Genomic DNA, 144,107 nt, shown 5'->3' with positions numbered 1-144,107 from the left:
CCACAGTGGCAGAGTAGTTCCTATCTGCTTGCCAGAAAGTTATCATTTAGTAGTAATTGTTTGAGTGATTTCCAGTTGTGAATTTGGATTAAGTATTAGTTCATTGCGATTTTGCATGTTTACTTCAAAGAATTTTCTTTCTTGCAGTAATATAGAATGGTTGCAATATGAACTTGGTGCACATACAGTGCTGGCCCATTTTAATTTTACATCCCTGGTCGATAAGTAAATGAGCCTTTGCTATAGGAAAGCTAGCTATTCAAAGCTATCCAATCTCTGAATTGTGTTTTATTACCTAGATGCCATTCCAGTTGTGAGGACCAACATTTTTGGCGTCATTGCCAAGGATGGTGCCAAACTAAGAACCTATTGTAACCATTAGTTTTAAGTTTTTAGTTAGCTTTTTGAACTTCTTCATTAATATGCATGCATATGAGGAGAATAGATGCATTAGGAATATTTCTTCCCTCACATTTCACTCAAGATATAAGATCAGATCAAGCACCTGAAGTAAACCCTTTTCCAAAAACTTATGTGTGAAATAGAGGTGTTTTTAATCTGTTAGAAGGAGACCTGGACTTCCTAAACTAACCCCCTGAACAAAACATTTTACCTTTAGTCCTTTATCAAGGACCACTGGCAGCAAATCCTCCACCTCCACCTGTAAACCCAACCTTTGAGTTTCCCATTCCTAACCAACATGATAATGCAAATTTAAAGAATATACCAGCTTCTTCTCTTCCAAAATTTCATGGTTTGGTAACAGAAGATCTGGATACCTTTTTGTTTTAATTTGACATCCTTTGTAGAAGTTATGATTATACCACTGATGCCCTTAAACTCAAGTTATTCCCTGCTACTTTGAAAGAAGTTGCCCTAAGATTGTTTATGAGTCTAGGAAGAGATGTAATCACTACCTGGGAGGAGATGAAGACAAAAATCTTGGATAAGTATAAAGACTATTGCAGGGGAATGGACCGACATGGTGATGATATCTTCAGGATGACACAAAAAGAAGATGAAAGCCTCGAAGATTATTTGGAGAGGTTTTTGTTTAGTGTCAGAAAATCCAAGCACAACACTCTGAGTGAAGACTCTATGAAGTTGATTTTTCTAAGGGGAATCAATGAAGATTGTGTTGACTCCTTAGACCTCATGGGAGGAGGAGATATTACTCAAGTTCGATGGGATGACATAAGACAAATCTATCAAAAGTACTCCAGAGCTGCAGCCAAGAGGGGAAGACACTATAGGCCTGGTTCTTCAATTGCAAAGTCATCTACAACAGTTTCAAGAATGGAAATAACTCATTTGTTAAAGGACTTTAAGGATGATATTATCAATAATATGGCTACTCAGTTGGATACACTTCAGGCAAGAAAGAAGCATGAGGAGGCAGAGGCTATGCTTGCTGAATTTCGTCCTCACTGTCAACAAAAGAAGAAGGATTGTAAATGTAAATTGCTAGCTAAAATTTATAGCCATCAGACTTCCCCATATTTCAAACCTGTCTATGGAGATGATGAACAACTCTTTTATGTTTCACAATGAAGGTCTTGGCCTCCAAGACAAGGTATGCCACAAGATCCATTGTCATTTTCTAATCCTTATATGAACTTCAATGCACAAAACAATCAGTGGCAACCTCCATACTCCCAAAATTTTGGAAATTATACTCCTCAATCTTGGAATAACTCTCAAAACCCTTGGCCTAATTATTAGAGTCCTTCCTCTCAATGGCAATAGCCACAAGCGAATTGGTCACCTTCCCAAGGTAACTGGCAACAGTCACCGCAATGGAGGGGAGGACAACAATGGGCAAACCAATCATCAGGTTTCTTGCAGCCACAACAACAGTCGGCTTAAATGCCACCAGCTCCTAACGCTACTCCACCCAAGCCAAGCCAACTGCCAACATAGCCTATGCCAAATCCAAATAACAAACCCCAGCAGCCACAACAAGTTTTTTCAATTGATCCTAATAACTATCCTGCATATTCTCTCAATATAAGTGATATTCACTTACGATTAGAAACAACACTCCCTACTCCATCTCCTCCATTCATAAAGAAATTACCATTTGAGGAGATTGCTCAGGACACTACACCTAATCAACCTGGAAACCCTAAGCAAGTTCATCAGTCTGAGACTCCAGACACACATGTAAGAACTCCCTCGTTTCCTCGAAGATTGCAGGTAGAAGTGTCTAGGTAGCAAGATGATATAGCTTTTGATCTTATTGATCTGTTAAAAGATATATGTGTAAAGAATCCACTATTTCAAGCTATTAAGGATATTCCCATATATGGAAAATCTATTAAGGAAGCATGTTTGAATAAACCTAGGAGAAAGAAAAAGGACCCAAAAACAGTGCTTGTAGTAGGACAACTGGTTGATATTATGCTAGGAAAATTTGTTGTCCCTAAATATTCTGACCTAGGTAGCCCTATTGTGAAAGTATTTATTAATGGAACTCAAATTAAAAAATCCTTGATAGAGTTAGGAGCAACCATAAATGTGATGACTAAAGATGTCATGCAGCAACTCAACATTACTAGTCTTAAATCAACCCCAACGGTCCTACAGCTTGTTGATAGCTCTATTGTCTGGCCTGAAGTGATGGTTGAAGATATTGTTGTCACATTAGATTCTTGGGAATACCCAGCTGATTTTATAATACTATCTCCTAAGGCAACATTGGGGGGATATCCAATCATTTTGGGAAGACTTGGCTTGCTACAGTTGATGTATATATAGGTTGCAGATCAGGGGATATGGCCATTTCAGATGATATTACTACTAAAACTCTTGCACTCTATTCTCCAGCACAACCACAACTTGATCAAGAACAAGTCGTATGGCCAGATATAGGAGAAGAAGCAGAGGAAATTAATTTTGTTCAACAATTGATGATGTTAACAAGGGAACCATTCATAGCACTTCAAGAGGATGATATGGTACTCTCTAACATCATAAGAAATCATTATGGAGTAGCTCAATAGTCCATAGGTATACCAGCAAGTCCTTTGCATACTCTTATTCCGTCTACAAGCTCTTTGGATTCTCCTGCAGCCACATACATATTTCATACATTACTGCCACAAGAGATTCAAACCTCTTGCCTGTCTAAAATACCTAATGTTGAGTCAGTCACTCAAATAGAGGTTGTCACAAGAAGAAATATGAATGTCAATAGTCAATTAGCAGCAAATCAAAGATTGTCATTAATAGAATTACTCAAAGTCCAACAATAAGCCTTTGCATGGGATTATCATGACATGAAGGGATTAAATTCTACATTATGTACCCATAGGATTTATATCAAAGAAGATTGTAAACCAATTAGATAGCCTTAGCGAATGATTAATCTTGTCCTAAGGGAAATAGTTAAAGAGGAACTACAAAAGTTGCTTAATACAGGATTCATTATTTCAGACAGACAATGGGTTTTCCCCCTGGTTATGGTTATAAATAAAGGAGGGAAATGGAGAGTTTGTGTGGACTATAGGGAGCTCAACAATACTACCAAAAAGGATCACTTTCCACTTTCATTCATAGATCAAGTGTTAGATTCTCTAGCAGGTAAGCTATACTTTTCATTCTTGGATGGGTTTAGTGGTTATAATCAGATCAGAATAGCTCTGGAAGATCAGGGAAAGACCACCTTTACCTGCCCCTAGGGCACATATGCCTATTCAGTTCTCCCTTTTGGTTTATGTAATGCTCCTGCAACCTTTCAAAGAGCCCTCCTCAGTATATTTTCAGATATATCCCATGATTGTATGGAAATTTACATGGATGATTTTACTCCTTATGGGGCCACCTTTAAGGAAGCATTACAAAATCTGGCCAAAGTGTTGCAGCGTTGTGAGGATCATAATTTATCCCTAAACAGTGAAAAATATTTTATGATGATGCAAGAAGGTGTAGTGTTGGGGCATCGTTTTTCTCAATCGGGTATTCAAGTAGATCCAACCAAAATTGAGGTAATACTTGCTCTTCATGCCCCTGCAAAACAAAAGGATGTAAGAAGTTTTTTAGGACATGCAGGGTACTACAGGAGATTTATCAAGGACTTTAGTAAAATAGCAGGACCTTTGTATTCTCTATTAACAAAAGATGTTGAGTTTGGATGGACAACTACATGTAAAGAGGCATTTTCTAAACTAAAAGGAGCCTTAACTCAGGCCCCTATGCTTAAAGGACCTAATTGGTCTCTTCCTTTTCACATTCATACAGATGCATCTGATTTTGCAATAGGAGCAATTTTGGGGCAGAAGCAAAGAGTTTTGGTAAATGCAATTTATTATATCAGTACAAATTTGCAAGGACCAGAGCTGAATTATACTATCACTAAAAAGGAAATGTTAGTTGTCATCTATGCCCTCAATAAGTTTAGGGACTATATAACTGGTTATCAAATCTGTGTGCATACTGATCATGCAACCATCAGGTACCTCATGAACAAAAGTTCCATTATAGTTAGGTTGACAAGATGGTTGTTGTTAATGCAAGAATTTGACATTACTATCATAGATAAACTAGGTAAAGCAAATGTAGTGGCCAATTTTCTGTCTAGAATTCAAACACCAGACAATCCTGAAGCCATTGATAATTCTTTTCCAGATGAGAATTTGTTTTCAATTAATTTGAAGAGTCCATGGTGTGTTGACATAGCTAACTACTTAGCAGCTAACAAGATACCTCCTCATTTCTCACCAAAAGAAAAAAGGTTGCTAGTAGAAAAACATTTTAACTTCTCATGGATAGAAGATTGCTTATTTTATAGAGGACCAGATCAAGTTATGAGGCGTTGTGTTAGAGAAGATGAGACATATGATATACTTCATGCATGTCATGGTGAGCCTTGTGGAGGTCACTTTGCTGCCAAAAGAACAACTCTCAAGATATTGACTACAGGGTATTATTGGCCAACCTTGCGCAAGGATGCAGTCAAATATACCAGGAAATGTGACATATGTCAAAGAATGGGAAGACCAACTTAGTCTAATGAAATGCCTTTACACCCCCATGTGGTTGTTACACCATTTGACAAATGGGGCTTAGACTTTGTTGGGCCAATTGATCCATCATCAAATGGTTAGTCATACATTCTTGTTTGTACCGACTATGTCACAAAGTGGGTAGAGTTCAAAGCATTCAAGCATTCTAGGGATAATAAGGTAGGAGAATTTTTATATGAAGAGATCTTCACTCGGCATGGAGTTCCTAGAGAAATTGTAACAGATCAAGGGGCACAATTCACTTCTACTTTGATTATCGGCCCGGTTCATGAATGTAATGTGAGGCATAGAAAATCCACTCCCTATCATCCTCAGGCTAATTGACAAGCAAAGATCACTAACAGGGACCTTTAATCAATATTGACCAAAATAGTAGCTCTTAACCGCAAGGATTGGTCTAGCAGGTTATTTGAAGCAGTATGGGCTTATAGAACCACTTGGAAAACCACAACGGGGTTTACACCCTTTGAAATGGTATATGGGACAAAAGAAATGATGCTTGTGGAATTTGAGCATAAAACCTTGAGAACGATCATTGCCTTGGATATGACTCTTTCTGCAGCACAAGAGGAAAGACTCCTGCAACTTAATGCCTTAGATGAGATAAGAAAGTCAGCCCTACAGCACACCGAATCAGTTCAAAATTAGTACATGAAGTGGCATGATCATTATATCAAAGATAAATCATTCAAGCCAGGTGATTGGGCCCTTCTCTATGATTCAAGGTACTTGGAAAAATTACAGACACAATGGCTAGGACCTTATGAGATAGTTGAAACATTTTCTAATGGTGTTGTCTGATTATCTACAATTGATCCTGTCAAATTTAAATTGTTAGTCGATGGTCATCGTCTGCACCTATACCACAAGCCTCTTAGCAAGGGGGAATTTCTACAGCAGTTCTCCACAACTGAAAATGTTGAGAATCCTGTAGCAACTGGTGACAATTTTGCCGTTACCTCTCTATCCTAAATCTTTGTTGCATGCTCATAATAAATACATTCATATCTATAGGAAGTACGTTTCTGCACAATAAATATTCCATTCCGTATTCACTCATTTTTTTCCACTCACTTCATTCATTTTTGCCTTGTTTTCCATGCATGACGGCTCAATGTCTTCAACTGCAATCATTATCGCGTGAAGTCAGGTACGCTCATGTGTATTTTTTTTTGTTTTATGTATATAATTAAACCATATTAACTATCATTATGATATTCTGCATAGTGTTCTTTTTCAGTCACCCTCCGCATGTGTGGACACCTATTAAACCTTAGGTTGGGGGGGAAAATACGGTAATCATTACTCTAGCAAATAATTCTTATGCCATCCCAGATTGCATTTTAATTTTTCAAATTTTTAGTTTGAGGTGATATTTTGTATTTTGTCCTTCTGTCTAGCTAGATTTATTTTATATTGCAGCTAGATTCCTACCAAGTAAGAGTACATTGAGTATATTTTAGTTATAGAAATTGGACAAATTTATGCCATTAGAGAGTAGAAAGTGTTATCACTACAATGAGAGGTCCACCTGTTCGTCATGAGCCGACAATTCATGAAGTCCTTCTTCAGGACCAAGATTGTGAGCCAATATTCTGCAACAATGGGTGGTTGGATTATTTTCTGAAGCTAACTAAGTTTAATGAGGAAATTGCAAGAGAATTTACCCACACACTTTTAGATGGAGAAGCCCACGTAAAAGATTTGAGAGTTGTGGTGATAGAGGAACAGATTGCATAAGTAACTGAGTTGCTAGCAAATGGAGAAAAGTACCCAAAAGCTAAGGATGCATAAAGTGCAAGAGTAGAGTTTATAGGGCAGGGAGACCCACCCTTGGTAGTAGATAGACAGGGAGTTAGGCGAGAATCTCTTCTGCCTAAATGGAGAGTTGTAGCATAATATATTTTGAAGTATTTAACCTATGAAGGAAGGTTCTTGTGTCTGCATTCCCATCATTTCAAGCTTCTGAGTAATCTATGCCACGGGAGAAGGACGAATGTTCCAAACATATTGTACAACCTTCTTTCTATAAGCGTAGCAGAAACCTAGAAAGGTAGGCCTCACTCTGTTTCTCATCATTACCTAATTAAGATATTGGTTAAAAAATCTTTAAGAGATGTCTCTCCAATGTCTTGGTATGAATTTGTTGAAGTTAGAAGGTTTAGGGTAGAAAATGTGGGTTTAGAGGAACCACTTCCATCTCAAGAACCAAAAAATTTAGAAAATCTTGAAAAACTTGGTTCCCCTATCAAACCCTCATCCTCTAGAATATCATCAGAACAAAATGTTCTTGCAGCAGAGGAACCCTTACAAGAAAAAGCTACAGCAGGGGTTCCTTCTCACTTGATAAAAACTAGGGTTGCCATACGAAAGGAAAAAGGCAAAGAAAAACAAGTTGACATAGAAAATAAGGAGGAGAAAAATGAAAGTGAGAATATACCCTCTCCTGTGGCCAAGAAAAGGAAAGTTATAAAAACAGTTTCTCCTATAACCATTGAAGTGGTTGAGGAGTTAGCTATAGGAAGTAGTCTTGCAGCCGCTAAAGGAAAACCTCGGGGAAGTAGTGGTAGGCTCCGGAAAAAGTTTAAAAATCAAGATCAATCAGCGGGGCCAAATGTTACCATTCTAGTTGATTCTCCAAAACAAGAGCCACACAGTCCACCTCACAATGTTGTTCCTCCTTCTCCACTAAGGGAACTCCAAAGGGAACAAGAATTGTAGCTGCATGAAGAGAAAGAACAGAACATTGAGCAGCCATAGCGAGAAGTAGGTTTTGAAAGGCTGGATAGCTTAGCATCCATTGTAGAAGAGGTTATTGAAGGAGGGAGAAAAGTTGAAAATATGAAACCTAGGGCACCTATTCATAAACCACATACTTCCCTTACCAGTCATGCAGTGGCACTTGCCCTTTACCAGGAGTGGGAATTGGAAAAGGTTAAAATGCAGATGATAATCGACCGACAGAAGAAAATTATAGAACAAAAGGACAAGGAAATTGCTCAGCTTAAAACTAGGGTGGAAACGGTAGCCACTATGGTGCCACAGCTAATGCAATGTCGAGCACCTCCTCATGTTTACTCTTTGTATTAAAATAAACAACATATCAGTTTCCAGATGATGAGAATTTTCAGGGATCTAAGTCCCTCATTACAGACACCTGAGGAATTCTACAATGTTTATCAAACATTTCCTACATCCATTAAGAACCTACTCTGTGAATTTTATTTACATAACTATGTTGTTCCAGATGATGTCGATTGGAACCCTCTCCTCTACATTGGAGATATCCAATTGAGAGCTCTCATGTCATGGATGCAAAATGAAATAGCAAGAGGAGAGCAGTTTCAAGTACATAGAAAGGAAGAATTGACCTTTCATTGCCATTAAGGGCCGAATCAAGAGAGCCTAGAAGACTTTATTTTGACTGGCAAAAGATTGTATATGAGCCAAATTTTGCAAAAGATATTCTACCCTTAAGAGAGGAGGTGTATAAAGAATATGAACAAATGGCTAGAAGGGAAGGACAAGTAGCAATAGAACATTTGGTCCAACGTTGGAATAGCTTGCTAGATGACCTAAGGCAATCTGAGCCACACTCCATTCAAAACTACCATGCAACACCAAAGAGGGCACCCAAATATATGCGCTTGGGAAGAACAAAGGGAAGACATTGGTTGCCTCTCAGTTTTCAGCCTCCAATCCTCCTATGGCCACTGATGGGATGTAGGGATAATGATCCACCATATAGTGAAGCAACAAAATGTACCAGGTGGACAAGATTGGAGAAAATGAAAGGATTCGATTGGAGTTTGTCTGCAAGAGGTTCTGCGCAGGTTACTCCTAGCAATTTCAGAATCAATGCCCGAATTCAGAATTTTCCTGTTGATGGAGGATCAGCAAGAAGTTAGGTTAGGGGGAGATGATGAGCCTAAATAATGGCTCTATTTTGATAGATTTTTGTTATAATACTCCTGCCTAGGTCTTGTGATTAGATGACATTTGGATTAGGATACTCTCCTAGTTGATACCTTTCAAGTGTTTCTGAAACTGATTTGACTTATACTTAAGGTTATCATATAATGGTTTTTAAATGATTTATCTATGCAAATATCTAAAATCAATCTTAAGTATGGTTTAAATTATATCATGTTAGAATTAGTATATACACATGTTTGTTGTGCACGTTAATATCATGATGCAAGATTGGCAAAGGAGAATGAAAGACTAAGTGGCAGTTTAAAGAAGCACCAAGTATATAGCCTCAATGCAAACCCAGTCAAAGAAAAGTAGTAATAAGGGAGATCAAAGCCACTTGACCAGTTCTTTAGCATAATGATTTATGGAACATTTATAACTATTCTTAGTGGAGCTTAGATCTAGGAAGCGTGTCATGCTATATTTTCTCAGCTGCAGGACAAATGTTGTTCTGTTTTCCTGCGCTGACTTCTTCTTTTGTTTAATGAATCTTGTTCGCCTATTCCATAGGAATGTGCTTGATCAATTAGGAATCTATTATAAGTTTCCTTATAAATAAAGGGGTCTCTCTCTCTCTCTTCTCAAGGATAGTAGAGAACGACCATAATATTTGTAATACTGAGTCTTCTGGTATTCTATGTATTTTCACAGTCAAAATGGAATAAAGAGATCAATGTGATTTTAAAAGCTTAATAGGTGTAATATGAAAGTTTTGGATATTCTCACTCAAGGGGGCCCACTTGGTGAGTAATCCTTCGTGTTTTCCAATTAGTTTCCATTCTTTAGTACTAGTTGTTTCGACAATTGTCTGTTCCTATAGCCACTGGAAACAATTCATGTGTATGTTCCTGCAGCCACAGTGACAAAGTAGTTCCTATTCGCTTGCCAAAATGTTATCATTTAGTAGTAATTGTTTGAGAGATTTCTAGTTGTGAATTTGGATTAAGTATTAGTTCATTGCAATTTTGCATGTTTACTTCAGAGAATTTCCTTTCCTGCAGTAATATAGAATGGTTGTGATATGAACTTGGTGCACATACAGTGTTGGCCCATTTTAAGTTTACGTCCCTGGTCGATAAGTAAACGAGCCTTTGCTACAGGAAAGCTAGCTCTTCAAAGATATCCAATCTCTAAATTGTGTTTTATTACCTAGTTGCCATTCTAGTTGTGAGGACCAACATCCGCCACCTCAAATTCCTGCAGTCCAGGCTCATGTTGCTCCGATCATCCTCACACGAGATAATGTCAATTCTTCTCATGCTTTTCTTGAGGGTGTCGATCAATATATTGTCCCTGATCCAGCTCTTGAGGGCGATGGTCGAAATAATGTCTCAGTTCCTCAGTTTCCTCTGCCTGCTCAAATCCCCAATCTGAACATTCCCCTGCACCCTTAGTCAGCAACTGGCAATCTTGATGAGCAGTAGGGTGAAACGACTTCCAAGCCGACAAGATGGAGGAATGAAATGATTTTTTGTTATAATTTTGGTACAATTTTGCCATGCTCATGATGTTTTCAAGTTTTTTTTTGTTAATTTGTAGTAACTTCTCCATATGTTTGTATAGGGTTTCATATTTCATACTTGGGTAGTTAAAGGGAGCTATCTTTTTGGATGCACATACCCTCTTGTACATTGATCTGACTATCAAGAGACATTACTAATCTTTTTTTAATTTTGTAATCCTTTTTAAATATTAATATAAATATATAGGTTATATGCCTTTTGCCTAAAAAGATAAAATAAAATAAAAAGGAGTTTAATTAATTAAATAATTAATTAAACCTAAAAGGGCAAATTAGTCAAAATAACATCCATAGACCCTAATTTGGTCAAATAAAGTCAAATTAGGTCAAATTGGGTGAAATTAGGTGAAATTGGGAAGAAATGGGAAGGTTCATATAGAAAATGGGAAGACTTGAGTGAAAATGAGAAAATTAGGTCAAACTAGGTAAAACTGAGTAAAAGTGGGTAAACCAGGTCAAAATGAGTCAACAAATGGAAGAGGGACGGATGCAACACTATAGAATAGGAGAAGAGGTCAAAATGATGTCATAAAATAGGAATTGGGAGAAAATGATGCCAACGGGATAAAAAATGGAAAACAGGAAGCAACAGAGTAAAAAAGGAAGCAAAATGACCTACTCAAGGCAGGTTTAGGGAAAAATCGACATGACTGGATCGAAAAGGGAACAAACTGACATCAAGGGGATGAAATTAAGGATAAAATGATATCATAAACTCAAAATGGGGAGAAAATGATATCATCAGAAAAAGAAAAAAGAAAAAAAAGAAAAGTAAAGCGGGACAAGATCATGTGAATAATGAAGAATGCATGCATTTACCAATTTTTAGTGTCTACAATATTTACATATACATATATATACATATACATACATATGTATATATATGTATATATGTGTGTGTATATATATGTACGTATATATGTGTATATATTATATATATACACATATATACATACATCTATATACACATATATATTATATATATACATACATACATATATGTATTTATATATGTGTGTATATGTATATATATATATACATACATGCATATGTATGTATGTATGTATGTATGTATATGTATACATGTATACATGTATATATATGTACATATATATGTATACATGTATAGATGTATATATATGTACATATATGTATACATAAATACATATACATGTGTGTGTATGCATGTATACATATATACATATACATGTATATGTATACATATATGTATATATGTATACATGTACATATACATATATACATATACATGTATACATATATACATATATGTATACATATACATGTATATGTATATATGTATACATGCATGTATACATACATACGTATGTATACATGCATGTATACATATATACATATACATGTATACATGTATACATATATGTATGTATCTATATGTATATGTATATGTATATGTATGCATACATATATATACATATACACATACACATACACATATATATGTATACATACATACATATATATACATATACACATATGTATATATGTGTATATATATATACACACATATACATATGTGTGTGTATTTGCATGTATGTATATATACACATATATACATACATTATGTGTATGTATACATATATATGTATATATGTATATGTATGTATGCATGTATACACACACACATATATGTATATGTATGTGTGTGTGCATGCATGCATGCATGTATGTATGTATGTATATGTATGTGTACACACACACACACACACACACACACACACACACACACACATATATATATATGTACATATATACGTACATATGTTACATATACATATGTGCATAGATACATGTATATATGTACATAACATATATACATGTATGTATATGTATATATATATGCACACACACACATGCATAAATATCTATAAGTACATATACATATGTATACATGTGTGTGGGTGTGTGTACACACACACATATATATATGCATGTATTACATATACATATACATACATACATACATACATACATGTGTGTGTGTGTGTGTGCATACATATGTACACACACACATACATATACATATACATATGTACATATGTACATATATTTATATATGTTTGTACATATGTGCATGTATATATATATATATTTGTGTGTGTGTGTGTGTGCGCACACACACACACACACACATATATATGTATGTATGTATGTACACATATGTATGTATGTACACATATGTATGTATACATATATGTATGTACACATATGTATGTATACATATATATATGTGCATATATGTATATGTATATATACGTACACACACATATATGTACATACATACATACACATATATACATATACGTACATATACATACATATACGTACATATACATACATATACGTACGTATATGTATATGTATATATGTGTATATATGCATAATATATATATACACATATGTATGTATACATATGTATACATATATATACATACATACATATACATACATACATTTATATGCATGTGTGTGTACATATATACATACATACATACATACATATATATCTATGTATGTATGTATGTATGTATACATATACATGTATATACATATATACATACATACATACATATGTGTGTGTGTATCTACTTATATGTGTGTCTACATATGTGTGTGTGTGTGTGTGTACAGACACACGTATACATACATACATATATATGTAAAGCTCTGATGCTAATAGTAAACAAGATGAGAGGGGGGGGGGGGGTGAATCATACAAACTTAATCTTCAATATATTCAACAGATTCAACCTCGGTAGCTTATACTTCAGAATACATAACCAAAACTGTAAAACATTCAAACTCATGAACAGATAACATCACAACACATATAACACCAGATTTAACATGGAAACCCAAATAGGGAAAAACCACTGTGGGATTTCGGACCCACTAAGAAATATACCCTTCTAGAGTATGCTCGGTTAAAAGCAAATCCTGTTAAAGATTACAAACACATTACTAGATGTGACCTGGTTAAGGGATTTCTCTCAGACTTGTTAGAGTCTTGCACTTTGTTAGAAGTGACATTGTCAAAGGATTTCAAACACTCATTTAGCATGTTACCTTGCTAGAGGGTTTACAAATAAGACTATTAGGTCCACTCGGTTAAGAGATTTCCTATCACTTACAAAATAAACAACAGTAATAAAATATATCTGCAACTTCACATCTGAAATGCTAAAGCAGATTCTTATTTGCTCAAAACAATCTTGTCATAAGACTTATCTAATCCCTTGATGGACTTGTTGGGCTTCTCAATCTATTCTTCAATCAAATCTTCAAGCTTCTGAGCTCGGTAAACATTCCTGTAGCATCATTGTGCATACATTTGCCCGCATTTAGTGTTTATCAACAATTCCTTATTTATAAACAATTTCTGACCGCTTAATCTCCTTGATCATATTTCCCATGATCAATATTAGCCATCAGATCATCAAACTTGACTAGGTTCAATGTATCCTTCGATCTGAAAATGTTTTACCTCGCCTTGGAACTTGCATTCCTTCCTAGGAACTTGTGCTAGGTTATTGCGGTTCAATCTGTGCTATAGATCTTCCTCCTGTATTTTCATTGTCGTAGATTCTTAACAAACTTCTTGCGCGATAAACCAATCATTTATTCATCTCCAGCTCATCAGCATCCTTCATTAAATAATGTTTTTATCCATCCAATGTGATCTATTATAACTTGGTTGTTACTCGGTTAATACTGAACTTCGCTCGGTAGACATTCTGCCTTCGTTAACTGATATCGATAACCTTAGGGTTTACCGACTAGGTACCTTAGGGTTTACCGACTAGGTTCCTTGCTCGATGACATAATACAATATTAAACTTATAATCAACAACATGTGTAGGATATCAAAACAATCAAAACAACATGATCTCATCATTGTCTAACTCGGTAATAGTTGCCCATTGAATAACTTATATCTCCCCTTTATTATCACATTCTTTCTGTGTCACTTACCGACCTCCTAATACTCATCAACACATACTTCTCAAGATATGGCAACATCATACTGAATCAGAAAATCAATTTCTTGACATCAATGACAAAATAATATTATTAAGACAGTAATCATCCTTCTTTAGTTATATCAACAATCTCTAACAACCTTCTCAATATCCTTGTTGAAATGCCAACAATCTCCTTTCTATTGTAATGCCAACAATATATACATGCAAATCATATATAAATACACATCTATATACATATCAATATAAATATTATTTCAATAATTCAAATTTAATTGAGGGAGACAATGCGACAATGACTTTTAAAGCCAATGCCTCCATGTATACGTATCTTAATATAGTTGAGCATACTCAATAAACCTGGGCATTACTTAACACTGCATTCACTACTTGCAGTAGTGGAGATCGACACCTAAGTCTCAAGAAAATGCTAATGATTTGTAATGTCATGCAAGAAGGCGATAAACATAATTGTTTCTTGATTTATATATAGAACAAATTTAGTTTGACATCCAGCCATATTGTGGATCAATTGATTCTTGAAACATTCCTAATGAGAATATAGAGCAAAAAGTTGGAATAACGTGGGGGGGTTGTTTGGCAGTTTGCAAAGTAGGAAATTTAATAGCTCTTTAGAAAGTACATGGAGTTGAGCTAGAAAGGATTGACTCATTTTACTAGTATTATCAAGCTAAATACCAAGCATGAAACACTATCACTTTCACTATGCTCTTTCAAGCTTATATATGCATTCTATAATAGTGATATTGCATTGACATGAAGTAAATGCTTCTTGCTTTTGTTTATAAATGTTTGTATTCATTTATAGTCAATTGTATAGGATGACTTACCTTATAGTGCATGTGCATAGCACAAAGTATTCAATTGAATCTCATGCATTTGAAGTGATTCATTCCTTCAATAAATGACACGATCCTTTCTTCTTGAGTTTATGCTATAACAGAGACGAAGTCTCTAATTTCCATAAGCATTTGAAATGCTACTTTATTCTTATTTGACTGAGAATACTAGTTACATCCAACCCAATATAATGAAATTGGAAGTATATCTTTGCATTTAGAATGTCACATAATACTTTTGCTTATGTTAAAATACAAATCAACCAAATCCAACATTGTTGATGTTACTTTGTATTTACAAACCCTTATATGGTCGATTTGGGACTTAGAGGAATTAGAATATCCTTTATTTTGCGTTGATTAATCCATTGCATTGATTTTTAAGAACTCGAGAGGGAGTCAAGTTTTTAGTTAAGATTTGAATCATAATCAGATGATAATAATTTATAACACACCTAATAACACTCAAATTGCACCCTGCTGAGTATGCTTGAGTATCTCACTTTGCGAGCCCATATTTTTGCACCCATTAAGTTTCATGAAAAATCCTCTTGGGAAAGTGTTAAGAACCTATTGGAGATTCCATATGTCCATTTGCAACTTTTTTGGACCAATTTTGATGAGTTTTTGAAGTCCATGTTTCAAGGTTCAGAGGTTAGTTTGCAAATTGCAGTTGTTTCACCTTTCTGAGTATGCCAACTTTGAGGCATTACATCTTTGGACCAGATGAATATTAAGCCTAATTTATGGTTGTCCGTGATTCTCTGCAATATTTTGAACCCCCGCGTTGGTTGTCTTGGCCCCATCAATTCATTTGATAAATTTTCAAAGCCCATTCCATTTGCAAAAAGTTCAGTTTCACAAGTTGACTGTGCACAATCTGCTAAAAGTAGCCTTGCACTTGAGTTTATATTTGTCGACCCTGATGACCTGCATGCAATGTGAATTTTTCATAGCATGCTTTACAATATTATCTTCCATTTTTTTAGTTCGTAGCTTCCTAGCTCATCATTTGCTATTTTTTTCAAGGCCCATTCCAAACTTACTTTTCAAGGTTTTAGAATCAACATGTTCAAACTTTTCAGAGAGGGCAAGTTGGGAGATTAATATTTTGCACATATTATCAAGTCCAACCAAACACTCTTGCACACCTATTCACGATATCTAGACGTGCCAGCGTGCCAATTGACAACTTCTGAAAGTGGGTTTTGATATTTTTTCCAATCAGTGATTGAAGGGGTTTCAGGTTGATCTAACAGGTGCAGTTCCAGATAAGCCCGAGTAGGCAACTTTAGGGATTAAAATATTTTGCTTCAAGAATCGTCATAGGCTATGGGTAGGTATTTAGGATTCCTTGTATAACACTCTACAAGTGTGCCAACTTGCAGGGCTTAATTGGGTGATTTAGTCAGTTTTTGAGACTAGTTTCAGTAGCTACTCAGGCAGGTGTTTTGGGGTTAAAACTCATAATTGCAAAAATGTCCGAGTTAATGAACATTTGCTCAAGTTTTCGCACCCAGATGCATCCGACAGAGGTTTAAACCATTTCTCAACAGGTCAGTTGCCTGAAAATGGAATTTTTTTTAGCTGAGCCCACAGGGGGGCGACTAATGATAAGGTCCAATAAGACCAAGTGAAGCCCATATATGGAAATGCATATTATTTAAATCCTTTTAATTTAAATAATATTATAAATAAAACAATTTGACGAAAATGGGCAAGTGAATTATTTTAAATCATCTTTTTGATTTAAATGTTTGACTAGGTGGAAAGGGGAAATTTAATAAATCATCTTGCAATAATCAAGGGATGGCCAAGTCAAGTTTTAGTTAGTCATCTTGAAAGTTATTTAAACCTTCTAGATATGGTGGGACCCACCAATCACAAAGAAATTCAAGGGTTGGAGACTTTTAAAGTCTTTTTATTTTTTGCTCACATAGCATTTCAGAGGGAAATTTTCTTATCCTGCGCAATGTTTGGAAGCGAAAGAGGTGGCTCGCGAGATAGCGGGAAGGGGAGAAGTCCCCTATCTCCTCTTACCCCACGAGGGTCTTGTGAGCGTGAAAGAAGCGGTGCAGATAGGACAAAGCACAAAGAAAAGGAAGATAAATGCTATCCCGTGTGAGGAAAAAAGGTGAGCGAGATACGCTGCGGGATAAAGATGTTAGTGTCGGGTAAAACATAACGCACATAAAGGGTAGGTGAAAATTCGGGTTTTTTTGAAGCACAAAAATGGAAGAGATCCCTGCTATTATGTATTGAGGAAATTGCAGGGATCAATCCACAAAGGAATTTAGTTCGACGCCTCCATGTGCAATTCCAATTCTGGTCTTATTTGAGTAGGGCAACATTGGATCAGAGGGGCAGTTTCTGAACGCGTTGGTTTTAAAAGGGGACTCAGAAGATTTTAATGGCAATCATATTATGGGTTTGGGCGGCCACCATGCATTAACAGAGCATCAAACACTCCACACAACCACCAGTGTGAGTATTGTGGGAGCATCGACAACGACTGTTTGGATTCATGCATCTTCCCCGCGTTTCTCTTAGCACCCTCCTTTGCCTACGCCAACACGGGAGCTATGGAAATGAATGTGGATATCTACAGAAATATAGAATGTTGGGGTGTATAAAAGAGATGGTGGGGAACGATTCATCTCATAAGGTGTTCGCAGTATATGCACAAAATAAATGTGAAATGAACCAATGTATTTTGAATATGCACATAAAAAATTAAACTTGAATAATGAGTATGTGAGGAGAAGGCACAAACAATGATTCGTGTTGATTTGCAAGGTCGCCAGCAGAATGATCGACACTCATCAAAGCATAATGGGGGTTTTTGCAGATTGAAGTGCCACGGTGTTTGCAAAGTGACTCAGTTGAAAGCACCTTCAAACAGATTAGGGAAACACAAAGGCATGAGGGAGATCGACTCAATAAATTTCCTCTTTGGATATTACGCATTTCTTTGTCAATGTATGATATGCAAACGATTGCAATATAATACATAGTTGGTGGCATGGACTTTTCCCTGTGTTGAGCTATTCGATAATGGAGGCTTTAGAATCTTTAAAGCAAATACAGTCAATGGGGCAAAATGTTATGCCATATTATGTCTTCCCAACACAAAGAGGGATGCATCAAGTTGAGTCAAGGGTTTAGATTACTCTCAGTAGGGTTTAGATTACTCTCAGTATGATTTAGATAAAATTGCTAAAATCACAAAAACTCAAGTGTATGCAAAGTATCAGATGCTTCGAATGGGCACTATTGTAGTTGGGTGTAGAGAGTGTATGGAGTTTAAGACATGAGTGGCAAAATTCTAATGCCAACGTTTCTGTTGTGAATAGGGTGAATTTATTTCACCATGGAATCAAGGTTTCAATTTATAACAGGAGAAAAGGTCTTCACTCGAGGTAAAATGTAATGACACAACCAACTGTGTATTTCCACATGTAGATAGTCACCTTATGTTGGTAAAAGGAAATATTTTTGAAAGAGATATAAACAGTTGCAAGAGGCCGATACTCTGCAAATGAATGATTATTTTATCCATGGCAAAATACTCTTGCAAGAAGTATTACTGTGGTTCACTAAAGATTATAATGATGATTCAAATTTACAAAATATTACAAATTTATTTCATGCATATGAGTCCTATTGCTGTGAATTTGGGACATAGAGTTGAATGTGAACATTCACACATGAAATGTGAAATATGGTAAAGCAAAATCGTCATTTGGGTGAAAAAAATTCAGTAAAATAACTTCCACTAGAACATGAAATATCTTCTCTGGGAATATAATAATATGCATACAGGAGATAATGAGGGTGTAAAATATTGTAACCCTACTTTGAGGTAAAATGTTTAATGAAGGAGGGGTGAATTGTTTTACATTAAAAAAGTGTACAAAAGATGTGTATACATGACAGAGCACTTTTTGCAAAGAGGGTAAATTTATTTTTGGTGACTAAAACAGAAAAGTGTGTTATTGACAGTGCATGACAACAAGCTATAAATGGAAAGTTTTGGACAATGAGAAAGATTTTGAATTTGACATGATACTGTGAAGGGTGATTTTTTTAGATTTTCAAGAAATATTCAACAGGCTCAAGGTACAGATTGAGGACAGAAAATGGGAGAAAGTGCAGATTTTTAAAGTTACAAAATCCAATGTGAGGGTGCAGATTTTGAAGAAGGAATTTAAAATTCCTGAAAAGCTTCATACCAATGCGAAACATTCTAGGGATTTTCTAGGGGTTTGTTTTGTACTTTCTTATTCTCTCTTCTTCTCATTCTCAAAGGTTCCAGATTTTTTCCAAATTTTGGCTCCAAGAGAGCAATGAAACTTGTAGGATAGCTTAAGACTTAGTTTCTTTTCATTTTTAGATTTTTGAGTGTTGTATTTATATTTTTGATAATAGTGAGAAAACTAGTATGGAGTATTAGTGTTCTAATATGTTGTAATGTCCCCTGGGTATGTTTGGTTTTCTTTTAAATCAGAATAACCAAGGGTTTGTATGATTTTTATCACACATTTGTTGTGATAAGTGTTTGATTTGGAGGCTCATGCTCAAGGAGCATGTTGAAATATGCTTTCAAGTAAATGTTGAAGATCACTATAATGTTTCCAGGATCAATAAGAAAGTTCCAACATATTCGTTTGTGGCTTATTATTGTAATGCAATAATGTTTTATAGGTTGCTAGTTGTGTGTTATGCACTGTTATCACAAATACATGCTTCATCTTTGAATCTGCAAGTTGATAAAGGAGCCATTCTAAAGCTTATTTCTGTGTGAACTCATAATGGGAACCACATTTTTTAAATTTGAAAATGTCTTTTCTTTCATTTTGTAGGAGTTAGTTTTAGGAGTAGGTTTAGTGTAGAAACCATCCCAAGTGTTGAGTGAAGGTTTAAAAGTCAGGATTGTAGCCAAATCTAAGTTTCATACACTTTCCTTGGCATATTCATATTGGGACATTTGTTGTAACTTGTAATCCCATGAGTGTTGGAAGTCATAGGTTATTTAGGCATTACTTAGGTGCACCCACCTTGGTCTCGCAGAGCCAAAAGTGCAAGAGATTTCAGTTTGGTGACTGAATCTCGTTCGTTGGCCAAATCCAACCTTGAACCCGTTGACAAGAAAGTGGCTAAATCTTTAGGGTTTAAGGATCTGTTGATTTGGGAACCAATATAGGGGATTGCCAGGTCTGTGGTTGGAGGTAAAGCACTCTAATAATGCTCTCCCTCCTGCAGAATAAGCAAAGACTTGTATGGGATTCTAGACTGAAAACTAAACATCAATAAATTCTAACCCTTCTCATTTACTTAATGCATAGTAAATTATGATAGAAGAAGAGTGCACGTTAATGTTTTTGCTTATGTAATTTCTTTTAGATGGTGTTTATGATCACTTATCATCTCTTGATTTATTTAGTTACGAAAGTATTTAAAAAATTTGATTCATGCAAAAGATGACAAATATTTTTATGCAAATTGAAATATATTTCGTTATGCTTTCTTTAGGAATTAGTTAGCATGTTACACCACATAAGCTCCAAGTCACCATTGGTACATATGCCTTCTCACAACATGGGCACACACAATTACCACATACGTGCATAGGTTGAGTGAGACTTTATAAGAACTTACAATCATACATCGATCATTTAAAAGAACTAAGAAATACCTCCCACGTCCAATGTGGGACTAAACCTCACTCATTATGCTCACAAACTTACTATAAAATGAGCCCACATTCAAGCTCATGGATACCCTAAAATGACACAACCTTAGGTAATGAACAAAAATAATTTATTGAGACTTTAGAATGCCATAAAGTCAAAAACCAAAAAAATGAGTCGCTTGAGTGAGTTTTGTTAGAAGTACGGTTGTCATTGCACCAAAATATCGACTTGTTAATACCCAATACAACCACCAGACTTATAGAATCCATAGGAGGGGGTAAAGCCATGTCACATACTCAAGTGCTATGATGCACAACATAAGGAGACCAAGAGCATACACCTTGCAACAATCCCCCCAGCGCGAGCGAAAGGGTTTGAACCTGTGACCCAGGCTTTGATACCACTTGTGAGAAGTACGATTGTCGTTGCACCAAAAGATTGACTTGTTAATGCCCGATAAAACCACTAGACTTATATAATCTATAGGAGGTGATTAAGCCATGTCACAAACCCGAGTGTTGCGTTGCACAACACAAGGAGACCAAGGGCACACACCTTATAATAGTTTGTAAGATGGATTTTTGTGTCCATGATGTAGAAAATCATGATCCAACATGTTGTCTGCTCAATGAAGGATCACCCTGTCAAGCAAAGAAGAGTAAATAAAATCATAGGCTAAGGAAGGGACTTCTAGCCTATAAAAAGAAACATCCTCGAAGAAAAAAACTCCATTTAACTTAAATAGTCCAAGAGTTGCCTTGCACAAGAACAAGGTGCCATGAATTATGAAGGCTAGCTTTGATATGCTTTGAGGTTTTGGGCCCCCAAGGAATGTCTTGTGCAAGAAAAACTTTGAGCTCAAAACCACCTAGCCAGTGGAGGGGGATAATGATAGTGATAAGGTGTATGGCTCAAGCGCCACACTAGAAATTACAAACCACTGTAATATAAAGCACAACTCCTCAACAAAAAAGCTAGTAATGAGATTGATTGCACATAGTAAAGACCTCAAACCCTTCAAAATTATAGACGATATAAACCAATCCTTAAAATTAAACAATTCTTATGCACTAAATGATAATGGTGAGATAAGATGCCAAAACCAATGCCTCCAACTACAAATAAATAAATATAGATCTCACACTCAACTGGAGAATACTCTCAGGAAGAAAGGGGTTGTAGGATTGATCGCTTTGATACCATGTTAGAGCACCAAGGAGGACAATCCATAGACTAAAATGAACCTTCACAACAACCAAGAGAAGCAACACAAGCGAGAATCTATTTCACCATAAGTAAGGAATGAATGAGATAATACAAAATGTACAAGAAAACCAAATATATAATAGAGATGTGATGAGGTACAAAACAATTGCCAACAACTACCTCAACCCAAAAAATTAAATGCATTAAACATTATTAAATATTGACTTACTAAAATGTAATAACGTAGCATGCCAGTAGCTTAAGTAAACTTAAGCCTACAACATTAGTTTGAACATTTTAAGAAATTTTGGGAAGACTAATGAAGGATGAAATTATTACATGAGGACATTTGTGCCATGTACTGAAATCCTAGACAAAGAGATTCTACATCTAGTGCTAAGTTCCTCAACATTCATATTTATGTTTCTATTTGAAGTTAAATTTTAATCATTTGTAGTATCTTTTTTTAGATTAGTACTTTCTAAATTTAGTTTATAATTGCAACGGAAAAGTAGACTTTAATTTAAATTTAAATTATATTCTTCATTTTTGTCTTGTAAATCTCTTATTTATTTGCATGAGTCTGGATACTTTTTTTATTCGAGGTAGAATAAGGATTTGTTAGACAAAGCATTTATCTTTTTGTTGCATCAATTTTATTGCTATATAGTAGACGCATATTGAATGTGCTTGTGATAATTTAATTAATGCCCTTATGAAGTCTTTTATACTCACTTGGGCCAAAACAAGTGAGGAGCTACTTATGAAATTCATTCATTTATGTGAGAAAACATGTGTTTTTATAGCCATCAATACCATTGGATAACTTCATGTTCCAGGTGAAGAGATGTGATGGAAAGTTTTAAAGCCATGAGAATTAGATGGAGTTCAAAATATTGTTTTAATTGATGTAATCGACTTTTAGGACTATCGTATTCAAATTTAGGGAAGTCTCGTTTATGTGTATATTGATTCCTTTCATTATTATGAAAAATATTGTGCATTGCATCATATATGCTAGCTCACAACATAATATTTAGAATCAAGGATAATCAATTGGTTATCAAGATCAACAACGCAATCTAACTTGTTTGACTTATATAATCACTCCAATGTAGAGGTTTATCTTGACAACAAATGTTTGAATTCTCTATCCAACCTTTTCAAAAAATGCTACTATTAGTTTTACAATCTACAACCACTGACCATATTGGGCACTCGGGGCTACTAGAGAGGACTAGAAAATTATACCAAAGTGATTAGCAAGCCAAGAAGACCAACTTCAAATAATTTGTAAACAACCTTGAAAATAATTCACCCTATGATTTTTTGTATAGATAATACTATATGACAAATTTTTAGATAAAACCATGAAATCACTCCTAGTGTGAGAAATTTGATTCAAAAGTTTTAAACTAGCGTGCACTATATGGAAGCTAAACAAATGAGATACAATTGACATGATTATTTTGTTTTGAATGCCACAACTTATTAACCCACTGTATTGTTGTATGATTTTTCTCAAACTTGGGCTTGTGCAATTCCACTCAAATTTACCAACCTCTAACCCATATATGCCCAAATCTATTTACAACTAGGGTCTAAAGTGGAAACTTCTACTTGGCTAGCTTGTGTCTAGTTATAAAATCTATAATGCACTTTTTTTTTTATCATAAATAATGAACTAACCTAATATTTCAAAGCTCTAACTCTAGAGGATTCTATCTTTCCATAGTCTCACTATCACATCTTAGAGGTAGGATGAGAGTAACTTCCTAACATTAATTTCTAACTTGTGCACTACACATTGCAATGATGAGGTTTCTCCTAACTTAAGAAGGTTTTCTAATTGAACCAAGATATCTAGAAGCTTGCCTAACATAATAATTTATGTGCTTAGCCAAAAATATCAAAATTTTAAGGTATTTAAAACTCTAGGCATAATGTTTCTTACCTACACAATTATTGTAGGGAATTTTGACCAAAAATGGCTGGCACCCCACTACTTTCACTACTTCTTGGTCATCACTATCTTATAAAGGCAATGTGAGATCATACTATTCATAGTAGTAATAAGCCATTGAGTTGTTGCTAGTGTTGAGAAATATGACCCTAAAATAAATGTAATACCACTTGTTAGGGTCTCACTTGTAATATATTATCAAATAGAAGCAAAACTTACAAAAATGAACATAATTCTTGGAATAAAACTATAATTATACCCCTAATAAAATAACGTAAACAAGTATCATCAGAATCATCAAGGGGGCAACCTCCTCAAGGGTGATGCTCCAATATACTATGTAGCCAATATTACCTTCTTTTTCATTTCAATTTCAATATAAAGGTTTCATGACTTATGATGTACATACGATGTGAAACAAAATCCATACACATATTATGAATTTATTACACTAAATAATAACTATGATTACTACAATGGTCATAATAAGCTGTGAGAATGTGGCATGTACCTAATCCCATAGTAACAAAAGGTTTTGACACAAGTGTCTTAACAAATAAATCAAATCTATCCCTCACATCCTAAAGATGTGGATTTAATCTTCAATCCCAACCTTCCAACACTCGATGTCAAATTCGTAGCAACCAATGTACTTGGTTTAGAATCATTAGTGAAGATTTAATCTCAAAGATTTTAAATTATGCTTGTGTTAATCACTTCCCAACTAGTTGTTATGAACTTACTAAATTGTGAAAATATTCAAAGTACATGCTAAGGTGTATAAAAAGACAAACCCTAATTCATTATTATCACAAAGGGAAACCATAAGAGAGACTTTGCTACACAATTGCATCATAATTAGAAGAACATAGCATTAATATGACATCACATACACATGTCTTAAGTATATTGCATGATCACTTGGCATGTCTTCAATCATTGTACTGAATCGTTGAATGTAAAAGGTATTTGACCAAAGGAGAATAATTGTAACCTAACAAGCTCCTTAATGATGCCTATTGACACCACCACTTTTCATATGCTAGTTTTGGACATCAAGACAAGCAAGTTCATGACATCCAATTTGATTAAGATCATTTCCTAAATAATTCATTTTCAAAATATGAAAAAAACAACCCACAATAATAAATATTAATCCACAATCAATCAAAATACAATGACAAATCAATCAACATAATCTATTATGATCAAATCTTCAATTTCCTTTAAATTAAATTCTATTATTAGTCCCTGCCTTAAGCAGGGAACTAATGTTTTCATCTCCAACATTAATATGCTTTGATAACTGTGTAAATTGAAAAATTTAATCTTATATCAAAGTTTCATTTTTATTCTTATTAAACTATTTTAAAAATTATTAATTTTTTGATTTGTCATTGGCTGTTTCATTTTTTGCTGGGGTTTATTTTTTATTTATTTTTAAATATTTGCTATAAAACTATTGTTCATAAAAACCATTGATCATGACATATAATGGGTATTGGCAAATTTATTATACGCACTCATTCTCCATGGAACTCATTAATTGCTGAGGTACGAATGCATTTATTTCACCAGCTCTTATTTCATCAGCTCTTACTGCCTGTGAAGTCCACCGCCTCATCTGCGAGACCTTCTACACTGTTCGAGCAGCTCTTACTCTGTTCGAGCAGCTCCTACTGCCTGTGAAGTCCACCGCCTCATCTGCGAGACCTTCTACATTGTTCGAGGAGATTTGAAACACGACAACTACTTTTTGTAAGGTATGGTAATATTTTTCCTCCAAAGCTTGGCCATTTTTCCTAAAACATGTCATTGATAGCATAATCCAGAATGCCTCAAAGAGATATGCAGGATATGCACAAATGGATATGTTGAATGCTCTTCATCTCTACCTCTGATGGCAGTGCGGTTATCAGAAAGCTCACATGACTATAATAGTGCATGGCAAACAAACGCCTCCAAAAAACACACCAAAACCAACATACACTTGAGAGAAGACATCACAAAACCCATCCTCCCATAAAGAGTAAACTCATCAGGCCGACTCTCCACTCCCAACTGTAATCCCACAACAGAGCAGAGCATTAGCGGTTGCAGCCAAAAGTGTATATTCCTAATCGTTTGTACCGTGAAAACTCCTTTTTTAATCCTTTAATACAAAATTATGGTAAATTAGACTTGAAGTCCTCTACAATTTAAAGGAATTCTCTGCAATTTTGCATTGAAATTAGGAATACAGAGCATTCACCTTCATAATGGCGTGCACCCTTAGCCACATGTTGATGTTTTGGGATGGTGGGCGATCTTGTAAACCAGATAAACATGGTATAAACCCATCAAGATCACTCCTGCGGGTACCAAAGTCGCATCCAAATACTTTTCCGGTATACCCCTTTGTTAAACGCAGGGGAAGAAATAGAGCACCGAGCACAAGGCACCAAGCATATATGGATACAAAGCACGAAAAATCTGTTCAGGTGAGGGATGCTCTGTAGCAGACTTAAATGCCATAACACGTTGAAGCTTGCATGCACTTTTCACCCGCCATGTACGCCTGTAGGGTGGAATTTGGAGTGCCACAACCATATCTCGTCTTGGAAACCTCCCAGTAGCTAATATTATTTTAAATTAAAAAGAAATTAAAGAAATTTTAAATTGGTTGAAGAAAAATTTAAAAATATTAAACATTTTAAATTTCTTTCCCTCTCAGTTTGATGCACGTCTGTCACAAAGTTAATTTCCTCATGTTCTATAAAAGTTTATTTTTAAATTTTTTATTATCTTGAAATCTTATATGAGATAATAAATATGTAAATGTAATATTTACAAATTATTTTTATTAAATTAATATTATTTTATATAAAAAGAAATTAAAGAAAAATTAAATTGGTTAAAGAAAATTTAAATGAAGCTTGCAGTAAATTTACATTGCTCTCGTCATTTCGAATCGATTTATGGTAATAAAGGAAGAGAAAGGACACTTCCAAGATATGCAATACACTTTGGGTTTTTAATAATTATATAAGAAAATAATAATAATGTCATATTTATTAAAAAAATAATATCATAATGATAATATAATCAACAATATTAAAATAAATAAAAATTATAAATCAATTTTTTTAATTTAATTTATAATGTTATATTTAATAAATAAATATAAAAAATTTGATTTTATTCTATCATTCAAGTTATAATCTAATTTTCTTTTTTTAAAAATTTATTTGGTATGTTAGTAAATTTTATGTAAAATGTCATTGTCATATATAATCTTGATAAATTTATTACAAGATTTTGACTTATTATTTATCAAAAGTATACATTGTGTTTGTGTCTTGTTTAAACATCCAAAGGACTTCAATTATGTTTATTGTCTTGTTTAAATATTTTTAGTTTAATTTTAACTTAAATGATAGAATTATATTCTAAAATTAATTCGAAGTATATTTTACTACGGACTTAACCATTATACCTCATTTTGGTACAACTGCTAGTTTAAAGAAATAAATTTCGTTTGTTGTTTGGGAGTCAAAATTATGCCATGATCTAGATAATAGTTTTAGTTAGCTTCTATCTCTTCCTCTTTATATACATTTGTGACCCACTGACAACTGAAACTGCATTGCTAGCATGTTTTTAGCTAAAGGCAGGGACTCATGCTGTCTCACAGCTCTTGTTCTATTATATAATCTATAGACAATATTTTTCTATATATTTATAATTATGATTAAGATCATTGATCTTTAATATAATTTAATTTACCCTAATGTAGAGTTTACTTATTCTAAATACAAGTTAACCATCCTAATCAAACCAACGGAGGCCTAACGTTAGGTTAGGAGTCGAACCGACGACAACACGCGTGGAACCACAGAATTTTCAGTTATTTGAAACAAAGAAAAAATAAAATAATAAAAACGCTTTATTGATTACTCAGAATTGTAAATTATTATTATAGGTCAACCACGTAATGAAAGAAACTGGAGCCTAACCCCGGGTTCGAAAACGAATCCACGGCAACTGAGCGGAGACTCACGCGGGTAACCGTAGACTTTTGATTTTATTTGAAACAAGGGAAAAAATTAAAATGAGCAACGCTTCAATTATTCGTATACCTTGTAGAGCAAACTTCCAAATTTCTTCCGGGATCTTGTCCGGAAATGCGTTTTTTTTCATGGTTTTGAATACAAAGGAAGACGAAATCTGAATGTGAAAGTTGGCCGCATTCAAAGGACACTGATCCTCTGTCAGGGTTTCATTTCAATTACTTATATCGAGGTTTTACAGCTGGTGATCCAGTTACAGCAATTTATTTTAGAGGCTGAAGTTGAAGCTGAATTGAAATTTAATCCGCGTTGATGGCGGGGTTGTAGATAAATGCGGGGAAATTTGTGGGAGAAAAGAAGTTAGAAAGAATGGGGGCAGCTCCGTCGACACCTCGGGGAGATGCGGAGCCCATGGAGAAAGCGGAGTATTTGTGTGGGACATTTGTAGGGAATAAGCCACAGGATCTTCATTCGCAATTCTGGCAACATTTACTCTCATTTCCTCTCACAGCTTACAGGCCGCAATCCAGGGTGCTCGAAGCTTGTCAATGCCTGGGTACCCCTTTCTTTTCTTCTGAATTTTGTCTCGTAGATGAATTAGCCCCAAATTCTCGCATTTTAGTTGCCACATTACTGGTTTAGGGTTAATTTATTTTGATTATAGGTGAAGCTAAGCATACCTTTTCGTTTCAATGCCAGAAGAGACATCAATTTGATGTGTCAGACCTCCTTTGGAAAGGAACTTGTGTCTTTATTATTGTTTAAAGTTTATAATAGTTTTTATCTCATGACCAAGCTTAAGGGTGGCTTGAATTTACGAATCCACCTACATTTGGAGTGCAAAGTAACGTAAGACAGAATTCAACCTCAAACTTTCTTTACACAATTAGAGTGATTTCACTAATTGCCTGCTCACTTGAATAGTTCCATGGAAACCCCTGTAGGTTCCCCTCACACAATTCTAGATCAATAATACTTATGCCCCAAAGCTCAGGCAAATGTGGCTGATTAAAAGTAAGATATGAAATACAAAGAAAGAAACAAGTTTTATAAACGTTAACCAGTGTCCAAAATAAGAATTCAGGAATGCATGCAGGCAAAATAGTCTAGTGGAAACGTACATACTCCACCTCCTTGTTATACTGGGGCTGGATGGAATAACCCAAAGCTAGAGTAATCTGTTTTGTGGAGATAGCTCAAAATCAGAATTGTCAGTTATGTCAGTTTAGACCTCATTGTGGCCTTGGTCATTTTGCTTGTGAAACTCAAAAATCATTTCCTTTTTATCATTACAAGCATAGAGAACACTCGAATTCTCTTGCTTAGTACACTGCTATCTCATAGGAATGCATAATCTTATCAGAGCTTCTAATTGTAGACATACAAACAGACCATTTCGTTTGAAGCCTATAAGAAAATAATTCCTGAAGAGGGGTGTAGGAGTTAGATTCTAAACATTGGAAATAAAAGAGGATCAAATAAAACTACAGTTGATTCCCAATATAATTGGAATATTTTACTGGCGGAAGTCTCAAGGCTTTAGTTGCCATGGTTTTGCTAAAATTCTTAAATCTTTGAGTAATTTGAAGGAAGTAACTTATATATCTTCTGAAGCTGTTTTCAACTAAAAGCATTTATACTTCCTGAGGGAAAATCTCTGAATATCAATTTGAAATGCCATTTACATTGAAATTGTCTATTGCTTCAACTTTCTGGTTTAGAGTTTAGACAATACTCATAAATAACTAACAATGCATATGTTTCTTGCAACACTGAAGATTAGTTGGTTTGATAGTAATCTTGACTCTTAGCATTTCATGTCACAGGATCATTTGTTTCTATTAATATTTTTCTCAATTTATTATATTATTTTGAATAGTTTATTACAAATAGCTAATATTTGGAATTTTAGAAATTCCCAGATTAATCTCTTCACTCCATTGGTCTATAGTTATATGTATACAACATAAAACATTGGTATCAACTTAAGGCAAAACTAAAGTGGCTGTCATGATTTGGAAACTGCAAAGTCAAGGCATTGTTGTAGTAGGGAAGGCTAACCACAAGACAAGGCTTTTTGTCTTATCATTTTTTGCACTTGATGCCCTTTTGACAAATCCACATACTCACACCACAAATTTGAGTAGTATAATAATCTAAACTTTCATGTACTCAGTACTAGAGTTCTTCAGACATGCACTAAGATCCCACCACCTCCTTTTGATTTTATAGAGTTTCAAGTTTCCTCATCAAAAGCTTCTATTGCTTCTTCTCAACGGGATCCTTCATGTTTTCTAGATACAACTATTTGGGATACTTACTTGATAAATCCTTCATATTTGTTTATTGAGTCTCATGTTTGAGATCTAGAGAACGCACGTGAGGGCTTAACTTTCCTCTTTAATGACATTGCTTGAATAGATGTATGTTCATCACCCTTGGCACTTGTTCCATATCGGCCTCCATATGGTTGTACCTAAGTGACTTGATCAAAGATTGGCATCATACAACATTTGCATTAAGACTGATGGACATGAGTTCCTAATCTTGTTTGTTTTTCATTTTCCTTCATGGATAGGGAAGAAATTCTATATACACTTTTGGGCCTACTTCTTCCCAAGGGAAGGTATGTTATTTAGTGAGCATGGATCTTCATCAGCCTGAGATATCATTCTTTCTTCATTGGTGTAGCAGGTATCACATCTAGTGGGGCTATTTAGTCTCTCTCTCGTTGAAGATATAGCTGCGATAGAGATTATCTATGCAGTGTTCCTTATTTATTTCTTCTAGCTTCTGTTCTTGCCTTGTTTGCTGTTGGTGACTCTTCATATTGCTACGGCTGTCGGTGAAGGTGATGAGGCTGTCGGTGCAGATGTAACTGTCCATGCCTTTCCCTCTCCCTTCGTGTGACTCTTCACTGAAATTTCGGTGTGTTATATTGTTTATCTTTCCTTGTCTTGGCTTCTTCTTCTTCGGCAGTTTCATCATCGGCTTCTCTCTTTCATAAAATCGTATGATTTTGTCTGACAAATCAGAGACATTATGTGTTCCTTCTGCATACAGAGTTTTCAGATATATGAAGGTTTTTCAGATTGTATGTGAGATGTATCATTTGAGTTCATTCTTATGATTGATTTATAGAGAATCGAACTCATGTTATTGTGATTGATGGTATTCTGAGACTATCATCAGATGTATTCTTTTCTAAGATATAATAAAGTTAATTTTGAGTGGGCTGGGTTTTTCACCCTCAGGTGGAGGGTTTTCCCAGGATAAGGGCTTGTGTATTTGTGTTTCATCCTTTATTTTCTGTTCTCAGTTTTTCTATATTCTGGTTCAAGTTTTAAAATGGTATTAGAGCGGGTCTAGAAGATCGATCTAGAACCAGAATTTTTTTTAAGTTCTTTATTTCTTTTAGTTGTTTGCCTAAGTCATTCATTATGGTGAACGGATTGAAAGTAGAAGATAGACTAGATGGTTTGTCAAATTTTTCTTCTTGGAAATTTAGAATTCTGATCACTCTAGAAGAGAATGATCTCCTTGACTATGTCTCAAAAGATGTAAAAGAACCTTCTATTGATGCAGAGAAAGTTCAATGGAGAAAGATTAAGACCATGGCTAAGAAAATTCTGATTGATTCTGTTAAGGATCATCTGGTGCCTATCATCTCTAAGTTGGATTCAACTAAGGAAATGTTTCAGACTCTAAAGGATCTTTATGAATTCAACAATACCAGCAGAGCTTTAGCCCTTAGGCGTCAACTGCTGCATGTGAAAATGTCTAGAAGAGAATCTGTTAATTCTTATTTCATGAAGATTTCCGAGTTAAAAGATCAGCTCAGTGCAATTGGAGATATTTTTGCTGATAAAGACTTGGTTATGTTAGCTATGAATGGACTTCCCATCTCTTGGGAATCCTTCATTCAAGGCATTAGTGGAAGAGATGATCTTCCTAAATTTGATAGGTTGAGGGCAGATTGCATTAAGGAAGAATGCAGACAAGAAGCAAGAGGTTATGGTCGCAAATCTCATCATGAAGATGATCATGTACTTGCTGCCCATGCATCTGAGGGGAAAGGAAAGTAAAGTAACTTCAAAAGATTCAGAGACAAGTATGATGAGTCAACCCCTGTTGCCAAGAAAAAGTGGAAGGACCTTTCTAGAATTCAGTGTTTTAGGTGTGACAAATTTGGTCACTTTGCCAGAGATTGTGTTTCAAAATCTAAGCTTCAAGCAGCTACTGCAAATGTTGATAATCCTTCTCCTCAAAGAGAGTCAAGTGAAAATTCTGAAGGATTCTTATTTATTTCTGCATTTTCTAGTAATGCTCCTACTAACTGTGATACATGGTTGATAGATAGTGGAGCATCTCGTCATATCACTGGTTTTTGTGAGCACCTTTCAAACTTGAAAGAAAAAGACTCTCCTCTTCAAGTTATCATTGGTGATGATGCTTGCTTGCTATTCTGTGAAGGGTGTTGGTTATACTTCTTTTTAGTTGGACTCTGGTATTCTTCTTCATTTAAGTGATGTCCTATTTGTTCTTGGTATTAAGAGGAATCTGATTTCTATTTCTGCATTAGAAGACAAAGGTTATCATGTTGCTTTTGTTGATGAAAAAGTACTTGCATGGAAGAAGAACTCTAGTATTCAATCAGCTCATGTTATTGGTGTTCGTTATGATAGTCTTTACAAGCTTTCAGCTCATCCTATTCAAGTCTTAGCTCATGATTCTTCAAGTTCAAGTGAGCTGTGGCATAAAAGATTTGGTCATTTAAATTTCAAAACTTTGTCTTCAATGGAGAAGGTTGTTATTGGTCTTCCTAAGCTGAATCAAAATCATGAAGGTGTTTGCAAGGGGTGTGCTCTAGGTAAGAACATTAAGAGCACCTTTCATAGTAGTGAAAGTAGGGCTAAGAATGCTCTAGAATTAATTCATTCTGACTTATGTGGACCTATGTCAATTGCTTCTCTTATTGGTTTTTGGTACCATGTCACCTTTATTGATGATTTTTCTCGTAAGTGCTGGATTTACTTTCTTAAGTCTAAAGAGTCTGATGAAGTGCTGTCCAGATTTAAAGAGTTCAAAGCTCTAGTTGAAAATCTATCAAGCAAGAAAATAAAAATTCTTAGATCTTATAATGGAGGAGAATATGTTTTTGGTGTTTTTCATAACTTTTGTGTTGAAGCTAGGATTAAGAGAGAGTTCTGTGTCCCTTATAATCCTCAACAAAACGGTGTGGCTGAAAGAAATAATAGGACATTTGTTGAAGCAGCAAAGGCTATGATTCATGGCCAAAGTCTTCAAACATTTCTTTGGGCTGAGGCTTGCAGGACAATAGTTCACATTCAGAATTGTAGTCCTCATCAGATTCTAAACAACTTGACTCCAAAAGAAGCTTTTACAGGTGTCAAACCAGATGTAAGTTATTTCAGAATCTTTGGATGCCCTGTTTATGTTCATGTTCCTAAAGAGAAAAGATCTAAATTAGAACCTTTAGGCAAGAAAGACATCTTTGTTGGTTATAGTGGATCTTCAAAAGCATTTAGAATCTATATTCCAGGACAAAAACAGATTGAGATCAGCAGGGATGTTTCTTTTGATGAAGATGTTGCTTGCATGAAATTCAAAGAATCTAGCTTAGAATTTGATAAAGAAGATTTTGAGCATCCTCAAGATTTAGATATAGCTGATCCGAATCCATCTTCAGAAATTCAGAGGGAGTTTACAGATTTAGAAGATCTTGTTGATTCAGCTGATCCAATTGATCCAATTGATCCAGTTGACTCTATAGTTACATCAGCAGGTCCCAGTATTAGTTCAGCTAACAATAAAAGACCTTTGTGGGCTAGACATACTATGGAAGATGCTGAAAAATATGCAGCCCCTCGTGGTACTTTCAGAGAAAGTAAAAGACCTCACAAGTTTGCTGGCTATGTATCTTTGATGAGTCATATCTTAGCATCCGAGCCTTCAAATGTTGAAGAGGCTTTAAATCAGCAAGTGTGGAAGGATGCTATGATAGAAGAATATCAATCTATTATGAAAAATGATGTATGGGACATTGTTCCAAGGCCTAAAAACAAATCAGGGGTTTCTTCTAAGTGGCTGTTCAAAATCAAACATGCAGCTGATGCGAGTATAGAAAAGTACAAGGCCAGATTTGTAGCTAGAGGTTTTTCCCAAAAGGAAGGTACAGATTTCGAAGAAACCTTTGCACCTATAGCACATTACACTTCTATCAGAACTATCATAGCTGTTGCAACTGTTAAGGGTTGGAAATGTCATCAAATGGATGTGAAAACAACCTTCTTGAATGGTGAAATTGAAGAGGAGGTTTACATTGAGCACCCAGAGGGCTTTATTATTCACAATAGAAACTCTCATGTATGCAGGCTGAAAAAGGCCTTATATGGTCTTAAACAAGCCCCTTGTGCTTGGTATGAAATGATAGACCACTATCTTTTGAGCTTGGGTTTTCTAAAGAATGACGCTGATCCAAACTTATACTTCAAGGTGTGTGATGATAAGGTGCTGATTTAAGTACTATATGTTGATTTATTCCTCACTGATAATGATGATCTCATTGACAAATGTAAGAAGGATTTAGCTTCAGAATTTGAAATGAAGGATCTTGGTTTGTTAAATTATTTCCTTGGACTTGAAGTATGGCAAAGTCCAAGTGAAATCATATTGATTCAAGGTAAATATGTAGTTGATATTTTGAAAAGATTTGACATGTTAGAGTGTAAGTCTATGGTGACTCCTATGGAAGTAAATCTGAAGAAATTAAATGAGGATGCAACTACTTCATATTTAGTTGAGCCTACTATGTATAGACAATTAATTGGCTCTTTAATGTACTGATATATGCTATGCAGTTAATACCTTGAGTCAGTTATGTGTGAACCAAGGCATATTTACCTTGTGGCAGCCAAACATATTTTGAGATGTGTATGTGGTACAATTGGACTTGGCTTAAATTTTTCTTCGTGTGTAGAGCTGAACTTGTAGGGGTTTTCTGATTTAGACTGGGCTGGCTGTGTGCGTGATAGAAAAAACACTTAAGGTTGCTGTTTTAGTCTAGGTTCAGCTATGATTTCCTGGTGCAGCAGGAAACAATCTTGTGTTGCACAAAGTACAGCTGAAGCAGAATATGTTGCAGCTTGTGTGGTTGCAAGAGAAGCTGTGTGGCTTCGGAAATTACTTGCAGGGTTGTTTGGACAGCCTTTGGAACCTATTGTGATTATGTGTGATAATCAAAGCTGTGTGAAACTTTAGTTAATCCACTATTTCATGATAGAAGCAAACATGTGGAAATTAAATATCATTACTTGAGAGACATGGTTCAACGAAAAGCAGTTGAACTCAAGTACATTTCTGCAGAGGAGCAGACTGCAGACATTCTCACCAAGCCACTTCCGAGAGTGAAGTTCTGTTACTTTCGAGAAAAGCTTGGTATGATGGAGAATGATGCATTTGTTGAGAGAGAGTCTTAGCTTTAGTGATACTTTGCTTGTGTTTAATGAGTTCTTCTCTGTGACAGAAGTTCGAGGTGAAATCCCTTGTTTAATGAGTTCTTCTCTGTGAGAGAAGTTCGAGGTGAAATACCTTGTTTAAAGAGCTCTTCTCTATGAGAGAAGTTCGAGGTGAAATCCCTTGATTAATGAGTTCTTCTTTGCTAGAGAAGTTCGAGGTGAAATCCCTTGATCCACCCTCTGGGAGTAGCTATGGTGGAAGTCATGTGTATGACTTTATGATTTTTATTTTTTGGTTTTATTCATCCTCTAGGAGTAGCTATGATGAATATTGTTATACTAAGATAACAACTTTATTGAATAAAAACTGTGATGGTTTTTTTGTTGACTTCTTCTAAGTTGCAGGTATGTGTACTTGTCATATGTTGACATAATGAAGATCTCTCTCTTGATAAGAGGGAGTGTTGAAGATATAGCTGCGATAGAGATTATCTATGCAGTGTTCCTTATTTATTTCGTCTAGCTTCCGTTCTTGCCTTGTTTGCTGTCGGTGACTCTTCATATTGCTACGTGTTGTGACGTATTCACACATCGCCCCATTGCAAATGGGGACCCCTACTTTTTGCTTTCTAGGGTTTGCTTTCTTGGTCTTTTAGGGTTTTGTTTGTTAGCCTTTGCATGATGAGTGCTGTCAGGGGGATCGCTGGATAGTAGGCTCTGCTTGAGCTAGGATGAGTTAGTGGATGCTCCAAGTTAGGGTTTCTTTCAAGGTCTTCCTTAGGCTTAGTTTTGCTGGTTGTGTCTCGTTTGAGTTGGAGGAAGTTAGTGAGTGGTTGAGAAAATTGGCGAAAGACATGGAAGGAAATGTGTCTAGGATCATGTCCAAGGCAAAGTCAAGTAAGTTTGAAGGAGAATTGAGCTTAGAATAGGAATTTCGCTCCTGACCCTTCCAAAGGGTCCAAAGTGAATTCCTCTATAGGACAACTCTATATTGCCCAAGGTCATGAACTAGCTCATTCCCAGACTTGAGTGGAGGCAAAAGCACTTGTTTAAGCGAAGGAATGTGAAAGATGAAGTCAGGATTATACCCTAAAGTGGATTTCGCTCCTGATCCTTCCAAAGGGTCCAAAGCGAAATTCATGTAAAACCCTATTTTTCACCAAATTCTTGGGCTAGATGTCAACTTGAAGAGCAAATTCATGTGATCATGATGGAAGGAAGCCTAACGAAGTTTGTCCAAGGTATGAAGAGGAGAAAATAAGTGAGAAATTAGCTCAAAAAGTGGATTTCGCTCCTGACCCTTCCAAAGGGTCCAGAGCGAAATTCTCATGATCACCTAATTCACCCATGGTGGAAGCTAAAAAATGGAATTTCTAGGCTTTGTTGAAATAAAACTAGCATATGCTCACCTTTAAGAGCAATTTGGAGAAAAGAATTGAGACAATTGAGACATAATCATGGAAATTGCTCCTGACCCTTCCAGAGGGTCCAGGGCGAAATCCTTTGAAACTCCTATTTTTTTACCTTGTTTGAGCCAAGCAAAGGGCTAGTTGTGAGATTATGATGAAATGAGGTCTAAATTGGCCAGGAATGCAAATTTCGCTCCTGACCCTTCCAAAGGGTCCAGGGCGAAATTCTTATAGGGCTTGTCCCTGAGGAAAATCTTGAGCGAAATTCCATTTTGATGTCTTCTCATTAATGACTTAAGGTGGAAAATGCTATGTTGAAATGAATATGTCATATGTGTCCTTAATCATCTTTTGGTTTGTTTTGCAGATGAAAGAAGACCAGGCCAGGACAAAGACGACCTCTTCCAATCCATCATCATCAAGGACGTTCCACAGGCAAAAGGAAAGACTCAAGGCGCTTTGAAGCGTTGGAAGACTCAATGTGTTCAAGGAATTGCCAGCTACCTCCAGAACCTTCACTTCGCCACACTAAGGAACCACAAGATGACAAAGAAAGGCGATGCCAACATTTCAAGGAAAGGTACACCATCCATCCAGCACATCAAAGACAAAGGAGGTCAAAGCAAAGGTCCGTTGAAGAAGCAGATAGTTTCAGAAGAGTTAATTAAAGTTAGCTTCTCAACATCATCAAATTGAACATCAACCAAGTTACAAGTGTCAGACAAGGTGGCATCCCAGTCATCACTCCTCCAGTCGGATTGGTCCACCTCAGCATGACCAGATTCAATGTACCTAATTTATCGGAGGTGACACAAACTTCGAGGCACCTACCCCTGCTTCCTATTGGTCCTCACTCCTGGAATGTAATTTTCTCATTGGCTAGAGGAAGTTTGTTTTAGCAAACCCTAATTAGGGTTTCTATCTTGTAATCCTAGCCTTTGATTCTAAGTCAATCAGAGCCGTCTGTTCATAAAGGGACTCTATATAAAACCCTGGCTCCTCATTTGTAAAGGTGAATAGTTGGTTAATAGAGAATAGATAGTAGTGAATAGTCAGAGAGTAGGAAATAGTTAGAGTAGAATAGAAGGAGAAGGCAAAGATTGTTGCCAAGATGTTGTTGTAAAGGACTTGTAAACTTCATTGAAGAAATGTTGAATTCTATGGGTCGATTCAACAATTTGCATCGTCTCTATACTTCTCAAATTTGATTTCATGTTATTAGATGAGTGGAAGAAATGTGTATGATCGATGGTGAAATTTGTATATCCATACTACTAGCAGTTTGTTGATTGCAGATTTGCCTTGTGTAGTCAACTGGAATCATTCAGTTTAAGCTTAACTTCAATTGTTGCTTCTTCATTGATATGCATCAGCTTGATGGTGTCCATACCTGTAGCGGTGATCTGAACATCATAAAGCTTTCCTCAGAAGATCGTGGAGATGGTCCTGGGATGTCAAAGCAAGACTTAGTTAGAATTTCATCAAAGGTCGTTCATTGCTCTTACATTCTTAGTATTAGAAATAGATCCCATTTCAACCTTTCTCCTTTTTCCTTTTTTTCAAAATTTAGGACCAGTAAAATCTCACGTTCCAGCAATATCCAAAGCAAATCAGACGTTCAGGTCGTCGAATGTAAGTCCCCTTACGATTCCAGCAAAATCACATCGTACCGCAAAGAGCTTATCCACACGTAGAGAACCTACATACAAGAACCTTGGAGTTGCCTCGATTGATCCTTCGGCAAGATCTTCAGCAGTCGGGAACTTTGTTCAAGAGAGGATAAGGTACCTTCAGGTATTTTATTCTATGTTCGCATGTGTACAAAAAACACATCAACACTACGGCTGTTGGTGAAGGTGATGAGGCTGTCGGTGCAGATGTAACTCTCTGTGCCTTTCCCTCTCCCTTCCTGTGACTCTTCACTGAAATTTCGGTGTGTTATATTGTTTATCTTTCCTTGTCTCCACTTCTTCTTCTTCGGCAGTTTCATCATTGGCTTCTCTCTTTCATAAAATCGTATGATTGTGTTTGACAGATCAGAGACATTATGTGTTCCTTCTACATACAGAGTTTTCATATATATGAAGGTTTTTTAGATTGTATGTGAGATGTATCATTTGAGTTCATTCTTATGATTTGTGTCACCGCATTTGCCGAATTTCCGGCTTCAAGTTCGGAATTCGACGAATTTAAAAAAAATAATTAAATTCGGTAAAATTCGTCAAAAATTCGGCGCGGTTTGTTTTCTGTTCGTGTGTTGAGATGCCATTAAATTTTGCTATGCCCAACTGCGACTTGGCCCCACGACTTTTCCCTCCCCCTCACAGTGCCCTGCCGCCATTGTGGTCGCCTGAGTAAGCCCTCGGATTTTCATTTTCGTAATGTTCTTTTAATACTTTTTTGCTCGATAATGTTCTTTTAATATTACTTTGAGTTATTAATTTTAAATTGATTTACATTTATTTATTGTTTCATGTAATAGAGTTAGTAACCCCTCGGATTTTTGTTTCCTGTTAAGAATAATGTTCTTTTAATATACTTTGAGTTATTAATATTAAATAGATTTACATTTATTTGTTGTTTTATAATTTTAATCTATATTAAATTTTCATTAAAAATTTAGTATTTAGAAAATTATTCAGTATATTTAATTTATTTAGATATATTTATTGTTTTATAATTTTAATTTATATTAAACTTTTATTAAAAATTTAGCATTTAGTATATTTAATTTATTATTATTTAAATTTGTTTTTAATTTGTTTATAATGATTTCAAATCTATTTTGCAATCTTAAACTATTTTGATAATTTATTAGATACATTGCTTATATTATTTTATTTTTTTAAATTATGTAAGGCGAATTTAATGTCGAATTTTTTTTTCGAATTTTTAGTCTTTGCCGAATTTCATCTGAATTTTATGGTTGCCGAATTCGAATTTGAACTTAAACGCGGTGACTTAGCTTATGATTGATTTATAGAGAATCGAACTCATATTATTGTGATTGATAGTATTTTGAGACTATCATCAGTTGTATTCTTTTCTGAGATATAATAAAGTTAATTTTGAGTGCGCTGGGTTTTTCACCCTCAGATGGAGGGTTTTCCCAGGATAAGGGCTTGTGTATTTGTGTTTCATCCTTTATTTTCTGTTCTCAGTTTTTCTATATTCTGGTTCAAGTTTTAACATCTCTCTCTTCTAAGTGGTTTCTCTCTCCCATTTTGTGGGGTATATCTTTTAACACAGGTGGCTAAAATGGACTCATTGTTGGGACCCATTATTATTTCCGCCCAAGTTACACTTAAGGGGGTTATTGGTGTAAATATTTCACTTCACCTAGGACAATGTTCATCCTAAGAATAATATTTCACCTAGTTATTAAATTTACTTAGAGTAATAGGAATATTTAATTGTTCTCATCTTGGTAGCTAATGTTGACATGTTCATCTTGACTTGAGGTGCACTATTGCCACCACAACCTCATCAATCCTCAATTGATGGTAGCTAGCTACCACCTCTGTTTACTCAAGGCTACCTTTGTCTTAGTTAGACTAAGTTAACTCATCTCTTCATTGGGAGTGGTGAGGAGTTAAAACTCTTACCTCTTGGCTATGTCGTTCCTTATTCATTAGTTTAAGAGGTCGATATATTTGTAATTTACTCTTTGTAATTATCCTCCATTAAATTGAATAATGAATATCTTTTTTCTATTCATTTGGATTTGTCATTAGCTCATAGGCATTATGTGATGAACCCTTGCTGGTTCAACTCTTCAACCTGCTGTAATTTGTAGATCTCATTTGTAATTTTGATTATTAAGATGGTCTTTCAGAAATAGACAGAAGTTGCAGAAGGGGGTTTCTTTAATTTGCAACACATATTGAAATAATACATGAAATTAATCAACTGAAACAATAAATTGGAGAATTTAGAAGCATACCCGTAGGTCCTTAGCCAATTTATTGAATTAAAAGAATTCAATCAACACTTACAAAGTTCTGATTTTTTATTCTGAAACAATTCAGATGGGCTCTTATTTAATACTAAGACACCCAAACAATGGAAGATGCTGCCAATAAATGAGCAAGCTGTGTGTTTGGGAAAAGAAGCCTCCAAACCACAGAAGAATTAACAACAAAACAGTAAATAGGAAACCTACAACAAATCTGCCTTGTAAGAAGCCAAATCTGCCCCAATTTAATTCAATTTGACTTCTGAATGAAGCCAACCAAGCTGCAACAATTCGATTGATCTTTTACAATCTCAAAGCTACTGAATTTTGAAGAATGCGCGCTCTCCAAAATAGGTCCAAACCCTAGCCGCCATAGCCAAGTGCTCAGAAGAAATGTCAAATGCTCAATATCAATGAATGAGGTTTAATTTCCATCTTGGCTGCCTAAATACCCAAAAAGTACGATTTTTGGCAATTAGGGTTTTAAAAATCATAACTTGCTTTTAGGGTTCTCAACTTAACCCTAAAAGCAACGCCTAACTTAGGAGATATTAATTTTTCACTCAAATAAATTTAAGTGATGCACTTTGTGGTTTTATATTAATATTTCATTAAAATATTAATTGCCTGTGGGAACCACTTAAAAATTCATATCTCCCTCCTTATTGCTCAGAAGCTGAATCGGTCAGAAGCTGGGGCCACAGTTCGCCACGCCAATGAAAATAGGACCATGTCTATTTTTAGCAATTTTTCCCTAAAAATTAGGAAATTCTCATATAATGTCAGACCACTCCTCAAGATACTTCATTACTGGCCCCCTTATCCATACCCTGTTAACCTACAAGGGTCCAAAAATGGGCTAACTCCTCAAACCAATGTCCCTGACTAGGATGGGGACATTACACATTAGTTGTAATGCCCCCTAATTGTAGTGTCCCCTAATTGGGAATGACCTAAATTTGCCCTATTTCTTGATTACTAAGTAATTAGGTGGGTTTAGAGTATACCTTTCCCCTGATTTAAACCCTGCAAACAGATTAGAAAACCTCTTACAACAATAATCTCAGTAAGCAGATTAGTGCATTCATATCAGAACAGTAATTAGATTAGTGAATTCATACCAGAACAGGAAATCAGGTTAGAACAGTAAATCTGATTACCATAATCAGATTATTAATTTGATTATTAAACATTCTAAATGTCTTGGAAGGCTCAACCATAGAAGAGCATGAGAGAGTGTAGCTTCGATGGGGTGTCTTGGACCCTCTACCCTAGGCCCAAGAGCGGATGTGCCATCCCTCTTGGCCTTATGTGGTCCTGTTGTGACGTATTCACACATCGCCCCATTGCAAATGGGGACCCCTACTTTTTGCTTTCTGGGGTTTATTTTTCTAGGTTTTTAGGGTTTTGTCTCTTAGCCTTTGCATTTTGAGTGTCGCTAGGGGGATCGCTAGGATGGCAGGCTCTGTTTGAGCCAGGGGGAGTCAGGAGGTGCTCCAGGTTAGGGTTTCTTTGAAAGTCTTCCTTAGGCCAAGTTTTGCTCTTATGGCTAATTGTGTCTTGTTTGAGTTTGAGGAGGTCAATGCAGCTTGGTGAGTGAATATCATCTTTGAAGGTCTGAGTTAGATCAAATTGGTGAGTGATGAAGTCTTGAATGTCATCCTGATCTTCAAATGTCCTGAAATTTGGCTAAGTCTGGAATGTCATCCCGATCCTGAAATTTGACTGTCTGGAAAATTGAAGAATCCTCCAAAAACTAGATTTTGCATTATAACTCCTGGAGGTTCGAAACCACTCCCAAACATCCTGACAGTATACTTAAATGTTATATTCCATATATGAATCCTGACGGAGAGACCAAAATCTCAATTTTCGCTCCTGACCCTTCCAAAGGGTCCAAAGTGAATTTCAAATTTCGCTCTTGACCCTTCCAAAGGGTCCAGAGCGAAATTCTCTATAAGACATTCTACTTTGACCCAAACTTAGAACTAACTCATTCCTAGGCATTATTGAGGGCAAAACACATGTTTGGATGAAGAAATGTGAGAAATGAAGTCAAGATTTGAGCCTAAATGTGAATTTCGCTCCTGACCCTTCCAAAGGGTCTAGAGCGAAATTCTCCCTAGACACTATTTTCTCCCTTGTTTGGGCTAACATCCTTGTTCCTTGGACATGGTGGAAGGAAATTGGTCATGTTCTTGCCTAAGGAAGTGATTGAAAGTTTTGAAAAGTGAGGGTTTTGTCCAAGAATGGGAATTTCGCTCCTGACCCTTCCAAAGGGTCCAGAGTGAAATTTCCCATAAACCTTATTTTCTTCCTTGTTTAGACCAACATTCTAGTTCCTTGGACATATTTGGAAGTGGATTAGCATTTCTTTGCCTTTTGAAGTGATGGGATATAAAAATGTGAAGGATTTTGTCCTAAAACTGGAATTTCGCTCCTGACCCTTCCAAAGGGTCTAGAGCGAAAATCCTTATAACTCTCATTGCTTCCTTGTTTTGGCTAGGCGTTGGAGTCCAAGGCATGCTGGAGGGTAGATTGGTATGTTCTTGCCTTGAGAGGTAGTTGGACGCATTGAAAGATGAAGATTTTGCCTAGAACAAGAATTTTGCTCTTGACCCTTCCAGAGGGTCCAGAGCGAAATTCTTTACTGACCTCATTTGCTTCCAGGCTTGGGTGACAAACCTTGTTCCTTGGGTGAAGAATGATGTTTTTTTTGCCTTCTAGAGAGGATTGGAGTTGAAAAGATGAATAACAAACCTAGAATGGGAATTTTGCTCCTGACCCTTCCAAAGGGTCCAGAGTGAAATTCCCCAAAACCACTCTTTTCCCTCAATTTTGTGCCAAGTCAAGTGTGGACTAAGATGAATTAGGATTTGAGATGTCTTTAGGCATGACTTTGACTTGTTGGGTGATCTTCAAACTTGAAGGAATTGAGCAAAAATATGAATTTCGCTCTTGACCCTTCCAAAGGGTCCAGAGCGAAATTCTTAAAATCACCTTTTTTCCCTTCAAAGCAAGTCAAGTCTTTGGTTTTTATGGCATGGATGGAAGTGAGAAGGTGTGTCCTTGCCTTTTGAAGTTGATTAAGGTTGAAAGAATGAGGAAATAAGCTCAAAACAAGATTTTCGCTCCTGACCCTTCAGAGCGAAAATCCTAAAAACCATCTTATCCTCCAAATTTTGTGCCAAGCCAGGCCTAGACCAAGGTGAGAGAAGCCCTTAGGATTGCCTTTGAATAGATTGTTGCCTCCAAAAATGAAGATTCTAAGCTAGGACAAGGATTTCGCTCCTGACCCTTCCAAAGGGTCTAGAGCAAAATCTTGGATAGGTTCTGTCCCTGGCCATGATTTTGAGCGAATTTTCCTTTTCAAGCCTTTTGGAGATCAAGCAAATGTTGTCAGGTTGAGAACTGAATTCAAATGAGGGAGTCAAGGGGAAACAAAGTGAAAAGAATGGAGCTAGGTAGGAGAAGACAAGCAAAACATGAATTTCGCTCCTGACCCTTCCAAAGGGTCGAGAGCGAAATTCTTCAAATCCACCATTTTCTCCTTGGGTGAAGCCATAGCATTGATTCTTGTGGCATGGTTGAAGGTCGAGTGAGGTATTTTTGCCTTGCAAGATGAATTGAAGAAAAGGAAATGAAGGATCAAGCTTAAAACTTGAATTTCGCTCCTGACCCTTCCAAAGGGTCTAGAGCAAAATTATCAAAATGTCATTTTTCCTTCAAGTTTGTGCTAGGCCAGGACACTGATCAAGGCAAATTGGACTTAAAGATGGCCATAGGCATGTGTTTGAATAGGTTATGAGTCCAAGAGGTAAGGATTTTGAGCTAAAGAATGAATTTCGCTCTGACCCTTCCAAAGGGTCCAGAGCGAAATTCTCAATTTCACCTAAATTGCTCATGATGAAGGTCAGGGGATGGATTCCCAGGCCTTGGTGGAGAGAAGACTAGTGTATGCTTGCCTTGGAAGACATTTCGGAGTGGAGGAGTGATAGAACTTGAGCCTAAACTAGAATTTCACTCCTGGCCCTTCCAAAGGGTCCAGAGCGAAATCCTCAAAAACTCCTTTTTTTCTCCAATTTTGCATCAAGCTTGATGTTGGTTGAGATTAAAAGGATCCTTAGGCATGCATTTGAGCAAGTTGTGGTCACAGGTTGTGAAGATTTTGTCCTAAAATGCAAATTTCACTCCTGACCCTTCTAGAGGGTCTAGGGCGAAATCCATTGAAACTCCTATTTTTCACCTTGTTTGAGCTAGGCAAAGGGCTAGTTGTGAGATTATGATGAGAAGAGGTTTGAAGGCTAGGACTAAGATTATGAAATGATGAAATGAGGTCTAAATCGGCCAGGAATGCAAATTTCGCTCCTGACCCTTCCAAAGGGTCCAAAGCGAAATTCTTATAGGGCTTGTCCTTGGGGAGAATCTTGAGCAAACTTCATTTTGATGTCTTCTTGTTGATGATTTAAGGTAGAAAATGCTATGTTAGAATGAATTTATTATGTGTCCTTAATCATCTTTTGGTTTGTTTTGCAGATGAAAGAAGACCAGGCCAGGACAAGGACGACCTCTTCCAGTCCATCATCATCAAGGACGTTCCACATACAAAAAGGGAAGATTCAAGGTGCTTTGAAGTGTTGGAAGACTAGGGGTGTTCAAGGAATTCAAGTTAGCCTCAAGACCTCATTCTACCACAAGATGACAAAGAAAGGCTTCGCTAGCACTTCAAGGCAAGGTATGCTATCGGAGAAGGAAGACTTGACGATAAGAAGGCCTCATAAAGCACTTGGGAGTAAAAGAGGTACATCATTCATCAAATTGAGACAGAAAGGAGATCAACCAAGACACATACATCAAACAAGGTGGCATCCCAGTCACTACTCCTCCAGTCGGATTGGTCCACCTCAGCATGTCCAGATTCAATGTACCTGACTCATCGGGGACGATGCAAACTTCGAGGCACCTACCCCTGCTTCCTATTGGTCCTCACCCTTGGAATGTTATTTTCTAATTGGCTAAGGAAGTTTGTTGTAACAAACCCTAATTAGGGTTTCTATCTTGTAATCCTAGCCATTGGTTCTAAGTCAATCAGAGCCGTCTGTTTGTAAAGGGTTCTCTATATAAAGCCCTGGCTCCTCATTTGTAAAGGTTAATAGTTGATAGTCGGGGAATAGTTAGAAATAGTGAATAGTCAGCTAATAGAATAGCAATTAGAGTAGATTAGGAGGATAAGGCAAGAAATTGTTGCCATTGATTGTAAATAAACTCCATTTTCATTGAAGTTATGGTGAAGTGTGTTGTTTCTTTGCAATATGCATGGTCTCTTGTTGAATCTTCATTTTAGATGATAGGTAATTAGATTAAATGAAAGAAGTTATTGAATGCACTCGCGTGGAATCTACCTAGTCCAAACCACTAGCCTTTTGCTGACTGTAAGAGCGCCTTGCGTGGTCAACTGGCATAGAACGAGCTTAATCCCGAGTCATAACACCTCTGTTGTTCACGCATTATCTTGAATGGTGACCAGTATTTGATGGTGTACGATTTGGACATATTTGAAACATCCCATAGAAGATCGCATTGAGTTGGTGTTGAATTGTTCAACCTGATGGTGAGACCCAGCCTAGTAGGACTCCACCTAGTCATTCATCCATCTTCTCGCATTCTAGGTCTTAGAGTAGACTTCCTAAACCCTGTGTCTTTTGCCATTTCTTTATCTTCCAACCAGTAGATAGGACTTGAGTTCCAGTAAATCAGATTCTCAGGCAGTCAAATGTAAGTCCCCTCGTGATTCCATCAAAATCACATTGTACCGCAAAGTGCTTATCCACACGTAGAGAACCTACATAACAGAACCTTGGAGTTATTTTGACTGATCCTTCGGTGAGGTCTTCAGTAGTCGGGAAACTTTGTTCAAGAGAGGATAAGGTACCTTTAGGTATTTTATTCTGTGTTCGCATGTGCATGAAAAACACATCAACAGGTCCATGCCATCCATATGAGGTGGTCTACCCAGTGAGGTGTCCACTTTCCCTTATCCCCTCATCTTGCCAACCTTCTCCTTCTGTCTATGATTGGTCTCCTTGTGTTTATGCACCATGATAGGAGAAAGAGGTTGCAACAGGGTGTCCTGGAAACCATCTCCTGTAGGCCCAAGGGCAGTACCCTCTGTACCCCCTTGGCCTCATGGAACCATCTATGCCCCCTCAGAGGTGGTTTACCTAGAGGAATGCTCCTTCACCGCACCCATCTTGCAGACCCACTTTCCTTCTATCATGGCTGGGGGTATTCAGACAATATGAAAGAATCCAGTATTATATGCATTCTAAATATATAATGAATAAGTTACAGACTTGTACAAACCAGATACAGTTTACTGGCTACTATGATGTTATTATAACAGTGATGTATTATTTAATAATCAGTGGTGCAGCAGTTTATCTATTAATGCAGCATTTGTTTCTATTATAAACAATGAACTCGTACCAACAATGTTAACCAGTCGACCTGCTGTATATTTAGTGCCTATCCAGAATTAGTGCTCTGTTCCATACCTTTCTGACTGCTGGGCATGCTTTACTTATATCCCTCCATTGGCTTGTAAGGTGGTGACTCTTCCTTCAGGTGTGACCATTTGGAATGGTAGCATCTGTTTATATTTTATAACCCATTGCATCCTTTCAAAGACTAATTTCTCCTCTTAACCCCCGCTTTGTTAAGACTAACTAATCTTGATTGATGTGAAGAAGGCTGCGGTTAGGAGAGAAGAGGAAAATGATGCATAAAGAGCCACAATCTGCTCAACATAATAGCCATGATCTGGTAATGAACACGTTCTGCTGCTCCTGTGTGGTCATCAAGAAATCATGAAGTCTTACTGTGGTAAGATGATTTCTTTGCTGAGTTTGCAGATCAAGGAATGCGGGTTGCTGATTAGAGGTATCAATTTGGGGGCATGACATTAGCTCTTGGGTAAATTTGTTGTTTATGACAAATTCAAACAGAAAGGAGCAAAACCCAAACGTGGGAGATACAGTTTGTTTATCATTGGGTAAGGAAAGAATATATAGACAAGCCAATAAAATAAAGCCACTTAGATATGAACCATTCACTATTTTAGAGGCCATGGGTGAAAATGCTTTCATAATTGCTTCTTCATGAAGATGCATGCACTTGTAAATAGTGCATACTTGTAGCTTTATGAGCCCTCCATGTTGGACGAAGAACCTGTGCTGCCCCCTTAGAAGACTTGGGTGTGGATGGAAGAGGCATACTCACAAAAGATGTAATTTTGTAAAAAGTGAAAAAGGAAACTAGGATAAGCCGATGAGGTCCAAGAACCTTGGAAACTAAGACTCATGATTAAAAGTAAGCCAAGCCAAGTGGTATTCTAGGGGAAATGTGGGAGAAATTTTTCACCACTTAGTGTATCATTAAGCTTTTAGCCTTTTGGGTTACTAGAAGCCTCCTAAGAAGGGAGTTGTGATTTATAATGATCTAGAAAATAAAACTTGAACAATAAGTTGGATTTGAGAATTAGATAGTGAAAATAGAAAGTTGAAATTTTCAAGTGTACAATTTCATTTATGTGGGCTTTGGGTCATATCTGTGGCTGCAGAGGCAAATTTGCACAAGGTTAAATCTGTTTTTACAGAATTAGTTTGTGGGATTGAACTTGTGTGGAAGTGCTGCAATTGTTAAAAACTTCGAAACAAAACAAAATGATGCCCTTTCACTCTGAATTTTGGAGGTATCTCCTTCAGCCTAGGTGTAAGCTCTGACATCATCAACAACTATTTATAGAGGCAGTGCTTTCATGGAAGGATTGATTTGATTATTGCATTGAGGAGAATTAGAAGAATTCAGCTGTTCATAAGTTTGTAGACTATAAACAGAGTAGTAGAGTACAACTATTGTTGTAACCACTTCTGATACTAGTTCTTTTCAATTATTTGCAACAAAGGGTAGTGTTGACGTGTATTTTGTACACAATCATACACAGAATAAAATACCCAAAGGCATCTTATCCTCTCTTGAATAAAGTCGCTAACTGCTGAAGATATCGCAAGAAGGATCAGTTAGGATGACTCCAATGTTCTTTTTAGTAGGGTCTCTACATGTGGATAAGCTCCAGTGGTATGATGTGATTTGCTGGAATCACAAGGGGACTTACATTTGATGATTAAACTTCTGATCTACTTTGCTGGAACACAGGCTCTTACTAGCTTAGATTTGAAAAAAAATGGAAAAAGGATGAGGGCGAAGAGAAGATTTAATCCTAATACTAAGAATGTAGGAGCAATGATTGATCTTTGGTGAAACTCTAACTAGGTCTTGTTTTGACATCGCAGGACCATCTCCACAAGGCTAGTGCGATCTTCGAAGGGAAGCTTTATGATGTTCAAATCATCACTGCAGGCATAGACACCATCAGGTTGATGCATATCAATGAAGAAGCGACAATTGAAGTTAAGCTTAAGCTAAACAATTCCAGTTGACTACACAAGGCAAGTCTGCAATCAACAAACTGCTAGTAGTATGGATATGCGAATTTCACCATCAATCAAGCATATTTCTTCCACTCATCTAATAACATGAAATCAAACGTGAGAAGTATAAAGACCATGCAAATTGTCGAATCGACCCATAAATTTCACCATTTCTTCAATGAAGTTACAAGTCTTTTACAACAACATCTTGGCAACAATCTTTGCCTTCTATCTCTACTCTACTCTAATTGCTTCCAACTATTCTCTAACTATTCTAACTATTTACATACTATCTCTAACTATTGCTAATTAGCCTTTACAAATGAAATGCCAGGGCTTATATAGTGCCCACAATACAATTCGATGGCTTAGATCAATTCGAGATCAATGGCCAAGATTTTACAATGAAAACCCTAATTAGGGTTTGTTATAACCATTACATAACATTTAATGCTTGACCAATGATATAATTGTATTGCTTGGACACATGTCCTCTCTGGAAAATTCCACCAATGGGTAGCTGAGGTAGGTACATCGAAGTTTGTGCCACCTTCCATGAGTTAGGTACATTGAATCTGGAAATGCTGAGGTGGACCACACTGACTAGAGAAGTGATGACTGGGATGCCACCTCATCTGACACTTGTAACTTGGTAAATATTCAACTTGGTGCTGTTGAGAAGCTAGCTTTAATTAATTCATCTGGAACTATTTGCTTCTTCAACGAACCCTTGTTCTGACTTTTTGTGTCCTTGATGTGCAGGATGATTGATGTACCTCGCCTTGAAATGCTGGATTGGAGGAGGCTGCCCTTGTCCTTGCTCGATCGTCCTTGAGGAGACCGTCCTTGATCTGGCTTGATTTTCCTTGAGAAGATCTCCATTTGATGCCTACACAACATTTCAAAATTAGAAACATGATTTTGCAATATATAACATAGATTAGATTAATTTTTAGGAAACTTCATAATAAATCCTTGAGTTATTATTTCCTAAAAAACGATTGAGCTATTACAATTCAAAATTCAAAATTCAAAATTTGAAGGCTATGACGATCAACAATCAAAATCAAAACAATAAATCCATATCGCCATACCTCACTTGAGAGCTAACTCTAGAATGCAAAACAAGGAATTTGCCTAGGCAAAATTAATGTTTGAAGCCTTTTCCACGTGATCTTCAAGCGAACGTCCTTCCTATCAACTTCGTCACCCTTGGGGTCTTTGATGTGATCTTCAATATTTTTGGCAAGTTCGCCTTAACTCTAACTTCAAGCTCGCACTCCCCTTTGAAGATGTTTCGCACCACCTTTGCTTTCTCCAAATCGCATGTAAGAGATGATTGAATAATGATTTGAAAATGAAATAACTCACCCCTCCTTTATAGGCGCTCACCCTCTCATTTACCTCTAGGCCGACTTTGTAAAAATAAGGCAATTAAAACAAATTTCAAATAAAAATCAAGGCCGACTTTTATAAAATATAATCCAAGCGCATTAATTTTATTAAAATTAATAATTAATTAAAATGCCTTCGTGATTAATTTTTTTGAAAAAGGCAAAATTAATTAATAAATGTTTCATGCGCTATTTTTAAATGCTAATTTTAATTGAATATTTCAAACTTTATCGATTTTTAGCATTTAATGTAATTTGAAAATGATGTTGGCGCCAAACATGGAAGATGTAAGGGGTACAAACCACATCGCTCTGGTCCCTGGGAGAGGGACAGGAGCGAACATTGAATCCTAGCTCAAATTTGTCATTTTTTAACCTCAACTCCTTGTTCATCACCTTTCTAATGACGTTTTCAATCTTGTGTAACTTTGATTTGATGTGATGCTTTAGAAAGAATGATTGATTTTATGAATATCGCCCTGGTCCTTGACTGAAGGATAGGAGCGAACTTTCCTCTTTGCTCAAGTTGGTCACCTTTTGACGTTTGGTTCCTTGCTTATCATCTTCTCAAAGGCATTTTCGACCTTGTGCGACCTCGCCTTGACGTAGTTTTTGAAAGAAATGACCAGTCTAATGAATATCGCCCTGGTCCTTGACTGAAGGACAGGAGCGAACTTCCATTTATAAGCCCATTCGTGCTTTGCCAATCTTCAAACTTGTCTTCAACGGACTTGTCATGCTCCCTTTCACTTATCTTTGACATGAAATTCATTTCGACTTGGCGAGAAATTTGTCTAAGGAAGAAATCGCTCTGGTCCCTTGGAGAGGGACAGGAGCGCCTAGGACAATATGGGCTTCACTTGGCGTTTTTGCAATCTTCAAATTATCTTCAACGGACTCGTTACGCCTCCTTTGCTTGCCTCAAACTTAACACTTACTTGATCTTCGCCCAAAACCTGTCTTATAGGGAAAATCGCTCTGGTCCCTGAGAGAGGGACGGGAGCTATCACTTAAATTCGCCCTGGTCCCTGGCAGAGGGACAGGAGCGATTTTGCTTCTAGGGTCAATTTTCCTCATGATTGCGCTTTCAAGTTATATTCAACCGATAAAATGTATCTCCTTTGATCTTCTCAATTCGCGAAATCATTCAAATCTTTCAAGGACAAGGCAATTTTGGATTTCAAGCTCCGGTCCTTCAGTGAGGGACAGGAGCGATTTTTGCTCTCTAGGCCAAATCGTTACAATTTTCATCAAAAATAGTCTTGGCTAAGGAAGATATCATCTTACTTCATGCTATGAATAAAAGTTAATGTCCAAAAAAGGTCTAAAATTGTGCATATAAAGAAAATCGCTCTGGTCCTTCAGTGAGGGACAGGAGCGAATTTGACCTTCTAGGCAAAAACTTCATCATTTCATTGTTTTTGATCAAGTCTGGATGCTCTATCATGCTCATTTCGTCCTTCACCATGTGTTTGATGTCTCAATTCGTCCAAACACGGTCAGGAATGGCTCAAATAAGTATTATCGCCCTGGTCCCTTGGTGAGGGACAGGAGCGCTTCGCCTTGGTCCTCCTGAGAGGGACAGGAGCGCTTTTCGCTCTGGATCCTCAGTGAAGGACAAGAGCGAAATTTGACTTTTCGAACTCTCTATCAGGACAATTTTAATGGACTATAACATTTAAGTTCTTATACTTTAAGTTATATTCCATATATACTTTCAGGATGTTTGAGAGTGGTTTCAGACCTCCAGGAGTTATATTGCAAAATCTAGTTTTTTGAGGTTTTTCAGTTTCCAGACTTAGTCAAATTCAGGATCAGGACATTCCAGACTTAGCCAAATTTCAGGATCAGGACATCAAACCTAGCCCAAATTTGCTATCCTATTGATCTCCCCGACAGCACTTAAAATGCAAAGGCTAACTAACAAAACCCAAGAAGACCAAAAAAACAAACCCTAAAAAGCAAAAAAAAGCAAGGGTCCCCATTTGCAATGGGGTGATGTGTGAAAACGTCACAACAGGTAGTAGTGCAATTGCTTCCAGCAAAGCTGGGTTTTTCCCTCATGAGTTTCCTAGGGTGAAATATTGAGCTTCATGAGTTGATATGCTTCTGGTTTTCCAAGTTAATATTCTGATTTTGCTTACAAAAGTCACACTTTTTTAAATACCTCATTTGTTAAAGCAAGTTAACAATTACTTTTTGTGATTGATTTTCACTACTTAAAATAAAAATTCCATTTCTAAAATGGCAATAATGAAAAAGTATCATTTTGATTCTCACGAGCAACATTACTATTTCAGCATGAATTTTAAGGTGGGAGTCTTAATCCAAGTTTGCATAGACATCAAATTGAATTGCATACAACAATGGAATTGAAGAAAGCAAAGAGGGGGTTAGGATCAACCAGATTCACAGTGTTATTCATCCTGGTCACCCTTAATCTTCTGAATTTGCCACCCAAAACTTGCAATGGTACTCTCCTTACCTATGGGCACACCATGCTGTATAGTTATGAACTTATGTCTATGAAGGAGAGGAGTAATCTTTGACAAAAAAATATGCATATAATGAGAATCTTGATGTCCACCATCGAGTTTTTGAAATTTCTTCTGAATGCACTCCCTTTTGCCTTTTTCAAACTGTTCTTGCAGCAAGCAGATCCTATAGGAAGCTGAGAGAAGAATCTTGCAATAGGCTATAAGGCAATTATGACACCTGGTGAAGCACAAAACTGGTTCCCTCATTGTTTTGGCTACTCAAATATACCTTATTGGCTCCTCTATTAATAATGGTAGTATTATTGGGTGTTTATTAGGCGACATTTATTCAAAATGGTCATCCATGATATATCCTATAGCAAACTGAAAATTAATGGTAACAATCAGCAAATAACATTCAACCTTTACAATTTCCTATCCAAAAGTTAGTTCTATGCCTAATAATAATCTTGAGAGAGTAAAATAGGGTTGATAATTCCTATCCATTTTGAGTTGAAGTTGTTGAGACATGGACCAGCTAGGACTCGAACCTAGGACCTTCCATACGCTGTTGGAGTGCTATACCACTGAGCTACTGGCCCCTCTTGGACCAGTCCATCGTCGGTCCGGGTGTGGCTTATTTCCAACACCAACACCCCCCCTTAAGCCACACCTCTTCTGTGCTTGGGGCTCCTAGCCTGGACCTGGCTCTGATGCCATGTTGAGACATGGACCAGCTAGGACTCGAACCTAGGACCTTCCATATTCTGCTGGAGTGCTCTACCACTGATCTACTGGCCCCTCTTGGACCAGTCCATCGTCGGTCCAGGTGTGGCTTATTTCCAACACCAACAGAAGTGGATGAAGGAGGGTTGATAATAAGTTACAAAAGGGACTAAAAGCATTGTGTAAAGGTACTTTATCAAGGATCCACCACTCTTCTTTGGAATGAACACAACTCATAGCTAGATGTGTTGTTTCCCTGGTTGCCTTCCTTTTTAAGCACATGTTTTCAGAAATATGTTGATCTTTATTGATTTCCTGCTCCTAAGACTGTTAGGTCAACTTCACTTTCACAATTCACTTAATTTTGATTTAGCGGACTATAGCCTGTTACAAATCTAACAAGCCAGCTTTATAAGATTGGTACATGTAAGCTGAGACACTGTCACAATAAGATTGGTTCTTTTCTTGAATTGGGCTGTGGAACACATTCCTCTGCCATGGTGTAAGGACTGGTTAAGGGTTGGGATAGTTAAATAGCCTACTTGGAATGAATGACACTCAATTTATAGCTGAAATAAAATGTTTGTGATCTTTACAGTAAACTGGAGCCTAGATGGGCAGGCCAGTTCTGCGAAAATGAGTGTATTGAATATTTATTAAAGTGCAGCCGCGGTAGATCAGAAAGGATGGTTTGTGTGTTCCTTATAATGATCTCTCCAATCTATCATTATGTATGTGATGTTCCTCAAGTTTTTTGTGACATTTTGTGTACAATTCTGACTATTATTCACGGTTTGTGCCTGATAACAGAATTAACTTGGCAAGTGATTGTATTTTAATTAATTCATATTGTGATGATATACATCATGTGCTTGCATTTCTAAGCCTTAAAGGCCCTATGTGGAAAATAATCAAGTAATGTGTGATTTGAGAATGGGCATGGAATGATTTGAGCTCTTTGACAGAAGACTGCATATTTATTTGTGTGGATGACAGAGTATACGAGTATGGTTCATGCTGCCTGTGGAAGCCGTCCTTAATTGGTGTTTTGACCAATTCAGTACAAATAGTGAATTGTCTAATGTCCCCACTTTGAAATAGAATTTAATAATAAATAATAATAATAAAGTTTAAATATTAAAAATTAAATTAAAATATAAAAGGATATAATTAAATATAATTAATTAAAATTTAATTAAGTTAATGAATGGTCAAAAGACATGGAAGGAAAAGTTGTGACTCCCTCAACAATGAGATATAAAAGGGAGAAGAGAACCTCATTTGAGGGGGATAATTTGGAAATGAGAAGTGCACATCTGATTTAAATAAGAAGCGCAGACCTGATTATGAAAGGTTATGTCCCTTTCAAAGGGCAGAAATAATGAAGAGTTGCACTCTTTCAAAAGGTGCTAATGTTGAAAGGGTGTGTCTCTTGCCAAAGGGCATGCATGATGAAGAGGTGTGACCTCTTCCTCACATCGAGAGATATAAAGGAAAGGAATCAAAGTATCCAGGAACATTACCATGGATTGGATCAGATCAGAACTGTTATTAAGTTACAGGCAGTGGCATCTTTGTTCTTGGTGGTATGCATGGGGATGTGCTGAATATGTATGCTTAATATATGAAGAATGATAATGTTGTTATGCAGAATTTAGTAGTAATATTAATATAGACTGTAATATGTATGACAGTCATATTTAATTTCATATATACTCATAATACATAGAGGAAATTATAAAGACTGCGAGCAAGGATAGGAATGAGGAAGAGCTCAGTGACAGGTACTTATATAAAGGGTTTCTGATTTAATATTGGAATATAACAGCCAATATTCTGTATGTTAAAATCCTATATGTATATCATTAAATATAAACTGTTGTATGATCTTAATTAAATTAGCAGCATTCATACGATATAAAGCTGAATAAGCAAATAATATATAATAATTCAAACAACATTAAATGATTACACATAACATTGCTGTTAGACGTATATATATATATATATATATATATATGTTAATGAATGAATAAGGCAATCAAATTGAGTTTGCACAAATTGTTATAATTCATATAGTGTTAATAAATAATAATATAAGAAACAGTTTAGTGATTGTAATGGAGTAATGACAAATAGTGATCAATACTGATACAAAGTAGTAATAACAGAAAGCATTGATGACAATCTAATATAAGGCACTAATGGAATATAATGGAATTGTAATAACTATGTCAAGTATAATTGATTATCGTAATGAGCTGAATTGAATAACAAATATAACTACATTAGAATATCACAAATGGTTCATTGCATATGAGGGACTCTCTCATAAGTATGCCCCTCCATAGTGGATGCCTAAACCTTGCCACATGGGGCCAAGAGGGGTGTAGCATCTGCTCTTGGGCTTAAGAGAGGTGGTGGTTGTGATGAGGGGGAACGGCGATAGGACCACCTCACTGGGTATGCCACTCCATGATGGATGCTTAACACCTGCCACATGGAGCGAAGAGGGATGTAGAATCTGCTCTTGGGCCCAGGCTGGAGGGTCTCTTAGACACCCTCCCCAGCTAGCCTACCCTAGTGCACTAAGAAATGGATAATAAAGAATGGCAACTAACCTACAATCTGGTTTTATCTAACAATTATAATACTAATGGTAATTAATACATAAAAAAGAATTTTATCAGTCAATCTAATTCATTAGTATATGTTTCAGTTTATAAGTATTACTTCATATGTGCTCTCTAATTTTGTGTTGCAGGAAAACAATATGCAAAGGTACTCCCATAAACTTAATTACCTATTTTAGATTGGGGAAAATTTAGGTTAATTTAAAGTATAACTAATTAGGGGACATTACAAATTCGGTAAAACATGTGTCAGTAAGGGAGGAATTTTATGTTACATGTATGGATGTTGAGGGATCACAGTAAGTTGGTTGGTTGGAAAATTCTAGTTAAGGGTTTAGAAAAGATTCTTACTAATCATATTTAGTCTCATAATGGAGAAATGTTCTCAGGCACCAAGTAAAATCAATTTGAGCCGATGGCTTTATGAATTGTGTCAGTCACAAGATGAGCTACTTCTTTGTGGGGCAGTGTTGACGTGTATTTTGTACACAATCATACACATAATAAAATACCCAAAGGTACCTTATCCTCTCTTGAATAAAGTCTCTGATTGCTGAAGATGTCGCAAAAAAGGATCAATCAGGGTGACTCCAATGTTCTTTTATGTAGGGTCTCTACGTGTGGATAAGCACCAGTGGTCGTTGTGATTGCTGTTTCATCAAGGGGACTTACGTATCCGAATTGCAGGAACAAGATTTTTCTAATACTAATGAATTCCCAAAAAAGATCAAAAGAGTAAGGTTTGCAAGAGGTAAACTCTAATCTAATCCTAAGAATGACCCAACGTGGACTAATCTTGGCAAGACTCTACCAACTTCAGTATCGCCAAGGAATTACAACTTTACTGAAACTGATGCGATCTTCTAAGGTGAGTAATGATTTTTCAAATCATCAAGAATCATAAGTACTACCATGAAGGTACATATCAATGACTCAATAATGAATGAAGGTTTATGCAATCCAAATATTTCCAGTCGACCACACAAGGCGTCCTTACAATCAGTAAGAAGCTAGTGGTTTGGAGTACGAATCTCACCAAAGATCAAGCCCAACACTCGGTCCTTCGAATTTAAAATACTACTTTGACTGAGAATGATTCAAGAAAGTAAACAACCATGAAGATAACCACGAGAATTGCAATAAAACACCATAACTTCAATATTTTATTGATCTCAAAGCCATCATGAACAACAATTGTTTGAAATTCCTTCTTCAAAGCTCAATCTTGCTACAAAATAACTTGCTTCTCAAAAAACTCTAACTATTTCTCATTGCTCTCTCTCTCTATCTATATATATATATCAAAATGAAAATGAATGAGGGTATAAATAGCATCCTCAATTACAATGAACGGTCCAGATCAGAAGAAGATCAATGGCCAAGATTATGACACCTAAACCCTAATTAGGGTTTATTACAAATAGCCCCCTTTTTATTGAACAATATTAAATGCATAGCCAAATATTAAATTTGGCACAAAAACCTAGGAGACATAGACCAATGAAAATTAAGGTGCCACATCATCTATAACAATCTTTCTTCTAGAATCTTATTCCCTTTCCAATGCTCTTTCTTAGCATATGCAATGAATCTTGACACGATTCCTTCGATCTTAGCAATTGGAATCTCGGGAAGATTCCTCATTCGTTCTTCCAAGTGGATGACCTGATCAAAAGCCTTGAGAAGAGCAGCATCCCATCCAGGTTCAAGTTCCTTGATTTTCTCAATCAAGAGCATGGTAGCAAACATCTGATCCCGTTGCTCATCTGTAATAACATTCTCATCTTTGCAAAAGATGACCTTGACTCTATCTTCTAATTCTTGCAAATCCACATCTGTCTCAACTGCAATCCTCCTGCCAAGAATAGTACATAATACTTCAAACACTTTGTCCTGGATCGGATGGATAATCTCTTCAACTTGATTGCATTTGTTACTGATGTCCTCAAAAAGGACTTCCTTCATCTGGAGTAAAGTTGACCATTGAAGTAAACTATGAGGTCCTCCATCCATTATCTTTTCTTGAGCTAGGACTTTCCTTGATGTTTGTCTGATTACTTGCAGGACAGGAATGATAACATCCTTAGTATGAGCAAAAGCAGCTACAGTTACCACTAGGTTGTGGATTTTCTCAAGAACCTGAATAGCCCGATGAATAGTCTGCATCATCCTTGTTGCAAATTCAATAGCAAATGTATGGGATTTGTCAATCCAAGAGCTCATAAGCTGGACCAAACTCCTGACTCTCTCTGCCTCACCAATTGATTCAAAGGGAAGTGCCTGCGCAGGAGATACTGCTGGATCCTGACGCCTCAAAGGCTGATTGAGATGGCTAAAGTAGCCTCTCCAAGCACTGACCTCTCGCTCAAGCTTTCTATTCTTCTCCATTTCTTCTCTAAGCTTGTCCTTAAGTGCCTCAAATGAATCAGTGGCATCATCCAATGTCTGCTCGGCTGTGAGTGGACCAAGCTCAAATGTCTCTACATCATATTCCTCTGCAAGGATTTCATCTTCATACTTGTCCACTGCTGGTGTAGCTATCTGTAATTTCCTGGATCCTGTCTCATCTCTTATCATCTTGGACATCTTAGTAGCTTTCCTCTTTTCTGTCACTTCCTGAGAATTTCCAACAAGGCTCTCTAAATCAATCACATTATCTTCGTCCTCAATCACAATCACCCTTGTTAATCTTTCTTTTAACCAATCTGGAATGGTAGATCTTGTTTCTTTAACTTGTATCTCCTTGGGCAATGTTTCTTCTTCTCTGAGAGGGGATGTCGCTTCGTCATCATTCTTGTCTTCATGTAACTCATTGACTTGACTTGACGAACGTTGAGGTGCCTGTCCTTCTTCCTGTTTATCGTTCTGTACCATTGATTCCATAGATTCCTCCATTTCAAGTGTCCTCTTCTCTTGTCGAGAAGATGTGACGGATGAACGATCTCTATTGGCCTCTTGCTTCTTCTCGGAGGATTCTCTTTTTTTAGGTCTTTCTTTCCTTTTCGATCCTCTAGGATGAGGATTGCCTTCACTTACGCTTCGAAGGTTGCCTTCGCTTGTGTTTCTGGGATTAGGGTTACCTTCACTCACACTTGCTCCTCCTTCGCCTGGCCTTTCCTCCAGAGTAAAAGTCATAGATATGCCCTGCTCTCTCAACTTTTGATGTTGTACATCAACCCATCTGCGAGTACAAGACAAAACTGGAGCCATCAAGGTATCTAGATCCAAAATTTCAGGTTCATTCCAATCTAGCCTCACTGCTTTGCTTTCTCGGTCATAAGATGATAGGAGATGTCTGCCACTGTCCTGAGCTTGGTCGGCCACTCTATAAATTTTGCATTTCCTGATGAAGTCTAAAGGCAATCTGGAATGCATCTTTCTTTTTACTTCAAGATCATCTGAGAGATTCATCACAAAATCCTCTATCTGAGGTTCATGTCTGTATTTCCTTCCGACTGTCTCTTCTATATACCCATAAGGATCGAAACTCTCTCTCATGGCAAAGAATGAAAATGAATATAAAGCTAACTCCCTTTCTGCATCATCCATAGCTGGAACATTAGGACATACCTCAACTGAATTTCCTAGTATGATAGGAACAGGAACTCCATTTCCATGTCTGTATCTGAATGCCTTCGCATAAGCTGCCAACTGTCTAGTTACCTCAAGTAACACAATTCTGTCTGTCGGATATCTTGGCAACATATAGGGAGGTGAAGGACATCCATGAACTCTAATATATGTAAACTTCTGAAATTGGATGAACCAAGCACCGTACCTCTTTACAAGCTCTTGTGCATCTTGAGATAGCCGATTGTGAATCCCGCCTTGCAATGTCCTGGTGATGTTCATTGTGAAGGTATCATTGACTAACTTGTAGTTACTTCCTGGAGGATGATGCAAATGAACATAGGAATCACAAACTCTGACTTCCTCGGGCCCTCTTCCGATCACTCCTCTGTGAGGTAGTCCTGCATATTCAAAACTCTTGATCAAGGCATATATGATGTATGAACTCATGTGGAAGGACTCTGGTAGCCTTCAGCCTTCTTAACTGCACGTCCAAGCAATGGCTAATCATTCTAGCCCAATGAATTGTTCCTTTTCCTTGAACTATCACTTGGATGAAGTAGAACATCCACTTCTCAAAATAGAAGGCTTGAGGAGCCCCTGTAACTCGGTTGAGTAATGTTATCAAATCTCTGTACTCCTCCTGGAAGTCAATCCTATGTGGTGTGTTTGGAATCTTGCTCAGGCGAGGACGACTCTTGAGTAGCCAATTCTTGTTGATAATGCTCAAGCAAGTGTCTGGATCATCTTCGTACATGGACCTGGCTCCTTCTAAGCTTTTATAGATCATATCTTTATGTTTTGGCAGGTGAAGAGCTTCACTGATAGCCTCCTCTGAAAGATAAGCCAAAGTGTTTCCTTCCTTGGACACGATCGATCTGGACTGTGGATCATAATGGCGAGCACACTCGATCATCAACTCATGGCACTGGATTGCTGGAGGGAAGCCGACCGCCTTGATAATGCCACTTTCAATTATTCTTCTTGCGACAGGTGATGGCTTGCCAATGTAAGGGACCTCTTGAAACTTCTTCACACTGAAGTTTCCCAAGTTGGTATCTCCAATGTTGCTCCGTTTAGACACGATCTTGGTCTCCAATTCTTTGTTCTTCTGATCTTCCTTCATGAGGGCTGGACGACTGGTAGATGCTCCTGCCTTCGGGGTCGCCATCGTGACACCTACACAACATTTCATAATGAGTAATAGATTTTGCAATATAGAAATATAGACTAGATTAAAGATAGAATTTAGGAAACTTCATGATAAGTCTTTGAGTTATCATTTCCTAAATACGATTGAGCTACTTGAAATTCAAAATTTCAAAATTCAAAATTTCAAAATTCAAAATTCAAGACTGAGACTAGGATGATTAAAATTCAAAATTTGAACAAGGGAACTTCGCCATACCTCACTTTGAGAGCTAACTCTAACAAAAGGATGCAAAATTAGGAAATTCGCCTAGGCAAAATGAAGATTGGAATCTTCAACGTGAGCTTCTCCTAGTGTATGCGCCTCCTTTATCAACTTCGCCACCTTGGGGTCTTCAACGCCTTAAGGGAAAATTCGCTCCAACTCTAACCACAAACAAAGTTCGCACTCCACCTTGGATAGAAATTTCGCTCCTTTATTGCTCTTCCAAATTCGCATGCAACAATGATTGAATGATGGTTTAAAATGCTTGAAAGTACCTTCATTATATAGGCGCTCACCTCCTTAATTGCACATAGGCCAACTTGGAAATAAGGCAAATAATAACAAAATTTAAATAAAAAGAGGAGGCCGACTTTTGCAAAACATTTAAAATAAAACCCAAGCGCTCTCTCTTTATTTAATTATTAATTAATTTTAATGCCTTTGTATTTAATAATTTCGATTTTTTTAAAAAAAGGCTAAATTAATCATTAAATGCCTCATGCGCTATTTTTAAATGCTAATTCAATTAAATATTTCAAGTTTTATCGATTTTTAGCATTTAATGCATTTCGAAAATATTGGCGCCTAATCATGGGAGGATTTTGGAATATTAACAATATCGCTCTGGTCCCTGGGAGAGGGACAGGAGCGAACTTTGTGTTTGAGCTCAAAATTGTTGACTTTCGATGTTAACCCCTTGTTCATCGTCTTCCTAAAGACATTTTCGATCTTGCATGTCCTTGCCTTGACGTGGTCTAGGAAGGAAATGATTGTTTCAATGAATATCGCCCTGGTCCTCCAGTGAAGGATAGGAGCTAACTTTTGTTCCTTGGGCTAATCCTTGATCATATCAATTTTCAATTGCTTTCAAAATGTAAAATAGTGTCTCTTATTCCCTCTTGAACGTTTGAAATGGAAGTGACACCTTAAAATTGGACACACTTGCATATTTCGCTCTAGTCCCTTGGAGAGGGACAGGAGCGCCTTAGTCATTTCTCATCACTTTTCATGGTCTTTGTAACCTTGCTTTCCTTCGAAGCACCTCCAACATCTTCGCCACCTTGTGCCTTGGCTTGGATCCGACCAAACTTGGAAGGGACGACTTGATAATCTAACTTTCGCCCTGGTCCTTGACTGAAGGACAGGAGCGATCTGGCAATTATAGGCTCAATCTTTCTTTGCCAACGTTTAAAACTATCTTCAATGGATTCATTATGCTCCCCTTCACTCATCTCCAACATGAAACTTGTTCAAACTTTGTGGGAAATTTGCTTCATGAGGAAATCGCTCTGGTCCCTTGGAGAGGGACAGGAGCGCCTAGGACAAAATAGGTTTCACTTGCGTCTTGCATTCTTCAAAATTACCTTCAATAGAATGGTTACGCCCTCTTTCATTTGCCTCGAACTTAAAATTCACTTCACCTTCGCCAAAAACTTGTCTTTTAAGAAAATCGCTCTGGTCCCTGGGAGAGGGACAGGAGTGCCTTGGACAATTTCATCAAGTTTTTGGGTTACTTACCACTTCGTTCTTCTTTGAGGCATTCCAAACATCTTTACCATCATGCCCTTTGGCCTGGACTTAACCAAATTCAGAAGGAAATGCTAGATAAGGCATATTTCGCCCTGGTCCCTGACAGAGGGACAGGAGCGATTTTTGTATTTATTAGCTCACTTGTGTTTCACCAACTTTCGAAATCATCTTTGACGGATTGGTTGGGTCGCCTTTCCTTCATCTCTGGCTTGAAATTCGCTTTCCCTTGGTCCAAAACTTGTCCTTTGAGAAAATCGCTCTGGTCCCTTGGAGAGGGAGAGGAGCTATCTTTAAAATTCGCCTTGGTCCCTGACAGAGGGACAGGAGCGAACTTGACCTTTTGGGTAAATTTTCTCTTTCGGGATCCATTCAAATTATATTCAATGAGTAAAATGTACCTTCCTTGTTCCTCTCAAATCAAGAAATCATTCAAATCTTGCAAGGATAAGGCGGTCTTGGATTTCAAGCTCTGGTCCTTCAGTGAGGGACAGGAGCGATTTTGTCATTTTGGCACATTCCTTGTTTGCAAATTACTTCAAATTATATTCAATGGACAAAAGATGCCCTCCTTGATCCCTTCCAATCCAAAAATCGTCTTGGTCCTGCAAAGACAGTGCAATTTTGAGAAACAAGCTCCGGTCCTTCAGTGAGGGACAGGAGCGATTTTTGTCCTTAAGGCCAAATGTTCAACTTTTCATTGCAAATGACTAAGTCTGGATGCTCCATTAGGTTGATTTCATCCCTTATTGCGTCCTTGATGCTTTAATTTGATCAACTAAGACCAAAAATGGTCTAAGTAAGCCATTTCGCCCTGGTCCCTGGGAGAGGGACAGGAGCGATTTGGCCTTATACCTTGAAACTTGCCATTTTTGAGTCTTAAAATCTTCAAAACTTCCAATTTACGCTCGACTGCATCTCCTGGCGACCCTGCACAAGACAAATGAAACAAGTCAATAACCCAGATGCATAAAATACAAATTTCGCCCTGGTCCTTGACTGAAGGACAGGAGCGATTTTACCCCTACAGGCCAAAATATCAAGAATTTAGGCTTTCAGTCACTTTACAAGGCATTATTAGGTCATCTCCAAGGCCAGGGGTCAATTATCAAACTTTCCAAAATTTGGTCAAAATTCACCCGGACAAAATTGCACAATTCCATCACTAACACTTAGGCAAAATTTGAACTTGCTTTCAAAATCTTGACTGGACCTAGACAGACTTATCTGACATCCTGACAGACTCGCCTATTTCAAAATCGCAATCTATGCGAGAATGCTCAATAAACTTTTCAAAATTGACTGGACTTCGGCTTGAAAATATCAAAAAAGGAAACCCTAAGGCTTAGCCCTAATCTAGACGACTCACTCACTTACTCAAAACCCTAAAAGCAGAGAGAGAAACAGGCGAAAACGAGCACAAAAGAGGGGCCCCCATTTAAATGGGGCGATGTGTGAAATGGTCACAACAGGCAGAAATGACATACAATGTTGTTGGCTATAAGGTTTATGTTTACATTGAAAAGTTTGAGGATAATTCCTTGTGTGCCTGTCTCTTCCAAATACAGGGTGGGAGCTATGAAAATTTGTGTAGAAATGATGTATGCAAGCTTATGATAGCTGTCTGTGATTTATATTTTATAAGTTAATATGTAGGTTGAGAAGAAATAATATTTTTATAATAATACTTATGAAACGATATTATTAAGCAGTATAATCTTTAGAATGCATGCCTATGTTAGAAGGTATGGTAGATGTGTTGATTGTGAACTTGTATAAGGGAAGTGGAACAGAACCTGCACAAGTGGTGAGAATGGTAGGTCCTACCAAGCCAGATGTATATCTATCATCCCAGAAGTGCATGGCAGGCATCTTAATGAGAATCCAATGATGTTGGAAACTGCATATTGGAAAATAGCCATGGTGTAGTTGAAGGTCGTAAACCATCATTTGGTGATCGTAGGAAATCATATTTGTCCACCACGGTTTTTGGAAGATTGGTTGGTGGTTTTTGAACTTTATGTAGTGTTTGTATGAGTATTTTTCTTTATTTCTTTGGCACATTGTATTTTGCATTGCAAAGGCATGCCTGATATATTTATCTTATCTATCATGTATTTAAAGCTTTACATAGCAGGCAGTGTTTGTAAACTGCATTGGAATTTAGTTCCCATTCATAAAATTGCAGAGTGATTTATGACATTTCAAAAGATACTATATTGAATAAGTGCAAAGCAATTTATGCACTCTGAAAATATATCTGGCATAGGAATGTTTTGGGGTGGGAGTATGAGTTTTATGATTTGTATTTTATTTATTTTATTAGTTAAATGTAGAATTTGATTCCCATTCATATTTTGTGAGTTACTTTATCAACAGACAATATGCTGAATACCTGCAAAACATTTTGTGCACTTGTGAAAAATTTCAGTTTACAATTTATTTGGGGTTGTAACTGGGTCTTTAGATTTTTCATTTCATTTGTTATACATGTGTATCTTGATTGTTTCTTGCCCTTGTTGAACATTTTGTTAAACTATTTCCCTTCTACTTGAAACTGTATTATTCATATGTTATCTATCATTTTGTATATTTTGTTTCCTGGTGTTTTTTCTGCTGTTTTTATCATAGCAAAATTAGAATTCCTAAAAATTTAAAATTAATTAAAGTGCTACTATATGCTAATATCTGTTTGGAATATTTGGCATTTCTTAGGAGGAAAATTGAAATTTCTTCATGTGCAACTATTATATAGTCTTTTAAATCTTTTCAAAGCAACATGCAATTAGGTGAATATATTTTTGCCTTTATTATGCTGTTAGAGAATTGTATGTCTAGTGTTTTTGTAAGATGCTTTTTTATAAACCCAATAATATTGAGAATTTATTTAGTGATTGGCAAGGAGATGTCACGTGGAGAGATACATGACGAGTTCATTTAATTTGAATTCGTGCTGGATATTTGCCCAATCTATTCAATAAACCTTTTGAAGTTAATTTTCAAGGAAGTTGCCAATTCTTGATTATAACAGTCTGCTAAGTCTATTTTTGAATGTTGCATGTGTGCAAATATCAATATTTTTAGTTTTAATCTATATTACTAGCCATGTGCTCTTTCCCATGTCAAACAGGGAGCTTGGTAATGTAATCAAATGAGAACTGAAAGGAAATGAATGAAAAAATTATAATTAAACTGTGCTATATATCTTATTTTCTTTCATATGTTACATATAATGTCTTGTCTTTTCCTATTTCAGTCTTATATCCCCTCTTTGCTGTCAAGCATGTTCTCTATTTTGGTGAAATTGACTGATTGATGCTGGCTCTCCTGTTTGTTATGCATGTTTACAGCTCAGAATAACAGGTACACAAGGCATCTTGTGAAGCTTTTGATTCACGTGGTATGGAGCCTTCAGGAGGCAATTACTGTAACATCTGGGGCACATGCAAATTATGCAAAAGCCATAAATGCAACACGTCTCTCATCAGTTTTTCTGAGATATTTAATAGAGAATTCAACTAGTAATAACTTTGAGGAATCCCTATTTCTCAGTTTGACAGGCACAGATTCCAAAAAAGAGGGAGTTCCGGAAGGTAACTTGCGTCTTTCAAAATAAGATGGTTATAAATGTTTTTAAAGTTTACAGTCAAGATCTTAATGAGCGCATTGTTTGCAAGTGTATACGTTTCCAATAAATATCTCTAAAATATGATTTTCTCACTGTTCTTTAGATTGATTCCTTTTGGCATAACCTTGGTTCCAAGAAGTGTGTTTTCTAGTTTTGAATTTAACTAAGAGGTCTGTTTACCCAATGTTAAGCAGCTACAAGAGAAAGGGCTACACATTTATATCATTATAGAGTTTCACGATATCTTGTATGACAAAGGCTGAACTTGACCTGAAAGAGTCCCACTTTTTATGTATGTATCATTATGTGTTGGGAAAAACATTCACATAGGTCATATTCTAGTGTGAAGTATAATTGGACATCTTTTGGGGAAGGTGGCATGAGAATGAATTAGAATAGCTGAGAGCTTTAAATTTGTTTTTTTGTTGGAATTATTAGATAACTTAGTTGTAGCTGTTATTTGCTGTTCTGGTTAGCTTAATAATAAGCAACTTGTAATGCCTAAATCAGTCCATGGTTGTTAATCGGTCTTCGTTTGTAACTTTGTATTATTAAGGTGCTGGCTTATATATAGCTGCATTTTTCCAAGTAATTTCACTACCTTCTTGTAATTCTTGCTGAAATATATTGCTGTAATATGGTATCATAGCCATCTTCATTTTGAAGAGCCTGTGAGTGCTTTTGAGGTGGGAAGGGTTTGCTGTTTGGATTTGTGGAAAGAAAGCTTATAATTATATAAATAAATTGAGTGCGCTGTTTAGTGAAGAGCAAATGTATTTAATGTCGGAAATAAAAGAAGTACAACAACCAATTATCCTGGGTGTGTGGTTCATGCAATCATACATCACTGTAGCATCGCATTAAAACGTGGAGTGTGGTGGCTGAGTGGATCTTTGTACAGTAGTTCCCTTAATTCTGGTTAGTGAAATTACGAAATGACAGTAGTATGCATTCTTTGGCTGGAGAAACAAGGCTGACACTAAGGCACTGAGATATGGTCTGCAGTTTGCTGGTGGTTTCTGTCCTCTAATGCCTACAGTGATCACATCAATACCCATCACAATAAGATTTCACCAAATTAGGGAAAATCAACGTTGGCCTCAAGTCAAAGATTTTTAGTCAAGTTTTATAACACTATATAGCATTTTTCAAATGTTGTAAAATTTTACAGTTGCCATAATTTTTGTATATAAAAAAAGTTTATAAAAAGGATAGATTTAATAATTTTTTTGTTGCCTTATTTTTACCTGGGAGAGAATCAATTTATAATCTTCTGATTGAGAGGGTATTTTTCTTTGTAAATTTCTCTCATTGTGTCTTATAAACATGTAAACAACCCTGTAAATTGGTTTTTCTCAAGAACTGGTGAATCTTCTGTTTCAATTGTTTTCCACAAGATATATATATTGTAGACTATTTACAAATATTTTGCACTCATTAGAGATTAATACAAGCTCTTTACAAGAAAACACACTTGTAATCACCTATGGAAGACCAAGGGTCACTATTTAGAAATCTACATATATAGAAACTACAACCACATTAGATGCCAACTATGGATGACCAAGAGTCACATCTTAGAATTCTACATTAGATGTCTCTAATGGGATTTGAATGTGGGTTGCCACAATGAGAACTTGGCAAGTTAACCAATTAAGTTGAACCATATAGACATTGTTTCCATAATTTACTAAAAAGGTTCAATTGTTCTCATAAAGCTAGAGTCGGTGCGTCTCGAAATGATAGGAATCCCAACATTGCTTTTGTTTGACTCTCGACACCTGACTAGGAAGGATTATGGTGTATGGAATCATAAGATGCTTATCTTTTATGATTATTGTGACCTTGATTAGATTGTGTTCGAGGCAAGAGCAAATGGAGATCTAGAGGAGTACGACAAAAGCATAGAGAAGCTTTAATGCTTTTGAAGTTGTTAGTCATGGATGCATTGAATCTTGAAGTTTGAAAGGCCACCAATGCAGATACACTTTGGTGGAATTTCATAATTAAGTCCCTAACATCAGAGACTGGTTAGTGATTTGATTCCCAAACAAATTGATGGAAAGATAGAAATGCAAGCTGACGACACATTCAAGATGTAGAAGTCTTTTGATAGAGATTTCACTTCTATTCACAAAGAAGAGGGAAATTTGTACAAAGGGTTTAGATGTGAATCTATGGATTTTAGATGTCATTGAGTTGTAGGTGGATTCCATTTTATTTCAAATTGAAGTATTGCCAAAATCGATTAAAGAGTTTGAAGAATATAGGTGCAGTTGAAAATTTTCAGCAGAAGTGATACTGACACATGAATTATAATTCTGTATTCAAGATCATTTCAATGGATCAATGGATTGTTATATCATTTGGGTGGTTATAAATTTATATGGTTTTCTGAAGACATGTGAGGGAAGAAGTCGAATCCATCCTAAAAGAAGCACATGAAGGTGATGCAAGAGGATATAGAAGTTTTGAAGCTACAACCAGGTAGATACTATTGATATGACAATGCACGCCAACATTACATAGGAATTGTGTGAGATGGGTCTACTGGAATTATTTGAGAAACAGGGGATTGTATTGGAGAGTCAAATATCTAATGAAGAAAGGAAGATGCAAATTTCTACAAATGGTGCTAGAGTATTTGAAAAAATGATGGATACAGCAAATGATCAGCTGAATTCTTCCATGGACACATCAAAATTAGATTTTATTCGCCCATGAGCATAGTAAGTGATAGAGGAGGGTCAAACATTTCATGAGGTAATTTTAGAAAAAGATATTATGAAAATGAAACATAGTAAGTCGATTGCATACTATTCCAATGGGTGAATGGGAAAGCAGAGCTTCAATTATGTCCATGATCACTAGAATTCATAAACTTGCAGTATTGATAAACATTATTAGGCTGAGAAAATTGCTAGCAACACTGTGGTTGTTTAGAACTTCATTTAAAAAAATTATAAAATTTGTACCCTTTCAACTTTTGTATGGAAAGAAAGTTGTACTGCAAATAGAACTTTTGGAACTAAGAGCGAGGGTAGGCACGGAAAATTAATTGAGTAATGAAGAAAGTCTATGGGACATACTGTCTAAATTAAATAAGTTATATAAGAAAGGATGTTGGCACAATTATCCATTGAAACTGCACAACGACAATAGTGTCATGATAATTTTTTATAGAGTTTGCATTTAAACAAAATTCCAGTTTTAAAATACATTGGAAAATCATGCAAAAAAGGAAAAAAAATAAAATAAGAAGGGACTTTCAGAAATTATTACAGTATTAAATAACAGGTCAATCCAATTAGCTTATAGTAATTGAACACAACATCAAAAGTTATTACTAAGGCAATATCATACCAAAAGGGACAGCAGTGTTAACTGCATCATTACAATAAATTCTAGAAAAAGAAGAGCAATAGTTGAAAATGTCACTTTGGTCGCTGCATGCTGATTTATTAAAGTAATCTTGTAGTGTTTTTGTAATGGTCATTCAGTTAGGATCTTTCCCTTTCGTAGTTAGTTTCTTTTTAGTATGTTTCCTTTTGTGTTTCTTCTCTCGATCGTTTACATTATGGAAAGATCGTCTTTTAATTTTCTATATAAGGAGTATTCCTCTCCTTAATTAATTAGAACAACATCGAATTATCATTGCATGGTATCAAAGCTTAGGCTCCTTTTTGGCAAATTTTATTAGTAAAAAAATTCATGGGTTTTTTTATTTTTTCCACAAAAAATCATGGAAGGGTTTTTTGCTTGATTTTTTCCACAAAAATCAGGGAGTTTTTATTTCTGTTTACTGCTTGTGATGGCTGAAAGTAAAGTTTTTGAACAGGCTAGGGGTTTTGTACAATTTTCTCCTCAAAAATCGTGGATGGGTTTTTTGAATTTTCTCCACAAAAAATCATGGAGGGTTTTGCACGATTTTCTCTTAAAAAATATTGGTTTCTCTTTTTATTGTTTTGCACGATTTTTTCACACGAATATTTTGGGTTCTTTCTCTGCTACAGGGTTCTTTTATTTTTTTCCACAAAAAATCATGAAGGGTGTTATTTTTTGGGTTTTCATGATGGGTTTTTGGCACAAGTTTTCAGAAGCTGATCTTTGGTGTCTTTAGATAAACGGAGGGGTGACTTGGTTACCCAACATCATGTTGGAAGGATTGTGGTAAACTTGGTCATATCTAGAAATTCTATAGAACCAGGGAGGGTTTCAACAATAGGCTCATGTCGCAGAGCGTTCTCAGTATTGGTTGAAAATTTTGTACACTTGGAAGATGTGTAAAATTGTGGTTTCAACCACAGCGTATGAGTGTAAAACTCTCCTAATTTAAGGGAAGGCTCCCCCTTTTTTCTACTATTACTAACTAAATGCTAATCTAACTTGGGTGGGACAACATCCTTTTCTCTTTTGTTTCAGAAAAGATGATATTCTTTTTTCTTCCTAGAAAAGAAATAGTAGTTAAGAAAACAAATACAACAATTTAAAAAACTCTAATAACAACAAGAATGCTTATACAAAAGAAAGTGAAGTTTTCGTGAAAGCTCAAAGTTTTCCGTCACTTCCCCGAGACGAGAAAATATAAACAAAGCTCAAAGTCTTTACTCTCTACTATCCTATATACCTTTTCAAAATGATTAAAACCAGAACAATATACAACATATAACAACACAAAGTTTGCAAATATTATGCACCTTTTAACTACAAATGGGAACAACCACAAGCACAAAGTCTTGCAATTCTTCTCAGCTTTTAACACTTAACTACACTAATTTAACCTTCACTATTTGCAACGCAAAGTTTGCAAGAAATCAGGTTAAAGCTCCTTTCAACAATCTAGTTACAACCTCAAGCAATTGCAGGAAAATATGCCACTATGACACAAGAACACAATGGATATAGGGGCATGATTTCAACACAAAGTCCGAAGTTCAAAACCTTGATATTACTTGAGAGAACAATTTATAAGTATGAAGCACAAAGTCTTTATGATTGTAAATTTCTGCAGAGTTTTCTTGCTTGCTGAAAAAGATAAAAATTACAATGAGCACCCTTGTGTATATATAAGAAAGGGGCTGAGAGCAAAATGTAGGAGAAGTCCAACTAATTGAGACGTTTTCCACAACTAACTAACTAACTATGACTTATTCAAATTACAGTCCTATTGCTAACCAACTTGTAATTTGCTTACATGCAATTACAAGTTACAAGATTACATTTGTAATTACAAGTTACAAGATTACACTTGTAATTACAAGTCTTGACACTACATGTAATTTGTCAAAAAGAAAACACATAAAACAAAATTCAAGTGTCGTGAGACACTTCCTATTCTCTATCTTTGGCCATGAAAGATTGAAACTTGTCAATTGATTTCTGCAATTCATTAGGATCTAGACCCGTTGTATTCCTTGCAACAACAACAGTCTTGATGATGACATTGAAATATCTAACTGTTGCTACTCTATGTTCCTCAAGAACAATTTGCATCTTATCAACAAAGACTTGGCAATTCACTAACCGATGGATTGAAGCCAACGTAAACTGTTCTGATTCCAGCTCTTGACACCAACTCAGAAAGTATCAGATCTTCAAAGAGCAATTCTCCATCTTGACTTAAAATCTTACAAGACATCTTCTTCTATGCAAAGATCAACCCATATATCCTCAAGGTGATAAACATGGGCGAAGGCTTACTTGATTTTGTCCTCCATCCCTCGATAATCAAAATCTTTCCTTGCCTTGAACTTCTTCAATTTGATTTCTTGAAGTTCAGTTTCCATTGCCTTGGCTCTTCTTCTATGCGAAGATCAACCCATATATCCTCAAGGTGATAAACATGGGCGAAGGCTTACTTGATTTTGTTCTCCATCCCCCGATAATCAAAATCTTTCCTTGCCTTGAACTTCTTCAATTTGATTTCTTGAAGTTCAGTTTCCATTGCCTTGGCTCTTGCTGAAGTTGTCAAGGAATAACGACCGACCTGCAATGGATTGTGAGAGGATATATTGATGCCTAGCTTATGATTGGCCAACTGGACTGCATGAACTGCCATCAACTGCCTAGCCAACTCCATTAGGATGATCTTGTTAGTAGGATATTTGGGTAGTGTTGGTGTCTGTTTTATCATCTACTAAATATTAGAATAACATGCCACAAGGATACTCTATCCCTCTTGAAAAACCACCGCTTATGCTAAGATTGCGAGAAGATCATATGGCAATTCCAAGGTCTATATGTGTGAACAAGCAACTTTAGTGGGATAGCTTCTTGGGTAGTGTATGCTGAAAATCTCAAGGGGGACTTACACTTATCAATTGGTATCACTCACAAGCCAGACTTAGGCGAATTTATCAATGACTGTTCTTTGTTTTTGGATTTTCTGATATAGGACTTAAAAAAGATAAAAAAGATAAGGTTTAGGAATTCTAACTATTGCTAGGCTTTTCTTATGAACTCAAGAGATGGTAAAGATGAAACTGGTAACTATATTGTTTCGCCACACTTGGGACAACTACGCAAAGTATGTGTAATCTTCTAGGATTGTGCTTATGATTTTCATACTTAGGAATAGTACCAACAATTGAACAATATTATTCCAAGTAGAAGTTAAACATCCACATTAAAAGCCTAAGCTAACTTTACACATTGAATGGAAATCATCCATCCAAAGAAAGTATGAGCAAAATCTCACCAATCTATACTATCAAATCTATCATTCATCTAACAACTTTAAAAATAAATAACTTAAGCAAATTTAATCTAAATGTTGAAGGGAATATGCAACCATGCAACCATTTAGCAATAAAAAGATTTCAAGGCAACACTGATAATGAACTTTTATTACTCAAATAGCTCTAAGCAACAATTTCATAAATCTCTCCATCTTGAAATGAAATGAGAGAATGAGTTTATATAGAGTTTCTGAAAACAAATGAATGGCCAAGATCAATCTAAGATCAACGGTCCAGATCAAGTCAACCTAACCCTAATCAAAGTTTCCCAAAATAAGATCTAAGATAAACTTTAAATGAGACAAGTGGCACAAGATGCTATCTTGTAGGATTGCACCCCCTTCTTCTGATATTTGATGAACCTGGACACAATCTGGTCAACTTCCTCCATTATGACATGTGACATCATGTTGATCCTGAATTCTAATCCTTCTAAGTCATCTGCACTCAGAGCAAAAGTGATTTCCCAATCAAATTCCTGTTTTTGAAAAACATCTCTGACGGACAAGAGGTTCAATGCCTTAGCCAAATTGCTCTTTAAGACTGGTCCTGTGATGGCAAAGAAGATGTCTTGTGTTTTGACCTTCAGATTCTCCAACTGCATATCCCTTTCTAGGATGGTTTCTTTCCTAAGTATCTTTGCAACTATAAGGAAAATCTTGTCCTAAATTGCCTTTATTTGTTCTTCTATTAGCATCAACCTTTACCTTTTTCAAGACTTCATTTCGTGCAACCAACGTCCAGTGCCAACTGTTGAAGTCATAGGCAGCCCCTGCTTCAATTATTTTTCCATTAACCAATTCTTGTGGTGGGATTCCTTTTAGCTCTCTAAGGCATGGGATAATTCTATCTTGGATATCTTGGAAGTCAGCCCACACTTTTGCCATGTTCTCAATCTTGGAAAGTAGGGAAGAGGTTTGTTCATATGTTGATGATATTCCTTCTATAAATGTGGCTGCTTCTTTTCTTATACTTTCCATTCAATCTTTAGACTCTCTGGCTATTATCTTTTCTTCCTCAGTATTTTCAACGACTTCTCGTGAATTCAAGAATGGAGTGGCTTAGTAGTCAAATGCTGAATATATTCTTTTAAGCGCTCAACTTTTCTCTTATATTCTTTCTTCTTTTCTGTCTCTTCATCTATCTTTTTCTTCATGGAAGTAACTGAATTGTCTAAGTCCTCTTTTACTTGGGTCTTTGTGCTTGGGCCTAAGTCAAAAGTGGTAATCTCATATTCATGGGGACCAATATCTCCCTTTGCCTTGTCTACCTTTGGCACTACAATTTGTACTGTCTTGCATCCTGTTTCATCTCTTTGGATGGTGGAAAACCTTCTTGCTGGCTTCTTTACTGTAGTTTGCTCTAACTTGGCTAAGAAATCAGCTATGTCATCTTCTTCTCATTCCTCTCTATTTGTGTGTTTATTTTCAACCTTTCCTTTAGCCAACCAGGAACAGTGGGCTGCTCAATGCCTTCTACTTCTTGGTTGTCTTCCATTTTTCGGTTGCGTGCAATACCTCAGAGAGCATAAATCCTTCTTGAAACTCTCCTTCTTCATCATCCATTTCATTTTCTGATTCTAGAATTTTTGTGCCAGTAGGAGATGGTGGCTGTTCATCTTCTACTTCTTGGTTGTCTTCCATTTTTCGGTTGCGTGCAATACCTCAGAGAGCAGAAATCCTTCTTGAAACTCTCCTTCTTCATCATCCATTTCATTTTCTGATTCTAGAATTTTTGTGCCAGTAGGAGATGGTGGACTGATTCTACATTGTCCTCATGAACTGGGGAAGGAGTCTCCATCTCTGCTAATGACTGATCAATGGCCAATATATCTATGTTTGCAGATGTGGCAGAACGAGATGGTTCCACCCTTTGTTTCTTTTGAACAGGTCCTTTAGTCATAATTGCCTTTCCTTTAGTTTTTGAAGAACTTCCCACTTCTTTTCGTTTTGTTCCTTCAATTTGTCTGGCACTTTGAGAAGCTTCAACATTTGAGGAATATCCCTCTGCTTCTCCCATAAAGTCATACGTCAAGTTCACTCTTTTTCTTCTCAGCCTTTGGATTTGCTGATCAACCCTCCACCTAGAATAGTTTTCTACCGGTCACATTAGGTTAGCTAGGTCAGCATGTTCAGGTTCTGACCATTTGATAGGAGGGAGAGGTACATCGCCATCAAAGCGTGGCTGAGTACATTCTTCACTTTCCTCCACTTGATTTGGTACAGGGAAAAGTTTAGTGATCCTGATTAAACAAATTGGCAACCTAGACCACATCTTTTTCCTGACAGCAGACTCATCAGTAGCATCCGCCCAATAGTCTTCTATATCCACCGTATGCCTAAATCGTTCTCCGTTCATTGATTCAATATTGCTGCGAGGATCAAAGTTTGCTTTGGATTGGTAAAAGGTAAAAGAGTACCATTGCATCTCCAATTTGGCTGTTTCAGCTGCTTGTGTTGAAGGACAAGATTCTAACATGTTTCCAATAAAGAATGAAAAAGAGATAGCAGCCTTTTGTCTTATTCTCTTGAAGCTCTGATATGATTCTAATTGTCTGAGAACTTTCAATAGGACCATCCTATTGGTTGGATAGATTGGCAATTGGTAAGGACAGCCAGTGAAACCTTGGATTCTGATATAAGTGAATTTTGGAAACTGGATGAACTAGGATCCGTACTTGCCAATTAGACTTTTTGATTTAGGAGAAAGTCTTTTTTGAGTACCTCCTTGCAATGTTCTTGTGATATACATGAAGAAAGCATCATTTGCTCGTTTGAAATGACTTTTCTCCTTGAGCTGCAGTTGTTGCAGCCAATAGATAGAATATGTAAGAACTCATGTAAAATGTCTTCGTCCTTTCCAAGTTCATCAATTGTTCATGAAGGTTGTCATTGATTATGTGGGACCAATTGAATAACTTGGTTCCTGAGGTGATTTCATCTATGAAATAATACATCCATGTGTGGAATAGTGCACCTTCAGGGTTGCCCGTTATTTTGTTCAGCAGCTGGATTATGTCACCATATTCTTCCTTGAAGTAAGGATGCAACAAATGTTTTGGCACTTTCCCTTGAGGTCTTTTCTTGTCTAGCCAAGACTTGTTAACATTTGCAGCACAGAGTTCAGACTGACTGTCATAGACCCTCTTGGTTTGTTCCTTAGTCTTGTAGGTGGCCTTACTATGGATTAGTATGCCAAATGTCTCTTGAATGGATAATTCTGAAAGATTAGCCAGGACTGTTCCATCTGGTGCAATTATATCTCTTGATTGTGCATTATAGTGCAAGGCACATTCAACTATTAGCTCAACACACTCCTTGGCTGGTGGAAATCCAGCTGCCTGGACAATTCCATTGTGCATCATTCTACGAGCAATAGGTGTAGGAATGTGTCCATCGTGCCCATACATTTTTTTTTTAAATTCCTCCAGATCAACATGTCCGAGATCTGTGTCAGTGATGTTCTTCCATTTGGATTTGATCTTGGATTTCAACTGTGCTCCCTTGTTGCCGAACTTCATTGGTGCTTCTTTGATCTTCCACCTGAAAAACACATGAAAAACTAATATTATTTTCAGATTTAAGTCTGATTTTAAATCTTTTTTTCTGAAAATTTCACTTTCAGCCTGTTAAAAGGTTAAGTTTATGTGAAAAAGCAGATTGAAAGTGAACGGTTTGGTCAAGAAATTGATAAAATTGAGGAAAATAAGACAGAAAGGTTTGGACAATCATGAGCCTTCTTGTCCTTGGCAGATTTTAATGATGTTTAGATAGTTGGTCTTGCTCTCTGTCACGTTATCTTGGCAAGCTTTATTTAATCCTGTGTCTGCGAACTTCATGCCCTATCATCCTTTGCTTTATTACTTTTCTGCTGTTCACTGCGGACTTTGATCATCTTGTGTCATGTTTTTATATTGTCCAATCCTTAGGCGAACGTGGACATTCTCTTTCCAAACTTATCTTGCTTTTCCAAAGGCGAACTTAGAAGACCATGTGCCATGTTTTCTTGACCAAGGATAGGGTGGAGTTGATGTGATGCTTGCCAACTTTGCTTTGGCCTTTATAACTTTCATGCCTTGCTGAATTTGTATATGCTCAGAGGCTGCTTGCTTTATATTTTCTTTTTGAAGGTTTTGGCTTTGATCTTTGCTGCTGACTCAACCCTAGTGCGAATTTGATTAACCCATGCTGCCTTTATTAACTTCAGGTCGGAGTTTATCAATATTTGGACAATCTTTGACATGGCTTGGGCGAAGTTTGAAGTCTGATTTCCTTTCCTTGATCTATCAAAGATCGAATTGGAATATGGTCTACCATCCTTTCTCAAAGCTTTGGCGGACTTGGATGATTATGTGCCATGCTTTTTGTTTGTCTTAACTTCCTCTCCATGTCTTGAGCTAACTTTGATAACATTGAGCCAATTTTGTTTTGGCTTTGAAACCCGTGGATATGCAAATTTAGATTGCTTTCTTCTTGCAACCTTTGAGGAAGTTTTTCCAATGAACTTTGTTTTGTGCTTTATACCTTATCTCCATGGCGGATTTTATTTTCTCTATCTGAAATCTGATAATCTGATCAGACTCTTTCATGTATTGAAGCTGCTCAGTTTTGGCGAATTTTGACATCTCCTTATGCTTGGAAGCTGTTTGGCAAATAAAGAAATTTTCAATGAAGTAAAAACTATGTTTTATAGCTCCTTGGCGTCTTAGAAGTTTCCATGCTTTATGTTTTCTTCTAGAAGGTGATGTCATAATGTTTTAATTCAACCCAAGCGAATTTTTCCTTATTAGCTTCTTTCTAGAAGGTGAACTTTGGGAAAGTTTTATTTGTTTCCTTCTAGAACTTAGCTTTCTTCTAGAGTGTGAATTGGATGAAGCTTTATTTGCTGGGGCAAACTTTTTTTTTTCTTCTTTTCCTTGAAATGCCATGTCATCATACATGTCATTGCCAACTTGGAAGGCTTCTAGGCAGACTTAGACAATCATCTTCCATACTTGCCTAGGCAAACCTTGCATCATCCTTGCTTATGCCTTGGCAGACTTTTCTAACCTTCTTACAATCTAGCATGGGCAGACTTGGATGAGTCTTAGACATGTTATTCCATATCTTGGGCAGACTTGGACAATGGTCTTCCATACTCACTTCACACTTTCATGTCTTAGCTTATTTTCAACTTCATTATGCTTGATTAATCCCATGTAGGAGTTTAATTAACTCTTGCCAAGAGTCAATTAACCCTTGGTAGGAGTTTAACATCTGTCGGGCAATTTGTTTGGACAACTTCCTTATGTCTTGGCGAACCTTGATCATGCTTGGATATTTTGGGCGGACTTGACTGATCATCTGCCATTCCACTTGTCTGACCTTGAGCCTTGGCGAACTTGATTGATCATCTGCCATCTTCATTTCTTCAACTTAGGCGAAATTTTTAATGTGCCATCTCCTACTGCTACCTTTATACTTGATCAACAATTCATCTGTAACGAAACCCTAATTAGGCTTTCGACTTTGCTTTTTGCACTTGGAGACCTAATTTTTGAAATCTGAGAACATGGGCACTGACCATATGGCCGATATTCTGGAACAAAACCCTAATTAGGGTTTGCATTTTTCTTTTTACCCTTAAAGACCAAATTTTCCAATTCTGAGAACATGGGAGGGATGAAATGACTTGAGGAACAAAACCCACATGCCACTTTCAAAAAGCAGAAAAAAGCAAAAAAGCAGAAATTTCTAAAAATAGCAAGTTGTCAGAAATGACGCAAAGTAATTGTGATCTTCATCCTTTAGACCTTCTAAGCACTTTGACAACATTCATACATGAATTCGAGCATGATTTCTTAACTTGGCTCGGGATGGCCTCAGAAACTCAAACTCAAAACTCTCTTAGAAAATGGACTTATGAAACTGCAGAGCTAGGACAAAACCCTAAAAAAGCGAAAAACTGGGGCCCCCATCTGCGATGGGGCGATGTGTGAATTAGGTCACAACAGGTAGCATGTATGGTTGATCTTCAAAACATCCAACTCTCATGTAAGTGAAAGTTGGGAATTGTAGGAACAAGCATCCATACTCGTTCACCTTCTTCCAGGCTGCCTTAGACAATCTATTGTTCCTAAGTGTTTTATCAAACAAGCAAATGAAATGACCAAAGAAGGCATCCTACACCCTCGTGTAGTGAATCCTACTGGGTCTCAAAGTGAGTTGCTCAAAATATTTCCATACTGGTACTAGTGATCTGTCACCTTTGGTGGAAAGATCGGGGAATTGTCTGAGTGACACTGCTATGTACACTAAGTAGGACTTCATGTAGAAGGTGAGGGTGGTTGGAACTTGTGATAGCTGCTCGCACAGGTTGTCACTGATAACTTCACCCCAAAACATATGAGATTGCCCTTTCCTCATGACTACAATATACTTGTACATCCAGATCTCAAAGACATTGGAATGTTTCAATCCCATTATTCTGCTAAGAAGTGTAATAATATCGTTGACTTCCTCAATGAAGTAAGATCAATACAACTCGGGCCATCTAGAGAAACAAGTCCTGGGAGTCTTGAGCCATTTAGAGTTAATATGCCTTTTGCAATTTGACCTCTTCTGGTTATAATAATCCAGAGCATTCTTCATAGAGATATCTGCATACACAGGGGCAGCAGGAACCTTGAAGATCTTGTTGATAGTCTCTGCATCCAATTGGATAATGATATTGCCATCATCATCTTTGATTGTCTTGGATCCTATGTCAAAATGAGCAGCGCATGCAAGCACAAATTCTGGCTCTAAGGCAACCACTGGGAAAGTGGAAACCAAATGGATCTGACTATTCAAGAGCAACTGCATACCATGGCTTGGTGATCCCTTTGCCCTTTCGAGAAACTCAAACATGTCAACATGTCCAATCTCTGTGTCTTTAATATCGTCCACCAGAGAGCTCACTTGAGAAGGAGCAATCTCGTTTCGATACTTATCATACTTGTATTTCATCTTCTTATTGGAAGGAGATATTGGCTCTTCTGTCATCGAACAAGAATCTGCAACACTGCGATGGAAACTCAAAAGAGTTAAGACATCTTTAGAAGCTATCGGGGATGGCATAACACTTGCTTGGAAAATCAATGCTCAACCCTAAACCTATTTGGATACTTATCATGAAAAAGAGTGGGCAAACTTAAAAGATGCTTTGTGGATGTGTCTTGGAAAATGACAAGGGTGGAATTCGGATCTTGAAGGATGGTCTGCAAGTGAGATTGACTTGGAATGTGCAGGTGGGAAAGCGCGAACTTGTGGAAAGGAGCTAGGATTTTGATTTGTAATTGGATCTCTGAGATCCGAATACAAGTATACACAATAACTATTTGAATGGGAAAAATGAATTTGCAACTAGAAGCTCGAGATCTGAAATGCATTTTGCAAGCTAGGGCAGCATGTCATTGAACACGCAATCGAGTCTGTGAGACTTGAATGCAAGTGTGCAATGCACAACGAGGAAAACTTTAACATTCTACACTTGAAATCAGGTCCTTAGGACCCGATTGCAAGTGAAAGTGTCTTGCATACGGATGATGAAAAGCTTGCAACACTTATTACAAATAGATATGATAAAGGCAATAAGTGGAAGACTTGCTATCAGGTAGGGAAACATTTCCATATTTGCACTTGTAGTTGAGTCTTAAAGGCCCGATTGCAAGCAAATGTGACTAGCATTTATAAGTGAAAGATATTGATAAGCTTGCAATCGGGTCTCTAGGACCTGATTGCAAGTGATTATGGTGAAAGTCATATAGCAAACTTACAATCGAATTTTAAAGGTCCAAATGCAAGTCCTCATGAATACAAAATGGGGGGGGGGGGGGGAAGATTTGTAATCTGGTTTGAAATACCCGACTACAAGAAAATGCGAGAGGAAAAGCATTGGCGGCACTAGACATGCGTAGGAAAAACATGCGTATATACGGATCAAAACGATTGCAAGCGTGGAACAAAGAAACTCGCAAGAATAAAATCACGGCCTTAAAATACATTGCTTGAATGTTGAAACCCTATGGCACAAAGCGACTAAAAACACACAAAAACAAAAAACACGACTAAGCACATTCATAAAGGAAAAAGATTAACAAGAAAATAAAAGAAAACATTGAAGAACATACCTGGAAAGATGGAAATCGCCCATTTCTCAAATACAACTTCAAAGATCTAAAAGAAACTTAAAATGATCTCCTCAAGGGCTCATATAAACGATTTGGAAAGAAGACTCCATGTATAATGCAATCACTGCATCATTAATGTAACTCCTCCCCAAGAATACGGGCTTGAGAAGCATCAACGCAAGCAAGGGAAAACACATTTCTCTTTCCACTTACAAAAAAAGAACTTGTAGTTGGGTTCTAAACCCTCGACTACAAGTAAAAAATGTCATTTAAAAACAACCAATCCACATGTAATCGGGTCCTAAGGACTCGATCACAAGTTAAATTATTTACTTGCAATGCTAACAAAAAGCTCCTGCCACTTGCAAACAGTCACATAAAAGCCAAAATTACACACAAAAGAGAGAAAAAGACAACCAAAAAAGTCTAAAAACTTGGACAAAAATAAAAGAACACACACATGACTAGATGCATACCAAATCGAACTTTGGCCTTGAAAAACATGCCTTAGAGAAATAAAAATATAAATTTTAAGGGACAATTATAGGGGTTGCCTCAAAAATGAGGACAACACTCAGGAGAAGGGGGCAACCCTCTTTGCATTCGTGGCCAAATGACCTGCAAATTATGTCAAGTTTTTTGTGGGTTAGTTAGTAGAATGACCATTAAGGGAGGGTATTAAAGTAATTTTGTAGCGTTTCTATAATGGTCATTCAGTTAGGATCTTTCCCTTTCGTAGTTAGTTTCTTTTTAGTATGTTTCTTTTCGTGTTTCTATTCTCGATCATTTCTATTATGGAAAGATTGTCTTGTAATTTTCTATATAAGGAGTATTCCTCTCCTTAATTAATTAGAATAACATCGAATTATCATTTCATGCTCATAGGTCTAGTTTTCCACCAAGCGATTGTGGAACCTTAAAATGCATGAACGTAAAGGGCGACTCACAATTCTGTCCACAACTAACTAAACAATTTTGTTTGCAAGATGGCACACACAGTAAACCATTGACTGTTGACAAACACAAAAGAAAGAAGTTTGGTTGATATAGGCAAAAGGTACACCATTGGTGAGTCAAAAGAGGCTTGTAACTGATGGTTGAAGATATAATGAGATCTGCGAAGAACAAAACCCAAAAACAACTTAGGGCACCTATAAATAGATGTGACATACAACATGATGGTTGATGGGGATAATTAGAAAAGAGAAAGTAGCATACAAGGTATGTATCCTAATCTTAGCATGGACACTTGGCAATCATTTAATATATTATATTACCGACAATGGTGATGGATGTCCTTTTGATGAAAAAACCACATGATAGAAATGAAACATTACCATGCAAAAAGGAATTACCATTCAAAATGCAACACTTGAGAATTGAAATGATAAGTCATTGTATAAATAGAGGAGACAACAGCTCTTTATATAGAGATTACAAGAGGATCTTTCCATAACAGAAACAATCGAGAATAGAAACAAAAAATTAAACATTCTAAAAGAAACTAAATGACTAACTAGGATGACCATTATAGAAATATTACAATATTATTTCAATACCCTCCCTTAATTGTCATCCTATTAACTACCCTACGGAAGATTTGACATAATCTGTAGGTCATTTGGCCACGAATGCCTAGAAGGCTGCCCCCTTCTTAGAACGTTCTGTGACATGAGCCTGTTATTGAGACCCTCCTTGGTTCTATAGAATTTCTGGATATGACCAAGTTTACCACAATCCTTCCAACATGATGTTGGGTAACAAAGCTATCCCTCTCGCTATTCACAGATATGGAAACATAGATCACCTACTCAAAAACTTCACAGGCCTAAAAGAACATGATTTTGCCAAAAATTGTCAAAAGAAGCAACACTCATGATTTTGTGAAAAAACCATTAAAAACTTTTGTAGATGAACAATATTTGCCATAGAAACCCTAGGTGTGACCCAAAACAAGCTGCAAGAAACCACGATTTTATGCAAATATCATCAAAAAGAGCATCACGATTTTGTGGAAAAATCGGCAAACCCTCGGTGCGATGCTGAAATCACACAATTTTGTGAAAAAATCGGCAAAAACCTTCGTTTTGTGGAAAAATGGTTAAAAACCACTAACTCGGAAATCCTTGATCACGTGAATAGAGAACCCTAAAAAAGCATAAAACATGATTTTTGTTCAAAAAAATTGCCAAAAACAAGAAATCTTCATGTACTGAAACCCTAGCTGTAGAAAATAGAAAACCCATCATGAATTTTTTTTTTTTGGAAAAAAAATCAGAAAAACCTATTAACGAAATTGCAGAAAACCCATGATTTTATTGAAAAATTGTGCAAAAACGAAGAAATAGCAGAAATCCTTGCCAAGGTCGCAGGTTGAAGGAAACACTAGGAGAAACCCATGTTGCATAATACCCTAGACGCACACTAGAGAACTCCTAGTTGCAAAACCTTGGTTGTGGTGTGCAAAAAACCCTCACATTTCAGAGAGAAAATGTAGTCAAAGACCTTCGATTAAAAATATCTGCCACGATCTCTATTAAAAAAATCCACGATTTGAAACACACGGCTCTTGTTCAGATCGTGCGGAAAAAATAGGCACGAAAGAACCTTTTTCTTGTTCAAAAAAAAGAAAAATGCGACCCTGCTAGTGCAGCAAATCACCAGTCGCAAACAGTAAAAAAACTAGAGAGGCGTAGGAAAGACTAGAAGTCGCGTAGGAAAGACCTACACATGATCTAGAAATAAACCCGATGCGAATAGACGAAAACGCGTTGCGGGCAAAAAACCCTTCTTTCATGTAGAGAACAAGTCGCACGAAAAAATCCACGATGTCTAGACTGAAAATGGAGCCACAATTCACCAAAATACTCTACAATAAATCCCTTGGACATGTGGGAAATAAGAAGACCCAGTCGCAACGAAACGACGACCCCATTTGTTGCAAAAAAAATTAAAATGGCACTTGCGATTTGATCTTCTGCGATTTTAAGAAAAACAATCTGCAATTTTTTTTAACACAAACCCACACGAATTTCACTTGCATTTCGAAAAACCCTCAAATTTCATAGTAAAGAATAAAGCCCTTGTTTTGTATATGCAAATTTGCGATTTGATCCAAGATGGAATTATATCATATATCAAGGTAATGAATTCAAAATTTCAATAAAACTATTATTGGTGTTTGGCCTATCAAATGATGGTGAAAATGATGTACTAAAATATTTGAAGAAGGTGATGAGAGAAAAAAATTGAGCTGACAATTGTGTTGGAGACATAGCAATTGCTAAGCAACATGGCATTGATGTAGATGCAATTCCAAGCATGGCATTTGAAGAGGGAGACAAGTTTTTGTTTGTTTGTCTGTTTTTTACAGATGAAAATCATGAAATGTCATTCTGATGTTTCCATCACGTACATATTTTTTTTCAATAGAAAATAATATACTTGGGCTAAGCGTGTGGCAAAGAGCGTGAATGACCAACTATCAAATGCTGCAGGACAAAGATGGTCATTTTATTGTTTCAGTAAATGACAGTAAATGTAGAGTGTCTGCTATCAATTTTTCTGCAATGTGACTGAGAAATTGACACAAGGCTGTCAATGTATTCTGCCATCAGTTTTGATTGTGAATTTATTGTAACATTATGCAACAGCTCTCTAATATTTTAATATTTGTTAAATATCTATAGCCTCTTGTCAATAAATGGTTTTTTTTCCATATTTGTTTCAGGTCTAGGAGTATTTGTTCATTTATTATTTTAATAAATCTTAGGAGTTCTAATTGTAATAAATCTTAGGACTTCTATTCAAGCTGATTTTATTTGTCATTTTGCTACCTTAATAAAATGCTAGGTCTAAGTTTCCTTGACCAAATCTTGTCCTTTTTATTTTGCAAAAGCTTTTTTCTTAAGTTTTGGTTCTAGGCTTGTTTAATAATCTTTTTAAAAAAAAATTATATTATCAAATTCTTGGAATTTAAAAGCTTCTTCCCTTAGTGGTTTTTGGTCCTATTGTTGTGACCTTTTCACACATCGCCCCATTGCAAATGGGGACCCCTTCTGTCCTGCTTTTTGTGTCTTGTTAGTTTAGGGTTTTGGCAATAGATGGCAATTTTGAGCTTTTCAGATGTCTGAGTCTCAAATTTTGATGTGATCATGCCTAAAGTGCTATTACAGTTTTTGAATTTTGAATAGGATCAAGTGCGAATAAAATGTTAAAGTCTAGGTGATCCTAATTTTGCCTAAGTCTGGATTTTTGAGTGTGTTTGAGTTTTAAGTGTATTCAAGTTGGTGATATTTTTGTGCTTGAGCATCAAGAGGTCCTTTAGGGGTTATTTTCTTGCTCATAGGAGGTAATTCAAGTCAAAATTGCACTTTATCCCGATGGAATCCCTATTTTCTCGCTCAAATTTTGATAAAATTTGGCGAAGTCCCGATGCGTAATGATGAAATTTAGCATGTCTAGGTGTTTTTGAGTGTGGAAATCATCAAATTTCCGATGGAAATCCATTAAATTGACATCTAAGGGTCAAAAATCCTGACGAGGGGCGTTTTCCCCTAGTTTTGAGCAAATTTCCGATGACCCATGATTTTCCTGCACTCAAAATCTTGATGGAGGGCGCTTTTCCCCCAACTGTCCTGACATTTGTCTTGATAGACCACATTTTTCCACAAGGGGGCCCATATTTTGTCTAAGTGTGGAAATCATCCCGATGACGCACATTTTTCCCTTGGATTGAAGTATGAACTTTAATGCAGATGAAATTGCCTATACAGATGGAGGTCAATTTTCCCCTAGGCTAGTTTGTGAGCAAGTTTGATGGATTTTAATGCGGATAATTGTCTTGATAGGTAGCGAATTTTCCCCAAGAGTGCTTATGATGATTTTTTGATTTGGATAATCATCTAGATGGGGATCGATTTTCCCCATAAGGTGAATTTTGGACTTAATGAATAAAATGAAGTGATTTTTGCTATCTAGATGGGGACCGATTTTCCCCAAAGGCATTTCTGGATGAGTTATAATGATTTTTAATCCAAAATATTTTATCCAGATGGGGGTTGTTTTTCCCCAAGAGGCAATTAAGCTAATTTGTGATGAATTTTCATTTGGATTTTTATCTAGATATGGGGCGATTTTCCCCAAGTGGCCAAATTTGATGATGTTTGAATGATTTTAAATGCAAGTGCGGTCAAATTTTAATTGTTTTTGTATTGACAAATGATTATTTAATAATCAAAAACAATTATTTAATGATTTGCGATGATTAGTAATGATTAAAACATTTTCCTAAGGCAAATCGATTTTCCTAGGCAAGTTTAAAAGGCAAAGTTTTATCCCACATTGCTTGTGTGGTGAATTGACAAGTTGAAAGCTAGTTTAAAAGAGCCTGCCCAGCATTAAAATAATATTATAAGTGCTGATTGTGATATCCAAGTGGCAGATTGGAGGCAAGTTAGTGGTTTCCTAACAAGGTGATTTTGCTCGAGTGTTATTTTGACAAGATTTTTGAAGGAAGTCACAGATTTGAAGAGCTTATTTGCCCAATCAGACCTAGGCTCTGCCATTGAAGGGAGCTACAAGCAAGCTTTGGTGGCACATTTTGCCACATTTGGCGATTTTTTGGGAGGTGGCGCCATTATTGGAGAGTGGCGACTTTGTTTGGGAGGTTGATTCCTCCACACTTTGCTCGATTTTTCTTGATATTGCTGAGAGCCATTGTTGATTGAAGGCTGCAACTACATTCTGATCAGAATTTTTGCCTTGGCTAGAGGTGGTTTTGACACCATTGTTGGCTGGAAGCTACATTTTCAGACCTGACTTTTCGTTCCCAGCCATCCCACACTTATGTGATTTTGTTAGGAGGCCATTTTGGAGTGGTTTGGAAGCATTCTGAGTTACACCATTTCTGGTGTAGGTCTGAAGCACTTGTTGCAGGTTGTCTTCAGATTGATTTTTCATTTCCAGCTCCTCCATACTTAGGCGATTTCACTTGTGCATAAGTTCTAGTGAGTTTGGGAGTCATTTGGTAAAGGTTCTATTCATTTTTACCAGCCATTTGTTTTTTGCCCAGACTTAACCATTTTGACTTTGGAAGGTAAATTTCATCGAATGTGAGTGTTTTACATGGCTGAAACCTCTTTAAATGACTGATTTTTACAAGTTGCGGGTTGTCTTCACACTTTGGGCAGCCATTGTTGGCCTTGGAAGGGTGTCTTCAGACATTGAAAAGTGAAAAATCAGATCTTTCATACCCTTTTCCAAGCATTTCCAGATTTGTGGTATAGTTCCGGACACTAAATTTGACATTTTTCTGAGTATACTACATGTGTCTTCAGACTTGTTGTGACGTCTTCACACATCGCCCCATTGCAAATGGGGACCCCCCCACTTTTCGCTTTTAGAGTGGGCAATTTTGCGTTTCTCGTGCCCGAGTCTTGGAGTTTTGATCATGCCTAGTGCCATCTAGGGTTTTTGAAGTGTTAGGATCAAGTTGCAAAAGATGATATTTTTAATGATCCTAAGTTTTGTCTAAGTGTAGACATATTGAGCGTTAACGTGTTTTTAAACACGTGCATTAGTGATTTTAAAGTGCCAAGATATTCACAGACCTTTTGGAGTTGTTTTCTCGCTCCAAAGGTATTATTTAAATTGGTTTCGCACTTTATTCCAATATTTTCCTAGCGTTTCGCTCATAGTTTTGGAAAACTAGTCTAAGTCCAATTAAATTTAAAGTCATTGAGTGATTTTGAGTGGTTAAAATAATAAAATCCTAAGGGAAATCCATATTCCAAGGGTTAAAGGGTCAAAATCCATGCTAGAGGTGATTTTCCCCTCACATTCCAGACTACCCAACCCATTCCCCCACTCAAAATCCATACTACACATGGGTTTCCCCTGGAATCCATACTGGCCACTAATTTCCCCCATTTCTCCCACTGTTTATCCACATCTGGGTCGAATTTCCCCTAGAAGTGCTAAAATTTGGCTAAGTGTCAGGATTTATCCAGACTGCCATCGAATTTCCCCTGGAGTGCAGACTGGAGTGCAAGGATAATTTCATGCCCGGGTCGATTTTCCACCAGGATTTTTGTGACAACTAAGTGAGGATTTTTGTCTGGATTTTCATCCAGACAGAGGTCGATTTTCCCCTGAGCATTTTTGTAAGGATTTTTGTCCGGATTTTCATCCTGACAGGGATAGACTTTCCACTGGGAATATTTTTGAAGAGTTTTGAGTCCGGATTTTCATCTAGACTGAGGTCGAATTTCCACCAGGGAGGTATTTTTTCAAGCTAAGTGAGTTTTGAGTGTGGATTTTTGTCTAGACACATCGAATTTCCCCTGGGGGTGATTTTTTTGCAAATTGAGTGCATTTTTGTCTGGATTTTTGTCCAAACTCATATCGGTTTTCCCCTGGGAGGTTTTTTGGTGCATTTTGATGAAGTTATGCATGGATTTTTATCCAAGCATGGGTCGAATTTCCCTTATGGGGTGAATTTTGACACTTAAGTGAATTTTGAAGGGATTTTTCAATCCCAACCCAAATCGATTTTCCCTTGGAGGTTTTATTTTGGATTTAAATTGCAATATTTTAATAAATAAGCCCCATTTTAATTGCTTTTAAATAATGATTAATGATTATTTAAAATTTAAAAGCAAATTTAATAACTTGCAATAATTATTAAATGTTTGAATCTTCTAGAAGCAAGTTAGGGTTTCACCAAGCAAGTATTTATACAAGTGTTTTATCCCACATTGCTTGTGTGGTGAAAGTGAGAGGTGAAAGCAAGTATATGAGAGGAGACTTAGCATTATTTTATTATTATTTCTGCCAGGTGTTTCCATGAAAGGTGATTTTTCTCCCTTATTGGCGAATTTTGGCAAAGTACTCAAGTGAAGTGTTGGGTTGAGGATTCTTTCCTCCTCCATTTTTTCCAGCTTGACTGTTCCAACCTCCATTGTTGTAGATCCGAGCTGCCATTGAAGACATTTTTTAGAATCTTGACATTGGCGGCATAGCTGGGAAAATTTCGATTTTTATTTGGGAGTGCTTTGTGCCGTTGTTTGGGGTGATTTTTTTCATGCTTGGTGGCTGCCATTATTTTCAGACCTTGTTGGGTGCCATTGCTAGGAGTGATTTGACCTCCATTGTTGGCTGTGAACACGTTTTTAGAATTATTCTTCATTGCCTAGCTCATCCACACTAAGGCGATTTTGGTTAAGGGTTGTTTGGAGAAGTTTTCAGTGCATTTTCAAGGGCTGGCATTGTTGTTACAGTTTGAAACTCCATAGTTGCAGGTTGTCTTCAGACTGATTTTCATTTCCAGCCACTTGCCAACTTGGAAAATTTTACTTGGGCATCATTTCTTATGAGTTTTTTGGGCATTTGGTGGAGCTTCCATTGCTGATCTAAGTTTGAAACTCCATTTTCAGATTTGTCTTGAGACTGAGATATTTTTTACCAGCCCTTTGTTTGTGCCCAGATTGGACAAACTTCACTTTGGGAAGGTGAAATTCATCAAATACAGGTGTTTCTTATGACTGCGACAAGCTTAAATGACTAATTTATTAAAGTTGCAGGTTGTCTTCAGACATTGGGCAGCCATTGTTGGACCTTGGAAGGGTGTCTTCAGACTTTAAGAACTAAAAATCAGACTTTTCCATACCCTTTTCCAAGCATTTTCAGAATTGTGGTATACTTCCGGGCACCATTTTTAACATTTTTCTAAGTATACCAGGTTGTCTTCAGACTGAAACTTCATTTCCAGCCACATAGTTGTGCCCAGATATGACCATTTCTGAGTTTTGAAGGTCAAAATAATTCAAATGCAAACATGTGACATGGCTGTGACCACTTCCAGCCATTGATATTCATCATTTTCAGTGTGTCTTCAGACTTTTTGGAGCCATTTTCAGTCTTTCAGAGGGTGTATTCAGACTTAAGAATCAGAAAATCAGACTTCAATACACCATTTTCTGAGTATTTTTAGGCATTGGAGGGCGTATTCAGACTTTGTCCTCAGAAAATCAGACTTTTATTACAATTTTGATATAAAAAAATCAGTCACTTTCTGAGTGTTTTCAGACCTCCAAGTGATATTTCCAGACCTGGACATTCATTTTTGGGCTCCAAATACTTGATTTTCTGAGTTTACATGGGTGTCTTCAGATTTAGCAATTATGATCAGACTTATCCTAAGTCTAAAAATCGGTTTTTCTTAAGGAAGATCTTCCAAACTTTAATCCGGAGCTTCATATTTTCCAGAATTGGTGTTACAATTTTCTAAGATTACCTAACATGCTGGGACAAAATGTCAGGAACAAAGTCTTGATGGTGTCCAGATTTCCACTCCATGGAATGGTGATCCAGTCAACACAAGATTTTCAAGGACAATGAGTCTGGATGAGGATCGGATTTCCACTGCAGGGCGAAATTACAAAGGAAGGAAGTTGTCCAGATAGGCATCAAATTTCCACCAAGTGAAGAATGGACAAGGATAATGCGGATGGTTTTGAGGAATGATCAATCCATATGTGGATGAATTTCCCACCAAGGTTGAAGTTAAGTTTATCATATAGTGTTTGATTCAATGCTTATTTGTTTTGCAGGACTGTTATGAGGAAAGGAAGCATGATCAAGGCTTGAAGTGAAGGAGGATGCACACAATGCGGATAAGGAAGATCAATACTTCAAAGATTGGATGGGGATTTCCGGACAGAGATTCCAGAAGGTGAAGATGAGGACTAGATCAATCATGAAGAAGACTTCACCTTGATGATGAATAAATGAATGAAGGCGAGTTCGAGACATGAGCACAAGGGATTTCATATCAAGAAATCCGGAACTACATCAAGGAATTCCAATGTCAAAGTGCGTCAAGGAAGGATTTTAGGATTCCAAGATTGGGAAATTTTCCAAACATAAGGAGGGAACAATTCATGGAATTCCTTAACATAAGGATGGAATGCAAAGTATCATAAAGGATTCCAAACATTGTGAAGATGAAGAATGTACAAGGCAAATTGATTAAGTGTGCAACGTAAGCTGAGGTGGCATCCTAGTCACCATCCGTTAAATCAGAGGGTGCCAAGTCAACATTCATTCAAGGAGGGAATAGGTGACACATGGCGCTACATCAAATATTATTTATCTTACCTACCCTCGTTTCTTATTGGCCAATGTAATGGTGGTTGTACAAACCCTAATTAGGGTTTTATCTTGTAATCTTGGCCGTTGATCTTAGATCAATCTGGGCCATCCATTTTGTATGAGACTCTATATATGCCTCCTTGTCTCTCATTTGTAAGGGAGAGTTTTTGTAGAATTGTTGGTATATGCTACAACTATTTGAATCCTAATCATTGTTCAATTGTTGGTGATTTTTCTCTTCAAATGTTGTATTTGCATTCATGGTTCTAAATTCCTCCAAGTTAGATTAGAATTTATTTTCATGTATGTTAGATTGAGTGAAAGATTTGTTGAATTTATTTGTGTGGAATCCTTAATCCATACCACTAGCCTCTTGCTGCCGGTAAGTGCGCCTTGTGTGGTTGACTGGAGTTTGAGTAAGCATAACTTCGACTATTATGCGTCCGTTGACAAGCATCAACTTGGATGGTGTCTACGTTTGATGGTAATAGTTTGAAAATCATTAAGTATACAGTAGATGATTGCACTAAGCTTGTGTCAATACCTGATTGTGAGACCTTGCCTGGTTTGATTCCACTAGATCCATTCATCATTTCCTACATTCCTAGGTTTAGAATAGATTTCCTGAACCCTATTCTTTTTCCCCCCTTTTTAGTAAGAAATAAATCCAGAGCCTTATTGATAAATCTTAAGTTGTCAGCACACCTATTCTGCATCATTCATGATAATCCAAGCATTTGCGTAAGTCCCCAAGTGAAACACAACAATTCACATCAACCACTGAACTTACCCACTCGTCAAGACCTGACATGTAGAAACCTTGGAATCATTTTAGTTGATCTCATTCTTAGCATCTGAGGTGATTTTGTTCAAGAGAGGGTAAATTACCTTGGTACTTTATTCTGAAATGTTTTGTGCATAAAAAACACATCAACAAGACTTTATTATGAAATTAGACCTTATGCAAGTCTGAAATTTAGGATTTCATGAGGGTTTTAGACCCCATTCTTGTCAAGTTTCCATTCTATTATTAGAATTCATGATAAATATGGATAGAATTCTTGATTTTAGTTCCTAAATTTGTCTAAATCATGAAAAATCAGAACTTACACAATTCTGAAAATAGGATAATTTTCCATGATATTGACTTTGGAGTTTCGTACAAGTACCATGTCTAAATCCAGAATCTGTGTAAGGAAAGATCAATTGAAGATAGTGCATGAGAAATTCTATCCAGATTCCCAATTGTCCTCCCGATGGAAGGGAATCACAGACACGAACATGGAGTTCCTGAAGATGGAGCAGATGTGGCAGAGAGTGTTCAGAATGAGGAACCAGATTCCTTCTCCCCTTTCCGCCAATATCATGAAGAGTGGCATATATCATGCCATTGGGTTTCCTCAATCCATACAGTGCAGTGAGCTTGTTCTGGAGTTTGCTAGGCATTACAATCCAATTTCCAAGATGATCCGAACTCCCAAAGGGATAACTATTGCCTACCTCGCTGAAGATGCAATTACCGAAGTAGTTGGAATTCCCTGGAGTGCATATATGAAAGAAAGAACAAAGGATGAGTTTGAAGCAAAATATAAAATGAAGGCAGATGCATGCAAGACAATTGTGAACAAGGAATGGATGATTGAACCAAGGCCTCATATCATTCCAAGGCACCTAAAAGACTTGTGTACAGATATCAAGGATGAATACAACGACCTGATATTCCTGCTCAACTGAGTGATGGGGATGCCGCAGGGTGCCTTGTTTGAAGGATGGATGTTCTATTTTATCCAAGATTGTATAAGAGGAACAATGATCAATTAGGCAAAGATTATCAGCGAGAATCTGGATTTTCAATTGAGGAATGTGGAGAAGACTAGGTTATTCGGCATGACTTCCTATCTTGTATACTACTTGTAGGATTTGTCACATACAAGGGATTAATATGCAAAGGCGAAGTTGGGAATGGACTAGAACAATACAAAAGTTATGAATGTTATCCACAACTTGATATGCATAGAATTGAAGACTACAGGAGGGTGAATGATGCTTTCACCATGTATATTACAAGAATGTTGCAAGGCAGGATCCACAAAAGGTTTGCCAAAGCAGCAACAAAGCTAGTTGAGAAATATGGATCACATACCTACGGATTTAGGGATTCAAATCCGCATCTTACAAACTTCTTAGGTATCCTACAAACAAAATGATCCTACTTGAGGTAGTGAGACAACTTCTAGAATTTGATCTCATCCAGAAGGAGAAGCATAGAACAGGGATGACTTTTCTTATTGCAATAGGGAAGAGTTTAGATGTGTGCCACATTGCCACAATAGCTAGTACAGTGATTGACGAGCTTGCATTTTATCGCCTTGGAAATTACAAGAACAAAGATAGATTTGATCCGCATAAGAGTGTTGAAAGGATCAAGGGAGAAAGATTCATACACAAGGTTGACATTGAGGAATACTGGGCTAATCTTATGGATGAACAAGCAGTAAGAAAGAGGATGTGGTCCAGAATGTCAGTTGATTTCATGAGGAATTGTGAGCGTTTTCTCATTTCGGATTAGATAGTGGCAATATGAGATTGAAGTGAATAAACCCATCCTTTTGCCTAATTGGTTATAGCCAAAAGTAGTAGATTTGAATGTGCTCATGAGAGAAGTTGTTGATTTCTCCAAAGAGTGGGTATACAATTATATGAACAAGTTGATAGATATGAGCGTTGCTTTCACTTATGAGAAAATGAAACAAGAGGAGTCTTCTCTTGAGGATGATCAAAGAACAATCAATGATGTGAGGATTCATGCAGATGAGGAGACTCATGCGCCTAAACGAAGGAAGAGTATGCCTGGAGAATCCAAGACGAAGGGGAAGGAGATAGTCAACAAACAAAGAAGAAGCATAAGCCTAGCACTCCTTTGTCTCCCCTTAGTTCCTCATCAGTGAAGGAGGTGGATGTACCAGAAAAGAGCAAAGAATTTGAACAATGCTCCAATACAGTGATTTTACCAAAGAATGTTCAGGAGTTACATGCCACAACAACATCGACACTACGACATGAAGATGAAGAACAATTGGGATCTCCCACTGTCCAGTTGGAGGTTAGTTTGGGCAATAATGTTTATAATTTGACTAAAGAAAAAGAGGAAGATGATGATTTTATATCTGCATTGAGGGGACTTGATTGGGAAATGTGTCTTGATGATGGGATGGAGATTTCCACCATTCCCAATTGGTTGCTGCGAAGCATGGAGAAAAGGAAGATGATAGAGACACAACCCATTGATGACATTGATGACTATTTAGCCAAGAATAACAAGGAGAAAAAACCAAAGAAGGCTAAGATATTTTCAAATACAGCTAGAGATGAAACATGTATGTGGATTGCACAGGTGGCTATCCCGATGGGTGATGTGACTAGAGATACGGCTACCCCATGGATTACTAGATCACTTCGATTAACCTTGGATGAACTACAAAGACACAGGAGTTCCAAGAACTCGATGATACTGTTTAGGCAATCAATGCAAGATTGGATAGGGAAATTGAAAAGAAAGATATGTAAGAGGTTGAGAACATGAAGCTTAAGGAATATATTGCAGGGATGAGGCATGAAGATCCCACCTTTGTCTTGCCTATTGCAGTTGATCGTGGATTTCACTTTGATCATGAGGTAGCGAGGAATACACAGGTAGAGTTTGGTAAGTGGATTGAAGATGTGTCAAAGCAGGCAGATGATTTCCTTAGTTTGTCCAAGCATTTGACAGGACGTCAATGCGTGCATTCAGGATACAATATTTGGAAGGAGTTTGGGATGATTTCCAGCCTATACAGGAGAAGACTATTCCTTGCCTCAAGGTGTTGAAGAATATTCCGATGCCTATGTTGATCCATGAGGGATACATCTATGGTTTCTGGGGTTGGTATTGTTCATTGGCAATGCGGAAATCTACTTATGAGCACGCAAGGAAGGATTGTGCAAAGATGGAAGGATTGACCCAAGAGATTCGATCCAAAATCCTTACATCTATAGAAGAATTGTTAGGGGTATATGTCAATGCTTCTAGTGGTCTACACTTAGAAGAATTGAGAAATAAGATGAAGTTCATGTACTTCAGCTAGTTGGATTCTTTGAAGAAGAATCAAATTGATGATTTGGTTTCCTTGCTGATTCATGTCCTTAGTTCACAAAAGCTTATGCCAGATTGGGAGAATACTTTGGATGCTACTAGTTTTTTGCTGATTGTAAGTTAGTCTTGTGTGGTCAATTGGAATTTTATTGAACTTAACTTCAATTGTTGCACGTCCATTGTTATGCATTGCCTTGATGGTATCAATGTTTGATGGTAATAATTTGAACATCGATGAAATCTACCTTAGATGATTGCACTAAGCTTGGGTCAAATTGTTCAATGGATGGTGAGACCTTGCCTAGTAGGATTCCATCAAATCATTCATTGCCTCTTGCATTCTAGGTTTTAGAATAGAATTCCTAAACCCTATTCCTTTGTCCTTTAAAAAAAAAAATCTTTGTTAGATTAGATTGAGCTCAATTGCAAAATCTTAAGTCATTGGCATAACTTATTTCAATTCCATATCCATGAAAAGATCCCTAAGTTCGAACAATTATGTAAGTCCCCAAGTGAAAACAGCATATCACATCCCAAGAACTGACTGTCGAAACCTTGGAATTGTCTTAGTTGATCAGATATTTAGCATCTGAGGTGATTTTGTTCAAGAGAGGGTAAAATACTTTGGTATTTTATTTTGTGTTCGTATGTGCGTAAAACACACATCAACACCTACCAAAGGTTATCCATTTTAAATTCCTTTCAAATGTTACTTACATGTCAACATCCTTCACTCTTTGAAATATTTATGCCTGTCTTCCTATTTGGGAATGAGTTTAGTTCAAATTTTGCGTGATGACAAATTTGTTGATGTGTGGTGGTGCCTTCTTGGTATTTGGAATCATTATATATCCTGAATTGTTGTGTTTCCTTTAGATTTGGGCTTAAAAACTTGTGTCAAAGTTCTCTGCTGTTTCATTTTATGCAAACCTAAGAAATCACTATCATAGATCATGAATTCCCCATGGTGCTGTTAAACCTTAAATGTTAAAATTTTAATTCATCTCTGTCCTCTTGCCTTTTACATCAAGATAATTCAATGGAATCTTTGAAATTTGGTGAAGGAGCTTTGAACATAGTGTGGGAGGAATTAAAAGGATTGGATGCAAACAACAAAAGGTACTTTGATAAAGGATCGGTCCTTGCTTCCTTGGCAGCCATAATTATGGAAATAGGGGATACCAGGCTTTTTACAGACACAAATGTGTACAAACACTACTCGGCCTTGTATCTTAATATTAAATCTGCCATTCATGTGGACACTTCCCTTGATCAACTAGATGTGGAAGGTGAGATCAATGACAAACTATGTGATTCATATTTACGAAGAGCCTCTAATTGTTCAGAGTGATGAGGGGACCATCAAAGATAAAATATTTATGGTTCCTCTGATAAGATTTTGGCAGATTACATACAATGTAACCTCCATAGGATTTATCAGTCCCTCTCCTTTCATATATATCATGCAGCAATGGTTGAATAAACAGGCTGCTACTTATGCATTGCATAATGTCTTAGAAGGTTGGGTAGATATCAATACAACCTTGCCATTGTTAGCTTCTCCAATAAGGCATAACATTAGAAGCCTCAAGGTAGATTTGAGAAATGTAATGGCTCTAATGTGTTGACTCCCTGAACAGAGAGACACTGCTAATGCTGAGGATTCTTGGGTTCTTATTAATATATGGGATTTGGGAATCCCACACTCAAGAATTGGCTGATATTACTCTATTCTATCTAGACAAAATGATTAATGAATAGAAGATGGAGACGGGGGCCTTCTATATGAATTCTTACTTTGTCAATTGTCTTTGTGCTCATTTTTAGTGGGATCTTCTGTGCATGATGTTCAGTTTATGTGTCTATCCATGTTCATATTCTTGTGTTCCACAAACACACTGTATTGACTCCTTTGTATTCAATGATTTATGGCACACCTACCCCCAAGTTGTCTGAGGAAACAATGCACTTTTAGAGAGCGGCGAGGGATGGTTTCTATGTCAAGCAGGGTACCTTTACTAGAATAGATGGTTTGTTGGAATACCTACACAGGCTGGCAAGACATATCCCCGACTCATTGTTGATAAATGAGTGGCCTATCTGGTGTGCACAAGGGTCTCTGGTCTGATGAAGTCAACATGCTAATAGATCTGCCTCGTATACAAGTAGGTTAAATTACTTCCTGATAGTCACTTCGAAGATTTTTCAAATGTTAATGTGTGGCTGCTTTCTCATGGTTATAAATTAGACATAACATTACCTTAGGTGAGGGATTAACTTCAGCTATGATGATTTGCTACAGTTCTTTGAGGTGTGGCCATGTCTTGAAGTATAGAAAGTCAGTATCTTGGTGTACAACTTGAAAGTAAGTTGGGCAATTAATGGAGCAGGGATGGATTTGGTGGTCTGTTGGTTTTGAGTTGTGACTCGGTGTAATATGCTTGTTATATGATACAGTAGTTTGATATGAAATTCATTTTATTGCTTTTCTTGGTCATGTAACTCTCATGTAAACAGCTGGATGAAGTTTGAGATAAAATTGCAATTTAGATAGTTACAATAAGGGAGTGAAGTTCAAAGGAATATGCCTTATCATGAACAATACTAAATTTCACTTAGAAGTGTATCCTTGATGAAGACAGTGATCAGGCTAAATATCATGGAAAAACAAAGGTTTTAAAAGTCAATTGAATATAAATTGAACACCAGTGACACTGTATTGCCAATTTGGGTAAAGTTTGTTATACTTTGTATGTATGGTGGTGGCTGAATTGATTTAGCTGAAAATACTAACAGCCATGACCATGGTTATAAGACTTCGAGTCAGCTAATACTCAGCAAACTGATTTTTTGATTTGGACTTGGACTCAACACTCAGACTTGACAAAGACACTCAACAAATTGAAAAACTGTGAAATAGAGGGATTTTTTAATGATTTAAAGCTTTTACCACGCACCCTTTCAATAAATCAATTTTGAAGACATTAATTGTAGCAATGAGAAGCTACTTTGATCACATGCACAAGTATAAATCAATCAAATGAGTGCAAAAGTGGATTTCAATTGAAGCAAACAATATTTTTAAATATACAAATATTCTCAAGTGTTTTAGGTGCACAAAACTCATGCATTATAATATCCATGGCATCAAAAACAAAAACTACATGGAGTCATTAATTGTAGTCGAGAGGAAGTCATATCACTCGACCCAACATCACTAGCATTCCATTTGGCCTAGCCCAAAATGGTTCTCATGTTTTTTTTTAAAGCTAGAGTGGGGATTGAGCACAACAACTCCCAATGGGGTCAAGGGGCAGTGCCTTGTGTGGGGGTTTGGGGGTAGTTTCCTTAGCAAGATAGGGTGGTGTTGAGGGGCAACACCATAGGTATATTCTTTGTCACAATATAGAGTGAGGTTGAACGATGGAGCTCCAACCACAAAGCCCAAATTAAAGCCTTTGAGATCACACAAACCTTCGTGACACATCCCATTTTTCACAATTTTATTGCTTTTAACCAAGCTCCAAAACCTTCAAAAAACACGAGTGTCCAAGCCATTAAGAAATAATTAGGCTCTAACTATGTTAGCTAGTTTTGTTTTAATGGGTTGTATTTTTGGTTGACTACTGTTTTCTTCTTCTTGATTGTGCTTGCAATGAAGTGAATATAATTTTGAAGAGTTAAAGATCATTTTACAAGTTTTAGGTTCAAGCATTTTGAATGTTTTAAAATTTCCAACCTAAGTGTCATGGACAAGTTTTGTTTTGATCAATTTGCCTTGGGACTTGTCAAGTTTGGGTGAGTCTTGTACCTATGGCCACGGCGTTAGTTCCCTAAGGCAACAAATTGCATACCCCTTGCTTGAACTAGTTGCCTGCATTTCATCAATGCATAATTATTAATAAGTAGAGATAGTGTTGTACACATCTACAATTTTAGTTACCTATGGTCTAACTATGACCTTGTTGCTTAAGCCAGTCTTATTCAGGTCACTGGCCCTTGTCAATCTGAGATAATGTGGTGCACAACCTCAATGCTAGTTTTGTATGGTGTGCTTCTTGCTTGTACTAGTTGCTTGCTGGCTGCCAACCCTGTTGAATTTGAGAAGATACAATAGAGACATATAGATATAATAAGGTGACTAGAATTTATTCTATACAATTGGTGGTTATAATCCTAGTACAGCATAACAACACCATGTATGGAATTTATTCCTTGTTTCATTCTGTATCTGATTTTATGGAGTTTTGCAAAAAACTTATTCTTTTCAGAACAAACTCCTTACCAAATGTCTCAATATCAAGAAAATAACAATGTAAAATTTTTATTTTTGTCGTCTCTTTAATATCGTTGGGTATTTAATGCATGTCAGGTTTTTCAGGTTACTTGTACTCATGTTTTCTTTCTTTCTTTTTTTTCCTGAATTACTAGTAACTAGGATGTATCATCTTGGTTTCAATTATTGCAGTTCACTGCGTCACAGAATTTTTTATGCAAGGGCTACTCGGCTTCGTTGGCCTTGCAGATGTTACGTATGTATAAACAGTGATTTTCTTGATTTATTCTTGAATTTCTAAGTTGAAGCAGGATTTATAGTTTTTAAATAAAAAAACTGTAGAGAAAATTTTGTATTTTGTTTGTGTCTCTGAGCTGCAATTGCTTTGGTCTTTCAGTCCAAGTTCATATCTTCTACATGTTGAAGTTGTCAATCTGCTTCTAGTGGCCATGTCCACCCAACTCCATTCTGGGCCATCCCCTGGGCCAAAGGATATACACCCATTCATTGATGCTGCAATGATGCAGGTATGAATTTTAATGATCTCTTCCTTAAGTGGTATCCTAGTCAATGTGTTTTCTTGTATTTGTTAGCTTGTTTTTGAGTGTTTCTAGCAATGATTTTAAGGCCTCGATTCAGTCTCTTTTTCTAAATCTTATTTCATATGTTTGTGCAGGAAAGTACACTCGTAGGTCCCTTTGTTCGCAAGCTATTAATTTCATATATTGCACGGTTAATAGTTCCATCAAATGCTATGTACCTAAGTATCTCAAAAGGCAGTCAGCCAGGAGTACTACAAAAAGTTGGCTCTGCAGCTGGTATGGTTATCTATTGAATTTCTACTATTTTATAAACATTGAACTGTAAACTGGTTAATTTGATTTTTATTCCTTATTATGTTATTATGGTTATCTAGCAATGGTTTTGGGTTCACCATAGGATGGATCCTGCTCCCCCATCCTCCTTCACACCCCCAAGGTTTGGTATGCTGGGTGCATATGTATAAATAGTAAATACTCATAATTTGCAAATATAAAGTAGTAAGTACTAATAATTAACAGATTCAATGTTAAATACCAATAACTTAGACAACTTTTAACTCCAGGTATGATAACTCCCAACTTTTTGTTAAATTTGAACCAGAATAAATAGAAAGCAGAAAACTAAACTTATAAACAACACAAACACGAGCTTATCCTGGGAAAACTCTCCACCTGAGGGTGAAAAACCCAGCCCACTCAAAAATTAACTTTATTATATCTCTGAAAATGAATACAACTGTTGATAGTTTCAGATTACTAGCAATCACATTAAGATAAGTTTGATTCTCTACAAATCAATCGTGACAATGAAGTCAAATGATACATCTCATATACATTCTATAAACCTTCATAAGACTGAAAACTTTGAACACAGAAAACATATAATATTACTGATCTGACAGACTACATACACCATGTTCTCAACTCGCTACAAGACAAACGAGAGAAGCCAGCAATATATAACTATCCATATGCCGAAGAAGAAGAAGAGCCACAAAAATGGAAGGGCGATGAATATAGAGAATCGGAATTGCAAGTGAAGAGACTCCACGAAGGAAGAGGAAAAGACACCGACAGCTACATCTTCACCAACAGCCACATAGACGTGAAAAGTTACCGACAGCCACAACTTCACCGACAGCCACATAGACATGAAAAGTCACTGACAGCCACAAAGACATCTTCACCAACAAAACATGAAAAGAAAACGGAAGCCAATGAACCGAAGCAGGATAAATAAAGGTAACTGAATCCACAAGATAAATAAGAGATGTTGCATCTTGGATCTCTATCGCAGCTATAACTTCAACACTCCCTCTTAGCAAGAGAGAGATCTTCATTTCGTCATCTCATGACAGATACATTCAGCTGCAACCAAAGAAAGTTAACAGAGTCTCATCACAAATTTTATTCAATAAAGTTGTTATCTCAGCATAACAATATTCACCATAGCTACTCCTAGAGGGTGAATGAAAACATAAATAGAAATCATAAAGTCATACACATGACTTCCACCATAGCTACTCCTAGAGGGTGGATCAAGGGATTTCACCTCGAACTTCTCTCGCAGAGAAGAACTCATTAACCAAGGGATTTCACCTCAAACTTCTCTCTCAAAAAAGAACTCATTAACAAGGGATTTCACCTCGAACTTCTCTCGCAGAGAAGAACTCATTAACAAAATCTTTAAGACAATGAGGCTCCTGAAATGTCAGACTCCCTTTGAAGCTGGAATGTCAGGCTCCCTTTGAAGCTGAAATGTCATATTCTCATTTTAAAATAAGAAACCTTTCGAATTTACATTAGACCTTGGATCCTCTTGAGGTGTCCCTATGTTGATTTCTGTAGAAGAAGCTAGATAAGAAGACCTGAATTTGCAATCTCGAGCAATGTGACCATATTTGTCACACCTATAACATTGAATGTGGGATAAGTCCTTTTTTGGTTCTGAACCATGATCTGATTCTCTGTCTCTATCCCTCTTTCTTCTTTTGCCTTTTTCCATAGAAGAATGAGTAACAAGGACTTGATTTTCCATATCATGATGATTATGTCCAATACCTCTCGCCTCCAATTTGCATTCCTCTTGAATACAATCAGCTCTCAACCGATCAAACTTGGGTAGATCATTTATACAACTAATACCTTGAATGAAAGATTCCCAAGAGTTGGGAAGTCCATTCATGGCTAACATCACCAAGTCTTTATCAGCAAAAGATTCTCCAATTGCATTGAGCTGATCCTTTAACTCTGTAATTTTCGTGAAGTATGAAACAACTGATTCTTCTTTATCCATTTTAACATGCAACAGTTGACGTCTCAGGGCTAGAGCTTTGCTGGTGTTGTTGAATTTGTATAGGTCCTTCAGAGTCTGAAACATTTCAATGGCTAAACCCAACTTAGAAATAATAGGAACCAGATGATCCTTAACAGAATCAATCAGAATTTTCTTAGCCATAGTCCTATTCTTTCTCCATTGAACTTTCTTTGTATCAGTAGAAGGTTCTTCTACATCTTTTGAGACATAGTCAAGGAGATCATTCTCTTCTAGAGTAATCAGAATTCTAAATTTCCAAGAAGAGAAATTTGATGACCCATCTAGTCTATCTTCCACTTTCAATCTGTTCACCATTATGAATAACTTAGGCAAACAAAAGAAAGAAATAAAGAACTTAAAGATTCTGGTTCTGGATCAATCTTCTAAACCCGCTTTGATACCATGTTAATTTTGAACCAGAATAAATAGAAAGCAGAAAACTAAACTTATAAACAACACAAACACGAGCTTATCCTGGGAAAACCCTCCACTGGAGGGTGAAAAACCCAGCCCACTCAAAAATGAACTTTATTATATCTCTGAAAATGAATACAAGTGTTGATAGTTTCAGATTACTATCAACCACAATAAGATAAGTCTGATTCTCTACAAATCAATCATGACAATGAAGTCAAATGATACATCTCATATACATTCTATAAACCTTCATAAGACTGAAAACTCTGAACTCATAAAACATATAATATTACTGATGTGACAGACTACATACACAATGTTCTCAACTCGCTACAAGACAAACGAAAAGCCAGGAATATATAACTATCCATCTGCCGAAGAAGAAGAAGAGCCATGAAAATGGAAGGGCGATGAATATAAAGAATTGGAATTGCAAGTGAAGAGACTCCACGAAGGAAGAGGAAAACACACCGACAGCCACATCTTCACCGGCAGCCACATAGACATGAAAAGTCGCCGACAGCCACAACTTTACCGACAGCCACATAGACATGAAAAGTCACTGACAACCACAAAGACATCTTCACCGACAGAACATGAAAAGAAAACGGAAGCCAATGAACCGAAGTAGGATAAATAAAGGTAACTGAATCCACAAGATAAATAAGAGACGTTGCATCTTGGATCTCTATCGCAGCTATAACTTCAACACTTTTAATGGCAGTTACGATTAGCAAAGTTCATTACCTATAAAATATAAAAATGCTAGGAGCTTGCTTCCATTTGATACTTACGTGCTTGTTCACATTGGAGGAGAAACAATTCTCTCTAAACGTAAGTGGCTCTATAAAGGAAAAAAAAATTAATCAGGACTTCTAAACTGTCTTTATTGAAAAAGAATATGGCATGCACATGGACAATATCACAGCAATTTTGATTAGCAGTTAATTTTTTTAAATAATCTCTTTTTTTTTTTGACGGTGAAAGAGATGAGACCAACTTTGTGCACTCCAAGGAGTCTAGACTTAGGGAGGTTGCACTTCACAGCAATATTGTTAGAAGTTGGATTTTAAATATGGGGGTCAAAAATACAGCTAATAGGTCAGATGTGTGATCCTGTGAATCTTTCTATCTTAATACATTTGGCTGATGCAGATCATGTTTCCACACAAAGTCAAGGTAAAAATAAAATTAAGTATGACTCCCATCGGCCATTCCACCACCATCTAGATGTTTTCATCGCCAATGTTTATTTCTCTCTTGATTTTTTCTACTTTAGAAGTCTCACTCTCTGGCATTGTGATGCATGCAATGTTTAGATATCTGACCAGGGCTGTCCTAGCCCTGTATCCAGTCCCAAATTGAACCCTGCCAATATATGACATAAAAGTACTGAACTAGGTATCATAGTTGTTTCTTGTGAATTGCTTTAATATGCTTTTGTTCTAGACTTGATTAGTGTCAGTGATGTTGCCATTGTCTGGTCAATAACTTTAAAAGATTAGCACTAAGAACACATAATATATTGGAAGATCAAAGGAATTTGATGCATTGCATTACACGAATGCACTGGTTTTACATGGACGGGAGCCTAGTCAGTGTCTAGGTGATAAAATGACCAAGTCCTTGTGGTAAATGGTCCTTGCAAGCACTCCTACAAAATGGTTGAATGGAATATCATCAAACTTTTTACAATACGGGAGTCAAATTTTCAGCTACTGAACTATTGGCATTGTAATCACAAGTTTTTCTAAACTCTAATTTTGTTGAGTTGGTGGAGGTTGTGGTGAATGCAGAACAAATTATTCATCCACTGCTGAGTCAAATTGTGCATTCTTTATGAACTCCAGGGTTGGATTAAAATATGCATCATTATCCATTGAATGTTTTTTATTTCCTTTACAAAAAAAATCCAGAATTGCACAGACAAAACCCAAATTTAATCAAGATTTTTTCATATACAATATAGTTAATATCTAGAATGTATTCAAACTTCAAATTCAAACTTTAAACTTTTAAAAAGAGAACAAAGAAATAGTTGATTGTAAATACATGGTTTCAAGGTGGTCCTGCCTTTTATGACATGGACATTGGATAAAAATTGTTAGTTTCATACTGTGGTAAGTAAATTATGCACTCAGAAAATTTAGTCCTGTCGGCAAAGACCTTAAAACAAAAAACTACAGTTAAAACAGCAGATCAGGGTATGCTAATGTACAAACACAGACTGGTGAAAATATGAATAACAAATTCTCACAGATCTGAACTATCGATACTTCATCAAGTTTCAATTAAAATTGAATAGAATAACATTGCACTGAAATGAAATTTTCCAAAAGATACTCACTAGAGTGATGCTTAGTTTGACTGAACAATCAACTAGTCTGACTAATTAATTAAGTTAGTTTAACAACTAATGACTCCAAATAAAAGTAGTTGAGATTAAGTCGTATGCTAGAATCACTCAAGTCTTAAGTAGTTAACTGAGTGCGCATCTCAAAGAAGACTTCTTACATAGTTCAGCCATATTTTCTTTTATAACTACAGCTTCTTTGTGCTTGATCTCTTAGTTGCACAGAAATAAAGGCAAACTCTGCCATCATTTTTGTGCCTTGCTGATTCTGCTCTTGACTGTGCCTTAAACACAACTACACACAAACAATGGCTCTTGTTAGGTACACTTTTATTCTAAGGGGAAACTGTAGTATATTGCTGTGTTGTTGAATGAAGAAAACCTTTAAAGCAACATGGGTAAAACTCTAACAGAAATCCCTTTGCTTGCTTATATGAGGGCATCTTTGCCATAGCTGCTTACAGATCCTTTGAACAAGTGAAAAATATTTGGATGCATTTGAAGAGGGCCCTCTATCAACTTTGCATTTTCTCAAAATGAGTCACTATAGAACAGTGCTATATTTACATAATATCCAATGGCATGGAGGGACTAGTGCGTTCGTTGCTCCCATTTGTTATCAATGATGTTCCATGGTGGAATGAAGTTCTCCCTATCATTGCTCATGCTATTCATGATGATCACACAACAAATACTGAGAGGGCCCCGGTAGGGAGTGAAATTTTTTCAATCCTTTTCAAAACTCATGAGACAATTTATAAAGGAGTTACAGTAATGGAAGCAAAGCAAGACAAGAACACAACATTTTCTTGTGGAAAATCCTTTCAGGTTAAAAAAACCACAGTATACAAAATTTCATTCACAATATGGGCACCAACCCTTTTACATAAGTGAGCTACATCTCACACATAGAGCACCAACTCAAAGCAAACAAGGCACCAACCTTAGACTGAGCACCAACTCAGAAAATACGTTTAAACTCAATAAACCTTTGGAACACGCACAGCACTACAAATTGTTGATGTTGTAGCTAGGTTGGATCCCTTCTAGGGCTGACCTAGCACTTGCAGGTGACTAATTGGCCTATCGGCCTTAGTCACATCTTATGCGCAACTAAATAATATACCTTGTAATGAAACGTGTGGATAGGGCTGAACCTTTATTGGGCGCCAAACTTAAAAGATTTATATGATTGTAAGCCGACCTATTGTGAATAGGTGCCTGGCCGACCCATTGTGAATGGGGTGTCTTCCCCCTATATAAAGGAGATTCATTTGTCATTCACCACACATTCAGCAAGTTCATTCATACCTTCAGTCACTCAGCAAACTCCTTCAGCAGAGCATCAGCGAACTACTCCTAAGGACAGCGAATCATCTTCTAAGGACAGCAAATTACTTTCTAAGGACAGCAAACTTCTTCCAAAGGGCAGCGAACTATTTTGAGGCAGCGAGTCTCTTCTCATGATCTGCCATTGGTGTCAATGATCAGCGAATGGTGTTCATGATCATCAACCTGTCTCCCTTGATTAGCATTCAAGAATATTGCAGATAAGTTAATTGCATAGCTGTGCATGCCCTAGGTTGGATTCATTACACTACTGTGCATATACTGCTGTTCTTAGTGCTTCAAGAGTTGAAGCAGATTTGTAAAGACTTGTACTGATTTGATCTAATACAATCTGAGATTTTGTTTGCTGGGTTTTTCACCTCCAAGAGGGAGGTTTTCCCAGGGTACTGCTGTGTTATGTGTGTTCATTATTTAATTTTCTGTATACTGTTATCTGTCTGATCCTAAAATCAACACAAATACCATGCAAGAATTATACAACATCCTTAATCTGATATATATGGTAGCAGCACACTAGTCTCGAGCCAAACATCACACCATATTTTGAACACCCAGTACCTGCGATACACTGCACCTCTACAACACCACCCATCGATTTCATATAATCTGCTCAGTTATGCTCAGAAATAATTAATACTGCATTCAAAACATATAACCTTCAGTCAAAAACATAGTCTACAGCTTCACTGAAGAACATACAAACTCCTTCACATGACTAGAAGCAGATAAAAGAAAATTCCATCAAAAATAAAACTTCACTAGCAGATAATATCTCAGCCAATATATATAAAATATCTTCATGGGCCCAGCAATCTGAACTCGTTCTCAGCAATATCTATCTAATTCCACTCCATGATACACATAACTCCATTAAAAAAATCCTTAACGAAAAACATGTATATCTCCCGAAAAACAAAAAGGACACGTCAATAATCTGCCCAATCATCGCAGTGAAGAAAAAAAACGCATCATCCAAAATAAGAAAACCGATTCAATAAGAATTGACTTTCCATCATCTGCCAAGACGTTACACCATTTTTAAGCTGTTGTACCAATTTATAGACTAAATAAATGATTTAATTTCAAATAAGGCTGTCAATCTGAAGCTGTCAGAAAATATTTTCTTTTTCTAAAAATTATCAGCGTCAACTTGAACCTTTAACAAAAGACAGAGTATGTGCATATAACTTTAGCCATCTCCCAAAGCACTATAAGTTGACGTGGCAACCTCCAATGTAAGAATAGAGAGAAACGCCACACATGAATTAATTGAACCATCACACTGTAAACCGACATATGCATAAAGTTACCACAACTGCCAAAAATAGAATAGGTAAATAAAGAGTTTATGCCACGTAGACGCACCATGGCCAAAAAAAACATTGAAGTCAAGTCCATTTTTGGACTCACTAATTGTAACGGCATCCTCCTTTAAAAGGCATTTGACAAGTTAACAATGACATGGCAGCAATTCTGATGTAACAGCTGGCATATTGACAAGTAGGCACAGAACTAGCTGAAGCTGACAGCCAGACACCTCAAGCAGCCAACTAGGCACCTCAACCAACCAAGCAAGCAGCTGGAGCAAGCAGGCAAGGAGCTGAAGCAGGTCAAGCACCTCAAGCACCTCAAGTATGTCAAGTAGCTCAACCAAAGCTGAGAAAATCTAATGAACAAACAGTAGCCCGAAAAACACTTCAAACTCAGTCCAATATTACTTTGAGTAATCCTCCAGCTTGAATAGCACAAGCTTGACAAAAACACTTGACATCAATGACAAAATGTCTAACAATTCATGGTAGCATCCTTTGCCCTATCCAAGGTGAATTTTCAGCCACTAACTAGCCTAAAAAATTTGACTAGAGCCCTTGAAAATTGCACAATTTGTTGTGCATCTGCCTAAGTTTGTGATTGTCTTACCACCCAAGTGATTGACAAAGCTAGACTCAATGCACTCATTTGAAATGAATATTCATTTCAAGTTTAGCTCATGCAAATAAAGATTTAACAATGCAAGAAATTGTTTAGCAAATCTTGTCACCTTTAGATGGAGAAGTTGCTTGCTATCTATGAAGGCGTGCCTCAAACTCAACATCCTCATGTGATTGTAAATAAATTTGGTGATTATGGGGGCTCTCTTCAATATAGATATAACCCATGGAAGTTTGCCAATGTCTTCCAAGGTTAAATCAAGACAATTTGGCATGTATGGGTTCCAAAACTTTGTGGGATACTCCTCCGTTATAAGTCTTTGAACAACAATGCAGGAAACAACATTATCAATAATATATTGGATTGCACATTGTAACCCTACCTCAACAACCACCTCATCAAATAGAGTGAAAAGTGCTTGCACTGATTTGTGACACATTGTAATGTCCCCTACCTGATTAACATAATTAATCTATTTCAATATACTAAAATTGATTGAGAGACTAATCATGAAGCCAGTCATTGATATTCTTCAATTTATTAGTTATTAACAAGTGCTTATTTATTTAGCTCATTAGATGTGTTGGATCTCAAATCAACAGATTGGATAGGTTCTAAGGAAATGCCTACTCCTATGATCAAACCCTCCAGTTGACTTGGCCAACTTATAGAGTGAACGTATTTGGTTACTAACTCTCTCACTTTAGGCTCTGCAAGACCTAGGCGGGTATACCTATTCACTAGTGGCTTTCGATGACTAATCTTTTTATAGCAGATTGAGTATCTTGATCTAAATTTTTCCCTATCTTAGAATGGCATAGGTTCCTAGGATAGATGGCTTTTAGATGAGTTCAAGATTGTTGTTGTGAAAGCTATTCGATCTTTGTGCTAGAAATGTATATTTATACACTATTGCTAATTGATTCTATATATCCTACTCAACTATTCCTATTGCTTTAATGTAAAGGTAATTAATATGGTAAAGGTTGTGATTTGTGAATGACCAGAGTCTTTCCTGTTATTTGGGCTACAAAGTTATATTTCTCTAGGACTTAATGTATGATTTGTGAGACAGTTTTAAAACCTACCCCCTTTGGTAAATCTGTTAGTTACTGTTTCTTATGAGATCTGCTAAATGTTTATATCATAAACCGCTTGAATGAATTTAACCCTAACCTTAAGGGACCATTCAAGGAAGAACTACAAGGAACAATTACAATCCACGAGTAGATCTTTTTAATCCAAATTTATAACATAGAAACATAAATTTCACTGTAAGAATACGAATAACCTTATCTCCCTTAGATAATATCACAAACAACTGCCTACAAAAAAATAGATAATCCACAACACATATACAGAAGAAAACGACTGATTCTATTAAAGCTTCAAAATGATACAATAGTATGCCCAAAGGCTATAGTATCTCTCCCGTCTCTAATATTCTAATAATGTCCTCATTTTACAAAATATGCTCATATAAATAAACGAGCAACACCATTCTATGAGAAGTCACGTCCCTTCATCATTAATAACCTGATTACAATTGCTTAACAAAGTGAAAGATACAAAGATTAAGCATGCCAAGATGATTATTGATCTTTGCGGCAACGGGTAATCACTTGTCTAGCAATGCTTTGAATTTTTTACCGACGCGTATCCAACCTTACACCTGTGTTGTACTTTGATTAAATCACATGTCTCGATGGCTTTATCTTATGTCTCCCCGAAACACCATTTTCCATCGACATCATTCTTTATTTCGGTGAAATTGACACTATCGCCGACACTTCTCTTGGTCTCATCGATATCTTTAATTCATCGAAGCTTCGCTATAAGTGTTTATGTCGGTATAATGTTTTATCAATTCATCGAAATCTTCCTTTTCGATGAAAATGCTTTTATCGCTAAGTCCCTCTGTCGTTTTATCGATGTTAGAATTCCATCGAAACAGTTCTTCATTATCCGGCCTTCGTACTAGTGTCGATGAAATTTCCCCTTTTGGTAAAAGAAAAATATTCTCCTTCGACTCTTTATGTTCGGTCGATAACAAGTCATCGATGGAAATCTCTCATATTTCATCGATCCTTTAATCTTCGATGAGAAAGCTATCTTCGGTCAACATCTTTTGTGCCTCTTCGATACGCTCCTTTCCTCGAAATAGCTTCGTCGATAACATATCTATTGGTTCCTTCTATATTACTCTTTCGGCCAAACTTCTTCCCTCGGCGAGCTATTCACATGTCTCATCGATACTGTAGTTTCATCGAAACTTCTTTATTTTATCGATGGGACCACTTTTGATTTCCTCGATGTACTTTATGTCGATGGAACTAATGTTTTCGATGAATCCTTTTGGAGGTCCATTGCGGCCAAGGTTTGTTTGATAAGTCACTTTATTGATAGGATAATGGTAAGCTTCTTCAATAGAGTCATTTCGGTCAGACTGGGCTTTTCGGTGAAGGATGGACACCTATTACCGACAACTTTAGTTTAGGCGATGTCTTAGGGGTTTTTTGGTATCGGTGGAATTTCTAGGGTTTCTATCGAAATTATCAAGGGCATATTTAGCCTTTTATTACTCTTTTCAAAATCATCTTAACTCCTTACATTTTTAAAATTTGATGCTCAACAAGATGATTAATTTCATTATTCATAGTTTTAAAGGAGAAAGGTCTATGTATGTTACCAAAGTGCTTAGAGACCAAATACAATAGGTTCCCTCAAAGTTTACAGATCCAAGCCCTTACCTATCTTGGGTCTATACCCTCAAGGCTTATGGGTCGCTGATCCTTACCCTATCTTGGGACTTAACCTATTGCTTGGATTTAGACCACCCCTCTTTGGAACATCTCATCCCCATCTTCTTAAATATTGATAGCAATAACATGATTTAGACTATAAGTATACTAACTTTTCATGTATTATGAATATATATGAAATTAAGTATCACTGTCTTACATATTGCAGTTTATATTAATATTACTACTAAATTCTGCATGACAACATTTTCGGGCTTCATATATTAAGCATACATATTAAGCACATCCCCATGCATACCACCAAGAACACAGATGTTACTGCCTGTAACTCAATAACAGTTCTGATCTGATCTGATCAATGGTGATGTCACTAGATGCTTTTGATTCCTTCCCTTTATACCTCTCAATGTGAGAAAGAGGTCACACCTCTTCATCATGTATGCCCCTTGGCAAGAGACACACCCTTTCACCATTAGCAGCACCCTTTGAAAGAGTGCAACTCTTCATTATTTCTGCCCTTTGAAAGGGACTCAACCTTCCACAATCAGATCTGCACTTCTCATTTCCAAATTCTCACCTCCTCAAATGAGATTCTCTTCTCCCTTTTATATCTCATGTTTGAGGGAGTCACAACTTATCATTTCATGCCTTTTGATCATTCATTAACTTTAATCAAATTTCAATTATATTTAATTATATTCTGTTATATTTCAATTTAATTTTTATATTTATTCTTTTGTATTTTATTATTATTATTATTATTTATTATTAAATTAAATTTCAAAGTAGGGACATGACACACATCGACAAATTTTAGGGACATTGTGCGAAGCTTGGATTTTCTAAGGAAATTGATAAGAGTTCAAATTCTCCTATCTATCTATAAATTTGACATGATAGTGCAACCTATATTTCGTTACTCATTGTGATATTTGACGAGGACATTGCTCAAATCATCCTTAACATGTTAGTACTCAAGGTCTCACATGAAGGGGACTTGAAGTTGCAATGGCATCCGATATAGCTTGTTAGTATGGAGATTTGACAATGTTGAACGACAAGCCCCTCGTGCTTGGTATGAAAGAATTGATAAATACTTGTTAAGTTTAGGATTTTGTAAAAATGATGCTGACTCTAACATCTACTTTAAGTTATCCAATGATGAAATGCTAATTCTAGTTCTATATGTGGATGATTTATTTCTTACTGGTAAAGATGAACTTATCATTAGATGTAAGAAAGAACTAGCTTCAAAATTTGAAATGAAGGACTTAGGTCTAATGCATTATTTTCTAGGTCTAGAAGTATGGCAAAGATCTAACGAAATTTTTCTAAGTCAAGGAAAGTCTACTATTGATATTTTGAAAAGGTTTAGAATGATGGATTGTAAACCTATGTCTACTCCTATGAAATCTAACTTAAAGAAGTTAAGTGTTTCTGCAACTAATTCTGATTTTGCAGATCCATCGGAGTACAGGTAGTTGATTGGATCACTGATGTATCTAGTTAACATTAGACCAAACATATGCTTTGCAGTGAATGCTCTTAGCCAGTTCATGAGCATGCCCAAACTTCAATAAACTTGGAAGGTTATTCAGATGCAGATTGGGCTGGAAGTGTCAAAGACAGGAAAAGCACTTCCGGCATTTGTTTCAGCTTAGGATCCGCAGTGATTTCTTAGGCTTGTAGAAAACAATCCTCAGTTGCACTAAGCACTATTGAAGATGAGTATATTGCAGCAAGTGTAGCTTCTAGAGAAGCAATGTGGCTTCGTAAGCTTTTTGCTGGGCTGTTTGGTCAGCCTTGGGATCCTACAGTTATTCATTGTGATAATCAGAGTTGTATCAAAATGTCTATCAATCCAGTGTTTCATGACAGGTCAAAACATGTGGAAACTCATTATCACTTCATTCGAGATATGGTGCAAAGAGGCACCATTTGTAGTATGTCAGCACTGATGAGCAGGTTGCAGATATTCTTACCAAGCCTCTGTCCAAAGTGAAGTTTGTGTACTTCAGAGATAGACTCGGTGTTTTGGAAAATGAAACCTTGATTGAGAGTGAGTCTCAACCTCAGTGATACATTGTGTTGTATCAAACCACCCTCTGCAGGCAATGTAAGGTGGTATTGTAATCTTCTCAGGGAGAAGAGTAATTGTTAACCATCCTCTGCGGGCAATGTAAGATGGTAGAAAAGATCCTCTCCACCCTCTGCGGGCAATGTAAGGTGGATCCAGTCTATGCTTGTGTGCGAGTTGGAAGATTATATTATGTAGTTCCATTATATGCTTGTGTGCAAGATGGAAGACTACAATATTCTGATTATGTAATCCATTCTTTGCTTGTGTGCAAGATGGAAGATTATGGTTATGTTTCTCCTCCCTAATTAAGGAGTGTTGATTGTAATTAGGAAGGAATGGCAGATTCCAATTGCTTTAGGCAACATTGGAATCTGCCCAAAGGGCTGGCCCCTCCTTCAACGTGTAGGGCTGGGCCCTATCTCTCACGACACCCCTAAATCCTCATGCCACACTCAAAACGTGCTCCCACAAAATAGGGCCGACCCTATTCTATCAAGGCAATTCGCTCAAAAGGAAATTAATAAATAAAAGTTAATTATAAAGCAAAAGCCGACCTAACTAAGATCTTGCACCACATATAAATAAATGACAACTTCACCTCATTATTCACTTAACACAAGATCTCTCAATGCGAATTATACATCTGTCTCTTGCGAAGTTTGAAGAAGGAATAATTGCGAATTATCTCTGTCATCGAAGGTGCTAACATTAAGAGCAAATACCATCATAAAGGAGGGCGAACTATTCTAGATTCAAGGCGCTAAGGTTGTAGTCTAGTCTCAAGCAAAAGTGCAGACTAAAGATGCACTAAAAGTGCAGATCTAGGGTATGAGCCTGAGTGCTGGTTGGTGTGTTAAAGGGGCAGACCTGATGCTCATGAAAGTGCAGACCTGTTGCTGATTTCATCAGCTCTAAGAGCAAACATCTCAGACATCTTCAAGTACTTGAGATAAGTGTTGTAATCATTTTATGAATATAATCCATAATCAGATCTGAGGATCTTTTCTGGCTGGTTTTTTCCTCCTAGGAGGTTTTCCCAGGGTAACCGTGTCTTGTTCTTATTTTTTGTTCATTTCTATGTTATGCCTAAATATAGAAATCTCTAAATCTCTCAGCTAATCAATCTAGTTAGAAACTAAATTCTGATTTCTAAGTTTTATATTAATCTGAAAGTATTAAATTCAACATTATTGTCATTGTCATTATCAATCCTCTCTTTGGAATAGTGTTACTTTGATCATCGTACAAGGGTAGTTAACTAGAATATCAAACCAAGAGCAAACAAGATTTTATAAATTGATTGGTAAGACCATTAGTTGATAACAAAAATGGACACCAAGTAGTACAAACATTGAGCTTCATATGGGTACCAACACTTCTAATGTACACAAAGTCCATGCAATTCTTAACTAGTGTACTAGGGCATCTTTCATATCCCTCAACTTCACCTACAATCACCTTCCCTCAAGTGCTTAAAATAAGTGGGAGATTAATGTGTCTACAAGTTGAGTAGTATGCAAGGGCCTTTCAAGATTTAAGGACAAGAGATTTGCTTCTAATGTACATCAAGTCTATAAGTTTGATAGTTAATGTATTAGGGATTCTTCTATATGCCTTGTCTTCGCCTACAACTAACTTCTCACAAGTCATTATGCCAACAGGGAGATTAACGTGCCTACAAGTTTATCCCAACTAAGTATGTCTCTACCTTACCTCTTCCTTTTGTGTAGGTTTGATTTTTTATTATATGCTTATGACTTTATTGTTGCATGTTATTATTTACTTTATTTCTATATTGCTTAACATTTTGTCCTCAAGCATTCCTTTATCTTTGTTTTTTACTTGTAGCACCTAGATTTACGGTCCTTTACCCTTTTGCCTTACATATAGCCATTTGCCTTAATTGCTACTTTTCTTTGGTATCACTTACATTGCTATTCAATGCATCGTACATCTTGATATCCCATATATATTGGCTTTTTGTTTTTTCTACTAGAAGAGGCCTTCTACATTTTCCCTCGAGAGAGAAAAAAAGAAATTATTTTTAATGCCCACATATGTCAGTGGGACTAGAGGTTAAGTTAAAAATAGGAAGTTCTAGGATGAGAGAACCCTAGAATCAAAATAATAAAAGTGCATAGGAAGAAACAAAGCACTATGCTGCCAACAAATAGCAGTGGAGAGTGAACAAGAACCAGAGAAACATGTGCCGATGAAGACTAGAAGGAAATCTCATTGAATATCCCTATTTGTGTTTTAAATGGAGTTGTCTGAGCTGCCATTAATCATTATGAGAGATATCTCTTGCTAGGGAGTATCCAAGGTTGGATGGTCATGCTAGGATAGCCTAGGAGGAATCAAAGCACTTCCTCCAGAAACTCCCCTAACATCCAAGGCTGCTGTATCTCCCATAGGAGAAAAGAAGTTTGTAATGAGTTTGCCCCTATGGCCTATGGGGTAGATCCATGTTGTTAGAATGGGGCTGAGTCATACCAATAGGGTAGAGCTGTAAATTTGAGTAATCTGAGGAGTAAGGGTTTTCTTAAGTATTTATCTTAGTGGTAGAATTATGGTTAGCATATTTTTTCATACAAGCATAGTTATTCTAGGGGTTTGGATAGATATTTTTGAATGTTGTATTAGAAGTAAGTGTTATATGCCTTTATTTGCAGCATCCGACTTGTCAGATGGTACATGGTGATGTGACCTCAACATTCAGTGAAATAGACATGCCAGACATTATTATATAACAGCATGGTCCCATGCAGCTGCTTACAGCTAAAAATTTTGAGCTGCCGGTGGTCCCATGAAAATTTTAAAATAACACAATGCATGATTCGGAATCTTCTCTGGTATGGGATTTGGAAGTTCAGCTGTAAGTGGAGAGATGGCACTGAAGTTATGCAGCCACCGTTTAACCATATTTGCCATATGGCTGCATATATTGTCTTCCCTCCCTTTTGTCATTTGCTTTTAGATTTTATCTTCTAAATTTAATAATTATAAAAATATTATAATTTGAGAATTTCTTAGAATAAGCAGAAAAAAAACCATGGGACTATTTGCTCCCAAAAAATCTCCTAAAATTTTTTTAGTCGTCCCTGCTAAAACAAAAAAAAACTTGGTGGCTGTATGAAACCCTGTTGTAAGACTTCTTTTTAAGAAATTCAAATCAAGATAGAATATTCTATCATGATGTAAGGCCATTAAATTATAACTCCTATACGTTCCTTGATTTAGTATAATAAATATTTTTTTGGGATCATGTAAGCATACAATGTTTACTTTTGTAAAAATTTACCTTTAATAGATGTCTGAACATTGAGTTTTGTCCTTTCATGGTTGTATTTGACTTCAGGTTTTTCTGTTAGAATGGATGTATATTGGCATTTTCTTGAATGTATGAATACAAAATAAATATTTTCAATTTATTTTTGATGTATAATAATGTTGATCTTGTCATCTATTGTTTGTGTTTCAGTAACTGATAACAAGTTTTCTTGCTTCCTTGTTAATTTGCAGCCAGTGTTGTCTTGTTACCATATTACACCTTTAATTATCTTGTGAATGCAAGTGGAGAAATGCCAAAAAGACCTTTGGCAGATAACAGCCTTCTTTTGCTTCTTGTTCTTATACATTATCGTAAAAGTTTGCCACTTGAGGAAGCATCAGGAAATACATTGGAAACCAATGGTAGCAATACAGGAGGCTTGGGAGAGAGCTTGAACTCTCATCATAATCCTTACTCCAGAGCACTTGAAACTGCCAGGGACATTGAATGTAATTCAACCATCCTTTACAGCAAATATTTTGATCTCAATGTGCTGCACTTCCTGTACTTAAAATAACTGATTCTTGTTCATTTGCTATTTTCTGCAGTTGACCGTGTAGATATTGAAGGGAATGCTCAAGCTGGTCTGACTGTGAGATTGCCTTTTGCATCTTTATTCGACACTCTTGGAGGGTAAAAACATTCCTGATTCCAATTTGTCTCCAAATTTTACTGATTTTTTTGTACCTTTCAATCAGTCTTCTTATAAGATGACATTTTAATTATACTTAACAGAGAAATTTACTTATTCCTCGGCAATATAACCTCTGTATTTTATAAGAAACAAAAGTAATATGCTATCATCCTTCTTTGCTGTAGTATCAGTAAACCGTACCCATTCTAATCATTGACATTAGTGGATTGTGGAATATAAAACTATATTATTAATTTTTCTTTAAACATTGACATTTGTACGTGACAGTAAAATCCTTCTTTGTTTGAATTGTTGATACTGTATTAAATCAATTAGGCAGTTGCCACAGATATCCAAAATGCTCATTAGTTTAGGGTTGGGTGTAGGTTATTCCCTTGTGAATTCTTTTGGACAATAAGAATCAAGCAAGGACATTATATTTGAGTCTTAATTGTATAACATGTCATACTGAATTTGTCTTTTGTCAAATTTTAAATGTGGAAATATTCATGTCCATAGATGACTAGTACTGGTTAACTGTATTGTTGAATTAATTTTGATAGAGAATAGTAAGTGTTAGGACTTGTATTATAATATGAAATTGGCTAAATACATACAGAAATTGTGTTTGGTAGAAATTGCAATTGGACGAAAGGAAGAAACCAAATGTTGTGGCATGAATTATAATTTATATTGATGGACCTAGCATCTTGACTCGAATTTCGGTTTCCTCTTCATATTACACACTTTCCATCCATAATTCATTCTCCTTTACCTCCTTTTATCACAAGGTAGGGCATCGATTTGACATCTCTAGGAGGTTTATCAGTTGAATTAGAATGACATCAAACGTGTGAGAATGGAATTTAGTTGAACCTTTGAAAGGTATCAGATTTTTTCATGTTTATTAAATTATTACATGTACAAAGTTGAGTATAAACTCCAAGTAGAGAAGAAGAAAAAGGACAACAATATTCCTTTGTGTTTTGCAATTGAAGCTTTCTTTCAAAATTTAGAGGGATCAGATTATTTTCATGATACATTAGTAAACTTAATTGGTTACCAGAGTATAATCTGTGCTTTTATGCCAAACATTGATGATCTTTAGTCTATGATGTTGCAGCTGCATGACAGATGAGAGTTCCATCTTGCTGCTCTACTCTTTGCTCCATGGGAATTCTGACTTCTTGGAATATGTTTTGGTTCGAACAGATTTAGATACACTGGTATGCAGCTTTTGATGTTGTCTTTTCTTACATTATTTAGCCGGTTTATAAAGATATACTTAATTGTGATTATAGTCTTTCTAAGTTTAGGTTAGAATTGGCAAGGTGATTTTTAACTTCTTTAAAACCTCATTGATGATTCTCTGACATTTACAGTTAATGCCAGTTCTGGAGATGCTTTACGGTGCACCTCAAAGATCTTCAAATCAGATATATATGTTGCTTATCATTCTCCTGATACTTAGCCAAGATTCCTCTTTTAATGCTAGTATACATAAGCTAGTAAGATCTATTCCTTGGAAAAAGTATTAACATGCTGAATAATTTATTCTACTAGAACATTCAGGTTTACCTGTTTTTTGTCTTTGATTTTATTTCTCTTCCAGATACTGCCGAATGTTCCCTGGTACAGAGAGCAACTATTGTCTCGAACATCACTCGGTTCTTTGATGGTTGTGATTCTTATAAGGACAGTGAAGTATAATCTATCAAAACTGAGGGTGAGCTAACTATTCTGCAAGAATAGCTATTACAGATCTGTCAACAGAAATATTTGGAAGATTTTCCATCTATGTGATATGAAAGGTTAAATTTTTTTTTCTTTAATTTGCAGGATGTTTATCTTCATACAAACTGCCTTGCAACTTTGGCAAACATGGCCCCACATGTCCACAGATTGAATGCATATGCATCACAAAGGCTTGTTAGTCTTTTCGACATGCTATCACGCAAGTATGCTATTTTCACCACTATTTATTGCCACTAAATAGCTAGCAACACATTCCGTCAGTCAACCATGATTTTTATTTGTTGGCATTGGCATTTCTTTCATGGTCTGTTGTTTGATATCTTTTCTTTCACTTGAAGGTACACAAAATTAGCAGAGGCGAATAACAGCAAGATCCTTACAATAAATGTAAATCCATTGGAAGGCAAAGAGTTAGCTGAGGATACGGTAAGTCTTACACAACCAAATAGTTTTTAAACAGTTTTGTCAAGTCCATAGCACTGAAATGATTATAAACCATTTTTATTTATGCAGGTTCCATAGACATGTTGGTATTATTACTATACTTTTGTAATTGTGATGCTTACAAAATTTGAATTGTGGTACTACGGATTGTTGTAAAATATATTTGTGAATCCCTTTTCCTTTCTTGCTTTATTACTAAAAATATGCTGTGCACATTTGCAGCCAACTGAGCTACATATTTATACGGATTTCTTAAGAATTGTGTTGGAGATCATCAATGCTATTCTTACTTATGCTTTGCCTCGGAATCCAGAGGTAATTCTCTTTTCTAGGGTTCTTCTAATGACTTCTTACTCAGTTATATATGCTAAGCATATGTTTTCTAGCTTTGCATATCAGTTGAAAGTTTATCATTGAACGGAGACTTTGTAGCTTAGAAATTTTATTCTCCCTTTGGAGCAGGTTGTGTATGCGACATTGCATAGGCAGGAGCTTTTCAAGCCATTCAGGGACCATCCACGCTTTTATGAACTAGTGGACAACATTTATACAGTTTGTTTTCCTATATCATCTGTTAATTATGTCTGATTTTTTTACTCCATACCATTCGGTTCTCTCTGCAACTGGTTTGAAGGTGTTTCTAAAACTTTTTTGTTGTGGATGTGGAGAATTGATTACCAGTCTCATTTTGCTTGTCAGGTATTGGACTTTTTCAACAGCCGCATGGATGCTCAACGTATAGATGAGGAATGGTCAGTAGAAAAAGTTCTGCAAATTATAGTTGCTAATTGCAGGTCATGGCGGGGTGAAGGGATGAAGGTAATTTAACAGGTTAAAGAATTATCTACAACTCTAATCATAGTGGTGTGGTGGAATATAAATTCTTGATATGCTGTTGTTTTTTCATATTTGAATTTGTTTAGGTAATATCTTACATAATTTTAGGTGAAATAGTTCTGCTAGTCCTTATTTTAGATGTTTGTTTGTGTTGTTTAAGATGTTTACCCAGTTGAGATTCACATACGAACAAGAGCTTCATCCAGAGGAGTTCTTTATTCCATATGTGTGGAAATTGGTTGTTTCAGAAAGGTAAGTAGCTGATGCTTACAAAATGATTTCAGGTTCTTTGGGAATTCCATTCTTTGTAGTGTTACTTGCATGGCAAAATTTGAATTTGGATTTTTTTTTTTGTCACCTCCAAAAGTAGATTGGAAAAACCTGGAAATTCTACTTTTGGTTGCATTGTGCTGTATTTATTTGTCAGTTGTCATTAATGTGGGATAGGACAAGTGACTCAATTGTAAATTTGACATCTATATTTTATCTGGTGCAAGAGTATTTGCCTAAATCCGATACTCTTGCAGATGGTAGAAATTTTATATGTTTTCTCATGAGATCTTCTGTTTCCATTCAGCAGTTTGGTAGTACAACTCCTGGGGCAAAATTTTAGTTTCACTTTCTTCTTATCCCCTGCAAAAATGAATCTGAAACTCTACTTTTGGTTATTGTGCCATATTTATTTGTCATCAATGTCAGATAGGACTAAATAATCCAATTCTATATTTCATCTGGTGCAAGACCATACACTTAAATCAGATTGTCTATGGTTGTTGATGGTAGAAGTATTAATGTTTACTCGTGAGATCTTCAATTTCTGTGCAGTGGTTTGGATTTTGATCCCGACAATATTCGTTTATATGAAGCAAAATCACCTGCAGAAGTAAGTGGTCATTTTCAAATTTCATAATATCTATATCGTTGTCTTTCCTATGTGGGGCAGAGTTGTTATTCTGAAAGATTTATATGGTTGAGTTGGAGCTAGTCTAGGCATGAAATTTAAGAATTTTGGAGGCTTTAATCAATTGTTTGTATTGTTTCCTTGTTTTTCCTTGTTACAGGATCCCCCACCAGACAAGACATTTGATTTACCACTCTCTCCTGCCATAGATGTGTAGATATAAATTGAATTCCTTCAAAATATTAAAAAATGTACAGATCGATGTTTAGGTTTTTGGAGTGATAATGTGATCAGTCATTTTCATTCTTCCCGGAGGAGTCCTATCTATTAAACTACCCTAATGATTCTTTACAGGAACTCTTTGAGTTGTCTAAATTGCAAATCGCTCAAGTTTTATTCTGTGTACAAAGGACTTACGCATATATGTCATTTCATTTGCATCAATTCTTTATCCAAGTATATACCAAAATTCGAGGAGTTTTCAGCTGTTCCTAATAAGAAGCTAACATTGGGAGGTTGAGGTGCACTTCAACTTCTCATGGGAATTATGATCGGTTGATGATTTATCAATTTTTTTTTATCATTGTCAAGAGACTCTGACTTAAGGGTGAACATGTACCATCGGTTCAGATCTGTTTCCATTGTTAATGATACTTTGTTCATGGTCTCTATTGGTTTTATGCCTCTGCTAACTATTGTGAATAAGAGAAATGTTTATGGAACCAAACAGAAAATATCAATTTCAGGTTGTGGGCCATAGATACGTTTACAGAAAATAGCCTCTATAACATACTTCCTTATGCATCGTGTGCTCTTCAATACACAAGGATGCTTCTGGGAAGTCTTTTTTTTTATAGCATTGAAATATTTAAAGAAATGCCCCATAAAGGAATGCCTACATCTGTAACCTGCCTTGTTGAGACTGCACTTTTTGAATCAAAACATATAAGAATGCACGGTTTCAACTGATAGACAGATTTGAAAAAATTTAGTGTTCACTGGCAAGAACGTGCCCCAAATTTTTTTAGTGTTCACTCAATAGCTTCTATATGCATTTGATGTAATAACAGATTGGGTAGTCAAAACTCTCTTAAGATATGCTGCAAGCTTTTAAATTTGCCTCGCACACCTATGATTTATTAAATTTCATTATGTATACAGAAACTAATTCCTCAATAATAGAATTTGATCATAATGAGCACTTCGATTCTTCTCAGACATTAAGACAGCCAAGAATATGCATTAAATAACTAGCATGTACTTTTGAACTGATTGTTTCATTGCAATAGTATCGGCAGATTGAACATTTGCAGTAGTGGATTAAATTGATTTGTAATTTGCTAGAAAGAGGGATAACTTAAATAAATACACAATTGACATGATCCAAGGTTTGGAGGCAAGATCAAGTTGAAACTGTTTACATTTTCTATTATAAAATCATAGCCACATAATTTAATATACATTTTGATAGCAGCTTTGTGTTTGTCAATTCTTTAAAAACTTTAAAAAAAAAAAAAAATCAATAAATGAGAATATAGTTTTTATTTTGTAAACTGATATTTTTATAATAATTAAGCACATTCTTATTATCAATATCTAGATATCAGTTATATAAAGTTGCAAATCCTTAAATTTTAACATATAAAATGTGACAAATCAAGTAGCTTTATGATCATAAATAAAAAAAAAGTATCAACCTTGTTTTCACTACATTTACATGTAAATCTATGCAAGGTGAAATTGCTAACTAATTACAAGCTAAAGTAGGTAATTTTTTTAAAAAACAATCAAGTAAATAGAAAATAATCGAGTGTAATGTTACAAAAATGAAAATAGAATATTAATAGACCAAAATGCAAATTAATAAAAAAAAATTCAATATAAAAATGTCATAATGCAAATTCACATACCAAAGGCCTCATGATAAAGCATGATGGCAGTCTAAGTATACGATGTTAATGTATACAATACAATCACATTAATAGAAGATTTAACCTTATCACACAGATGACATCATGACAAGTGATCAAGAAGGTATATATATATATATATTTTGTAAATAGAGACATTGTTTCCTAAACAAGAAAATACTTAAAGCCTTGTTCAAACATTTAGTTCAACCTAAGAAACTTGCATGCCAAAAAGAAAAGAAAAATAACAAACCTACCTTAAGCAAACTTGAACATACCATATGCAAGATGAGAACTTGGCTTCACGTGGTTCTTAATTCAATTTTTCAAGTCATATGCCCTCTCCAACCCCTAGGACCAATATTTAAACTTTAAAACATCTACAAGTTAGAAGGGAAAAAGACCAATCTATTAGAAACTAATGTGATCCAACAAATTGAACTATAAAATAACAAAAACTTCCACACCATCACATAAAAGTGAACATCACTATTGGTTTATGACAACATTATGCATTATCTGCAATGATTAAAATCCTCTAAACTCATAATTTCAATTAAAAAATCCTCTAAACTCATAATTTCAATTAAAAGGAAGACATTTTTATTAATACTGTTAAAATCTCACATTCAATTAAAACTCAATTAATAAGAGTTGGGGTAAATTTGTATCATACCATTAGATTCATTTCACCCAAAGCCCAGTATTCAAAGAAAAAATGTTTATTAAGTCACTTTTTAATACATATCTTATATCTATAACTTAACATTGCAAGAGATTTTAATTACAAAGCATCATACAAAATCAATTCAAATAACTAGCATTAAATGTTTATAACATGATAATTATATTTGGCTTGTAAATGATCACAAAGATAACTCTTAAATACAATTACTGCTACTTGAATCACATTTTACAATTATCCTCAATATAGAATTTATTACACAAGTAAATGAAAAGCTACAACCAACATATGATGTTGTGAGAACCTTTGTATGTTTTTCAATATGTGCTCATAAAGAAATTCTAACCACCAACAATGTTTCGTCTTCCATCTAGCAATGTGGGACCTTAAGGCTTGCTCCCCACTAAGTAAAGAGGTGATTGGATAAGTAGACAAATACATGCACACCATAGAAAATGGGGGTGCCATAAACACCTCATTCACAAGAAATGTCTCAAGACATAAAATGGATTCTGTTTTACCCAACAAATAAGGAGGGGAAACTAACCTTAGGCTCATAGATTGTTAACATTTTAATCTTTAAGATTGAGTGGGGTTGAGAGTATGTGTTTATTGACAATGAATGGTTCTCAATAACAACACCAATCACATAAGGTTTGGAAATGATGTTCTTCATAATAATTCCTCAAACCCACAGGCATTTGGTGATTATTAATCATCAAAACCCATTCATTTTACACGTTAAATTTGATTTCTCATGTCACAACCCTTTATTTCATTTCAACTAGGTTGGGCAAGGGAGATACATACATTAAGAATATCAAAATCCATTTTGAGCCATAGGAAATGTACAAGGTAAATTCATGACACACATTTCAAATAAACATTTCATTTCCTTCATTGTACTTAAAGCATCACAAAATAAAACACAAATGAATTTCAAATTATAAAAATAGAATAAAAAAAATAAAATAAAGATCCATGACATAACTAGATTTATCCATTAGTAAAATCTTAAATTTTTTCATATAAATAGAAAAGGAACTTCACTCAGATGAAACTTTACAATTAACTTTTCTGCTCAAAACAAGGAGGGGAATTTTCTTTTGCATTATTGTAATTTCTATAAGAATTTTACAAGCATTTCGAGGCATTTCTAAGCTTTTTTACAAATTAATTTTCACAAATCAAAATGGAAATAGAGACTATAAACCTCTCTTTGTCCTCGTATAAAAACATCAAAATTTAACCAAAAAGTAAACCATAAGTGAAAATTCTGCAACTAATTGGTGGAAGGTTTTCTCCCAAAATGCTCCTATACAATTATGGCATACTGATGGCATAGTCTATAGAGGGATATTCTACTTGATACAAACGACTAACATAGGCAACCACATAGATTCAATAGCACTGTATGGTATGGATTTCATAAGAGTATACAAACATAATATTTTGTAGTTTCTTTAAACCGTTAAAAAATAACCAATTTTATTTTACTCTAGAATACATAATGATTTATATGAAAATAAGGGATTTTGAGCCTTTTGGAGTTAATGGTGAGGTTCTTTTCCTTAAAAAATGCATCCAAGAAAAGCTCGTTTCAATCACCCTCGACTCAGAGAAGAGGTTTACAAATCTAAAGCTTTGATACCATGTAAGAGTTACACAAGGACTTAAGCTCCCAACATGACTTGCAAAACCAAAGACAACCTTCCACAAGAGAGTGGAAAAAATAGATTTCTTGTTTATGGATGTAGATATTGATATGATGATCAAAACGGATTAATGACATAAGGTACATATGAGGCCTTGCTTATATGGGCAAGGTTAGAGTATAAATGAACATAAGACCATGTCACAATAATACAACACAAGACACAAAGAGATAAGTATCTTAAGTTATTTCTAAGTAAAATCAACTAACGAGTATGAAGAGGACTTGGGAGGTGAACCAATTAGGCAGTATCCCTATCCACACAAACACCATCCACTTCCTCAACTTATTGGTACAAAATGACACACAAATTGAGTTGGTTAGAAAATCTAAATGAATGTTGAGTAGAGTCAAATGTCTATAACAAATTATCATATTCACAAGCCATTTTTAGCTCCTCCAAGCTGGAATTGTTTAAGGTAATTTTAGAATTTTTTTGTCATATATTTTTTAATTTGATTTTTTTTTTGTGCCATGTTAGGCTGCCAAGATTCAATTCACATCACACACAATCATCTTGAGATGACTTGTGAAGGTCTAAGAGACATTAAGTTCTATTTTCATCAACATTCTTTGGAAGGTGTGAAGGAAATCAAATACAAAGAAATTCCAAATGGTATAAGTATTGATCATAAATGATCAATGACAAGATTGTGTGGACTATATTTTGAGTTTGTTGAACCCATCGCGAGTAAGGTATGTTGATACAGATCACCATGTTGGTGAAATTTATGATAGCATAGACAGTTGAAAAATAAGGACCATAATATAATCCAAAGGAGAATTACCCATTGAAGCATTTTTCAAATGAGATGAAGTGCAATTTCAATAGGTTATGAAGTTGTTTTTTGGCTGAGTGGAATTGGAATACATACTCCTTTATCCATTTAGTTAGGTGCAACCAATTACCTACAAAAAAGGTAAGGATTTGGTGTAATTGCATTCCAAATTGAATCATTTGTCACATAAGGATATTGATTACAATGTGGAATTGAGATTTAAACCTCAAGTATGCTGACATGAACACTTTTGTTATGACTTTTCGTAGTCTCTTTATATGATCTTGAGGTAGAATGTACAAGCAAATTTGCTAAGGAAATCAACATTGTGGTTGATTGAGGTTCAATCAAAACAATTGTTGACTTTGATTCCCTTGATGAAGAGGAACATGTAGATTACTATGGAGATATGGAGATACTTTCCTTGCTAAAGAGGGTGGCACCATATAGAGATGAAGAGGTTGTTGTAGGGTATAAGAATGCATTAAAAAATAGATTAGCATAGGTAAGCTCTGGTAAAATGTGAAAGATTAAGGATTTAGGCATTGTTGAAGTGTATCCTTATGTAGCAAAGTGAAATCAATATGTGTGAATTTTAGAAATTTAGTTGTTCTGATTAATTAAAAAAACAGGTTTTCAGGACCCGAAACCTTTAACAAAGGAGATTAAGATAAGACGCCAAAAAGTCCAGTGCTTAAGAACCGCTTACAAAACGACTTGCAAAAAAACCAGCAAACAAAAAGGACAACTAAGAAAAACAACAACAAAGAAACAAAGAAGGCACTACCCAGCTATATTCTTCAAAAGGTCCTCCGCCTTTTTCACCAGCTGGTCATATGTGGCCCCGACAACTTTGAGGTCTTCTAGGTCCTTGTTAGGTTTCTTTTCCTTCCTTTTACCTCTGGTACAAGTTCTGGGTCCTTGAGCTTCCCCTGTTCCTTCAGTATCCGAGTCAATATCTAGGATTTCCTTTTCTTCATCTAGTTTGCTGATGACAGTGTTGGTGTTGTTAGCTGAAATCTTCAGGATGCTTAAACTTTGTTCAACAATGCTCTTCAGACACTCCTCAATTTTGCCGACTTTACTAACAATATCCGAGATAGTTTGGTCATTAGCATCAGCAAGATTTTTCCTTTCCAGCAAATCCTTCTCTATTTTCTCAAACTTGGGGTTGAAGGAATCTCTTATGTTTTCGGCTTTAGCAATGGTACTTTTCAGGTCCTCTATGTAATTAGCCATGGTCTTCCCTTCCCCAGTATTGATGGCTTCCAAAATTAGAATTCTGTTGCAGAGTTTTTTGTTTTCATCCACAACTTTCTTGTAACCATTAATAAGCCATTCCATAGTATCCATGAAACCTTGCATACCCTCAGGTGGAGGGTTTTGGGGGGGGGGGGGGGGTCAGCCTTACCAGGGGTTTCCTGTTCCTTTTTAGGGGTGTCCCGGACAGTGGTTGTGTCTTCAACCCTAAGAGCCTCTTCCATGGTCACCTTCTCCAGATTCTGTTCGGCTTCCAAGATCCTTACCTGTTTATGGACTTCTGGTTCCTTAAAAATCTCCTCCTCCTTCTTGTGCTTTTTCCTGGTCTAGGTGTGAGCTTTTGTCTTCTTCTTCAGCAACCCTTAAGGGTTCTCCTCCTCAGAATCTTCTGAGACCTCCTCCTCCGAGGAAAGGCTAATCTGGGATCTGCCTTTAGGCTTTTTGCCCTTAGAGGAAGAAGGTCTTGTTTTGATGTGTTTCCTCTTCTTCCCACTTTCATAATCCGAAAAATCCATGCTATCCTCAGTATCACTCGAAGGGTCACTGTCAGACTCCTCCTCCACTGAGAAGGCAGAGTCAGACCCCTCATCCTCATAATCCACAGAGGGCTGCATACGGGCAATTTTATTGGCCTTGAGATGGTCATAAATAAGGACCATTAGGCCTTGATGCATGGCAGTATCCCCCATTGGGTTATCTTTGTAGGCCTTAATAGTAGCATTCAACGAGCAGAGCAGAAAATAAGGGAAATTAACCTTTTCATTGTGTCTAAAATGATTCAGCAGAACGAAGTGATAACCATAAACTTTTGTGAACCTACCATCTAGTGTGATGTAGCGCATTAAAACAAAGAGGACCTCCTGCCATGGTTTGACAAAAGCCCTAGGCGGGTAGTAGGTTTTGCTCAACTTTACCAGTTGTTTTTTCTCCTTCTCGGTTTTCAGGTATCTTTCGATAGCTTCCTTACTGACTTTCCTATCTCTGTAGAAGTTGTAACCTTCACTTGTGAGGCTCATGGCTTGGGCAATTAGATCCTCATCAATTTCAACAGTTTGGTCTCCCATTTTTAGCATACCCTTTCTCCAGTTTTTGCAGAAAAAACTGGTGACCGTGCCATCTCGTCCGTGGAGTCTCTCCATGAATTTCGAGAGACCACCCTTCTGCAAAATACCCCATACCTCCTCCTTTTGTTTCCATTCTTTGCAGCTGCTTGGTTCGTATCGCCTCCTGTTACCACCCATGTTCTCACTGTTCAAAGCCAAATTTTGAAACTTGCAGAGAAAATTAGCCAGAGAGCTTTTCGGAACTATCAAAGTTACCCAGAAAGCATGGGAACTAATGGCATAGGTATTATAATGAGTGAGTCTCTCATTCTTATAATGACTTGAAGTACTCCGATTAGTCCTTTTCATTATTATCCTGTCCATCAAGAATCTTTGGAGTGCTTCTATATCGACCATTAAAAATGATTTGCCTGACATTTTCGGGGAGTCCTTGTTCTCCTGTCCACATAATCATTTCCTCTTTGTTAACCACCGCATTGGTAGCCTAGTCATCAGAGCCATTGGCCTCCCGATAAATGTGGGATATGTAGCTTTTTAAAAAAGTGCTAATAAGGTCTATAGCAGTATTGATTATATTGTTGATCGACCATGAGGGTTTTGAGATCCCCTTAACACATTTTATGATATTGTTTGAGTCCCCTTCAATCCATAAGTAGGGGTAGTTCCATTTTTTAGCAAGGAGGATACCTTGGAGAGCTGCCATTGCTTCAACTTTATGGTTTGTTTGGGTTCCAATAGGGACAACAACCATTTCCTTGCAAATTCCTTTGTCATCTCTAAGAACGACTCCACAACTTGAAGGACCCGGGTTACCTTTGGCAACACCGTCAAAATTAACTTTAAACCAACCATAAGGGGGGGTTTGCCATCTAGCTTCAAGTCTTTTATTGTGGTTGGGGTTAGAACTGACGGTGATATTCAAGTTCCATGCACTTAAGATATTTGATTCCTAAGAGTTGTTCGAGAAACAAGGACCCTCAATGATCCCAATATTTTCCACAATCGCCAATTGAATTTTTTGGAACACAATATCTTGATTGAGGGAGACATCCCTGAAGATTCGATTATTTCTTTCTTTCCATAGTCCCCACAGGATGTGAGGAAGAGATAGCTGCCACAAGGATCTCAAATAGGAGTTAGTCCATTTTAAATTCCAGGAGGAAAACAGACCACTGATAGTGTTAGGAAACACCCAATCAATGCTAAAATTTTTAAGAAATCTATCCCAAATTGAGGCAGAGTAGGAACAGTGGATGGCAAGGTGGTCCACAGACTCTTCTTCCTGAAGGCACATAGCACATCTATTAGGGAAGGCAAAGCCTCTGCCTTTTAGGTTGTCTAGGGTCAAGATCGTATTTTGGAGGATGGTCCAGAAGAAGAAATTGATTTTGGGGGTAAGACCCTTAATCTAGGCTTTAGACCAGTAAGGATTTCCAGACGGGGTGGGGGAAAGGACACAATACATAGAGGAAACAGTTAAAGTACCTTTGGGCTCATGTTTCCAAATCGAGGAGTCTACCTTTTTATTCAACCAGACCGTAAACAGATGGATCTTGAGCTTAGAAAGGCTAGGGTGGATGCTTTCAATATTCTGCCAATTGTTACCAGCCCAGTACTCAACAAATAAGGAGCCAAAAGTTCTAATACAAGAGGGAGCATGGGGGGCCCATTCGTTGATTTCTATCAAAGGTTTATCAAAAAGCTAGGGATCCTCCCAGAATTGAACTTTCCTACCATTTCCTACTTTCCAGATCACTCCTTTGGCTATACTTTCTTTGCATTTAGAGGCATGATTCCATATGTGGGATCCATTAAATATTGAGATCCGAATTGATAAAAGAAGAAAGAGAGGAGGACATAAGAGAGTACTTACTTCGCCAAATTTTACACCATTTAGTGTCTAAATGAAACATTCTCCAGATTTGTTTAGACAGGAGAGCTTCATTTAAGGTTCGAATTCTCCTTAGGCCCAGACCTCCTTTTCTCTTCAGTCTACAGATCTGGTCCCAAGCCACCAAAGACATTCTTTTCTTGTCCTCAACCCCAGACCATAGGAATCTTCTTTGAATTTTCTCAATTACATCAACATACTTAACTGGAATTCTGAAAAGACTTAGAGCGTAAATCGAAATACTTTGAAGAGAAGCTTTAAGTAGTTGGAGCTTTCCAACCTGACTTAAGAGGGCTCCTTTCCAGCTAGCTAATTTTTTATGGAATTTGTCCACTAGAGAACTCCAGAAGGAGTTAGGAGGTGCAGTGCCCATGGGGAGACCAAGGTTGGTAGCAGGAAGATCAGCAATCCTACACTCCAGGATTCTACTGATTCTTTGTTGTCTTCTCTCAAGAGTATTGATGAAAAAAACTTCTCTTTTGGCCCAGTTAATAAGCTGACCAGAAGTAGAGGCACACTTACAAAGAGTACTCTTCAAGATTTTAGCTTCAGATATACTAGATTTGCCCATGATAATAATATCATCGACAAACTGTTGATGGGAACAAACAAGATCAACAGAGGAAGGTTGGAGTCCCTTAAAGGAGCCTTGCAAAACCATATTTTCCATTGTCCTTCCAAAACATTTTGCCATAATAATTAAGAGGATGGGGGAAATAGGATCCCCTTGCCTTAGACCTCTAGAAGCTTGTAAGAAGGGAGATGGAGAGCCATTGATAAGGACAACAAACGAGGCAGAGGTGATAAGTTGGGCGATGAGGTCCATAACTCTGGAGGAGAAACCAAAAGACATAAGAACCTTCTTGAGAAATGACCAGTCAACCCTGTCATAGGATTTGGAGAGATCAAGCTTGAGGATGAGACCCTGCTTCTTTGCTCTAACAAGAGAGTGGATGTTCTCATGGACAGTTATAATAGAGTCAAGAATTTGTCATCCAAGGACAAAACCATTTTGCTGGTGATTAATTATAGCAGGAAGGACAGACAAAAATCTAGAAGTTAGAACCTTGGAGATAATCTTATAAAACGAATTGCAAAGACTGATAGGTCTAAACTTGTCTATAGAGTCAGCGCCTTGAGTTCTGGGAATAAAAGCAATAAAAGTACTATTGATTTCTTTCAAAAGTTTTCTAGCCCCAAAAAATTCCTTGACCCCATTGGAGACATCTTTCCCGACAATATCCCAAAAATCTTGAAAAAAGAACATGGGGAAACCATCTGGGCCAGGCGCTTTGTTACCATCAAAGGAGAAGACATCATTTTTAATTTCCAAAATCGAAGGAATAGAAGAAAGGGATGCATTCTTTTGATCATCAATGAGACAAGGGATGTTATGACGAAAAGAAGATTGAGCTTTAGCATCCAAACTATGATCCCTCTTTAACAGTTCCGCGAAAAACCTTTTAGCTTCGTTCCTAATTTCATCCTCCTTGACCAACTCCCCGTTGTCCACCACTAGTTTGGTAACCCTATTAACTGCTTTATGCTTGATCGTTGACATATGGAAGAATCTTGTGTTCCTATCTCCTTCCTTAAGCCAAATGCATCTAGATCTCTACTTCCAGAAGGTTTCCTCTTTGGCAATGATCTCATGGTATTTTTTGAGAGTCTCATTTTCATCAGCAATGGACACAGTACTGAAACCATCCTTCTGGATTTGAGCCTATATTTCTTTAAGGTCTTCCTAGACTTTGCCTTTGGCCTCAAAAATATTCCCAAAGCTGGATTTATTCGAGAGTCTTATGTTATCCTTTACACTTTTAAGCTTCTTAACAACTCTATACATAGCAGTTCCCTCAAGTTGAATGCTCCACCATTTCTGGATATTACTTTTGATGTCTGGGTGAAGGGTCCACATTTTTTCAAATCTGAAGGGGAAGTTTCTCCTTCTATTAATGGAGTTAGCAATGAAAGTTATAGGAAAGTGATCAGATCCAACCTGAATGTGGGCCGACAGAGAACAAAAATAATGACTATACCAGTCATCAGAGATGAGTGTCCTATCAAGACGAACTTGGATAAGATCATTACTAGTTCTCCTGTTAGTCCAAGTATAATTACATCCCTGAATTTTCAGGCTCTCAATCAGAGCCTGAGAATTAATGAAATCCATAAGGGCCAACCTACTTTCCAGCTGAGGGGGGCTTCCTCCAAGTTTTTCCCCCTCTCTCAAAGGAGTATTGAAGTCTCCCATGACCAGCCAGCTAAGATTTCTAAAGCTATCCCTAGCTTGAATAAGTTTTTTCTAGAAGGAATTTCTTGCCTTCAAAGTGTTGGGAGCATAAATGTTGGTGAGAACCCATGAAGTACCATCTTTTAAATGCTCAAATTTGATACAAGAGAAATTGTTATCCTGAATAATAACATGACATTTGACAGTATTAAGGTTCCAAATGGTAGCTATGCCTCCTGAAGCACCTTCAGAACTGCCGCCACTAACATTTCCATTTTTGAAAAACTTCAATGATTCAACTTTTTCTTTACTCATTTTGGTTTCTTGAATTAGAAAAATATCAGGTTTACTGTCCCTTATCATATTCCTAATGATATCATGCTTATGGGGATTATTGAGTCCGATAATATTCCAAGAAATAATCTTCATAGTTACTTACCAATTCCTAACTCCTTAAGAGTCTTCTGGGTTCCATCTGCAATGTTCTTGCTGGCCTCCTTGTTTCTGACTATATGGTTAGAGGGTCGACCTGGGGAAGAGGAGGTATACCTGACATCAACTTGAGCTATTCTGCTAGATTTCCTTAGAAGAGAAGTCGAGGGAGTAGTTCCTTCCTTATTCCTCTGCTTTGGTATTTTCCACTCAACATCTATCTTAGGAGCCGCTTCCGGGTTGCTGAGGATTTTGGAAATTTCTTCTTCATTACCCCAAGTAGGGGTTCTGGAAGCATTTGAATCACTGTTAACTATTTTTGAGCTTTGGTCTGAGTCTAAGAGGTTCAAACCCAAAATTGCACATTTTTGGGCTTCTTGTATTTCAACACTAGGCATGAGCAGAGAGGACTCACTCTTTTCTTCTTGGGAGTCAGGGATCTCTCCTTCCTTAGGTTGATCATGTTTCTCTTGCGGTTCCTTTCCCTCATAAGTGTCAGCTACCACTTCAACTATATCATTTGAATATTCAGTCTGATCTTTCAGCTCCCTTGTTTGAGTAGTAACCAGGGTGTTGACTATGGTTGAATCATTTCTCAATGCTTCTTGGGTTAAGGGACTAGAGATAGAAGTTGAGGGAACTTCCTTCTTTTCCCCCAAAGGATTAAAACGATTTGATTTTTCTTCTTCATTCTTTGAGTTTTTAACTTGCCATACCATTTTTTCTGGTGCCCTTTGGTTTTTAGTATGGGGCTTAGGTTGTTTTGATTCTGCCTTCGGTTTGATTGGACAGGATTTTGCCCAATGACTTGCTTTTTTACAATGGAAGCAGGCAAAGGGAATAGATTCATATTCAATATTTTGCTTCCATGTTCCCAACTCTGATACTAAATCTATCTGTTCTGGCATATCTGCATCATGGGCTATCCCTACACAGAACCTAGCATGAGTGAGTCTCCTTTTTGAGGCTGTGACTGGGTCTATAGAGAGCAGTTCACTAAAGGAGTTTGCAATTCCAGAGAAGATGCTTTCTGCCCAATATTCAAGAGGCAAACCTGGTAGCTTTACCCAAACTGGAACTTGTGCCAAGAGAGAGTCATTCATATTCAGATTCGGTTGCCATTTTTGAAGAACCAAGGATGTCTTTGCTACCATCCAGGGACTCCCACAAAGAATCCTAGATTTATCTTCTTCACATAAAAAAGTAAAAGATAGAAGGCCTTTAGGTAAAGCCGAAATTTCTACATTACCCTTAAGGGCCCATTTTCGTTTGACATAAACCCTAACAACTTCAATATTAGGACATGAGCCTATAAATTTGCCTACTAAGGAATTCGACATACTATTTATATTATGATCCAAACCCAGATCAGGGATAGAGATAGCAAGCTTTCCACCAGAAAGGTTTGAAATATTCTTAATAGGAGGGAGTGAGGATTTACAAGTTGGTCTAGTTCCAAAGAGGGAAGACCATTTTTTTGTTTCTTTTCTGCTCTCCATGGAGTCATCATGTGGGATGGGCCCCCCGCTGGACCCTTCCCCCAAGAGCCCAGAGGAACTTGTTGTCTCCTCTGGCAGAGTACCACCAGTCTGCAGAGTGTCAACAGCTTCCGGAATGTCCGGAGGCTTATCCTTCTCTCCTATGGGACCAGCTACATTGATCTGGCCGCTCCCACTATTGGAACCAGAGTTCCCGCCTTGTAGAGAATTTGAATTTTGAATTCTCCCATTGCCGCTTCCTTCTCCTCCTCCTCCCATCCTCTAGATAGGCCCATACACACAAGAGGTTAGAAATTTATATTGATTATGTTCCTAAAAATTATAAATTATATTGATAATGTTGCTAAAAATTATATTTCAAGGGAAGTAAATAAGCTAACAAACTACTAGGTCCCAAAACAACTCTTTCAAATCCTAGAGTTTATTTCTACTTTCAAGGCTAGTAGTTTATCTTCAAGAAGGTGAACAAAGGCTCATAAGAAAACTTGGGATGGTTAAAGGTCAACATATCAAAGTGGGTGATTTCTCCTACCCTTTGGGCTCAACTTAAATTGAAGAGGGTAATTGTAGTGGCACACTTGAATAGGAACTTAAATCAAACAAAAGGAACAATTATACAAACCACAATAGTCATAACTAAAGGTAAAATTAACCACAATCATTGTCATTAAGTTTAACCAGTTGCAATAACCTCTTTTTAGATAATTCAAATATTCTGCACATATATCTTAATATGACAACAATGATGTATTTGTCTCTAGATAATTTATTCTTAGAATCTTTAACATAAGTAGAGAAAAAAACATGTTGTAAATGATTCAATGATAAATTAACATTTCATTTCACCTATATTTATCCTTGCTTGCAAAACTAAATCATAAACAATATTATACCAATTTTTTTTACTTTCTATACGACTGGTGAGTGATTTAATGAATTTTGAATGGGTGTGGAAGGTCAATATTCCTATTGATTGAAGCCTTGTTCAATTGTATAGTTATATCCAACCATGTTTGTTGGGAAATTTCAATCTCTATCCAAATAATCAATTTATGAAATTCAATGGGTCCGATACAAGCCTTGTACTACTACAATATAAAAATCTAAAACTTATATGAAAATTTGAAATTAAGTGACCTCAATATGGAATTCCCATGATTAGATCCATCTTTTTTATGATGTTGAAAATCAACAAACATGTCATGCTTAACAACACTACCATATGTGAACTGAAAACATCAACAAATAATACATACCATCTGTTTAGCATAAAAATAGAGCAAGGTATTATTAGGGCCAATATGCACTTTCACACAAACATTGGAATACGAAGCCACAAAAGATGTGGTATAATTTGGCTAACTCTTGTCAAAGAGAGTCGAATGGTACCTTAGGGATTCTAGTCCTTTACTGCTTTAGAAAGTGTATGGATTTGAAATGATTCCAAACTAATATCTAGACATGATGTAAATGAAAACTTAAAAGACTACAACAAACTGATGCACAGACAAAATCTTCATAACAGGCACCAAACTGAACATGAAATATAGAAGTACACCTATGATTGAAATTTGAGGTTGAATTCATTTGACCAAGTCACCAAGGGCACTTTGGTCTTTTGAATTTTGCACACAAACTTAGGTCAGACATTTTGAGACGATGTACTCTACTCTCCTAAAATTTGGTGCAAAAAATTGAGGACCAAGATGCCCAGAGCACCTCGGCCTTGGACCGTGGCACTTAGAGTCCCTAGTCCAAGGTTTTTATGTCCTGATTCTTGATGCTGGTGTATATCTATCTACTGATGGCCTTCTTGTCTTTGTTGAAAAGTTGTAGTTGCACCTACAAAACAAAAGAGTAGGGTGGTGGCTATATAGGAGTTTTTTTTGGTCAAACACCCACTTTAGTGATTTCCACCACAATTAGCCAAATTGAAATTAGAATAGTATGTGTGCGCTTGAACCTTAGGTGTGTCTAATATTTTTGTGAGCTAAAGTGCATAAATGCAAACTAGAGTCTACTCAAATTTGTTAGAGCAAAACTCTAAATGATATGATTTGAAATATGAATCAGATAACTTGAATGATAAAATGTAGATCTGAAGCTTAATGACAAAAATATGAGAACCTGAAATCATACCCAATCCCTAAGGAAGAGGTACAAGCCAGTCATCAATAGATGGTTCTCTATTATCCTCCAATATCTCTTGAAACTTTCATGGTTGATGAATGTTGATGAAGATTTGATGATGAATAATTTGCAGATATGAAATTCTCCTAAAAGTAGCACCTTCACTTCATAAGGATATCTCCAATTTCCACATTCAATTGAAAATTGTTAGACCCCCCTCACAAATGAGGAAAGAATTGCTTACATATGACATTCTAGGTTTAATTTGATGAATAGTTGACTTACATTTATTTATTTTCGCATAGAGCTAGATTTGAATAGGATAGGATGGTCTTATTATCCTTTCAAACTTTGAGGAAAAAAGTGTTGGACCAGGTGGCCATGGGCACCCTAATCTTGACAATTTTAGCCCGATTTTTTTAGGAATGCAAGTTTGTAGGGTTATAATGTCAAACTTAAGTTTGTGCAACAATATATTGTTTAGGTAAGGGAAATGCGTCTTGAGTTTTAAAATAGGGTAGGATCTATGATAAATGAGGATGATTAAAAGATAAACTACACACCTAAAATTAAGGGCCAAACTTAGAGTGTGATGAGGTTAACATCAAGAAAGGACTCATATTTTAATTAATTTTTAATTAAATACATATGAGAGTCCTATAATTCATAGTACAATGAGACATACTAAAACGAGTGCTAACAGAGTGTGGAATTGGACACCTTAATTAAAGGTGTACAATTTACGATGCTACATTTAGTCCACACTTTAGTGGCCATATGACACTAGATGCATATGCAAGGTAAAGTACTTAAAAGTAAACCTCCATGTAAAAAGGATATTTCCATAAGTGTCTAACGTAGCCCCCCCCCAAAAAAATGTTAGGAACCACATTCTATCAAACCACTTTGTCAGTTAAAATAAAAAAATATCCTAGAATGATTATTAAGAGTGATGAAATTCAAGGGTAGCTATATGCTCCCTCCGTTTCTTCTTACTAAGTAGGAGTTAGAAATAAGGTATCATGTTTACCTCTTTGAACTGTGTAAGGTAGGTGATGATAAATGATTTCAATGAGGATTGATATGAAATCAAAAGTACTCAATGAGCATTTGGCAAGAAAGAGAACCGAATTACAATTCTAATACAACAAACATCATGTAAATCAAAGTTCTCTAGCTCGATATAAAAGAATTAGTAAAAAATAGTAAATTAGGGTTTTGAAAGAACTTACCTTTTAAATAGTGAGACCTCCACTATTCATTTGTCTTATTCAAATTTGGTTTTGATGTGCAAAGGGGTCTACCAAGGAGAAGATGCCATCCAAACAACCAAAGTAGCCCACAAGGATGGAGATCCTAAGGCATGCGGTCGAGGAGAATCTTCTGCTAGATGAGGTAGGTTATCCAACCTTGTTGTGTGATTTTATTTTGAGGTGTTGATTTGCACATAACCATAGGTGAGCATGTGGGCCCCTCAGAATAGGCACCATGGTCCCAGTTGGGCGCCATGGTCCCTTCTGGCTTCCATGGTCCCAACTGGGTGCCATGGTCCTTGCTAAGGGTCATGATCCTAAAACAAGTACCATGAGGCACACACTTGGAGTTATTGTGATGATGATAGATGAAAATGATAGCAATGAGAGAATTTGATATGAATATCTGATTGTTGTGTTTGTAGGAACTATCATCTATGTGGGAACACAGTGGAGGTCTTGTGTATAGATATATTTGTAGTCGGATCATAGAACTTAGTCAAGAGGAGAAGAAGTTACTTTGATATATAGGACTCTACTAGATATATCGCATGCCCTATATGTAATATACAAGACTATGTGTATGGCCTTGATGGAGAGGTGGGGTGTAGACACCTCTACATTCCATCTTCTAATGAGAGAGATGACATTCACCTTGGAGTATGTCTACTGGATCTTGCGAATACTAGTGTGACGCAAGACCATTAGGTTACATGTATCATGTACACCAACTATGGTGAAGGAGGATCATATCTATTACATAGGTCGAGAGATACTCAGATATTCCAAAGGATGGATCTTCATATAATGGGTACTACATATCACCAGAGACATTCTATTAGTTCAAAAGATATTGATTTGCACAATACCACTTAGCCTTGCATCTAATAGATGAGGCACTCACATGCCTAGAGGCCTAGTTCATGTTATTCAGGAGATGGAGGAGAGTCAAACAGATTTATCATAGGGACATAGCATGTTGGAACATATCTACCATGATTTAGAGAAATTTGAGTATTATGAGGGTGAGTTTGATGACTTGAAATCTCCTTCAAGTTTGGATGTTCAAGCATATAACATGTACGAGACCTGCAAGATGTCCTATAGACATCACCTATGATGAGCCTCAAGCACATGCATATTTGTGTGGGAGACCATGGAAAAGGGGGGATATACTCTTTTGAGTTGCATTGGAGCATCTAAAACCTACGAATATCATTTGGAGGCCTTAAAGACATATGTATGTATGGATGAGAAAAGGAGATAATTAGACAAGATGTAGTGGGATCATTTATTAGAGGTTCACCACCACTACATCATTGTCCCATTTTATTATGATAGAGTGATTCACCAGTTTAGTCAAGGACAACATGTTCCCACTATGGCACCAACATTTATCTAAAATTCACAGACTTCTATGAGACTTAGATCTCAATCTACATCGACAATACTGGATGTGGAGACCACTAATGATAAGGAGAAGGATAGACAAGATGCACCATCTCTCTGACTTGAGGATGATGTTGATGTTTAGTGCGCATACATGAGGTTTTGGCAGGCGACCTATCTTGGCACTATGTTTCCAATAGATTACTCGAAAGGAGATCCACGATAATGGATCAAACCACCAGAGGCAACAATGGAGAACACGATGGATGAAGAGCTAGAAGGTGATAGATATGATGGGAAATAAGAGCATGGTGATGATGAGGTTCATGTCCATGCTAAGGAGGAGATTCATGATCCACCACATGCATAGGATAGAGGGAAGGGAGTGGTGGTGATGATGATGATGATGATGATGATGATGATGATGTACCCCCATGGAGGCCTACTTCTAGGGTACAAATATCATCACCTTCGAAAAAACCCAGAACAATACCCATCCAATATGAGCACAGAGAGAGAAGTGTGACCATGCCCCCAACTGGAGTATCTCACACCCAAGCCATGGTTGATCCTACTTGGGGAGAGGGAGACCCATGTAAGAAAATGTGGTAATTTTAGATTTGTTTGATTTTGATATATATGAGGATGTTACTAATATCTCTACCTTGAAATTAGCACATAAGGATGGTGTGACTTTGTGGGCCATGTACTTGGGATATTATCACATTTGTGCACATCCAATAGTCTTCACAGATTACTCCTAGATCATGGTGTAGTGTGAGACAAAATAATGATATCTTTGATCTTATAAGGATAGAGCTAGATATTGCATGAGAGAGGGAGAAAATACAACATGAGCTTGTAGAGTACAGGTCAGAGACCATGATATATAGAGGTATTGCACAAGATAGGGAGAGGAGGAGTTCATCTAGGAGTCATGCTCGCTCCATGACATCTCATAGATAGAACTTTATGGGACAACCACGACCAAGGCTCGAGGGCTTAGGTAATCATCATCCATAGAGTACATTTTGTAAGAGTAGTTGATATTGTGATGTATATTTTGTATTGGAACCTATATATGTGATGATATTCGTCATAGTTAGACAAACAATCACTAGATGGAAAAAAAATCTTTATCAAAGTGATTTCAAGGAGATAAATTATTTGATAACCCTTCTCAATAGGGTTAAAGGCCTTACCACATCCAACACCTTTCAAGAGTGGATGTAACAATACATTCATAGCATCGGGAAGGTAGTCCTAATATCTTTTGGGAGAAGAAAATCAGTGATACCATTTGTTATCAAATCTCAAAGGTCACAACAAACCTAAATTTCTACATGACTTCATATCTTATTTACGTTGCGACATCAATGAGACACTTTATAGGTTTGACCATTGAGGGTGACAAAAGGAAAGTTCATGTGTATAGGTATTATTCTTGGTTATCTCTAAAAGAAAGCATCAATAAATTTAGAAGAGTTAATAATGCCTTCTTTGTGAAAGCATTGAAAATGGTAAAGGTTAATTGAGCATGCAAAATACATAAAAACTATGAAAGCATCTAAAACAACTAACTTATACCTTTTCCAAACCCCTCAGATTGATCCTAGAAGTGGAATGTACCCAATGCTCCACTTGCTTTGCTCTTTTGTAGAGTGAATGTGGGATGTTCTCCAAATACACAACAATGTGGGTGATTAAACTTGAAGGTGATGAAGTATGGGGATGTGTTGAGACCAAATTTGGGCATAATATGGGTGCTTTGGATGACTTGATGAACTCAAAATAGAAGCATGACAACAAAAATGAAGTGCATGATTTGTGAAGGGAGGAGACTTTAATTTATAGATTTTAGGGGCCCAAACTGAACGGTTGAGATTGAAGGAGAATGGAGGGTCAAGATTGAAGGAAAGTGATGTGGATTGGGAGAGGAAAAGTGAGAGATCCAAGAGATTTTTCCATAAAGGTATTTCTTGTCTCCACACTCCTCAAGGACATGGAGAAGAGATCCCAAGTACATTGAGAAGAAAAACAAGGAATTAAAATTCCTTGGGAAGGAGAAAAGGAATTAAAAATTCTTTGGGAGGAGAAATGTGGGAAGAATAATAGAGAAAAAGAATTTAAAATTCCTTGGGAAGAGGGGGCATGGGATTTCTCAAGGAATTTAGAATTCCTTGGATAGAAAAAAGTGGGTGGCATTTAAGGTTGGGAGGTGAGATGGGAAAGCCATTGAAGGCAAGAGGTTGACCACTCCCTAATCATAGAGATTAGGAATGTGCAAGTGATTAGTGGGAGTGATTAGGTGAGATAATGGAGGATTAAGAGAGCAAGTGGGTGAGTTAGGAGGATGTGACATAGGGAGAGAGAATGAGTTGGGAATTTTAAATTGGAGGAAATGATAATGAAGGTTAGGCCTAGATTAATTAGTCTAAATGATGAGGATTAGGAAGGGGATTTGTAGGAACTAGGATCCTAGTTAATTTATTGAGTATTAATTAACTAACTGAGATTAGAAGAAATGCTGAAGGGGTTGGATAAGGTTAGTGATTAAAATTAATTTTTAGAAGAATGAGGATTTATATAATTAATTGATAAATTAATTATATGGCTAAAGGGGATAAAATTAAGTAAATATTAATTATTTAATTAATTTTGGACATCTATATTTTCCTCCTCTTGTATGTAGCAGCAATGGATTGGCGACAGGTAAAAGAAGAAAAAATTGCCCCAACACAGAAAATGGAGCGTCGTAGGTGGGATGTGGGTAAGGGATGTTCCCTCGAGAATTTAATTGGAAAATTTAAATTTTGTGAGAAAATTCTCGAAAAAAGGATAAAATAGAGGAAAAGAGAGGAAATTGAGGAGAAGAAGGAAAGATGGAATAAGGGGATGGGGAAGAAGGAAAATGGAGCAGAGAACAGGGCTTTAAAGGGTGAAGGAAAGACATATATAGGGCACACAAGGCCCATGGAAAGGTCATTATCACACACCCAATTATAGAAATGAAAATCCCACAACAATATAGTGAGCAACGATGGTGAAAATTCCCCATCACGAGTAGCATGGAGAGCGAGTTCGACTTTACTAGCGGCCACTCAAGTACTGGCCTCCGGTAGATACCCAAAACCAACTTTGTTTTTAGTAGGTAGGGGTAGTTATTAGCCATTGATGGGGGGAAAGTTTTTGCGGGGTGCAGACGTTGGTCATCGCTTCGGCATCTGTGCCCATATAGCAACATTTGCGCTCAGAAACACAAATGCAGGCGCTGCCTTGCTTGCACGGGAAATGACTTGCATGCGCAAATGCCAATTTGGCGATCAACATCTATGCCTAAGGGAAAAGGGAAGAAAAGTGGGAAATGGTGTGCTCTTAAAAAATGACGCATTTGCCACAATTTTGGTGTCTCCACTAAGGTAACACCATCTCTGCTAGTGCGGGAAGAAGTAACTAGAAAGGGATGGCAAGCAAGATGAGGGATATGATGGGGATGCGCCAAGTTGTCCCTAGAAAGGAAAGGACCAGGATAGGCTCAGAGAGAAGTGACTGAATTTTGCTGATGGTGAGTGGAGAAGACATTGGGCCCGATAGAGTTATGTGAGTGTTGGTCATCGATAATGCACTATCGTTGGACTTTGCAAAGCATGGAGAAGATGGTACTACTACAGGTTGAACTATAGTGGGTGCATGCACACAATGCCATGATGACAACACTCATAGAGAGATGGCACAACGACACGTGCTCATTTTATC

General features: G+C 36.6%; 1 protein-coding gene across 1 annotated transcript; it reads left to right on the top strand.

Moving 5' to 3' along the window:
• The first annotated feature begins 28,209 nt into the window (after positions 1-28,209).
• LOC131079592 (uncharacterized) lies at positions 28,210-122,966 on the top strand. The gene is made up of 18 exons (XM_058017587.2): positions 28,210-28,867; positions 66,734-66,976; positions 100,650-100,713; positions 100,855-100,984; positions 101,134-101,275; positions 117,733-117,990; positions 118,090-118,174; positions 119,299-119,401; positions 119,558-119,683; positions 119,788-119,901; positions 120,015-120,133; positions 120,269-120,356; positions 120,597-120,689; positions 120,837-120,926; positions 121,074-121,193; positions 121,372-121,463; positions 122,037-122,094; positions 122,273-122,966. The coding sequence occupies exons 1-18, from the start codon at positions 28,681-28,683 to the stop codon at positions 122,327-122,329; spliced, it is 2,169 nt and encodes a 722-aa protein (XP_057873570.2). The 5' UTR covers positions 28,210-28,680; the 3' UTR covers positions 122,330-122,966.
• Positions 122,967-144,107: the final 21,141 nt, after the last annotated feature.

The sequence above is a fragment of the Cryptomeria japonica genome, chromosome 9 (assembly GCF_030272615.1).
Source record: "Cryptomeria japonica chromosome 9, Sugi_1.0, whole genome shotgun sequence".
Lineage (NCBI taxonomy): Eukaryota > Viridiplantae > Streptophyta > Pinopsida > Cupressales > Cupressaceae > Cryptomeria > Cryptomeria japonica.
This window is presented reverse-complemented; position numbering and strand designations above follow the sequence as displayed.

What these genes read in the sequence shown, in the direction of transcription:
- LOC131079592 (XM_058017587.2), top strand. Translation starts at nt 28,681, where the DNA reads ATGGGGGCAGCTCCGTCGACACCTCGGGGAGATGCGGAGCCCATGGAG. An exon ending in TTATTCGACACTCTTGGAGG is followed by an intron (nt 118,175 to 119,298) that starts GTAAAAACATTC and finishes ATGATGTTGCAG; the next exon opens with CTGCATGACAGATGAGAGTT. An exon ending in CTTTGCCTCGGAATCCAGAG is followed by an intron (nt 120,690 to 120,836) that starts GTAATTCTCTTT and finishes CCTTTGGAGCAG; the next exon opens with GTTGTGTATGCGACATTGCA.